Source organism: Microcaecilia unicolor, chromosome 5 (assembly GCF_901765095.1).
Source record: "Microcaecilia unicolor chromosome 5, aMicUni1.1, whole genome shotgun sequence".
NCBI classification, from domain to species: Eukaryota; Metazoa; Chordata; class Amphibia; order Gymnophiona; family Siphonopidae; genus Microcaecilia; species Microcaecilia unicolor.
The window spans coordinates 106197314-106319209 of NC_044035.1; the positions used below are offsets into that span (position 1 = coordinate 106197314).

Here is a 121896-nt window from a genome sequence, read left to right on the forward strand (position 1 = left end):
AGTGCAAAATTTATTGCCTTTCATGGACAGGACCTTGTTTGACTTTATAAAATAGGTTAAAATGTATACTTATTTGGCCCTCACACATAGGAGACTTGTTACAAAGTCACCTCTCAAAAGCATAAACAACAGCCCATACTTCTGGTCTCTTGATAGGCCAATAGTGCTGAAGAGCTTGCATTGCATGTTTAACAACACATGACAGGCAATAAAACTGAGGATTATAACTCAATTGAGGGGCCGTATTGAAAGTCACTGTTTTGAGTTATAAATGACAATGAGCTCTTAAGATTGAATTACAACCTAAACAAGATACTAACCATGAAATACACTATTAGACTTAAATAGAGAAGGATGAAGGATGGAGATTGCAGGTGGCAGAAGGCATCTGTGACTTTAAAGTAAATGAAATTTATTCTTTTCTGCTTAATGTATCTCAGTACAGCCAGGAACCTATATTTCAGATTTACATCAACAAAAAGACAGATACACATGGGAAAACAGAGAATTCCATTTCGGCCTTTTTTTTTTTTTCAGTCTTGTTTATCTGCTAATTTTGTCCTTTCTTAACATTGATTTGTAATGTAATGAAAATTCCAAACAGTCTATTTAGCCCCTATTTCCAATAAGAATATATGAAATATGACATATCTCTGTGTGTAAAAATATTTACACACTTGGGCTAGTTATAATATCTATTATTGCATTCCATTTTTTTATTACCATAAGAATATAAGAGTAGCCATTGGGTCAGACCAATGGTCCATCTAGCCCAGTATCGTGTTTTTAAACAGTGGCCAAGCCAGATCACAAGTACCAGGCAGAAACCCAATTAGCAGCAACATTCCATGCTACCAATCCTGGGGTAATCAGCAAACTATGGACTTTTCCTCCAGGAACTTGTCCAAACCTTTTTAAAACCCAGATATACTAACCACTGTTACTACATCCTCTGGCAAAGAGTTTAATAGCTTAAATGTTCGTTGAGTGAAAAAATATTTCCTCCTATTTGTTTTAAAAGTATTTCCATGTAACTTCCTTGAGCGTCCCCTAGTCTTTCTATTTTTGGAACAAGTAAAAAATCGATTTACATCTACTTGTTCTACACCGCTCAGGAATTTGTAGACCTCAGTCATATCTCCCCTCATTCATCTCTTTTCCAGGCTGAAGAGCCCTAACCTCTTTAGCCTTTCCTCATATGAGAGGAATTCCATCCCCTTTATCATTTTGATTGCTCTTCTTTGAACCTTTTCTAATTTGCTATATCTTTTTTGAGATATGGTGACCAGAACTGAAAGCAATATTCAAGGTGCAGTCGCACAATGGAGCAATATGGGGCACTATAGTATTTTTGGTCTTATTCACCATCCCTTTCCTAATAATTTCTAGTATCCTGGTTGCTTTTTTGGCAGCCGCTGCACACTGAGCAGAAGATTTCAGCGTATTATCTACAATGACATGCAGATCTTTTTCTTGAGTGCTGACCCCCAAGATGGACCCTAGCATCAGGTAACCATGATTCGGATTACTCTTTCCAATGTGCATCACCTTGCATTTGTCCACATTAAATTTCATTTGCATTGTATGCCCAGTCTTCTAATTTGCTAAGATCTCCCTGCAATATTTCACAGTCCACATGTGTTTTAACAACCTTGAATAGTTTTTTTGTCATCTCCAAATTTAATCACCTTAATCATCGTTCGATTTCCATATTATTTATAAATATGTTAAATAGCACCAGTCACAGTACTGATTCTTGTGGCACTCCACTGTTCACCCTCTTCCATTGAGAGAATTGACCGAGGAGTGGCCTAGTGGTTAGGGTGGTGGACGCTTGTCCTGAGGAACTGAGTTCAATTCCCACTTCAGGCACAGCTCCTTGTGACTCTGGGCAAGTCACTTAACCCTCCATTGCCCCAGGTACAAATACGTACCTGTATATGTAAGCCGCATTGAGCCTGCCATGAGTGGGAAAGCGCAGGGTACAAATGTAACTAAAATAAAACTTTAACCCTACCCTCTGTTTTCTGTCCAATAACCAATTCCTAAACCACACCAGAATCTTGTCTCCTATCCCATAACTAATTTTTTCTGGAGTCTCTCATGAGGAACTTTATCAAAAGCTTTCTGAAAATCTAGATACACTACATCCTGCTCAAAGGAGCTTACAATCTAAAGGACAAGAAGGACAAAAGGACAAGGAGTGCAGACAATCAAAAGTTGGAACAGTTTAGATTTCTTGGGTAGGGGTACAATGGTTATGTGCCAAAGGACTTTGAGTAGGGATTTGAAGATGGATAGGGAGGGGCTTGGCGTATGGGCTTGGGGAGTTTATTCCAGGCATAGGGTGGCGGAAGGAGAGAAAGAGAGATGCTGCTGCAGCTGCACCACTCAGGGGGATGCCAGGCAGAAAAATGGGGTGGCAGCTCCCCCCCCCCCCAAACTACGCCCATGCTGTAATCCAAGCAAACTTCTATAGAAGGCTATTCTTTTCAGTCTCCATCCCTTTCAGGTCATAAGAAGATATTTTATTCTGGGGTTTTCATTCTATGTAAAATACTACTTTCTGTTACCTTAACCTCAAATTCTTTATATAGTGCCTAATTTGGTCACATGACAAAGGGGAGTCCAGCCTGGAAGCAGGATTGGGACAGAGAGAGCCTACCCAAGACCAGAGTGTAGCCCCTGAGAGGTGCACTGCTGGGAGGAGGACAGCCTAAAGGGACTGTGTCTGTAAAGAATTGGAGTGGAGCTTAGGAATATTGGACACAGCCTGGAATTTATTCCTGCCATGAAGGGATGGGTAAAGGACAGGAGCCTAAGTAAATATGTACAGTACTGACAAATCCTAAAGAATGGAGAAAAGTGCCTAAGATCATCCTGAATGGCTTTGGATGAGAATGTATATAAAAGGATTGAAGAGTTTGACTACCTGTTGAAAAGTTCCAGTAAGGAGGTCAAGATGGTGTCTGAGCAGGACATGTAGGCGAGGGCACCTGCTTATCCGGCTTTTACTATTGTTTTATTGCTCTTAACTATTCTCTTTCGATGCTTAAGAGAAGAGGAAAACAGCAGCTTTTCCCTCCAGTCATCCCTGTTACCTCATCTCTCCATCAGATGGTAATTACATCTTATATTGTCTCTACAGTTTCAGGTGTTTCTGCTGCCAGGCTGGAGGAAGAGCCCAGTTTGGACAACAATGTCTCTCGCTGAGCCTGGGAGGACCTTCTCCACTTCCTTGCACGGGATCTCTGTTGGTGTCTCCGGAGTGTGTTATGGAGGGCCCTGGGGTGTTGCTTGGTGAACCGCAGCCAGTCCTTCACACTAACCCGGAAATTTCTTTGTCATCAGTGCCAGCGTCGGTTGGTGTGTGGCAGTCAGGAGGTGATCTACAGCCAGAGTCCCGTGGTAGTGAGAATGTGGAGCAGCAAGAGGGTCCAGGTTAGTGTGGCCCTGGAGCAATTGGAGAACAGGCTATAGTACTCCATCTCAAGCTGCTGGTGAGACCGATGACAGTAATTATGGAGGCGCTGTGGTCTGCTATGAAGCACCTTTACTCAGTATGTGCTAGTTTTATGACTGTTTTATGATGTCCTTGCAGAATGTCCTGATCCAGGGGCGGGGAAACCCATATTTTTGAAACAAGATAGACGTCCATCTTTTGTTTCGATAATACAGTCGGGGATGTCCACTTCCTTAAATTTGGTCATCCCTAGAGATGATCATCTCTAGACTTGGTCGTTTCTGATTTTCGGAGATAATGGAAACCAAGGACGTCTATCTCAGAAACGACCAAATGCAAGCCATTTGGTTGTGGGAGGAGCCAGCATTTGTACTGCACTGGTCCCCCTGACATGCCAGGACACCAACCAGGCACCCTAGGGGGCACTGCAGTGGACTTCATAAATTGCTTCCAGGTACATAGCTCCCTTACCTTGTGTGCTGAGCCCCCCAACCCCCCAAAACCCACTACCCCCAACTGCACACCAGTACCATAGCCCTAAAGGGTGAAGATGTGGGTACAGTGGGTTTTGGAGGGCTCGCTGTTTCCTCCACAAATGTAACAGGTGGGGGGATGGGCCTGGGTCCGCCTGCCTGAAGTGCACTACAGTACCCACTAAAACTGCTCCAGGGACAGCGCTGCATACGCTTTGTAGGCCAAATAGTAGTAGTAGTAGGGACCTGCATACTGCTGTCACGGACCTGAGTATAACATCTGAGGCTGGCAAAAAATATTTTGAAAGATATTTTTTGAGGGTGGGAGGGGATTAGTGACCACTGGGGGACTAAAGGGAGGTCATCCCCAATTCTCTCCGGTGGTCATCTTGGACACCTTTTGTGCCTTGGTCGTGAGAAAAACACGACCAGGTAAAGTCGTCTAAGTGTTCGTCAGGGACGTCCTTGTTTCTTTTAATTATGGGCCAAGGACATCCAAGTGTTAGGTACACCCAGGTCCCACCTTCGCTACGCCTCTGACATGCCCACTTGAACTTTGGCCGTCCCTGCGACAGAAAGCAGTTGGGGATGTCCAAAATCAGCTTTCAATTATACCGATTTGGAGGACCCTGTGAGAAGGACGTCCATCTTCCGATTTGTGTCGAAAGATGGGCGTCCTTCTCTTTCGAAAATGAGCCCATTGTTTTTCTAAAAAGATTTTATTATAGGCTTAAGACTGTCTCCTTTTTAGTGAATAGAAAATAAGGTCATTTTCAAAAAAGAAAAACATCTATCTTTTTTTCAAAAATACTGTTTTGGACAAGGTTTTGTGATTTGGACGGTTTTTTTTTGTCCATTAAAAAAAACAAACCCAGTCCAAGTGCAAAACGCACAAAATCAAGTCATTGGGATGTAGGAGAAGCCCACATTTTTAGTAGATTGGTCCCCCTGACTTCCCAGGAGATAAGTGGGGCACCCTAGGGGGCACTGCAGTGGACTTCAAAAACATGCTTCCAGATACAGATCTCACAGTTGCTCCCTTATTTTATCTGTTGAGCCCCCTAAAACCCACCTAAAACCCACTACCACCAACTGTACACCGCTACAGTAACCCTTATGGGTGAAGGGGACACCTATATGTGGGTACAGTGGGTTTCTGGTGAGTTTTGGAGGGTTCACAGTTTCCCCAACAAATGTGACAGGTAGAGGGACATAGGGACCTGAGTCCCCCAAGCCATGGTGCACTGCACTGTCCACTACACTACTCCAGGGACCTTCATGCTGCTCTAGTAGACCTGGCTCTAACATCTGAGGCTGTCATAGAGACTTGGAAGTCATATTTTTATTCATTTTTTGAGGGGTGGGAGAGGATCAGTGACCACTGGGGGGGGTATTGGGGGGTCACCCCTGATTCCCGCCAGTGGTCATCTGGTCATTTAGATCACCCCTTTGTGCCTTACTCTTTATAACTGGATGAGTGGCCTAGTGGCTAGGGTGGTGGACTTTGGTTCTGAGGAACTGAGTTTGATTCCCACTTCAGGCATAGGCAGCTCCTTGTGACTCTGGGCAAGTCACTTAACCCTCCATTACCCCATGTAAGCCACATTGAGCCTGCCATGAGTGGGAAAGTGCAGGGTACAAATATAATAATAAAAACAGGTCTAGCTCAAATGTCTTAGTTTTAGTCCTGGGCAGTTTTGTTTTGTTCCATTATGGCTATAAAACATCCAAGTCTTAGGAATGCCCAAATCCCACCCTTGACATGCCCCCAACACGGCCCCTTGTATTTTGAATGCACTTCTGACAGACTTCATAGAAAAATGTCTAAAAATTAGTTTTGAAAATATTGATTTGGATGTTTTTGTGAGAAAAACATCCAATTGCTGATTTATGCCACTTTTTAGTTGTTTTTGTCTTTTGAAAATGAGCTCCAAAGTGATTATTTTTCCAGATGTGTCGAGATGGACTATGCTTAGGAGGAAGAGATTTCTATCTTATAGTCAAGCTACTCAACTACTCAATCATTAGGAGCTGTTTTTCAATTATGTTTCCCATGTAAATGCTTTGTTACCTATCAGGGGAAAGGATATATCATTTTATGAACCAGCTCAATTGTTATTTTTCTTAGAGGGCAAGGGTGTTTCTTTATCATCCTCTAGCGCTTCCTAGTGATTTAGGTCATACTTTGTTTAACTGCAGGGTTACTGCTCAGTTTCTTTTGTTAGTTTTTTTTTCTTGTAGGTTTTTTCCTCTTAGTTTTCCCAATATGTGGACTGTATTTTGCATTTTGTTTATTACTAGTTGGCTAATTAGCATGTTTGACATTTCTGGAATTTCTTTCAAAGCTTATTCTTTGGCTTTGTTTATTGTAAATATAAATGAAAAAAAGGAAGAAAGAAAAGCTCAAGTGCAGAGTGGTTTTTGACCAAGAGTGGAAATGAATGTTCCTGATCTAAGAAGGCGGTACCGGTTAAGTAAAATTTATCCTAGCTTCCCAACACCCCAGATCTCTATTCCGGACCATTGGCCCACTCCCAAGCTTGACTACAGGCGAATTGTGACCTGAGTGCAGTGTGTGTGATCCCTTGTGACACTGTGATCAGAGAGAGAGTGGATTATCCCTGTGACCTGGGTAGGAGGAGGGGGGGGGGGGGGGGGGTTGACCCAAGCTAGTCAGAGAGACCCAAGTTACATATTCAAGGACAGTATTTGGCAAATTCGCCTGTGTCAGGGGTTATAAGTAGATCAAATTGTAATATAGCTTCCTTGATGGATAACACACAAAATACTCCACAGTTTTTGTGTGTTATCTAGAGTTGCACATTACCATTATGGCATTTGAAGATTTGGAGGTCCTTTTACTAAGGCACGCTAACAGATTTAGCATATGCACTAAATGATAAGATGCACATTATATTCCTATGGGTGATGTATCATTTAGCACGTATTAATCGTTAGCACGTGCTAAATCTGTTAGCACGCCATAGTAAAAGGACCCCTTAGATGGGCTGTACCCAGTTACTGGTGCTGAATATTAGGGTCTAACTTGCCACTGGCACTTATCTGAGTACCAGTGATATTCAATCCGGTACCCTGAATACGTACGTGGATAATGTAGACAGCCTATTTTCTTTTCTAGATGACCTCAGAGAACAGTTGGGCTTAGAAGGTACAGAGAAAGATTTCAGCTAGTCTGCTGTACCTTTTCTAATGGACCAAAAGATCAACATTTACCTTAAACTTGATTCTTCAAGCATTCACCATGTCTGTGCACTGAATGTATGTTTGTGTTTGATTTGATTTAACTTGATAAACCACTATCAGCCCATAGGCATCAAGCAGTTTGATGTGTTCAACATGCCAGATTTTCAGGACATGGCAGGAGAGACTTGAGGGTTCTGACACTTGTGTCTTAGAAAGTAGGGTCCATTAATTCTGGGTGGAAATTCTTATATATACACACACTTAGTCAGAGGGTAGCGCTTTAGAAATGATAAGTAGTAATATTGGTAGAGGGTTTACACACATTCAGGTGCTACTAAAGAAACATGTTCCTGCAGTGACATCTTGTGGATAACTAATAATAATGTCTGCTATTTCAAAAATATATGTATTTTATCCCAGCTATATTCCTTTTATATCACCCTGAAGCTACATGCTTGCTGAACCCTGGGCTACAGATACATTTTTGCGTCTTCTCTCACGTCTAGGCCTAAGCATACCACCACCGGCAGGTTCTGCTATATAAATTTCCTGTAGTTAGAGAACAAATGTCATTTATATTGGTAAATACTGAAAGTTAGTGCTTAATGCATAGTTTTGGTTAAAAGTACTAATTTTCACAGCATATGCCCTCTAGCTGGTTTGACGGGAGGTATTTCTTGGGAGAAAGCTTTGATTACTATGAATGTTGTAAGAAGTGTTAATATGTGTTACAGCTAGAGACTCCTCCACTGGAATAGTGGTGAGCGGAGCTCTAAAAGCCTAGGCTGCTAAGAAGCACTGACCAGGCCAGAAAATCTGATGATGGCTTTGCAACTGAGTACTTGCTGAAGCAGGGCCCAGCTGGCAAGCCTTATCAGGATCAGGTGTAACATCCAAATACAGTCTAAAGGCCAAGGTGAAGGAATAAATGGCTGGAAGAAAATTGAGTCCTGGTTTTACAAGATGGATATTTGTCCCTGCATTTTAGAAAAGTTGTTTACAACTCAGGATGTGACAGTTATTGAGAAATAGGTAGAAGGGGGAGAGATGGGCTTCCGATCTGCGGTTGAGCTAACTGTTAGAAAGATATGATTCATATATTAATATATGCATGCCCATTGGGTCCAATGAGTGAAAGAAGTGTATATAAGAACTGCCAATTTGGGAGGAGTTTGGAGATTTCCCCAACTGTACCCAGAGGGCAGAACTACGGTCGGTCAACCTGAGACTTTGACTGATGAGCGTGCCAGATTGATTGAAGTTGCATTGGGTAAGAATAAAGATCAATTTTAACACCTATCTCCCTTGTCCGTATCTATTTCTTGGCTACATACTTATTTCTCCTAACACACCTACGCAGACAAGCTATTCTCTGTAATATCCACATAAGCAAGTAAACTCCTACTTATTAACACATTATGTGGGACAGCAGATACACAAAGATGCCCTTAGACGTTAAGAGTCAGAAAGCAGAGGTCATATTTAAGAGACTTATTTTGAGCCTTCTGAAACCCTCTCTTCACCTCCGTGGGCAAGGGTCCAGCGGGGGTCTAGAGAGGGGTAATTAAAACAGAAGGTTGCTGCATGCTTATATGAAAGATAACCCTCAAGGCCAGATATCGGTGGTGAATTCTACTCTTCATAGACACTTCAGTCCCAGAGTTTGGACTCTCTGAACCAAAAAGTAAAGCAAATTACATCTGCCCAAACTGTCCTAATTCAGGATACAGATGTACTGAAAAGGAAAGGAATAAACTTTGAGATGTGAATGTATCTAGAGCTTTGATTTTACATATTCTAAATATTCCTATGTATACTTTTAGAAGGTATTTATTTGAGATCTTGAAGATACCTGGAAATGTTGTGCCATCCATTGAAAATGTTTTCTTTTTGCCTTCATTTATCTATTTATATAAAGCAGCATTTACCAAACTGTGTGCCGTGGCATCCTGGTACGCCACAGCAAACACTCTGGCGTGCAGGGGCAAATCCCAACCTCCCTCCTGCCCGAACTACTATTTCAGACAGCAGCAGCAGCAGAAAAACAACAAAAAAAGCAAGCGCAGGGCTGCAGCAGCCTTCAAGCATGTGCTGTCAGTTGTGCTGGTCCTCTGCCCCCGGAACTGGAAGTTGACGTCAGCAGGGGCAGAAGACCAGCAGAGCAGAAAGCGCATGCCTGAAGGCTGCTGTGGCCCTTCACTTGCTTTTTTTTTTGTCACAGCCACTGGGGACACGGAGCAGACAGCCTTTGAGACAAGTCTCCATCTTTTTCTCTGCACAAATATAACAGTGCTAGGGTGTCCCTATAACCAGCCCCTCCAAATGACACCCTGATTACGATTTATAACAAATAACTATTCTACCTATGAAAAGTTATTCCGTTATAATACTTCCTCTTTGTACATCTGTATGCTGCACAAGCCAGTGTGTTTAAAAATATAAGTGAGATTAGATAAAAAATGCTACCAACAGCAGCTTATAGGTTTGCTTGTTTGTTTTGAATGGGAAGGGAAACAGAGACTGACGTATTGGTTTCAACTTTTTGACTTCATCCTGTCTCCTGTTTTAATCCAACCTCCTTGGCAGTCGCCTCTGCAAGTCCCATGTCCCCAGTGGCCGGCGACAAAAAAATGCAAGTGCGGGGCCACAGCAGCCTTTAGGCATGTGCTGTCGGCTCTGCTGGTCCTCTGCCCCTGTTAACGTCAACTTCCAGTACTGGAGGCAGAAAACTGTCAGAACTGACAGCACATGCTTGAAGGCTGCTGCAGGCCCTGCACTTGCTTTTCTTGTTGTTGTTTTTCTGCCGCTGCTGTCTGCAGTAGGGGTTCGGGCGGGTGGGAGGTCGGGATTTGCTGTGGCACCCCAGAGAGTATGGGAAATGCCGGCTTACACAGTTGCATTGGTTGCCAATGCGGGAAAAATTGCTTTGGATGATATTTAAGGCTATGCATGGTGATCATCCATGGTTCCTGGCATCTTGATTAGCACAATATGTGCCTATACATTCCCTTTGGCCTTCCTCTACAGGTGTTTTGACTCTTCCATATGCAGCTGTTTTGAGAACGGAGGTATGGAGAATGAGGGCATTTAAAACTGTAGATCTGACACCCGTAGATGTTAATCTCTTAGGGGGTCTTTTACAAAGCTGCACTAGCATTTTTTCAGCTCGCAGTAAAAATCAGCTGGTGGTAAACCCTGAGATGCCCATTATATTCCTATGGGCGTCTCAGCGTTTACCTCCAGCTGATTTTTATCATGTTTAAAATGCTAGCGCAGCTTTGTAAAAGGGCCTCTTAATGAGAAAGCTATGGTCGATTAAGTCAAAGGCAGATGTTAAGTCAAGAGATACAGTGGTGGAAATAAGTATTTGATCCCTTGCTGATTTTGTAAGTTTGCCCACTGACAAAGACATGAGCAGCCCATAATTGAAGGGTAGGTTATTGGTAACAGTGAGAGATAGCACATCACAAATTAAATCCGGAAAATCACATTGTGGAAAGTATATGAATTTATTTGCATTCTGCAGAGGGAAATAAGTATTTGATCCCCCACCAACCAGTAAGAGATCTGGCCCCTACAGACCAGGTAGATGCTCCAAATCAACTCGTTACCTGCATGACAGACAGCTGTCGGCAATGGTCACCTGTATGAAAGACACCTGTCCACAGACTCAGTGAATCAGTCAGACTCTAACCTCTACAAAATGGCCAAGAGCAAGGAGCTGTCTAAGGATGTCAGGGACAAGATCATACACCTGCACAAGGCTGGAATGGGCTACAAAACCATCAGTAAGACGCTGGGCGAGAAGGAGACAACTGTTGGTGCCATAGTAAGAAAATGGAAGAAGTACAAAATGACTGTCAATCGACAAAGATCTGGGGCTCCACGCAAAATCTCACCTCGTGGGGTATCCTTGATCATGAGGAAGGTTAGAAATCAGCCTACAACTACAAGGGGGGAACTTGTCAATGATCTCAAGGCAGCTGGGACCACTGTCACCACGAAAACCATTGGTAACACATTACGACATAACGGATTGCAATCCTGCAGTGCCCGCAAGGTCCCCCCTGCTTCGGAAGGCACATGTGACGGCCCGTCTGAAGTTTGCCAGTGAACACCTGGATGATGCCGAGAGTGATTGGGAGAAGGTGCTGTGGTCAGATGAGACAAAAATTGAGCTCTTTGGCATGAACTCAACTCGCCGTGTTTGGAGGAAGAGAAATGCTGCCTATGACCCAAAGAACACCGTCCCCACTGTCAAGCATGGAGGTGGAAATGTTATGTTTTGGGGGTGTTTCTCTGCTAAGGGCACAGGACTACTTCACCGCATCAATGGGAGAATGGATGGGGCCATGTACCGTACAATTCTGAGTGACAACCTCCTTCCCTCCGCCAGGGCCTTAAAAATGGGTCGTGGCTGGGTCTTCCAGCACGACAATGACCCAAAACATACAGCCAAGGCAACAAAGGAGTGGCTCAGGAAGAAGCACATTAGGGTCATGGAGTGGCCTAGCCAGTCACCAGACCTTAATCCCATTGAAAACTTATGGAGGGAGCTGAAGCTGCGAGTTGCCAAGCGACAGCCCAGAACTCTTAATGATTTAGAGATGATCTGCAAAGAGGAGTGGACCAAAATTCCTCCTGACATGTGTGCAAACCTCATCATCAACTACAGAAGACGTCTGACCGCTGTGCTTGCCAACAAGGGTTTTGCCACCAAGTATTAGGTCTTGTTTGCCAGAGGGATTAAATACTTATTTCCCTCTGCAGAATGCAAATAAATTCATATACTTTCCACAATGTGATTTTCCGGATTTAATTTGTGATGTGCTATCTCTCACTGTTACCAATAACCTACCCTTCAATTATGGGCTGCTCATGTCTTTGTCAGTGGGCAAACTTACAAAATCAGCAAGGGATCAAATACTTATTTCCACCACTGTAGATACTACCACAACAAATGATTTTTGATCTAAGGCAAGACGTAATTCATTATAAAGGGCAATCAATAAAGTTTCAGTGCTATGTGTAACTCTAAAACCAGCCTGTCTGGGGTGAAGGGCAAGCATTTTATTAGAAAAGTCTGTTAATTGGCCAAAAACAAGTTTCTCAATGAGTTTTGTGAACAGTAGTAAATTAGAAATAGGATGGTAATTCAAGGGTAAAATGGGATCTAAGCCAGCTTTCTTCAGACCTGGAATTACTGTCACATGTTTCTAGAGGTCAGGTACTTTGCCAAATTATAAGCTGTATTGAATAAATGGTAAAAGCATAGGCGTAAGTGAGGTGGAGAACCACTTAATTAAGCGCAGAAGCCATGGGTCCAGAGGAGAGGATGTTAAACGTAGACTGTGGAAAGTTTCCAACAGTTGGAATGAGAGGATGTTAATAGGGCTTCATTGACTAGACAGACTGGAAGTGTCAGATTCAGTCTCACACAATGTAGATGGTTTAGAGATAACAGGTTGTCGATGTGAGGAGATCTTGATGTGTCATGATGAAATTAGTAAGTCATGAGAAGGGATGATAGAAGATGGCTCAGATACTTTACATTTCGTGAGAAGGGATGGAACTGGTATTTGGTGGAGTGAAACAATAGGATGAAGAGATCTGGTTAAGAATTTAGAATAACCATTATGGAGAGCTACTATAGTTTTAATCGATGCAATAAGTATGAAGAACATTTTCCAGAGTCTTCAAATTTTTAGCCAGCTTTATTTGAAGTGATTACATCATACTGGAACAAATGCAACTTTATCAGTTTACTCAAAATAAGTATTTTTATACTACTGTTTATCAAAAATTCCTGTCAAATACTTCAATTTATTGACTACATTTTGTTATCTTCATGATTGACTCTTCTGCCTTCAGGAATTAATGACTGCCTGTAGGCCTGACCCAAAATCTCCACTTGTTTCCTCCTAATTAAATAGAAAAAAAAGGATAGCATTAATTACATCATCTCGCATATCAATAAGCTGGTGTACTTTTAAAAATTATATATACATTTTTTCATGGTTTTTGGATTGTTTCATATTTAGAAAAAAGATTTCCTAGTACTGTCTAAAGCCAAATAAGGTTAAAGTAGGTGATATTCAAAATATTGCACCGACTGGTTCAATATTCAGCTGGGGCAGTCAGCATTTTTTAAAATTACTAGATGCCGCACCTGCAATCAGTAGTCAAGACATAAACAGAGCAGACCAGTAGGTGCAGGTGTATGAAATTTATTAAGCACAAGCACCCGACGTGGCCATGTTTCACCTTAAAAAGACTGTGCCAGGGGTAAGACTACAGGAGCTTTAAAACACACCACGGGTTAGTGGAGGAGAAGTGCTGCTCTGGATACAGAGTGTGGTAACTGCTTGTGGATAGATTTATGCTACAAAGGGAAGGTGTGTTTTAAAACCCTTGTAGTCTTACCCCTGGCACAACCTTTTTAAGGCAAAATGTACCCATATTGGGTGCCTGCACTTCATAAATTTCTTATTCCTACACCTACTGGTCTGCTCCATTTGTGTGCTGTCACTTGAATTAAATTGAATTGAATTGATTTTTAAGATTGTGTATTGTTTGTGTTTTTTTTTAAATGAATATTTTATTGTACCTCGCCTAGATGTTTTAGATAGGCAGGTTTATAAATGTAATAAATAAATAAATCCAGATAGTGGCTGGTGCTAAATATTCTGATTCAGTGGTGATGGTTGCTACTATCAGATAACAGTGAAATTAAGGGGCTCATTTTAAAACAGAAAAATGTCAAAAAGTTGGCAGATTTTATTTTTTATTTTTTTGCCAAAATGTCCAAATAACTATTTTCAAAACCCATTTGTGGAACATTTTTCTATGCATTTTGTATGCAGTATATCCAAATCAAAAGGGGGCATGTTGGGGATGGGATTTGGGTGTTCCCAAAACTTGGACTTTTTTTGCCATAAAGGAACGAAGCAAAAATGTCCAGAGCTAAAAGTTAGACGTTTTGGTCTAGACCTGTTTCAATCATGACTAAGTCCCAAACGATGCCCTAAATGACCAAATGACAACTGGAGGGATTAAGGCATGTCCTCCCTTACTCCCCCAGTGGTCACTGTCCCTCTACCACCCCCCAAATATGTGAAACAAACAGTACATACTAGTCTGTATGACTGCTTCAGATGTTATGGCCAGTCCTATTAGAGCAGCAAGCCTGGAGTAACCTAGTGGTTGGTGCAGTACACTGTAGAGAAGGAGACCCAGGCCCATATTCCAGTGTGAGCTGTCTAACACTTACCAAAAGCCTATTGTACCCACATATAGGAGACACCTGCAGCCATAAGGGCTATTGCAGTAGTGTACAGTAGGTGTTTGGTGGGCTTTGGAGGGCTCATTATACAATATAACTACTACTACTACTACTATTACTATTTAGCATTTCTATAGCGCTACAAGGCATACGCAGCGCTGCACAAACATAGAAGAAAGACAGTCCCTGCTCAAAGAGCTTACAATCTAATAGACAAAAAATAAATAAAGTAAGCAAATCAAATCAATTAATGTGAACGGGAAGGAAGAGAGGAGGGTAGGTGGAGGCGAGTGGTTACAAGTGGTTACGAGTCAAAAGCAATGTTAAAGAGGTGGGCTTTCAGTCTAGATTTAAAGGTGGCCAAGGATGGGGCAAGACGTAGGGGCTCAGGAAGTTTATTCCAGGCGTAGGGTGCAGCGAGACAGAAGGCGCGAAGTCTGGAGTTGGCAGTAGTGGAGAAGGGAACAGATAAGAAGGATTTATCCATGGAGCGGAGTGCACGGGAAGGGGTGTAGGGAAGGACAAGTGTGGAGAGATACTGGGGAGCAGCAGAGTGAATACATTTATAGGTTAGTAGAAGAAGTTTGAACAGGATGCGAAAACGGATAGGGAGCCAGTGAAGGGTCTTGAGGAGAGGGGTAGTATGAGTAAAGCGACCCTGGCAGAAGATGAGACGGGCAGCAGAGTTTTGAACCGACTGGAGAGGGGAGAGGTGACTAAGTGGGAGGCCAGCAAGAAGCAGATTGCAGTAGTCTAAACGAGAGGTGACAAGGGTGTGGATGAGGGTTTTGGTAGAGTGCTCGGAAAGAAAGGGGCGGATTTTACGGATGTTGTAAAGAAAGAAACGACAGGTCTTGGCGGTCTGCTGGATATGAGCAGAGAAGGAGAGAGAAGAGTCAAAGATGACCCCAAGGTTTCGAGCTGAGGAGACAGGGAGAATGAGAGAGCCATCAACAGAAATAGAAAACGGGGGGAGCGGGGAGGTGGGTTTGGGGGGGAAAATGAGAAGCTCGGTTTTGGTCATATTTAATTTCAGGTGGCGTTGAGACATCCATGCAGCAATGTCAGACAAGCACGCTGAAACTTTGGTTTGGATGCAAGGTGAGATATCAGGGGTAGAAAGGTAGATTTGGGAGTCATCAGCATAGAGATGGTAGGAAAAGCCATGGGATGAGATTAATGAACCAAGGGAAGAAGTGTAGATAGAAAAGAGGAGGGGACCAAGAACAGAACCCTGAGGTACGCTGACAGGCAGAGGGATAGAAGTAGAAGAGGATCCACCAGAGTGAACACTAAAGGTGCGGAGGGAGAGGTAGGAAGAGAACCAGGAAAGGACAGAGCCCTGGAATCCAAGTGAGGACAGGGTATCGAGAAGTATGCTGTGATCGACAGTGTCAAAAGCAGCGGAAAGATCAAGAAGAATGAGGATGGAATATTGACCTCTGGATTTAGCCAGTAATAGGTCATTGGAGACTTTAGTAAGCGCAGTTTCGGTTGAGTGGAGAGGGCGAAAACCAGATTGTAGTGGGTCAAGAATAGCATGTGAGGAGAGAAAATCAAGGCAGCGGCGGTGAACAGCACGCTCAAGTAATTTGGAGAGAAAAGGAAGGAGGGAGATGGGTCGGTAATTAGAGGGACAAATAGGGTCAAGTGAAGGCTTCTTAAGGAGAGGTGTGACCACAGCATGTTTAAAGGCAGCAGGGACAGTCGCAGTGGAAAGTGAGAGGTTGAGAATGTGACAGATAAAAGGAATAAGAGTAGGAGAGATGGCATTAAGAAGGTGGGTGGGAATGGGATCAGAGGAACAGGTGGTACATTTTGAGGAAGAAAGGAGAAGTGTAGTTTCCTCAATAGTAACTTCAGGAAAGGAGGAAAGGGAATGAGGGGAAGGAGAGAGAGGGGAAGGAGAGAGAGGGGAACGGACTAGTGGAGGGAGAGCTGGTGAGGTAGAGAAAGCAAGGTTTATCTTTTGAACCTTGTTGTGAAAGAATTCAGCAAGGGTCTGAGGAGATAATGAAGGGGGAGTTGGGGGAGGGGGCACCTTGAGGAGAGAGTTCAATGTGGTGAAGAGAAGTCGAGGATTAGAGCCAAGAGAGTTGGTCAGTTGGATATAATAATCCTGTTTGGCACGTAAAAGAGCAGATTGGAAGGAGGTCAGCATGAACTTAAAGTGTAAGAAATCAGCAAGGGCCCGAGATTTCCGCCAGAGGCGTTCGGCGGAGCGAGTACAGGAACGTAGGTAGCGGATATTAGAAGTCAGCCAAGGTTGGGGTTTTGTACGCCTTACAGGGCGGGTCATCAAAGGTGCAAGAGTGTCTAAGGCAGAGGATAGAGTATTGTTGTAAGAAGAAACAGCCTCGTTGACAGACGTGGATGGTGCCACAGTAGAGAGGAGGTTTGAAACATGGGAGGATAGAGATGAAGGGTCAATATCGTGAAGATTCCTAGATAAATTAGATAGGATAGGACGGGACTGGGAGGGAGGAGATTTAAGTGTGAAAGTTATAAGATGGTGATCAGAGGAGGGATGATCAGAGGCAAGGAAACTAGAAGGTGAACAGTTGGAGGAGAAGATGAGATCAAGACAGTGACCATTTTGATGAGTGGGGGAGGTGGAGCATAGTTGGAGATTAAAGGACGACGTTAAAGCGAGTAACTTGGAAATGTAAGAGTTGGAAGAATCATTAGCAGGAATATTAAAGTCACCAAGGATGAGAGAGGGGGAGGAAGGATCATGGAAGAAGGCAAGCCAGGCGTCAAAGTCACTGAGAAAGGATGAAAGGGACTTATTAGGGGGACGATAAATGACCGCTATTCGAAGAGGCAGAGGAGAGAAAAGGCGGATAGAGTGGACTTCAAAGGAGGAAAAACAGTGAGATTGAGGTGGAAGAAGGGGTTGAAATCTGGAGGAGGGAGAGAGAAGTAGTCCAACACCACCTCCACGGCCAGCAGGGCGAGGAGTATGTGAAAATAGATAACCGCCATGGCACAGGGCTGCGACTGAAGCAGAGTCATCAGGGCAGAGCCAGGTTTCTGTTATGGCGAGCAGATGGAGGTGACGCGAGATAAAGAGGTCCTGGATATAGGGGAGTTTGTTACAGATAGAGCGGGCATTCCATAGGGCACAAGAGAAGGGCAGAGAAGAGGAGGGGAGTAGAGGAATAGAGATGAGGTTAGAGAGGTCACGGTGAGATCTGTAGAGTTTGGATAATAGTTGGTGAGGAGGGCCAGGATTGGGATTGATGTCACCAGCTGAGAGTAAGAGAAGGAGTAAAAGAGAGTGGAGGAGAGTAGGAGAAGTGTGGCCACGAAGGCGTCGAAGGCGAGAGGTATTTAGGTGGAATGGGGAAGGCAAAATGGAGGGAAGAAAGAGACGGAGATTAAAAGCCAAGAGGGAGGAAGAGGGTAGGAGAGAAGGTGAGGTGATGAAGTCAATGGATGGGAAGTGAGTTCCTGTAGTGGAGAGAGGTAGGGGGTGAGGGAAAAGATTAGGAAGGGACAGAGCTAGGAAGAGAATGTGAATAGGGGCCATAAACGATCAAGGTACTTTAGCAACTGGAAAAAGATTAGATACAAAGAGAAAAATGCCCCGCGCGCCATTAGGCGCGCGGCACCTAGAGCGGAGGCCCTGAGTGGATCGGGGTGGACCTGGGTGTCACCCCGGAGAAGGCTGTAAGGATATGCAGATGAGCTGCAAGTCCTCCACAGCACCTGAAAGGCAGCCGGTGGTAGAGGTGGGCACCTCTCAGCTGAGGAAAGGCTTACCAGGGGTTAGGCCGAAGCCAGCATTCCTCCCCCTGAGGGTCGCCTGATCCTAGCCAAAAAGCACCTGGAAACTCTGTGCACTTGGAGAGAAGGCCCTGGGAAGATCGGGGTGGAACTGGAGTCACCCCGGATACAGCTGTGAGGAAATGCAGAAGGGCTGCAAGTCCTCCACAGCACCTGGTGGGAGCGCTGGGCACCTAGAGCGGAGGCCCTGAGTGGATCAGGGTGGACCTGGGTGTCACCCCGGAGAAGGCTGTAAGGATATGCAGATGAGCTGCAAGTCCTCCACAGCACCTGAAAGGGGGTAATGGTGAGATGTGTACCTGGGTTCTTTTATGTGAAGTCCACTGCAGTGCCCCTAGGGTGCCCCACTGCTCTTCTGGGATGTCTGTGTGGCCAGTCTACTAAGAAAGCTGAACCCCCACCCCCATACATCTCAATGACTTGTTTTTGTGCATTTTCCTCTTAGATGTTTTTTCCCCCCAAAATGGTCCAAAAAGATAGATGCTCTGAGCACAAAAACATCTAGCAAATAGCTATTTTCGAAATAAAAAGGTAGATGTTTTTCTGGTTCGAAAATTGCTATGTTCACCACTTGATTTTTGGAAGTTTTCAGCAAAAAGTCCAAGATGTCATATTGAAAATGCCCCTCTAAATCCGCTATCCAGATAGCTAACCAGATAAAGTTAGGACAGCTATTTTGCTCTGCTAAATCTAAAGATACACAACAAACTGTCAGTGGAGCAGCTCACACTTATTTATGTTTTAATGAGGGGATGTCTCATACTGTCACACAGGCACTTCTTTTTTGTGCTTCCTTAAAGCCTCAGCTTTAGTGACTCAGTTATAATCATCGACTACCCCCAACCACGGATAGTGCTGTCAACCACCTCAAAATCAGAGTTCTACAGTAAATTAATCCATATTTCACTCGCTGGTAAAGTATATGCAAGTTCCCTTGACAAAACGAGGCACCGCGAAACAGGTTCCTGTCGGGATAAAGCATTCACCCGCTGTTTAATGGAATGCTGACAAGTGAGATCCAAGCAATGCAGGACGGCTGAATCCACAGCATGAGCTACAGATAATAAAGCAGCAGGGGGTTTTTCAGCCAGATAAGTCTAAACATTGATCCTGCTTGACAACTATAAACATTGTTTCTGCACGGGTTTAAGCTCTATATATAAGCTACAAACGATAGTGCATAAAAATTTACAAAAAAATGATATGAACCAAAGAAGAATTTTTTGTTATATAAGCACAGTTGAAATAAGTGTGAGCTGCTCCACTGACAGTTTGTTGTGTATGGTTCAAATTATAAGTGGTGGAGGGTTGCCATTTTTTGTTATATTTTTTGAAATCTAAAGATAGCCAGTCACATTCAGCTGCTATTTGCATTGCAAAAAGGCTGGCTTTATTTAAACTGCTTAGCTTTCCAGACATGCCTGAAATCACTGCTGTCCATAGAGCTAGTGGTAGTTACTGCACAATCCCCCTAATTCTATAAAAGTTGCCAAAAATTGTGCATGTAAATTTGGGCATGTGCCCAATTTGCGTGCACAATTTAATTGAATAACGAGCTAATTAGTGCCAACAGTTGGCTTTTAAACAAGCAATTATTGGCACTAATTGGATTTAATTAACATTTACGCATGTAAATTTAGGCACAGGATCCATGCCTACAATTTACATGTGATCTGAAAAAGGGCGCACAGAAATGGGAGGTGATGAGCGTAACAGAGGCATTCTTGTTGGTGCAAATGGCCAAGCATAAAGTTAGGTGTGATTCCTGGGCATAAGCGCTATTCTATAAATTGCGCCTCTTTACCAAGGTGTGTTAGGCTCTACGCACATGCAGCATGCGCCAAAATGAGACCATCACCAGGCTACTGTGTCCCCTGGTGGTAGTTTCAGATTTGTTGCATGCCCATAATACCTGATGATTTATTTATTTCCTCCCATGCAAAGTGTTTCCAGTGGTACTTGGAAGTTGGTACATGCCGACCGGTCACTGCTCATACAGTGCATGAGCACTTACCACTAGATCAATTAAGGGCATTAAGGGCTCAGGCCGGTTTTAGGTGCGCACTGGTTTCAGTTTTACCACATGGCTTTTCCACGCCCCATTAAAAAAAGCCCTTTTTTGCAGATGTGGTAATAACTGGCTCAGTGCATGCCCAAAATACATGCCTACACTACCGCAGGCCACTTTTTATGGCAGATTAGTAAAAGGACCCCATAATGAGGTGAGACCTAATAACTACCTAAAAATGTACAAAAACTCTTGTTCTCAAAAAATAGTAGAACTCATCACAGAGCAATATCTTGCATAAATTGGCACCAATTTTCTTGGCTCTTACCTTTCGGCACAATTTACTGAATTCAGCCCTTGGTGCATGTGTCTCTTTACAGAATAGCCTCAAACCAGAAACCTATTGAACTTGTTCAAGAGTTATATATTTTTATTTTATTATTTATCTATTAGGTTTTATTTACCGGCTTTTTGAAGAAATTCACCCAAGGTGGCATACAACTAGAATAATCTGGGCATTTGGAATAAGTAATTACAGCAGTAAAAAACATTTAAATAGCAGTACACAATATAGCATGGCAACATACCACACATCAAAACATCTTACAGCACCTTACCGTAACCATTTTAGGAAGTGAAATACCAAACGTTTCTTCAAACTTAGCTTTAATATATGGTAGATCAATTTCACTTCTTCCAACGCAAATTCTGATCAGTGTGTTCTCATTAGTTCCTAGACCCTACAAGAATAAGTTAACATTTTTAGCTACTGGCTTAGGGGTATTTCTATATCTGGGTGTCCCATTTTAGGGGAGCCACCTGGGCAATTTTCTTTTTGAAAACTTGCTAAGGAGTACACATGTGCGAAAACACCCACACGCTACTGATATGCCCTGGATTGTGGGATATTTTCTCATTTTTGGAATTTAATTGGTTTGCTTTACACACTCATTTTAATAAAGAAAAACACATTTTTTAACATGCTTTAGAACCATCTCACATGTGCTAATTGAATTAAAGTGATTTAAAGCATGCTAATTCATAAATTATGGGGTCCTTTTACTAAAGCTTAGCGCACGCAAACAGAATTAGTGAGCACTAAATGCTCATGCTTCTCAGCATTTAGCACGTGCTAATTCCATTAATGCACACTAAGCATTAGTAAAAGGGCCCCTAAGAGCATTAAAATGATTTAGTGCACACTACATTTTTTAAAGTGTGTTAACGAACAGAATATGTACTAACAAATACACATCCCTACTATGCAACTGTTGTATTTGCAGATAGAATCTGTGGGTGAGATTAGCTATGGGACATTAAGGAGCCCTTTAACTAAGGCAGTTAACAAGTGAATTAGTCTACACTAACTGCTGCTGCACAAGTGCTCTGTTCCTGCAGTGGTTTAGGAGTTAGCATGCACCAATTTATGGATTAAGTGCATTTGTGTTAGGGGCGGGAACTAGTCAAGGCACTGGTGGAGAATGGGCTTGGATAGCATACTGCAGTTAGTGTGCTAATTGTCACTTGTGAAAAATTCTGTGCCGGAAAAAAAAATCAGCACTAAGCGTGATTCTACAATGGGTGTGCACCTTTATAGAACTCTGCTTAGCACTGATTCCCATGCCTAAACTTTAGGCAACAGACTTACACCTGCTGAAAGCTGGTGTAAAAGCTTGCGCCCAAGTTAGGTGTGCATCCCTAGTATTCTATAACTATGCGCGCAAGGTTTTTGAATGCCCCTCCCTTGGCCACACCCCCTTTTTAAATACATGCTATTGGACTTAGACGGACTGCCCTATAGAATAGCACACAGCCAGATGCGTGTGTAAATTTTAATGAGTGTCAATTAACATCATTAATTGGTTGTTGGCACCCAATTATTGATGGTTAAGAGTTTGTTAACCAATTAATTTGCATGCACATCTCACCAAAATTTGGCCACCATCTATAAAATCCAAGGGTTGGTGCCTAAATAGGAGGCACTAAGGAGGAAATTCTATATATGGCGCCTAAAAAATCGGCACTGAAATCAGTTGATATTTCAGTGCCTAAATCTATGCGCATCCATTTACACCAACGAAAATGGTGTAAATCCCTGCACGCAGATTTAGGTGCACTAGGCCATATTCTATAACTAGGCACCTAAATTTTGGAATGCCCATGAAACACACATTCCTCCCTCTATAACCATGCCCCTTTTTGCCTGTGTGTGTTAGAAGTTCGGCACTCATCATTACAGAATACGCTTAGTGAGTTGTTTGCCTAAATTCTAATCAGTGCCAATTAGTGCTCATTATTGCTTGTTAAATGCTGATATCAGCACTCATTAGCTTGTTAAGCCAATTAAGTTACACGTGGAGTTATAGAATCTGTGCCGATTTTGGCGCCTATATCTAAGCGCATTATATAGAATCCAGGGGTAAGTATATCTTCACAACTTGCATCCAGAGTTTACATGTGCTAATAGACATTTCAGCATGGGCTGTGCAGAGGATATGCTAGGCATCACCCCAACAGTTCCTGCACAACCTTTGCACTTATGGTGTGCTAATTTTTTTTTTTTTTGTGCAAAAATAAACCACAGTTTACTGTGGTAAAAGGACCCCCCAAGCCTGCATATTCAATGATTTCTCCCCCAACTAATTTACATGCCCTGAAGAATCTACAGTTAGAGCAGTTATATTTAGGCACTCTGCACAAGACATTTTTTATCCCAAGGGTTTAGCTCAGCATTTCCCAAACTGTGGGCCATGGAACCCTGGTGCACCACAGCGAACTGTCTGGGGTGCCGCGGCAAATCCCTCCCTCCCTCCCGTCCGAACAGCTACTGCAGACAGCAGCGGCAGAAAAACAACAACAAAACAAAGAAAGCGCAGGGCTGCAGCAGCCTTCTAGCATGTGCTGTCAGTTCTGCCAGTCCTCTGCCCCCCTGGAACTGGAAGTTGACTTCGGCAGGGGCAGAGGACCAGCAGAGCTGACAGCACATGCCTAAAGGCTGCTGCGGCCCCAGGCTTGCTTTTTTTAATGTCGCGCCACTGGAGACATGGAGCAGATGGCCTTCGGGACTCGCAGAGATGACTGCCAAGGAGGTTGGATGAAAACGGGAGACAGAATAAAATTGAAACCAATAGGTCAGTCTCTGTTTCCCTTCCCATTTAAAACAAAGCAAGCAAACCTATGAGCTGCTGCATCCAAGTTTTCATTCTTTATTGATGGTAGCATTTTTTATTTAATCTCACTTATATTTTTAAACATGCTGGCTTGTGCAGCATCAAACATATAAAAGGCAAGTGACTGACTCACCTGCAAATGCGCAGTAGAGTCGGAACGCTGAGAGTGTAGAAGTCCAAGCCCCGCCTCTACCAGCAGTTCAGCCCAATAGGGAGGAGGGCTTGGACATGGGCGTGGAAATCGGAGGAGGAGGGAGCAGGGAGGGAAGGAGGGGGTGAAACTGAGGGAAGCAGATGCAGCGATGGAGAACTGACGACACGACAACGGCGGAAAGAGGGAGGGTGACGCCGGGGGTGGGGGGGGGTCAAAGGTGGTGGCGGCGGCGGGGACGGCAGGGCACAGGAGGTCACAATCGCGGTGGATGGGAGCCCGAGGATGGAGGGTAGGGGAGAGAACAGTTGATGGACACGGGTGGATGGAGCGGATGGGATGGGGGGAGGAGGGTTGCTGGACATGGGGGGAGGGCAGGGGAGACAGCAGGGTTGGTGGATGGGGGAGGCCATAGGAAAACAAAAAATTAGCCCGTTGTTACGGGCTTAACGGCTAGTACAGATGTATAAAGAGGAAGTATAATAATGGAATACCTTTTCATAGGTAGAGTAGTAATTTGTTATAAATCGTAAACAGTGTGTCATTTGAAGGGGCTGGTTATAGGGACAACCTAGCACGTGTTATATGAAGGGTGCCGTGAACTGAAAAAGTTTGGGAACTGCTGGTTTAGCTAGTTAGCGGAGTAGATCCCTTTGAACATTGTTTCCAAGCAACTACTTACAAGTTATATTTTCTATTATAGACAAACTAGGCAAAGCTTAGTAATCTCAAGAGAGGGGCAAAGGAAGGAAAGACAAGGAACAAGCAGTTAGTTAACATGATTTTAAACATGATTGGAAAACATCTACCTTACATAGTGGCCCTTTGAGCACCGCTAAAAAGTGGCCTGTGCTATTTTTAGTGCGTGGGTTTCCCACGCGCTGAGGCCACTTTTAGCATAGCAGTAAAATGGGCTCAATTTCTATTTTACCCTTTAATGACTACGTGCTAATGTGTGGCTATTAGCGTGTGAGTCCTTAGCACCACCTATTTACTAGGCGATAAGGGCTCCCGCACTAGCCTCGTGCTAATCGGGCAACATGTGGTGATTTACCTGCACTTCTCGATTAGCACAGGGCAGCCTAATCGCTGCCTCCAAACTCACTACTACTACTACTTAACATTTTTAGAGCACTACTAGGGTTATGCAGCGCTGTACAAATTAACGAATAAGGACGGTCCCTGCTCAGAAGAGCTTACAATCTAAAAGACGAAATGCCAAGTTGGGGTAGATGAGATTTCCTGAGAAGAGATGAAGTGATTAGGTGCCGAAGGCGACATTGAAGAGGTGGGCTTTGAGCAATGATTTGAAGATGGGTAGGGAGGGGGCCCGGCATATGGGCTCAGGGAGTTTGTTCCAAGCATGGGGTGAGACGAGGCAGAAAGGTCGAAGCCTAGAGTTGGCGGTGGTGGAGAAGGGTACTGAAAGGAGGGATTTGTCTTGAGAGTGGAGGTTACGGGTAGGGATGTAAGGGGAGATGAGGGTAGAGAGGTAAGGAGGGGCTGCAGATCGAGTGCATTTGTAGGTGAGTAGGAGAAGCTTGAACTGTATTCAGTATCTGATCGGAAGCCAGTGAAGTGACTTGAGGAGAGGGGTGATATGAGTATATCGGTTAAGGCGGAAGATAAGACGTGCGGCAGAGTTCTGAATGGACTGAAGGGGGGATAGATGGCTAAGTGGGAGGCCGGTGAGGAGTAGGTTGCAGTAGTCAAGGCGAGAGGTAATGAGAGAGTGGATGAGAGTTCAGGTGGTGTGCTCGGAGAGGAAGGGGCGAATTTTGCTAATGTTATAGAGGAAGAAGCGACAGCTCTTGGCTATCTGCTGGATATGCGCAGAGAAGGAGAGGGAGGAGTCGAAGATGACACCGAGGTTGCGGGCAGATGAGACGGGGACGATGAGGGTGTTATCAACTGAGATAGAGAGTGGAGGGAGAGGAGAAGTGGGTTTGGGTGGTAAAACAATAAGTTCAGTCTTGGCCATGTTCAGTTTCAGGTGGCGGTTGGACATCCAGGCAGCAATGTCGGATAAGCAGGCCGATACCTTGGCCTGGGTTTCCGCAGTGATTTCTGGTGTGGAGAGATAAAGCTGGGTGTCATCAGCATAAAGATGATAGTGAAAACCATGAGAAGAGATCAGGGAGCCTAAGGAAGAGGTGTAGATTGAGAAAAGAGGGGGCCCAAGGACAGAGCCTTGAGGAACTCCAACAGAGAGCGGGATAGGGGAGGAGGACGAACCATGAGAGTGTACTCTGAAGGTACGATGGGTGAGATAGGAGGAGAACCAGGAGAGGACAGAGCCCTGGAACCCAAAGGAGGACAGTGTGTCAAGAAGTCGGTTGTGATTGACAGTGTCGAAAGCGGCGGATAGGTCGAGGAGGATGAGGATGGAGTAGTGACCTTTGGATTTGGCGAGGAACAGGTCATTGCAGACCTTAGATAGTGCCGTTTCTGTCGAGTTTAGGGGGTGAAAGCCGGATTGGAGCAGATCGAGGATGGCATGAGTGGAGAGAAAATCAATGCAGCGGCTGTGAATGGCGCGTTCAAGTATCTTGGAGAGGAAGGGTAGGAGGGAAATGGGGCGGTAGTTGGAGGGACAGGTAGGGTCAAGTGATGGTTTTTTGAGGAGTGGTGTGACCACAGCATGCTTGAAGGTGTCCGGGACAGTTGCAGTGGAGAGAGAGAGGTTGAGGATATGACAGATGGTGGGGGTGATAGTAGGAGTGATGGTGATAAGTAAGTTGGTGGGGATGGGGTCTGAGGAACAGGTGCTACAAAATATTTTTTAGTGTGGGACTGGTGTGCACAAATCCCAGAACTATGGCATGCAATGGTAGTGCCTTTTTAGCATGCAGTAAGCATACGTTAATGCTTACCACTGCTTTTTATAAGGGCCTTATAATTTCAAAACCTAATAGATCAACCAATATCGATGGACCATGAACTCCCTTACCATCTGTTTTATCAAGCTATCTCACAAAATGCAGTTGGATAGGTAGAAGCTAATACATGTGACACGTTGAGCGAAAAGGGATGGGGTGGGGGTTTACAAATGACAGAGATAGAGACTGTAAACATTTGGAGAGGTAAATCTGGGCAGCTTTCAGTTTTGAACATTTTTGTGTACTACAGGATCAGTAGAAAGTGACCATGCAATTTTTTCACAACTTTGATGTTTTTCATATTCTTGAAAACTGCAAGTGCCTAAAAGGTACTTAAATACTTTTTTTTATTGATAAACATTTCTAATTTTTTAAAGGTGTAATTAGTTCATATCTGAGGTTGAGATTTTGCAAGATTGTGCAGTTGATTTCCCTCTATCTTGTGATATAAATTTGTCACATACCCCACTTTTGGTACCTTTTTACTCAGCAAGTCACATATTTCTTTACAGAATCACCATACCTCCATAGCATTGTGAAGTTGATTTGCATAATATTCGTAGACATTCTTGGTGCTGCTGACTAAAAGACAGGAACAGAAATTAGTACAAATATTTCTGTAATATGCTAAAAAAATAACTACACAATTCAATAATAAAGTGGCAATTATACAGATCTGCCATCTGGAGAAGTGCTGTTGAATGTGATATGCAGAGGTATCCACCAGATAAAGCTGCTGAATAATCTTTCTGACAAGGTAATGAAGTAGACTTCTCCCAGAGAACTTTACTCATCACAAAAAACAATTTGCAGCTTCCAGGTCTTGATGTCATTAAGCTCTCAAACAACTTGTTCCAGTCCGTCTGTTCCAGTTTGTTGCGGCTTGTTCCAGTCCGCCCATTCCGGCTGTTCCAGCTTGTTCCAGTCCATCCATTCCAGCTTATTCCTGTCCGTCTGTCCCAGTTGGCTCCAGTCCATCTGTCCCAGCTCGTTCCAGTCCTACTGCTCCAGTCCATCCGTCTGTTCCAGCTCGCTCCAGTCCTACTGCTCCAGTCCATCCATCTGTCCATCAGTTCCAGCTTGTTCCAGTCCTTCATTCCAGCCTGTTCCAGCCACATCACATCTGCCCCAGTCTACCTGCATGCCTGCCTGCCTACCTACCAACCAGCAACCAACCTACCTGCTTGTCAGTCCATCAACTTGCCTGCCTATCAGCAACTAACCTGCCTATCAGCAACCAACCTGCCTGCTTGTCAGTCCATCAACTTGCCTGCCTATCAGCAACCAACCTGCCTGCCTGCCAGTCCATCAACTTGCCTGCTTATCAACCCACCAACTACCTGCCTGCCATCTAGCCTCCTCAACTACCTAACTGCCTCCCCGCCTGTCGCCTGCCTTCAAGCCTGCACAACTACCTGACTACCTCCCCACCTGCCGGCTTACCAGCCCATTAACCCACCTGTCTACCAGCTCACCCATCACCTGCCTGCCTCCCTGACCATGGCCCCTATACACATTCTCTTCATCACCGTCCCTTCCTAATCTTTGCCCCCTCCCCCCACCACTGTCTACCGCAGGAACTCATTGCCCATCCATGTCCTCTGTCGTTCTGCTCACTACTGCATTACCCTAACCACCACGTCCCTCACCACCCCACCATCTGTCCTATCCTCCCCCTCCCTCCTAGCTCTCTACGTTCAACACTTCCTCCCTGCCATTAGCCCATCCCCATTCCTACTAAGCTCATCCCGTCTTTGTCGCCTTCGTCGCCCTACCTCCCCCACCCTCCTCCGCAGTCTCTTGCTCCTTCTCCTACTCTCCACCGGAGACATCAATCCCAATCCAGGCCCCCCACACATTACCTCGTCTTATCCATGTAAACGCTTCCGGGATGTCTCCAATCTCATCTCTGTACCCCTCCTTCCCCCTTCCTCCCTCCCCTTCTCATGTGCCCTGTGGAATGCCCGCTCTGTGTGCAACAAACTTTCTTTCACCCACGATCTCTTCATCTCACGCTCCCTTCAACTGCTCGCCCTAACTGAAACCTGGCTCACCCCCGATGACTTGGCCTCAGTTGCGGCCCTATGCCATGGAGGTTATCTTTTCTCCCACACTCCCCGCACAGTCGGCCGCGGAGGAGGTGTCGGGTTACTACTTTCCCCCGCCTGTAGTTTTCAACCCCTCCTCCTACCGCAATCTCACTGCTTCTCATTCTTTGAAGTTCACTCCATCCGTCTATTCTACCCGCTACCACTCGCTGTCATTTACCGCCCCCCTGATAAATCCCTCCCCTCCTTCCTTACCGACTTCGATGCATGGCTCTCCGTTTTTCTTGAACCCTCATCTCCGTCCCTCATTCTTGGGGATTTTAACACACACGCTGACGACCCATCAGACTCTTACGCTTCTCAGTTCCTCACTCTGACATCCTCCTTAAACATCCAGTTGAATTCCACCACCCCCACTCACCGAACTGGCCATTGTCTTGACCTCATCCTTTCCTCTACCTGCTCACCCTCCAATTTCTGCGCCTCAGATCTTCCTCTCTCAGATCATAACCTGATCACCATCACACTTCATCACCCTCCCCCTCAGTCCCGCCCTACACTAACCACTACTTTCAGGAATCTCTAGGCCGTTGACCCTCCCACCTTATCCTCTAGTATCTCTAATCTCCTCCCCTCCATCATGTCCTCCGAGTCTGTCGATAAGACTGTCTCCACTTACAATGCCACTCTCTCATCTGCTCTGGATACCCTTGCACCATCCATCTCCCGTCCCACAAGGCGAATTAATCCCTAGTCCTGGCTAACCCCCTGCATCCGATACCTTCGCTCCTGCGCCCAATCTGCTGAACACCTCTGGAGGAAATCTCGCACCCATTCAGACTTCATTCATTACAAATTCATGCTATCCTCCTTCCAGTCCTCCCTATTCCTTGCCAAACAGGACTATTACACCCAACTAACTAATTCCCTCAGCTCCAACCCTCGTCGTCTCTTCGCCACCCTTAACTTCCTCCTTAAAGTGCCTTCTGCTCCCACCCACCCCCTCACTCTCTCCTCAATCACTGGCTGATTACTTCCGCGATAAGGTACAGAAGATCAACCTCGAATTTACTACCAAACCACCTCCTCCTTTAACCCATTCCCTCAACCAACCAACCCAGGCCTCCTCATCCTCTTTTCCTAATATCACCGAAGAGGAAACCACCAACCTTCTTTCCTCCTCGAAATGCACCACCTCTTCCTCGGACCCCATCCCCACCAACTTACTTAACACCATCTCTCCAACCGTCACCCCCTCCATCTGCCATATTCTCAACCTCTCTCTCTCCACCGCAACCGTCCCTGACACCTTCAAGCATGCTGTATTCACACCACTCCTCAAAAAACCATCACTTGACCCTACCTGTCCCTCCAACCATCGCCCCATCTCCCTCCTACCCTTCCTCTCCAAGATACTTGATCGCGCCGTTCATAGCCGCTGCCTCGATTTTCTCTCTTCTCATGCCATCCTCGATCCTCTTCAATCTGGTTTTCGCCCTCTACACTCGACAGAAACGGCACTCACTAAAGTCTGTAATGACCTGTTCCTTGCCAAATCCAAAGGTCACTACTCCATCCTCATCCTCCTCGACATATCCGCCGCTATTGACACTGTCAATCATAATTTACTTCTTGCCACACTGTCTTCATTTGGGTTCCAGGGCTCCTGGTTCTCCTCCTATCTCTTCCACCGTACCTTCAGAGTACACTCTCATGGATCTTCCTACACCCCCATCCCGCTCTCTGTTGGAGTTCCTAAGGGATCTGTCCTTGGACCCCTTCTTTTTTCAATCTACATCTCTTCCCTGGGCTCATTGATTTTATCTCATGGTTTCCAATATCATCTCTATGCCGACAACACCCAGCTTTATCTATCCACACCAGACATCACTGCGGAAACCCAGGCCAAAGTATCGGCCTGCTTATCCGACATTGCTGCCTGGATGTCCAACCGCCACCTGAAACTGAACATGTCCAAGACACAGCTTATTGTCCTTCCACCCAAACCCACCTCTCCTCTCCCTCCACTCTCTATTTCAGTCGATGACACCCTCATCCTCCCCGTCTCATCTGCCCGCAACCTCGGAGTCATTTTCGACTCCTCCCTCTCCTTCTTCGCGCATATCCAGCAGATAGCCAAGACCTGTCGCTTCTTTCTCTACAACATCAGCAAAATTCGCCCTTTCCTCTCTGAGCACACCACCCGAACTCTCGTCCACTCTCTCATTACCTCTCGCCTTGACTATTGCAACCTACTCCTCACTGGCCTCCCACTTAGCCATCTATCCCCCCTTCAATCCATTCAGAACTCTGCTGCACGTCTTATCTTCTGCCTAGACCGATATGCTCATATCACCCCTCTCCTCAAGTCACTTCACTGGCTTCTGATCAGGTACCGCATACAGTTCAAGCTTCTTCTACTAACCTACAATTGCACTCAATCTGCAGCCCCTCACTACCTCTCTACCCTTATCTCCCGTACGCTCCTACCCGAAACCTCCGCTCACAGGACAAATCCCTCCTCTCTGTTCCCTTCTCCACCATTGCCAACTCCAGGCTCCGCCCTTTCTGCCTTGCCTCTCCCTATGCTTGGAACAAACGTCCTGAGCCCTTACACCAAGCCCCCTCCCTGCCCATCTTTAAATCCTTGCTCAAAGCCCATCTCTTCAATGTCACCTTCGGCACCTAACCATTTCACCTCTATCCAGGAAATCTAGACTGCCCCAATTTGACCGTCTGCACATGTTGTCCATTAGATTGTAAGCTGACTGCATATGTTGTCCTTTAGATTGTAAGCTCCTTTGAGCAGGGACTGTCCTTCTTTGTTAAACTGTACAGCACTGCGTAACCCTAGTAGCACTTTAGAAATGTTAAGTAGTAGTAGTAGTAGTGGTAGTAGCAGTAACTAGGAAAAGGGTGTTTTCATATGTGTGACCTTCATGCTACAATTCCCTACCTGAAAAATTTCATAACGCTTCTTCCTATCTAAGCTTTTGCAAATTGTTAAAAATGTGGCTATTTTCACATAGTTTTAATTAACATGTTCTGATTTGCTGTTTTATGGAATTGTATGTTTACTCTATTCAGAATTATTAATTTGTAAAATGCTTTAACGGTCAGCATAAATTTGGTGTATAAAGTCAAATTTAATCCAATCCAACCTTTACAATTCGGCTTGGAACTTTTCAAGTACTTCTGGGGTGGTCAATGTTTGGAGCAGGACTGGAGCAACCAATTATCTGGATAGCAGTAATATTCAGCACCACTTTCTGGATTAGTATCTGCAAAAATGTTATCCAAAGCTATCCGGATAGAGGCAATGAATATCACCACAATCTCAGTAAGTATCTGAAAAAATTCCATCAAAAGCTATCAGGATAGGAGCACTGAACATCACCACTATCTGGATAAGTATATGCAAAAACACTATCCAAAGCTATCTGTATAGAGGCACTGCATATCAACACAATCTAAGTATATTCAAAAACGCAATCCAAAGCTATCTGGAGAAGGGCACTGAATATCAACAAAATCTGAGTAAGGATCTGTAAAAACATTATCAAAGCTATCTGCATAGAAGCCCTGAATATTACCACGATCTGAGTATCTGTAAAAATGCTATCAAAACTATCCGGATAGAGGCCCTAAATATCACCACTATCTGGATAAGTATCTGCAAAATTAATATCCAAAGCTATCCGGATACAGGCCCTGAATAGCACCACAATCTGAGTAGGTATCTGCAAAAACGCTATCTGGATAGAGGCAATGAGTATCACCAAAATCTGAGTAAGTACCTGTAAAAATGCTGTCTGGATAAGAGTAATGAATATCACCAAAATCTGAGTAAGTATCTGTAAGAACACCATAAAAAGCTATATGGATAGAGGCCATGAATATCACCACAATCTGGATAAGTATAAGCAAAAATGCAATCCATAACTATCCGGATACAGGTCCTGAATGCACAGTGGTGTGCTGGTAAATGTTTAACAACAGGCTCTCTCCCCGGTCCCCCTCTGCGCCCCCCGTCCCCCTCTGCGCCCCCGTCCCCTTCTGCGCCCCCCCCAAATTGCAGAGCTGGCTATAGCCGGGGAGAGAGCCTGGGGAGGGGGGGTGGTGGCAATGCATTACTCCAGTAAAAAAAACAATTAAATGATCCCAGGTTCCAATCTAATTCATGTTTAATGTGCGATAAAATGCCATAAATAAGTAAATAAATATAATCATTTAATGTTGAGCACCTGATTCTCAAAGTGAACATATTCCAAACACTATAATGAAAATAAAATGATTTTTTTCTACCTTTGGTGACTGTTTTTCTGATCATGCTGGCCCAGTATCCGATTCTGCTGCTATCTGTCCTCTTAACTCCATTTCCAGGGCTTCCTTTCCATTTATTTCTTCCCTTTCCTCCTTTCTTCTTCATTTCTAGTCCTCAGCTTCTGCCTGTTTTCTTCATCCATGTGCAGTTTTTCTCCTCTCTTCCTTTTCCCTCATCTCATCTCCTTCCCCTCCATCCATGCCCAGCATTTCTTCTCTCTCCCCTCCTCTCCCCTGCCCTCCATCCACCCATGTTCAGCAGTGACCCTCCTCTCCCCTGCCCTCCATCCACCCATGTCCAGCAGTGACCCTCCTCTCCCCTGCCCTGCATGCACCCATACCCAGTGACCCTCCTCTCCCCTGCCCTCCATCCACCCATGTTCAGCAGTGACCCTCCTCTCCTCTCCCCTGCCCTGCATGCACCCATACCCAAAGCGACCCTTAGTTCTCTCCCCTCCCTCCACCCATGCCCAGTAACTCCCTTCTCTCCCCTGCCACCCCCTCCCAAGTTGTCAGCGAATTCTCCTCCCTCCCTCCCTCCTCCCTCCCTCCAGATCCAGTCCCTCACCAACGCCTCATTCTTCTAATTCTTCGGGGCAGGCAGTCTTGCCTGCCCGCTGCCAGCTGACTCTCCCCCGCTGCCGATTCGCGTTTCAAAATGGCCGCCGAAGTCTCACGAGGCCGCCTCTGGAAGTCTCGGCGGCCATTTTTAAAGTGCAAATTGGCAGCGGCGGAGAGTCAGCTGGCAGAGGGCAGACAAGACTGCCTGCCCTGAAGAATTAGAAGAACAAGGAATCGGTGAGCGGGACCGGATCCGCAGGGAGGGAGGAGGGAGGGAGGAGAGCCAGAGCCGGCTTGCGATATTTAACAACCGGCTCGCAAGTTGGTAGAAAGATTAACAACCGGCTCTTGCGAGCTGGTGCGAGCCGGCTCCAGCACACCACTGTGAATGCACCACAATCTGAGTAAGTATCTGCAAAAACGGTATCCAAAACTATCCGGACAGAGGAACTGAATATCACCACAATCTGAGAAAGTATCTGTAAACATGCTATCCAAAGCTATCCGGATAGAGGCAAGAATAACACCACTATCTGGATAATTATCTGCAAAAACTCTATCCAAAGCTATCCAGATACAGGCTCTGAGTATCACCACAATCTGGGTAAGTATCTGCAAAAATAATAACCAAAGCTATCTGAATACAGGCCCTGAATATCACCACAATCTGAGAAAGTATCTGCAAAAGCGCTATCCAAAGCTTTCTGGATAGAAGCACTGAATATCACCACAATCTGAGAAAGTATCTGCAAAAGCGCTATCCAAAGCTTTCTGGATAGAAGCACTGAATATCACCACTATCTGGATAATTATCTGTAAAAACGCTATCCAAAGCTATCTGGATTGAGGCATTGATCACCACTATCTGGATATGAATCTACAAAAAAACACTATCCAAAGCTTTACGGTTAGAGACACTGAATATCAACACAATCTGAGTCATTGTCTGTAAAAACTGTATCTAAAACTATCGAGATAGAAACACTGAATATCACCAATTTGGATAAGTATCTGCAAAAATGCTATCCAAAAGTATCCAGATAGAGGCACAGAATATCAACAAAATCTGAGTAAGGATCTGTAAAAACGATATACAGAGCTATCCTGATAGCACAACTTCAGGCTCCTTCCTTTGAGGGGCCGCAGATTGCATGGTCAAGGAATCTTGGATACCCCCTACGCTGTGCTATTATAGTGCAGATGTTTCATTCTATTCCATGGGTGGTTCACCAGGCGGAACCTAGAGAATGCCTTTACAGGGTACTACATAGAGCCTATTTTTTGCAACATCGAGTGTTTCTTGAAGGTTGTTTAGATATTCCTATTGTTTGAAGTGTCACACTATAGATAACACCTTTGCGCATGGTATGTGGTCCTGTCGAAAGATCCGGGCCTTCTAGGTGACTCTCCAGCTTTACTTGCAGCGTCTTTTGGGTCATTCTTTATTTCTATCTCTGGAGGGAGTTTTGCTGACACATCTGCCTTGTTCTGGAGCCCAAGGGAACGGAGAACATTTGTTTTTGGGGAAAGCATACATAATAGCTCAGAAATGTATCATAAATCATTGGCTACAGCCCTCACCTCTCACGTTTTGGTACTGGCACAATAAACTCCATGCGCTAATGATGTGGGACTCACAGGGCGCACGATATTACCCAAAATAACAAAAAGGTTTTATGAATATTTGGGCACCATACTTGTTTACTAATTCCCCAGCAGCTCATAGTAGAGCTCTTAAAGGTTTTCAAGAGGGGACAACACGAGGACTTTCTGGTTAGGGGGGAGGGAGTTACTTTTTGGTTAGGGGAGGGGTTGGGATCTGGAAGAGAAGGATAGGGGAAGGCTGGGGATGAGTTTAATATTTAAGTTGGAGAGGGGGATAAGAGGGAAGAGATGGGTTAATAGCTGATTCCTGATTTAGTGTAGAGGGCTATAAGAACCCAAACTCTCTGCTATGACTAGCTTTGATCTATGAATGCTCTGTTCAGGAAAATAATGTTTGAATTATTCACATGTTTTCAAATATATGGCCTGTTATTGTTTTTTACTTGATACAATTCAATAAAAACAGATTTGCACTAAATAATATTCATTCTTCATGCAAATGTTTGGCCCTTGATGTTGCTTCTTGTAGTTTTTTTTCTAGTTTTCCTCATTATATCATAGTCTTTCTTTTAAAAATTAAGCACTACAACAGCAGGTTTTTTTAGGTGTCTGCCTTCCAGCAAAGCCGGCACAGAAAAACGTATGAAAAACCTTTTACTCCTGTGTGTGGTTATAAAATTATTCTCTGTGGTAATTGCATGGGGTTCTGACAGGGGTAAGTATTGCAGTACCCTACTAGATTCAAAGACTCAGATTTACTAGAGGGGTTTTCCTATTTCAGACTGATTTATCAAAGTCTTTTTGCTTTTCTTTTAGTCTTTTTTTAACTTAAACACCCCCATACCTGTGAAGTCCTGAGTATTTTGGAAAATCACATAAACTCCATTTATATGCCTTTTTGGATCAACGCACACTCAGAATGTAGCAGTATGTCATCTGCTTTATTACAATATCCATGACCCTTATATCCCTTATTTGATATGGAGTCTTTCTTCTTGATGTTATCAATATCTAGAATGGTGCAAGGTGTAAGCTTCCAAGATGACATCTTGAACAAAGAACAAGAAGCCAAAAAATGCCTGCCTGGTGCCTGCACATGCTTGCCATCCAGAGACCAACAAAATTATGGATCAAACCCAAAATGAATATGAAGCATACAGACCTCACCCATTCAAACTTGCTATATATGGAAAACAGCTATCCGCTGATATTCAGCGGGGGATAACCAGCTATCCCCCGCTGAATATCTTCGGTTAGCAGCTAGCTGGTAGCCAGTTATATCTCCTGATATAACCAGCTATCTGCTTATTTTTAAAGCTGGTTTAGCAGCCGTATTTGGCTATGGGAAAATGTAGGATATCTTTGACTAGTTTAAACATAACTGGACAGATATACTTGGTGGTGTGGAAATAGGAACAGATTCTAAATACAAATGCTTCCACTCGATACAAAACTACAATAGTGATAGGGGAAAAGCCTCAAAGAGCTCCCAGATCAAATATCAATCTGTCGGAGCTAGAACAGACCAACTGGTCTTCTCTTCATCATAGGCAAAAACCCCTTATTTGCGGCCCCAAAAAAATAAGAAGGGAACATCGCAGCATGAAGCAGCAGCAATATTGAATACCAAGCAATAAGCTAAGTGTATGGTGTTATACATTAAGTATGTTCTAGGAATACATACGTTTTTTTCATAAAAATTCTTGAATTAAAAAAAACATTAAAATTTATTGGACAATTGCGGACTATAAAGATTTTTTGGGGGCCGCAAATAAGGTGCCTATGATGAAGAGAAGACCAGTTGGTCTGTTCTAGCTCCGACAGATTGATATTTGATCTGGGAGCTCTTTGAGGCTTTTCCCCTATCACTATTGTAGTTTTGTATCGAGTGGAAGCATTTGTATTAAACATAACTGGCCAAGTCTGAATATCTTTAAACCAGTCAAAAATGTCAACACTTCTTGACTGCAGTTTTCCTACAACTTGGGTTCAGCGCATTGTACAAAAGGAGCAATATCTAAATTATATCTGAATTATACAAATAATTTAAACGGCACAGCAAAAGTAAGAATTATTATTTAAACCCGACCAAAAAGATACATTTTTGGCATGAAATGTTAGATAATTCTGTTCCAAATGAGTTATCGACAGGAGAGAATTCCATTCAGGAATTATAATAACCAAAAATATTGAGTTAATCATCTTCAAAAACCGTAAGTTTCTAAAACAATTAAACTGTATATTCAATGGCAGTCACTGGAAATGGCCTGGAATTGAATATCCAGGTTTAGCGCCGACCGCAGGAGTTAACTCATGTGGTCTGAATATCGGTTCCTGAGAATATAGATGCTCAAATGCACAATAAAAGTATTATACAGTACCAGTGCAAAGGGCAAGTGCAGCTTTAGATCAAGAGAGATTCAAATTTTGCAAGCCTTACCTAAAGCAAGTGCCAGTTCTTGAAATGGATAACTAGTTTCCTTCTTAATGCCTTCTTCAATACTTTGCCCATATTGTTTCTCATATTCTTCACACACTAGTTAAATAGATAACAGAACAATGTAGGTTAAACTGTCCAACCAGTGGGCTCTAATATTACACAGGAATACCAAAAGTAGCTTTTATTGATTACATTTGTATTCCACATTTTCCCGCATAGCAATAGGCTCAATGTGGCTTACAGGTTCCGGCGAGGAGAGTACCAACTCTGGGAATATATACAGAGTGTAAAATAGAGTAACAGTAGGTGAAAGGAAGCTAATAAGGTTCTGGAAAAGAGAATACAACTCTGGGACGAATATATTGTAGCATATAGAGAGAGGTAATCCCAGTGAGGCTGATAAGTCTCCGGGGATGGGACTACAGCTTCTAGTGAGCAATACAGAGTAGGATAAGGGTAGAAATACACTTAATTATAACTGGAGTGGTAAAATTCGTACAGTTTGAAGTAATATGATTATGTGGAAGGGGTATTGTTCCTTTCTTAGTTCGATAGATGTGATGCATTGTTCATGAATTAGTTCAGGTCTGCTGGGTAGGCTTTCTGAAAGAGGTGAGTCTTGAGATCTTTTCGAAATTTTAGATGGGTGTTCACAGTTCTAATGTTTCTAGGTAACGCATTCCAGAGCTGGGTGCAAATGTAGGAAAAGCTGGATGCATTTGTTGATTTGTATTTTAGTCCTTTACAGTTTGAGTAATGCTGGTTTAGAAATGTTCTTGATGATTCGATGATGTTTCTAGTTGGTAAGTCGATAAGTTTGGTCATGTAGGATGGGGCCAAAGCATGGATTATTTTGTGGACCAGAGTGCAAATTTTGAAGGCTATTCATTCCTTGATTGGTAGCCAGTGCAGTATTTCACGTAGGGGTTTAGCACTTTTGAATCTTGATTTTCCGAAAATGAGTCTAGCTGCCGTGTTCTGCGCGGTCTGGAGTTTCCTTAAGATCTGTTCTTTGCATCTGCATATACGGCGTTACGGTAGTCAACATGTGATAGTACCATTGTTTGAATTATGTCATGGAAAGTTTTCCTTGAGAAGAATTGTTTGATCCGTTTGAGTTTCCACATTGCATGGAACATTTTCTTCGTGGTGGCAGAGACTTGGCTCTCCAGGGTTAGGTTAGTGTCAATAGTAATTCCAAGGTCTTCAGTTTGTCCAATATTGGGAGAGTATGTTCTGGGGATTTTATGGATGAAGGGAGGTTTGTTTTGTGGTGAGAAGAGAGAATAAGGCAGTGAGTTTTTTCCTTGTTGAGTTTGAGTTTGAATGCCGATGCCCATGCATCCATTAAGCTTAAACTAGTCTTTATTGCAACAGTGATTTCTGTTGGATTAGAGTTGAACGGTATGTAAATGGTGACATCATCCGCATACAGAAAAGGTTTAAGATTATGCTTGTATAGGGCATGAGCAAGGGGGATCATCATCAGATTAAATAATATGGGTGAGAGAGGTGAACCCTGAGGTACTCCGCAATCGGTACTCCATGATGGTGATATGTTTGAGTTTGCTTTTTTACTTGATAAGATCTCGTGGTTAGGAAACCCTTGATCCATTTGAGTATATTCCCTCCTATGCCTATCTTGTTGAGTATTCTTAATAGTATATAGTGGTCAACCATATCGAATGCGCTTGACAAGTCAAATTGCAAGAGGAGTATGTTTTTACCAAATGCGATTTCCTTTTTGATCTTGGTTAGGAGAGTTACCAGAACGGTTTCTGTACTGTGGAGAGATCTGAAGTCTGACTGTGATTCATGAAGGATTGAGAAATTGTCAATGTATTCAGTAAGTTGTTTAGCTACAATGCTTTCCATCAGTTTGGTTGTAAGTGGGATGGATGTCACAGGTCGGTAGTTGGTGATATCTTTAGTTTTCTTTTTGGTATCTTTTGGTAATGGTGTGAATAGTATATTACCTTTGTCTTTGGGGAAAATGCCATGCTGGAACAAGAAGTTGAGGTGGGAGGTAAGTTCAGTGATGAATCGAGCGGGGGGGGGGGGGGGTTCATTAGCTAATTAGGACAGGTGTCCAATTGACAGTAGGCTGTAGAGATCTTATTGGTTGCTAGTGCTATTGTTTCTTGTGTGATCTGGGCGAAATTTGTCCAAGTTCGGTCAGCTGGGTATTCTTCTGAGCATGGGTCTAGCTCATTAAGGAAGGTATCAAGGTTGGTGTAGTCCTGTGACATATTTTTGCGTAGATCGACAATTTTGCATTTGAAGTAGTTAGCAAGATCATCTGCTGTTGGGATTCCTGATTTTGTTGAGGACACTGGTTTTGTGTCTAGTAATTTATCCAGTAGCTTGTATAACTTTTTCATGTCTTTGTAGTCAGAACCTAGTTGTTCATTATAGTAGTACCATTTGGATTTTTTTATTTCATATTTGTATTTTCTATGTGATTCTTTCCAAGCATTTAGGTTTTTCTCCAGGCTCGTTCGAGTTGTCTGGCTCTAGATTTTGTTTCACATTTTCGTTGAACCATGGGGTCCTGTTTGGTTTGTGAATGTTTTTTTTTTTTTAAAGGAGCTAATTCATTTAGAATGGTGATACATCTCGATTCCCAAGCTGCAAGATAGTTGATGGAATCAGATGGAATAGACCAATTGTTGTCGTAGATTGATTGCGAAAATGCAATTGAGTCCACTTTACCTCTAGTTTGGTACAGGGGTGTAGCTACGGGTGGGCCTGGGTGGGCCCAGGCCCATCCAGACAGCCAGCAGCTCTCCAGTCCTCGTCCTCCCGAGTCTTGATACGGAAGTTGTAGGCAGGTCCGTCATTCTAGCGGTTGCGCTACAGCTGCAGCCTGCACATCATAGTTCAGTGCCTTCCTCGCTCCCCATCCGGTTCTGTGCTCAACTTCCTGTTTCCGGCAAGGCGGGATGCCTCAGAGAGAGAGAAGCTGTGTCATAGGGGATGGGGCACTGGAGAAGGAAAGCTGTGGAATTGTTAGTGGGCGACCTCAGGTATGAGTTTGACGACGGGGTGGGGAGAGAGATGCCGGGTCGCCTACAAGGAGGTGAAAGACAGAGGGAGAGAGGTGGCGAAACCGGTTGCCCCGAATGCGTGTGAGGCGTTGGGGGGGGGGGGGTGCTCGGCGAGTGAGAGTGTGAAGGCAGCCGAATGCCAGTGACTTGGTGGCCAAAACTCCTTCCCTCTCCTCGGCTCTCTGCTCTTTCCTGCTACCCTTGTGAAGGTGGCTGCAGTTCCTGGGTGGTGGTGGTGGGGTGGCTGGCTGGGAGATCCTGGGTGGTGGGGTGGGAGATGGCCTGTTCCCCCCCCCCCAGTTGGCTGCAGTTATGTTTGTGCAGTGCTGCGTATGCTTTGTAGCGCTATATAAATGCTAAATAGTAGTAGTAGTAGTGCTTTGCCTTGCTCTTTGTTCCCCGCCCCCAGTGCGTGTGCATCACAGCGCCAAAGTTGAGCTGAACGGGAAATGTTCTGTGCCGGCTGAGTCTGCCATCAGTGTCGCTGTTGCCCCCACCCAGGCCTAGGAAACACATGTAGTTTTAACTTTTGCCCAAACCATGCCTAGAGCATGCTTCTTCAAATCTGTTCAGGAAGGGCTGATGGCAGTCTATGGGGATGGATGGGGGGGGGGGGGGGGGGGGAGGGAAAAGCTGATGCTGGGCTATGGTTGGGGGGGGGGGTAGGGAAGGGAAAAGCTCATGACGGGCTATAGGGATGGATAGGAGGGGGTTTAGGGAAGGGCTGATGTCAGGTTACAGGACAATTTCTAAATTTTGGTCCTTTATTCTGTAATTGATGAGGGTTGGTTTGTGTTCTTCATTTGACTGAGTATGCTGGTATGTGGTTTGTGTGGGGATGTATGAGTGACTTGTCTGACCTTTCCAATGGAATGCTTAGTGCTGTTGTGTATATTCACTGCTGCCTTTGTAAAGGTATTGTTATTGGAATTGGTGTTAAAGTTTGCAAAGTTTGAAGTATATATTACTACTACTACTTAACATTTCTAAAGCGCTACTAGGGTTACGCAGCGCTGTACAATTTAACATAGAAGGACAATCCCAGCTCAAAGAGCTTACAATCTAAAAGACGCGTGAGCAGACAGACCGATAGGGGCAGTCAAATTGGGCAGTCTGGAGTTAGGTGCCGAATGCAGCATTGAAGAGGTGGACTTTAAGCAAAGACTTGAAGATGGGCAAGGAGGGGGCTTGGCGTAAGGACTCAGGGAGGTTGTTCCAAGCGTAGGGTGAGGCGAGGCAGAATGAGCGGAGCCTGGAGTTGGCGGTGGTAGAGAAGGGTAATGAGAGGAGGGATTTGTCCTGTGAACGGAGGTGTCAGGTGGGAACGTAAGGGGAGATGAGGGTAGAGGTAGTGAGGGGCAGCAGACTGAGTGCATTTGTAAGTAAGAAGGAGAAGCTTGAACTGAATGCGGTATCTGATTGGAAGCCAGTGAAGTGACCTGAGGAGAGGGGTGATATGAGTATATCGGTTCTGGCGGAATATAAGACGTGCAGCAGAGTTCTGAACAGATTGAAGAGGGGATAGGTGGCTAAGTGGGAGGCCGGTGAGGAGTAAGTTGCAGTAGTCAAGGCGAGAAGTAATGAGAGTGTGGACGAGAGTTCGGGTGGTGTGTTCAGAGAGGAAAGGGCGAATTTTGCTGATGTTAAAGAGGAAGAAGCGACAGGTCTTGGCTGTCTGCTGGATATGCGCAGAGAAGGAGAGGGAGGAGTCAAAGATGACTCCAAGGTTGCGGGCAGATGAGACGGGGAGGATGAGGGTGTTATCAACTGAGATAGAAAGTGGAGGAAGAGGAGAAGTGGGTTTAGGTGGAAAGACAATGAGCTCGGTCTTGGACATGTTCAGTTTCAGGTGGCGGTTGCTGTAATTATATTGCAGAATCCTGTCATGTGTGTTGAGATGTTTGCCATTATAGTAGACTTAATGTAGCTATATTTAAAAATATTTATTTTTCCATTAAGTATGTATATGGTTTATATTGATGCAGGGCAGCTGTTGGGCAGATTACTTAGAAATTCATCATCAAGTTCATTCTAAGGCATTATTTTGTAGTGTCCCAAGAAACACTACTCATACCAATATACACAGTGCCCACCCATATTAGCCCTGGGCCCACCCAAAATGTCAGGTCTGGCTACGCCACTGGTTTGGTAAGATTTTTTTTCATCAGCTTTGAGATGCCCATTCTTCAGCCAATGTAGGGTCAGATTTAATTTGAAGTGATCTGACCATGGCATTTCCATCCATTTGTGGTCAATGACTTTAATGATTTGGTCTGATGCGAATTTATGGGTTAGCAGGCCAAGTGTGTGGCCTTTTCTGTGGGTGGCATTCGGATGTGGCCATTCAAAATCCCATAGTTGGAAGAATTCCTTACAATCTTGGACACCAGTTGAGTTTGGGTCTTCTAAATGAAGGTTTATGTCCCCAATGACTAGTATGTTTGAGTTAGATGTACAAGTGGCCGATATGAAATCCATTAGGGTTATATATGCTTCGCTCCGTGCCTGGTGGTCTGTAGAACAGGACGCAATTTAGATTGCCGGCTACAATTTTATGTTGCAATCTGATTGCACACATTCAAAGAGCTGAGAACAAGTATCTGGATCTGTAGATTTGGTTAGCATTAGAGCCTGCTGCTTGTATGTATTGTCCACACGCGAGACCTTTCATTGAGGCCGATATACAAGTTGAAAATTAGAAACAAACTGGTAAAGTATGAAAACTTTTGCTTATAACTAGTTCGTTTTAATTACTGTAACTGCTTTGTGGGGCAGAGTTTTGCAAAAAAAAAAAAAAGTCTGTGTTAAATTGTTACTTCTGAAAAGCCTTTGGGCTATCAAGTATAATAAGATATTGAGGGGGTAGTTATCTCAGTGTTATGGCTATAATGTGCATTAATTGCCCTTTAATATGTGTTAAAGGATTCTAACACAAGTTATTTACCTTATCTCAGCAGTTTAGGTCACTGTGGGCTACATACTAATAGGAGGCAAACATACATATGCATGTAAACAGCCATTGGTATGTAAATTCATTAATACTGCAAGCTGTGTTGTTTCAGGAAAAATACCACCAGCAAACTTAGCTTAACTTCTCACTGAAGCAGAATTCTAATTATATATATATTCCAGTGAATTCCAAAAGAGCAGGGCCGGTCTTAGCAAGTGCGGGGCCCTGTGCAGACCAATTTGGTGGGGTCCCATTCTAGCCCTGCCCCCACCTAGCTCCACCCTGCCCTATCCCCCCACACACCCTAGCTCCATCCCTTGTTTTACTTATAAAGATAATTATCTGGGTACCAATGCTGAATATTGACAATACTCATCTAGCTTTGCCCCTGATCATCCTGACACTATCTGGATAGTTCCAAGGCAGTCAGTAGAGATTTTCAGTGGCATTATTCAGATAATATGCTGAAAATCAAGTGCCATTCATTAGGTCCAGCCACTCTTACCTATTGCTGCTGAATATTGACCCCTTATTTGCTGAAGCCTTAGGACATAAGGGTTAGTGCTAAATTTTAACTGAAGACAGAAAATTTGATATAGCAGTCAATTTAAAATTAAATGTTTACCCAGCACAGTAGTTTGATAAACTGTTTGTGGCAAAAATTTATCCAACATACTCGGTGGCTGACTAGACTGAAATATATAACATAACCAACTTATGTGCCAAGCTCAAGCTGGAAGTTACATTGGGGGTGTGCGGGCTGCGTGGCAGACAGAAGTTCCAGCGGCAGAGGAGACAGCAGACCAGGTGGGCGGGCCATGTGTCATTCAGGAGGACTGACCGACAAGTGTGCCTGCAGTGCACTGCTTGCCATGCCATCGGCAGAGTGAGAGAAGAATTTGCATATATGCGCAGCGGCAGTGCAGCCAGGCAATGCAGCAGTCAGCAGATATTTGAGGCGGTGCCATGGCGGGAGTGGGGGGGGGGGGTCACATTGTGACCGTCACGGGGTGTCAGGTGGAGAGGAGGCTAAAACCTGGCTGGCGTGCGTGGCGCCGGCGCCACAGAACTTCATATGCGCTGAATGTGCAGAGTCAAGAAGAGTCAGACAAGACGGCAGTTGGCAGAAATTATGTGGTGGTGCTGGCTGGCAGTGGGAGAGGCCTGGGAGCAGGACCGGGAGAAGGCAGGGTTTGATCGGATTGCACGCAACAGGGACACAACCAGCTGCGTTCCACGGGGCCCCTGTGAGTGCAAGGCCCTGTGCGGTCACACCGGTCGCCCCTGCCTAAGACTGGCACTGCAGAAGAGTCTGCAAGTTTCCTCTCATCCTTCCTCAGTCTAGTAGCTGAATGACTGTTCATTGCATCTAACCATACAGGGAATAGGCAAAAGGATAAAACTTAGCATCAGTCTCTTACAAGAATTCTTTCTTTCTTTCTTTCTTTTATTTGTTACATTTGTATCCCACATTTCCCCACCTATTTGTAGGCTCAATGTGGCTTGCATAGTACCGGAGAGGCCTTTGCAGGCTCCGGTGTGAACAAATACAGGGTGATGTTGTGGTAAGATCAAGTTCATATGGCACAGCCACATTAGGGCATCGGAGAACGGAAGAGCTGTGTTATGTCCATTACTTGCTTTAGTTTGGTTGTGTTGCAGAGATTAGGCATTTAGGTTGGATCAGTAGGGTATGCCTTTTTAAACAGGTTGGTTTTTAGTGATTTCCAGAAGTTTAGGTGGTTGTATGTTTTCAAGGCCTTTGGTAGCACGTTCCACAGTTGTGTGCTTATGTAGGAAAAACTAGATGCGTAAGTTGTTTTATATTTATGTCCTTTGCAGCTTGGGTAGTGCAGATTTAGATAAGATCGAGTTGATTCGGATGTATTTCTAATTGGTAAGTCGATCAAGTCTGTAATATAACTTGGGGCTTCTCCGTAGATGATTTTGTGAACCAGGGTGCAGATTTTGAAGGCAATGTGTTCTTTGATTGGGAGCCAGTGTAGTTTTTCGTGGAGGGATTTTGTGCTTTCAAATCACGTTTTACCAAATATAAGCCTAGCTGCCGTGTTTTGAGCGGTCTGAAGTTTCTTTAAGGTTTGTTCTTTACATCCCGCATAAATTCCATTGCAGTAATCTAAGTGGCTTAGTACCATTGATTGTATCAGGTTGTAAAAATGTTTCCCTCGGGAAGAATTGCTTCACGCGTTTGAGTTTCCACATTGAGTGCAACATTTTCTTTGTTGTGGATGTGTTACGTCTGGGGAAGTGAGCCCTTGTGCCCCGGCTGAGCACGGCGAAGATGGAGCAGCACTGCGCTCGGTCAGGCAGTCAGACAACCCCCAGGTGCAGGCGGCCACCAGAACTTCCAGAACCGGCAGGGTGTACGGCCACCAACCAGACAGGCGGGCAAGCTGACACAGTCCAGGGACCAGTAAGGCAGCAACACAGCAGAGTAGTCAGGAATCAGTCCAAAGTCTGGGCAGGCAGCAACACAGCAGAATAGTCAGGAAACAATCCAAGGGTCAAAACACAGGAACACAGGATCATAATCTAACCGGCAGTAGAACACAGACGAGGACTGCGACCTCTACAGCAATAGAAGCCGAAGCATGGAAGGACTGTTGGCAGGACTTTAAATAGTGTAGGAATTAGGCTCAAACAAGTGCAGCTGTTCCAAGATGGCTGCCCCCATCAGAGGAGATGCTCAATTCCCAAATATGGGCTTCCTTCCTGAAGCTGCCCAACTCCAAGATGGCTACCACAACCTGAGACGCCCATCTCCAAGATGGCCGCTCTATCCTGGAGATGTCCACATCCAAGATGGCCACTGCATCCTCGAATGCCCATACCCTGCGCAAACAGGCTGCACCTCTGGAGGAGTGTAACAGGATGCCACTTGGCTCTCTAGTGTTAAGTTACGGTCTATTGTAACGCCGAGGATTTTCAAGCTGTCTGAGATAGGAAGGGTGTGATCCAGGGTGCTGATACTTGTGGGGATGTCCGCGCTGTGTTGGGATGAGAGAATGAGACAATGAGCTTTTTCTTTTTTGAGTTTTAGTTGAAATGCATTTGCCCATGAATCCATGATGTTCAGGCTGAGCTTGATTTCGTTGGTGATTTCTGTCAGTTTGGTTTTGTAAGGAATGTATATTGTGACATCGTCTGCATATATGAAAGGGTTAAGGCCATGGTTGGATAAGGACTTGACAAGTGGGATCATCATTAAGTTGAATAGGATCTGTAATAGCGGTGATCCTTGCGGTACTCCACAGTCTGCTTTCCACAGTGATGATATGTTTGAATTTGATTTTACTTGATATATTCTTGTGGTTAGGAAGCCCTTGATCCAGTTAAGTATGGTTCCACCAATCCTGAACTTATCTAGTAATCTTATTAATATATTATGGTTTACCATGTCGAATGCACTAGACATGTCGAATTGGAGGAGAAGGATGTTTTTGCCTGTTGCTATTTCCTGCTTGAATTTGGTTAGAAGAGTGAGTAATACTGTTTCCATGCTGTGGAGGGGGCGAAAGCCTGACTGTGATTCATGTAATATTGAGAATTTGTTTATGTAATCTGTAAGTTGTTTGGTTGCCATGCTTTCCATCAGTTTGACCAACGGGATAGATGCTACTGGATGGTAGTCAGTGATTTTGTTTGTTTTTTTCTTGGTTTCTTTTGATATTGGGGTGAGTAGGATATTGCCTCTCTCATCACTGCTAATCTAAATATTTTTGCTTGCAATTAAAAGGAATGTACATTGATTAGTGGTACAAACTGAATGTTAATCCTAATTATGCTTTCAAAGCATAATGTAGGGCCCCTTTTACAAAGGAAGTACTGCCGAGCTACTGCAGCAGCCCGGCGGTAGTTCCCACCCCTAGTGAGCATCATATCCGGCGCTACAAAAATATATTTATTTTTGTAGCGCTGGCGTGCACCCAGTGGTAATCAGGCAGTGCTGCATGCTATCCGGTTACCGCTGGTTTAGCGCGTGAGCCCTTACTACCATCTCAATGGTAAGGGATCCCCCCAAAATGGCCACACACACACAACCATGTCCTGAAAAAAGAAAGGCCTGCCTTTTACTCGTTGCAGTAAAAGGGGGCCTTGGCACTTGTCAAAAACAAGCGCCGATGCCAACTCAGGCCCCCTTTTGCCGCACCTTTATAAAAGGGGTCTGTAGTTTGCTACAATTTCACATCTCGATGAGTTTAACTTTTAAATTTATGTGGGACTTATCTCTACCTCTTAACAGATGACGACCACTCCTTGCACCTAAGATGTCAACAAACTTTTCTTCATATGTCCCTAACATCCACACTCCAGCAGGATGAAGAGTCTGTGATGAAAGAAAAGTTAATGTTGTAACATCTAACATAATAACATGCTAAATGACGGCAAATAAAGGCCTTCAAGATCTATCCAAACTGCCCAACAGTCTCATTGTCAATTAACGATTAAACCAACAATCCAACATTATTACTAACAACATTTTATTCCCCTCCCCCATTGAGATACATCAATCATAAGCTATGAGATGCATTCATAGCATATGATATGAATGTGGTATAAAATGCACATACTTGATCCTGATTATCAGACTTTGCTATTTTGGGATACAGACCATAGAAGCCTGCCCGAAATTGACTTGCTTACCAACTACTGGAGTTTCTGTCAAAGCCCATGCCAGCCCGTCCTGATCTTTGTTTGCCATATATGAGACTCAGACCATAGAAGTCTGTCAAGCATTGGTCTTTCCCACTGCTGGAGTTGCCATCTAACACCACTCCTGCCCATTATAACACATCACTACCAACTAAATAATCCCAGTGGAGAGACAATGTCAATAACTACAAAAAATAGTCAATCCCTGTAAACAAGATGTACAGAGAGATCCAAAAAGGAATCATAACACGTCAGCAGTCATGAGCTCATTTAAGTTTTGTTTTGATAGTATCCTTTCTCTATTTAGGAATCCTATCCGACCAATATTTAAAACCATTTAATCAGCCAGGAGCGGCTCCTGGCCGGTTAAATGGCACTTAACCAGCTATCAGGCAATATTCAGCTGGAGATAGCCACCTATCCCCTACTGAATATTGCTGGTTAGCGCTTAGCAGATAACTGGTTATATCGCACAATGTAACCGTTTGACCGCTGACATTAAGCACATTGCCGGCTAAGTTTGGAGGCCAAATTACGCCTCCAGAATAGCAAGTATATCTTTGGCTATTTTAAATGTAACCGGCCAGCACTGAATATTGGCTTGGCTGGTTAAATTTAAACTGGCCCAAAACACCCAGATATTCAATGCTAATCACCGGAAATGACTTGGCATTGAATATCTGTGCTCAGTGCCGACTGCAGTCTGAATATTGGGTCCTCTGTGTCTATCCGATGCATTTTTGAATTCTGTCACTTTTTCACAGGACAGTGACACCTGGAGAGTATTCAGTTTTAACTCATAGATTTCCTTCTTTGTATGTGTCTATAGGAAATCATTTTCAGCTTAGCATGTAATTGTCTTAGGAGGTATCTTACTAAAATGTGCTAAGTTTATGCACTTGCCCCTGGTTTCTATAAAGTTGCCCCCAAATTTCCAACTACCGCACACATTTGGGCACAAAAGATATAGAATAGTGCCAGTCAGGGGCGGACTGACCATTCGGGCAACTGGGCAGTGCCTGAGGGCCTAGAGGCTCTAGGGGACCCAGAGACTCTGCCCGGTTGCCCAACACTGATGCTGCCACACACTACAACCCCTCGTCCTACCTTGAAGGGCCCTGGTGGTCTAGTGGTCTCTGCAGGGGGTAGGAAAGAACACTATTTCCTGCACGCTGCCACTATTCTGCCTGGCGCCACTGTGTTTTAAAAATGACTGCCGAGACCCGCAAGACTACCATGGGAAATCTTGACCACTATTTTGAAAACACAGTGGTGACGGGCAGAATAGCGGTTGTGGGCAGCAAAGAGTGGGGTTCTTTCCTGCCCATAAATAAGCCACTAGACCACCAGGGCCCTTAAAGGTAGGGGGCGGAAGCACAGTGGCGGGGCGGGGCAGTGGCAGTATGGTGGTGGGGGAGTGCAGCTATGGGGGGTGGCAGCATGGCAGTGGTGGAGGGCGGCAGCACAGTGGTGGAGGGGAAGCAGCAGGGCAGGCTGGGAGGGTGGCAGCACGGTAGTAGTGGTGTGGCAGTGGGGGGGGGGGGGGGGGGCCCAGATCATCCTCTCTGCCCATGGGCCGAGATCACTGTCAGTCCACCCCTGGTGCCAGTTGCACACCTAATTTAATTGTTAAAGTTATCATTAATGGCCCTTGTGGTATTATTTGGTGGTAATTGGCAGTGATTCTATAAACGGCGCCTAAATGCTGAAGTGTGCAACTACAAAAGTGGTATGCACACGGGAAGGTCATGGGCATGTCTTACAGTTCTACGCAGTAAGATATAGAATGCTATCACTTATGTGTGCAACTGACAACTTTAGGTGTAACCATTTACACCTGCTTTTGACATGGTGCAAGTGATTGCACCTAAAGTTAGGTGTGCCCATGCTGACTTACACTGTATTCTATAATGGCAATTTGTACCCAATTTCTGTTTTTAGAATTGGGCTAAGGGGGGGATTCTATATATGGTGCCTAAAAAATCCACACAGAAAACATTTCCGCCTAAGGGTATTCTACAAGCAGCGCCTAGATTTAGGCATGGTATATAGAATACGCTTAGTTGATATCCCAGCCCCTAAAACTACACACGTCCATTTACACCAATGAAAACATGGCGTAAAACTCAGTGCCTAGGTTTTGGCTCAGAAGGCCATATTCTATAACTACCCATGTAAATTTCAGAACACACCCATGAAATGCCCATTTTTCTCTGCGCACGTTAGAAGTTAGGTGCAGTACATTACAGAATATGCTTAGTGAGTTGTACACATAAATTCTAATTATTGCTTGTTAAGTGCTGTTATGATTTATTTTATTTATTTGGATTTTGCTCACACCTTTTCAGTAGTAACTCAAGGTGAATTAAATTCAGGTACACTGGGTATTTCCCTGTCACTGGACGATTCACAAACTAAGTTTGTACCTAAGGCAATGGAGGGTTAAGTGACTTGCTCAAGATCACAAGGAGTAGCAGTGGGGTTTAAACAGGCCACCTCTGGGTACCAAGATTGGTGCTCTAAACACTAGACCATTCCTCCAGTCCACTCCATTGCTAATTAGCTTGTTAAGGCAATTAACATAGTAACATGTAACATAGTAGGTGACGGCAGAAAAAGGCCTGTACGGTCCATCCAGTCTGCCCAACAAGATAAACTCATATGCGCTACTTTATATGTATACCTGACCTTGATTTGTATCTACCATTTTCAGGGCACAGACCGTAGAAGTCTGTCCAGTATTAGCCCCACCTCCCAACCACCGGTGCTGCCACCCAATCTCCGCTAAGCTTCTGAGGATCCATTCCTTCTGAACAGGATTCCTTTATGTTATGCACCTTGTTATAGAATCCACCTGGATTTCAGCACAGATCTCTAGGCACGCTATATAGAATCTGAGGGTAAGCGCCAAAATCTTTGGCACCTTTTGGTACACTTTCTTGACTCTATCCCTTACTGTGCTTTAATAGCAAAAATTAACATGCAGTAAGTGCAAAGGCTGTGTGGTAATCGTTGGGGCGTGCCCAGCATGTCCTTTGCAGTTATCACACTGAAAAGTTCTTTACCACACATGAAGACTGTTTGTAATTAGCACAGATGCACTTACTGCCTCCTCTTGACACCTTGCGGTAAGTACTGTATGCTAACTGCAGTGGGTAGTCAATTCCCATTCTCTGCTCTTAAACCTGCCCAGCTCCCAGTTCCTAATACAGGATACAGTTAGCATGCAAATTTGCACGCACCCTCATGCTACCGCAGTAATAGGGCATGTTAATTTGTATATTAATTGCCTAATACACTTTAATAAAAGGGCCCCTTAGTCCGCTATTTAAAAATACCTTGACATCTGTTGCCACAAGTGCTTCATCCACATCAGTACTGAGGTCCCCTCTTTCACCCTGTAATTAAAGTGTGATGTTAATTTAAACTGTAACAGCAGCATATTCTAGCTTTGATCTAACTAATATATAGGCAATATGTTTGTAAATAAATTATTACAAAATGCAGAATGCAAACAAATGATGATAATAATAATAATCTCTGTAATGCAGAGCTTCCCAAACCTGTCCTGTGATTGCACAGCCTGTTTGGTTTTCTGGATATCCAACATGACTATGCAGGATACAAACTTACGTGTACTGGGTCTCTAGTGCATGGAAATATATCCCATTCATATTCATTGTGGATCACGTGAAAGCTCCACTGTCTTTGGGGTGTCTGGGAAACAGCAAGGAGCCGATCCACAAAAGCAATGACAAAGATGAAGTAGCAGATCAGAAGGAAAGTCTGTTATGTGTTCATTAGTATTACAACACTCAGAACTATTAAAACCCAATGCCTGACATGGCCATGTTTTGCCGACCATTAGGCCACATCAGTGACAATAGAACTGTTATTATTATTATTATTTATTGCACTTGTATCCCACATTTTCCCACCTATTTGCAGGCTCAATGTGGCTTACAAAGACCTGTTATGGCATCACCAAACATATGACTATGTTTTAGTAAAATCATAAGAAATAATAGATAAATAAGTTACATCGATTAAAATCATTTTGATATGCATATTAGTTACTTAAATACCTTAGTAGTGAATCCTCCCTACCACACCATTTTGGGTATGTAGAATGTATGCCATTTACACACTGGTTTGAGTATTCGCACTGTTATGATAATGTCACTATGGAGTCTTGACTACACAATTATATTGCATATAATTGTTAGATGGTGCCTTCTTTTGCTTATTTAGGGGCCCTTTCAATAAACAGTATTAATCATTAATGTGCACATAACGTGGGGGAAAAGGCTTATCACAAAAAAATGTTAAAGCATTTTGCAGTAAATTGCCTGTCAACTCAGATGTAAGGGATTCTATAGGACATGGCCACTTCCCCTTAAGGACACTCCCTCACAGAGTCAGAACCAACATAAGATCCATAGTCACACCCAAGGGGGAAGTGACATGGGAGGGTTGGAGCCAGAAGACCTGGAACTAGGACACGGCCGGTCTTAGCAATTGCGGGGCCCTGTGCAGACCAACTTGATGGGGTCTTCTGCCCCACCTAGCCCCTCCCCACCTAGCCCCACCCCTTGTTGACAAGATGTGTTTTAAAATTTTTTATTTCAAATAAAGAAAATCAAGCAAAACTCATGCAGAAAACCTAATTCAAATATGCACAATGCTATCATAGGAAACCTTTAGGTTTAAAAAGCAAAACCATGTGCATGTAAGGACTGGATAAATGAATTAAAACAAATCCCCTTAATATGCAATACTTGGTAGCAATAATAAAACAGTGATTGAATATTCACATACCAAGCAGCCTGAGCCAACAGATTTATTTTCCACTGAACATAATTAATTTTGTATGAACTTAGCTGCTAATAGTGTGCTGAACTGGACAATGTTGGCACATTTAGACTGACTCTGGACAGTTCTGCACAAAGGAAACCTTTCCCTAATTAATCAATACCTTCTCTGTGAAATAGTAGTAATAAAAAAAAGGCAAGTGCATTTTTATAATATACCACCGCATTCCACAAAGCAAAAGGAGCAAGTTTCCACATTTCATCTTTTTTTGTTTTGATGTAGGCACAGGGGGAAAAAAATGAGATGCTCCCAGGTTTCAATCTAATTCATGTTTAATGTGGGATACAATGTCATAAATAAGTAGATAAATAGAAACTCTGAATGTTGAACACCTGATTCTCATAACATGATGTCTGTTTAGTGGCCCTTTACCAGAAGAAAAAAAAATCTCTACACGAATATAATAGTACTAGGGTGTCCCTTTAACCAGCCCTTCCAAATGACACATTGATTACGATTTATAACAAATTACTACTCTACATATTATACTTCCTCTGTGTACATGCTTGAAAATCTGAGATTAAATAAAAATTCCACCAACAATAAAGATAGACAATGTGAATTCAGCAGCTTGAGCACACAGGGATCTGGCTGTGTGAGGAAGGGGAAACAGATATTACCCAGTTTTGGTTTTTTTAACAGTATCCCTCCCTCGCTCCCTCCCTCCCTCCCTCCCACCTATTCCAGATCTCATCCCTGGTCCCCCTGTCCCCCCGAGCTGCAGGGTGCCCTCCTGGCACATGCCTGAAGCCACCCTGGTGGGGATTCTTTGGGGCAGGAAAGATCCCGAATCTTTCCTGCCCACTGCCGCTGACCCTCTTGCTGCCACATTTTCTTTAAAATGGCTGCCGAGACTTCCAACAATGGCTTTGCAAGACTTCAGCAGAAGTCTTGCGAGGCTCTGCTGGAAGTCTCGGTAGCCATTTTTAAAAAGTGATGTGGCAGCAAGAGGGTCAGCATCGGCAGTGGGCAGGAAAGACTGGGGATCATTCCTGCCCCCCAAAATCCACTAGACCACCAGAGTGGCTTCAGGTATGTGCCAGAAGGGCACCCTGTGGCTCAGGGAAGGAGAGGCAAAGCCATAAGATTGTGGCCCATGCATAAAGGAGACGATAATAGCAGGGAGCAGGAGGGAGCACAGAGGGGCCCCTGGAAGTGTGAGGCTCTGTGCGACCGTCCCTCTCACCCCTACCTAAGACCGTCCCCGAACTAGGAAGTATAAAAGCTAGGGCACAGCCAGGTTAAGAAGGCCCAGAAGGAAACAGCGATGCCTGACTGCTTATGGCTCCACCATCTATGTATGAAATGCAACTGCAACAGATAGGTAAGTTTGACTTGGAACCTTGCAACTTGATATTTGACCCAGCTGAAAGCAGACTGGTCTAAGTGAACTGCTATCAACTATACTGGTAACTCTGGAGAGCCAGACCAGAGCCCACCAGTGTATGCTGCATGCTATGACCCTGCAGGAGCAGACCACAGAAAGATACTCTTGCATGAAAGGACTAGTTTTTGTTTTGTTTTCTCCCCTACCTGTGAATTCAACAGGACCACTACTTGACACATCAAAATAAATGTTATTTTGTTCACCGTAACCCGTTGTGCGGCTCCAGTTTGACCTGGCTCTAGGCCCGCCCTTATCCACGTTCTACAGCAGGATAATCACACATTTATTTTTTTGGAATTTGTTTAGGAGGGGCATGCCATGGGTGGGGAAGGGGAAGATTGGATTAAAAAGCACTAACTGGCTAATGCAGAGTTAAGAAGAAACAAAACAGTGGATGATACTGTCAAAAGAACCAACACAACTTTATTTTAACCAGCATCTTTTCCTTCTGACACCGTTTCCTGTGAGGACTCTATCCTTCTTTGCTTTGTGTACTAATGGGAAGTTATTACAGGATCACTTATAAGGGTTCCCACATTAACTTTTTACTGGTACTGCACACTAATGTAAACATTAGTGCAGGACTAGAAAAAATATACTAAAAAAAAAAAAAAAAACTGCAATTATGCCACCCTGAATCTACCCTCAGCATGCAGGAAAGTCCCATGTTAAGATACACTAAAGCCAGATTTTAGTGTGGTTTAGTAAAAGAGCCCCTTAATTATTTAAATAAGGTTTTCATTTTTGGTTTTAATGTAATCTTATGATATTTATGTTTTCATATGTATTTTAAAAAGCTAATAGGTATATCATAATGATTATAATGAAATTATGTATTATTTGTTATAATTTTACTAACAATTGGCTATTGTTTTAACAGTTCTAGTGATCCTGATGCAGTCCTAGTGTTGGGCAAAACACGGCTGTGTCCGGCTTTGGTTTTTAATTGTTGTAGTAATACACATGACTGTGTGGTGTCTAGGACAGGTTTGGATATCTTTGAGCTTCTAAAATAGGACTATTCAGTTCTAAAACCCAGAGAAACCCAAACCAGTTTTCAGGATCCTTAATGAATATACATAGGATATATTTACATACATATGGAGCAGTGCAATCATATATATCTTGCCCAGAGTCACAAGGAGCTGTGCCTGAAGTGGGAATCCAACTCAGTTCCTCAGTTCCCCAGGACCAGAGTCCATCACCCTAACCACTAGGCCACTCCTCCACTTAGTTTTAAAAGCTTGTGCCACAGCATTAACAGATAGAATCTAACAGCCACTGCAGGATCTAATTTAGTTATTGTAATTATGGTAACCAGCAAGGAGTGCTCTTACAGAGTTTTAAATACATTTCATTACCATCTAAGAAGGAAACACTAAATTAATCATACAATATACTATATAAACTAAAAGACACTTTTATATTAGGCTAATATCCTTAATACTGTAGCAAGTTTTAAATTATTGAAAAACTCAAAAACACTAAGATGGAGTCAGCAGTCCAGCAGCGAGAGGGGTGCTTTCCAGTCTCTTGCATTGAGTGTCACATGTATGATTATCTCCCAGTTGGTGAGATGTCATATGTGTGTGCCCGATGCAAAGAGCTCCTAGCTCTTAGAGAACGTGTCCGTTCTCTTGAGGCTAGAGTAGCAGACTTGGTGGAGCCGTCCCAGGACTCCTGCTGCCTCTCTCTGCCGGGGCCCAAGCACCCGAGGGACCCCGGACTTCGGAGTCCCGCGTCGGCGTCTGCAGTGCACGCTGAGCCCGAGGTCCTGTGTGCCGCCGCTGTGCTCCCCGGCCGGAACGGCCTGGGCTCGTGCTGCGGTTCACAGGGCCTGGACGCAGTGCACGGACCGAGACGCTTGCTGGCTGACCAGGGCGCGGGGGACGGCGGCCGAGTTCGGCGGCCCTTTTGTGGACGGCTGTGCTCAGCGGCCCTAACTGCAGGCGATCCCCGTGTTTCAGCAGGGCCAGTGCACGGAGGTCGGGAACCACAGGATGGCGTCTGTCTGGGAGGCTGGTTCCCCCAGAGCTGCTGCTGCGCAGCCATCGGGATGCTCGAGCCCAGCCGGTTTCTGCAACTTGCCTCCACCTGATCCGGCTTCACCCTGCGTGTTCCAGTCCGCCTGATCCGGCCTCACCCTGCGTGTTCCAGTCCGCCTGATCCGGCTTTTCCCTGCGTGTTCCAGTCCCCCTGATCCGGCTTCACCCTGCGTGTTCCAGTCCGCCTGATCCGGCTTCACCCTGCGTCTTCCAGTCCGCCTGATCCGGCTTCTCCCTGCGTGACGCAGATTCTTCCTGCATGCTCCAGTCCGCCTGATCCAGCTTCTTCCTGCCTGCTCCAGTCTGCTTGATCCAGCTTCTTCCTGCTTGCTCCAGTCCGCCTGATACAGCTTCTTCCTGCCTGCTCCAGTCTGCCTGATCCTGCGTCTTCCTGCCTGCTCCAGTCCGCCTGATGCAGCTTCCCCCTGCCTGCTCCAGTCCGCCAGGTTCAGCTTCTTCCTGCCTGCTCCAGTCCGCCTGATCCAGCTTCTTCCTGCTTGCTCCAGTCCGCCTGGTACAGCTTCTTCCTGCCCGCTCCAGTCCGCCTGGTACAGCTTCTTCCTGCCAGCTCCAGTCTGCCTGCTCCAGCTTCCTGATTGCCTACTCCAGTTCGCCTGATCCAGCTTCTTCCTGTCTGCTCCAGTCCGCCTGATCCAGCTTCCTGCTTGCTCGTTCCAGTTCACCTGATCCAGCTGTTCCAGTCCGCCCGATCCTGCTCTCCCTGCTTGCTCCAGTCCATATGCCTGATCCAGCTGTTCCAGTCCGCCCGATCCTGCTCTCCCTGCTTGCTCCAGTCCATCTGCCTCAACCTGTTCCAGTCTACTTGATCCAGCGTGTTACAGCCTGCCTGCTCCAGCTACTCCCTTACTCCAGGCCCTCTCCTCCAGCCAGCTTACTCCAGTCTGCCTGATACAGCCTGTTCCAGTCCGTCTGCTTCAGCTTGTCCCAGCCTGTTCCAGTCTGTCTGCATCAGCTTGTCCTAGTCCGCCAGCTCCTGCTTCAAACCACTCCAGCCTGCCACTCAACCTGACTACTAGACAATCATTGACTTACCACCAATCACCTGACTGTCTACCACCCACCCTGAAACCCGCCTGCCTCCCAGCCCATCCTCCTACCAGCTCATCACTCTCCTGCCCGACTGCTTACCTTCACCTGCCTGTCTCCCAGCCCACCTACCTTCCCTTTGAACACCTCAGTCACTACCCATGGCCCCCATTCACATCCTATTCCTTGCCCTGTCCCTCCCTAATCTTTTCCCCCTCTCACCGCTGTCTTCCACACGATCTCACTACCCATCCCTGTCCTCTTCCGCCCTCCCCTACCTACCCCTGTCCCCCACCACCTCTCCATCCCTACTGTCTTCCTCCTCCTTCCTAGCTCTCAACCTTCAACACCTCCTTCCTTTCCTCCTAAGCGCATCCCGTCTTCGTCGCCTTCGTTGCCCTTCCTCACCCACCCTTCTCCGCACTCTCTTGCTCTTTCTCCTGCTATCCGCGGGTGACATCAATCCCAACCCAGGTCCCCCACACCTGTCCTCATCCTCATCTCATCTATGCAAACGATCCCGCGATATCTCCAATCTCATCCCTATTCCCCTCCTCCCCCCCTCCTCCCTCCCCTTCTCGTGTGCCCTGTGGAACGCCCACTCAATCTGCAACAAACTTCCTTTCACCCACGATCTCTTCATCTCCCATTCCCTTCATCTGCTCGCCCTAACTGAAACCTGGCTCACCCCGGACAACTCTGCCTCAATCGCAGCCCTATGCCACGGGGGTTATCTTTTCTCCCATTCGCCCCGCCCAGTCGGCCGCGGTGGCGGCGTCGGACTACTACTTTCGCCCGCCTGCAGCTTCCAACCTCTCCACCTACCTCAGTCTCACAGCTTCTCATCCTTTGAAGTTCACTCCATCCGTCTATTCCACCCACTGCCACTCAGAGTTGCAGTCATTTACCGCCCCCCTGATAAATCCCTCCCATCCTTCCTTACCGACTTCGATGCCTGGCTCTCCGTCTTTCTTGAGCCCTCATCCCCATCCCTCATTCTCGGTGACTTCAACATCCACACTGATAACCCTTCCGATTCATATGTTGCTCAGTTCCTCACTCTTACCTCCTCCTTCAACCTCCAACTGAGCCCCACCACCCCTACTCACAAATCTGGCCACTGTCTTGATCTCGTCCTCTCTTCTACTTGCTCACCCTCCACTTTCTGCGTTTCACCTCTTCCTCTCTCCGACCACCACCTTATCACATTTACACTTCAGCACCCTCCCCCTCACTCTCGCCCAACACTAACTACTACGTCCAGAAATCTCCAGGCTGTTGACCCCTCCACCTTATCCTCTACTATCTCTGATCTCCTCCCTTCCATCTTGTCCTCCACATCCGTTGACAAAGCTGTCTCCACTTACAATGCCACTCTTTCCTCTGCTCTAGACACCCTTGCACCGTCCACCTCCCGGCCCACAAGACGTACCAATCCCCAGCCCTGGCTGACCCCTTGCACCCGATACCTTCGCTCCTGTGCCCGTTCGGCTGAACGCCTCTGGAGGAAATCTCGCACCCTTACTGACTTCATTCACTTCAAATTCATGCTATCCTCCTTCCAATTCTCCCTATTCCTCGCTAAGCAGGACTATTATATCCAATTGACCAATTCCCTTAGCTCTAACCCTCGTCGTCTATTCGCCACCCTCAACTCCCTCCTCAAAGTGCCCTCTGCTCCCACCCCCCCTTCACTCTCTCCTCAATCTCTGGCCCACTACTTCCGTGACAAGGTCCAGAAGATCAACCTCGAATTCACCACTACTCCCTCTCCTCCTCTTCAGCCTATATCTCACTCTCTCATCCAACCTACCCAGGCCTCCTCCTTCTCCTCCTTTCCTGCTATCACCGAAGAGGAAATCGCCCATCTCCTCTCCTCCTCGAAAGCCACCACTTGTTCCTCTGACCCCATCCCCACTAACCTACTCAACACCATCACTCCTACCATCACCCCCACCATCTGTCATATACTTAACCTCTCTCTCTCCACTGCATCTGTCCCGGACACCTTCAAGCATGCTGTGGTCACTCCACTCCTCAAAAAACCATCACTTGACCCTACCTGTCCCTCCAACTACCGCCCCATTTCCCTCCTACCCTTCCTCTCCAAGATACTTGAACGCGCCGTTCACAGCCGCTGCCTTGATTTTCTCTCCTCTCATGCCATCCTCGATCCGCTCCAATCCGTCTTTCGCCCCCTACACTCAACAGAAATGGCACTATCTAAAGTCTGCAATGACCTATTCCTCGCCAAATCCAAAGGTCACTACTCCATCCTCATCCTCCTCGACCTCTCCGCCGCTTTTGACACTGTCAATCACAACCTACTTCTTGACACACTGTCCTCCCTTGGGTTCCAGGGCTCTGTCCTCTCCTGGTTCTCCTCTTATCTCTCCCATCGTACCTTCAGAGTACACTCTCATGGTTCGTCCTCCTCCCCTATCCCGCTCTCTGTTGGAGTTCCTCAGGGATCTGTCCTTGGGCCCCTTCTTTTTTCAATCTACACCTCTTCCTTAGGCTCCCTGATTTCTTCTCATGGTTTCCACTATCATCTTTATGCCGACGACACCCAGCTTTATCTCTCCACACCAGAAATCACTGCGGATACCCAGGCCAAAGTCTCGGCCTGCTTATCCGACATTGCTGCCTGGATGTCCAACCGCCACCTGAAACTGAATGTCTAAGACTGAACTTATTGTCTTCCCACCCAAACCCACTTCCCATCTCCCTTCACTCTCTATCTCAGTTGATAACACCCTCATCGTCCCCGTCTCATATGCCCGCAACCTCGGTGTCATCTTCGACTCCTCCCTCTCCTTTTCTGCGCACATCCAGCAGATAGCTTCTTCCTCTATAACATCAGCAAAATTCGCCCCTTCCTCTCCGAGCACACCACCCGAACTCTCATCCACTCTCTCATTACCTCTCGCCTTGACTACTGCAACCTACTCCTGACCGGCCTCCCACGTAGCCATCTACTCCCCCTTCAGTCCATCCAGAACTCTGCCGCACGTCTTATCTTCCGCCTTAACCAATATACTCATATCACCCCTCTCCTCAAGTCACTTCACTGGCTCCCAATCAGATACCGCATACAGTTCAAGCTTCTCTTACTCACCTACAAATGCACTCGATCTGCGGCCCCTCCGTACCTCTCTACCCTCATCTCCCCTTACGTCCCTACTGTTGGATTATTTGTAGTAAATAATTAGCAGATTTTAGTACACACAGCTTCAGCTTTAGAAATGTTAATTTCTTTCTTCATCTCTCTCTCATTCACCCCTGAATAATTCACTGCTGAGTCACTTTAAAGTTGAAGTAACAAAACATCTGTTTACTCACAGTTTGCAGTTAGATTATAATCAGACAGGCTTATATATACATATTACTATACATTTGTATTATCAGCTCCTTCCATGTGCTTAGATGGTAATGGATGCTCACACCACCATAGATCCTCTCAGGTTAGGAGAGATCATGAGCTCCATGTGCTCCATGTGCTGCATCTGCTGTGTCAAACCCCCACAGGAAGTTGCATATCTGTGTGACCTCTCTAAGTAATTCACATCAGAGGTCACAGAGTAATCACAGAGAAATAATAGGTGACAGGCAATGCATGTAAAAATACAATACATTCCAACAAACCCCTTCTCATGCATAACTGTCATGCAATTATTTATTCATACAAAGTCCAAGCTTTATACGCAGATTCACAAAATGTTCTCTGGGTAACGGTTTGGTCATGATGTCAGCTGTCATCTCACTGGTGTGACAATAGTGTAGACTGATGACCCCTTCTTTCACCAACTCTCGCACGTTGTGGTATTTCGTTGCGATGTGCTTGGTACGTGACTGAACCTTGTCATTCTGTGACAGTCGGATGCAGCTCTGATTATCTTCCATTATCTGGATTGGTCTCTTTTCAGCTATTCCAAAATCCAGCAAAAGTTTTTCAATCCACATCAGTTCTCTGCACGCTTCCGATACGGCCACATATTCAGCTTCTGTAGAAGACAAACTCACAATACTTTGTTTATGACTGGCCCATGAAATTTGTACATTTCCATACATAAACACATATCCACTTGTGGATTTATAATCAGAATGATCCCCTGCCCAATCTGAATCACAGTAACATATTAGTTTTGGATTACTATTGGCTGAAATCTTTAATTTACAATCAATGGTACCCTTTAAATACCTTACCATCCTTTTAACTGCAGTCCAATCTGATTTGGTAGGTGAGCTGACCCTTCTGCTCAAAATTCCTACTGCATTTGCTATATCAGCCCTGTATGTGGTAGCTAGATATAAAAGCTTACCTATGGCTGATCTATATTGGATGTTATCTGGTAAAGGTTCTCTTACTGTTTCATCCTTCAGAAAATCAGTGATCATGGGAGTGCTTACAACTTGGGCATCTTGCATACCTAAACTTTCAATAAGCTCATTTATTTTCTGCTTCTGGCTTAGAAGATAAGAACCATCATTTTGTTTCTCAATTTCTATACCAAGATAGTATGACACATTACCAAGTTCTTTTATCTCAACATTGTGGTTTAAACACTTTACAATGTCCTTGTACTCTTGCTCACTTTTGCTTGCAATGAGCAGATCATCAACAAAAGCTAAAATGTATGCATATTGTCCATTTGTGCACCTAGTGTACAAGCATTTATCTGCTTCACCTTGCTTAAATCCTAAATTTGTCAATATTTCATGCAATTTTTCATTCCAACATTCTGCACTTTGCTTTAATCCATAAAGACCTTTGTTTAATTTACACACTAGCTGTCTTTGTTTTGTATTTATGAAACCTGTTGGCTGTTCCATGTACAAGTCTTCAGTTATTTCTCCGTGAAGAAATGCTGTTTTCACATCAATGTGTTTGACTTGCATGCCTTTTGAGACTGCAATGCTCAGAAGTGTTCTGATTGTCGTGTGTTTCACTACAGGTGCAAACACTTCATCAAAATCTTCTCCATATTTTTGAAGATATCCCTTTGCCACTAATCTTGCTTTATACCTTTCCACTTTTCCTTGTGCATTCCTTTTTAACTTGAATACCCATTTGCATCCTATAGCTTTCTTGCCAGGAGGTAATTTTGTAAGAATCCAAGTATTATTTTTATCCAATGCATCAATTTCTTCTTGTGCAGCTTTATGCCATTCAGCAGCTTCTTCTGCTGGCATTTTCTCAATCTCATCCCATGTTAAGGGCTCTTGAGCTTCTGCTGACTTTGTTAAGTAAGACAGTCTTGGGGGTGGAACACCTTTGTTTTCCCTGGATGAGCGTCTGACAACAGGTTGGTCTGACCTTTCCGCATCCTCTAAATCTGAGAGTCCTTCTCCAATTGATTCCCCTTCTCCAACTGTACTGTCTTCTTCAATGATCCTTTCTGTGTCTGCTTCCTCTGCCTGTTCCTCGTTAGATACAGGTGAGTTGCTTTCAGACATCTGCCTTGGTATGGCATTTATATACACTGGCATGTCTATTATGGTTCTAGTTTCATATTCTGGATGATAAGGCTCATCTGGGATAATCCAGCCTTTATCAACCCTTTTGTTTTCATCAAAATATGTAACATGTCTTATGCCAACAATGCCAGTTTTCAGATTCAAAATTCTATATCCTTTGTGTCCTGGAGCATAGCCAACTAAAATGCCCCTTTCTGTTGTGGAATCCAGCTTATGCCTTCTTTGCTTTGGTATATGAGCATATGCTGTACTTCCAAATGTTCTTATGTGTGACAGGTTTGGCTTCCTACCATGCCATGTCTCATGTGGTGTGCGCTCAGCGCCTTTAGTTGGCATTCTGTTTTGTAGGTACACTGCTGTGAGAATGGCTTCCCCCCATAGTCTTTTAGGGAGATTGCTATCTGACAGCATACATCTGGTCATTTCCACAATTGACCTAAATTTTCTCTCTGCAACAGAATTTTGCTCTGGTGTGTAAGCTACTGTTGTGATATGTTGAATGCCTTCTTGTTCTAGAAATGTGCGCATGCTTTGCGAAGTGAACTCACCACCATTGTCGGTCTGAAGAACCTTTGGTTTTCTTTCAAATTTGTTGCTCACCATGGCTACGTATTTCTTCAGCATGTCTGTGACTTGACTTTTTTCTTTCAGCAAATAGGCCACACAATATCTAGAGAAATCATCCAAGAATATTAGCACAAATCTGTTATTTCCCAATGATGGGATATTAAACGGTCCACATAAGTCACTGTGTATTAAGTCCAGTACTTTATTACTCCTATTTCCTGTGTATGCAGGAAATGAGGGTCTCACACCTTTTTGAGTAACACAGTCTATGCATTTCTCCATTTTACCAGCATCTGCACTTATCTGAATGCCGGTGGCCAGTTGCTTACTGTAAAGATCCTGGATCACCTTAGAATCACGATGTCCCAGGCGGCGGTGCCAGATTTCCAGACTACATTTACCATCATTCTTCCTTACTTGCGCCATATGTGAGGCTTCACCTGAAATGTTCAGCTTATAAACATCATTATGCATAAAAGCTTCAGCATACACTTCATCATTTTTAGAGATTGTGCACTTACTGTTTTCAAAATGAATCACAAATCCCTTCTTATCTAATGTAGATACACTAAGCATATTGCAAACTGCTTGGGGAATATACAAGACATCACTTACAGGAATTTCTTTAACTTCATTAGACACTTTGCATTTTAAGAATCCAATACCTTTTGCTTGGATCTTAGCAGTCCCTGCGTTTGCAGTTTGAAGAATTCCTTCTTCTGGACACATTTCCTGAAAGAAATCTTTACAATTGGTTAAATGGCATGTGCTCCCTGAATCCAAAATCCAAGTACTTTCATTTGAATTATTATTTACCATAGTCAAAGATTTTTCTGCCATTAGAAAGCCCTTGTGTTTATCTTTGTCCTTCATACATTTCCTGGTTTGAAAATTCTTTAGTTCCATTGGCTTAGGTGAGCTAGAGGGAGTGTTTTGTGTTTCCTTACACCATTTAGATACATGTCCCTCCTTTCCACATGAGTAGCAAATCAGCTTGCCCTTGGGTGGAGTTTTCCCATAGCTCCGCCTTCCTCTGTTCTTTGCCAAGAAATTTGTTTCATTTCTCTCTGACTTGCTTTGAGAACACATCTCCTCAGAATCATTTATTATGCATTCCTGCCTTAGTTTTGATGTTGCCTGTTCAAAAGATTGCCCTTCAATGGCCTCATTTACAGACCTAAAAACATCAAACTTCTTTGATAGTGAGGTAAAAAGAAATGCTCTTTTCAATGCATCACACATGGGAATTCCAGAAAGTTCTAATTTTTGAAATGAAGACATAAGATGCACAATGTGATCATTACATTTACTTTTATCCCTTAATTTGGTCTCATTCAACTCTGCTAACCAAATTGGTTGCTGCTTTGCATATGTAGTTGCATACATAGTTCTCAGTTTATGTAAAATGTCCTTTGGTGTATCTTTTCCCTCCACTAATATGGCTTGTTTCTCTGAGAGAGCTTCCAAAAGCATGCACTTCACATAATAGTTTGCACTGTCCCATTCAGCCATATTTTCAGCTGTTCTGTCTTGGTCTAAGCATATATCTAATCTTTTTGCTCGAAGGAGACATATGAATCTTAATTCCCACTGCCGATAATTAAACTCAGTTAATTTAGGCACCTTGAGAGAATAGAACAATGGTGAATTTCTTCCCTCAGCCATTTTCTTAGCCTTCTGTCTGCTGTGTGGGGGGGAGAGAGAGACAGACTGAATCTTTCCTTTAAAACTTAAGAGAAAAATGTGGCCTTTTTTTCTGCCTGGTAATATTTCTCTTCTTTTTCAATTCCTGGACCCTGGGCCCATAACCCTTTTGTTGGATTATTTGTAGTAAATAATTAGCAGATTTTAGTACACACAGCTTCAGCTTTAGAAATGTTAATTTCTTTCTTCATCTCTCTCTCATTCACCCCTGAATAATTCACTGCTGAGTCACTTTAAAGTTGAAGTAACAAAACATCTGTTTACTCACAGTTTGCAGTTAGATTATAATCAGACAGGCTTATATATACATATTACTATACATTTGTATTATCAGCTCCTTCCATGTGCTTAGATGGTAATGGATGCTCACACCACCATAGATCCTCTCAGGTTAGGAGAGATCATGAGCTCCATGTGCTCCATGTGCTGCATCTGCTGTGTCAAACCCCCACAGGAAGTTGCATATCTGTGTGACCTCTCTAAGTAATTCACATCAGAGGTCACAGAGTAATCACAGAGAAATAATAGGTGACAGGCAATGCATGTAAAAATACAATACATTCCAACACCTACCCGTAACCTCCGCTCTCAAGACAAATCCCTCCTTTCAGTACCCTTCTCCACCACCTCCAACTCCAGGCTCCGTCCCTTCTGTCTCGCCTCACCCCATGCCTGGAACAAACTCCCTGAGCCCATACGCCGTGCCCCCTCCCTACCCATCTTCAAATCAATGCTCAAAGCCCACCTCTTCAATGTTGCCTTTGGCACCTAATCACTACACCTCTTCTCAGAAAACTTATCTACCCCAACTTGACATTTCGTCCTTTAGATTGTAAGCTCTTCCGAGCAGGGACTGTCCTTAATTGTTAATTTGTACAGCGCTGCGTAACCCTAGTAGCGCTCTAGAAATGTTAAGTAGTAGTAGTAGTAGTAGTAGTAGAGCTGAGGGAGATAGAGAGGTACATAGAGGAGACCTACAGGGATGTTGTTGTAGAGAAGTCCCACCTCCAGTCTGGTAGCCCTTGTGCTGCCCTGAAGGAGGGAGGTCTCCTAGAAGGAGAGCATCACCCTGGTGAAGTAGGAAGTACTCCTTTAGTCAGGACCTGCCCACCAGGGGATGTACTATCCTCTCGCACCGAGGATATGTCTCCGAGTGCTGCCCGGGAGGGAAAGGTTAGTACAGCTGTTGTAGTTGGTGATTCGATCATTAGGCATATAGATAGCTGGGTGGCTGGTGGACATGAGGATCACCTGGTGACTTGCCTGCCTGGTGCAAAGGTGGCGGACCTCACGCGTCACCTAGATAGGATTCTAGATAGTGCTGGGGAGGAGTCCGCTGTCTTGGTACATGTGGGTACCAATGACATAGGAAAATGTGGGAGAGAGGTTCTGGAAGCCAAATTTAGGCTCTTAGGTAGAAAGCTCAAATCCAGATCCTCTAGGGCAGCATTTTCTGAAATGCTACCTGTTCCACGCGCAGGGCCCAAGAGACAGGCAGAGCTCCAGAGTCTCAATGCGTGGATGAGACGATGGTGCAGGGAGGAGGGTTTTAGATTTGTTAGGAACTGGGCAACATTCTGGGGAAGGGGGAGCCTATTCCGAAAGGATGGACTCCACCTTAACCAGGGTGGGACCAGGTTGCTGGCATCAGCATTTAAAAAGGAGATAGAGCAGCTTTTAAACTAGAAATGGGGGGATGGCCGACAGTCGCTCAAAAGCGCATGGTTCGGGATAAGGTATCTTGCAAAGATACCTCACAAACAGGGAAGATAGGGTTTCTGGATAGTGAGGTTGCACAACAGACCATGGTAGGCCAGGTGCCCTTAAATACAACTAAAGATCAGACAAAAGATGGCAAATCAGTAGTGTCCGGTACTAAGCATCATGCAAATAGGAACAACAAACATATTCTGAAATGTCTATATGTAAATGCTAGGAGTCTAAGAAATAAGATGGGAGAGTTGGAATATATTGCACTAAATGAAAAATTGGATATAATAGGCATTACTGAGACCTGGTGGAAGGAGGATAACCAGTGGGACACTGTCATACTGGGAAACAAAGTATATCATAGTGATAGGGTGGACCGGACTGGTGGAAGGGTAGCATTGTAAACGAGAGCCTTGACTCAAGATAGATTACAAATTCAGCAGGACACAAATCACACCTTTGAATCATTGTGGGTTGAAATTCCATGTATAAAAGGGAAAAGGACGGTGATAGGAGTGTACTACCGTCCGCCTCGCCAGGATGAGCAGGTAGACGCAGAAATGATAAAAGAAATCGGAAATGCAAACAAAATGGGCAATGTGATAATAATGGGTGACTTCAATTATCCAAATATAGACTGGGTAAATGTAACATCGGGACACACTAGAGAGGTGCAATTCCTTGATGAAATCAAGGACAGCCTTATGGAGCAGCTGGTGCAGGAGCCGACAAGAGAAGGAAAAATTCTAGACTTGGTCCTTAGTGGAGCGCATGATCTGGTGAGGGACGTTATGGTACTGGGGCCGCTTGATAACAGTGATCATAATATGATCAGTTTTCATATCGATCTTGAAGTAACTATACACAGGAAGTCAAATACGTTAGCGTTTAACTTTAAAAAAGGAGACTGATAAAATGAGAACGGTGGAAAAAAAACTTAGGGGGACAACTGAGAGGGTAAAAACTGTACAACAGGCATGGACGCTGTTCAAAAATACCATCCTGGAGGCCCAGGCCAAACATATTCCACTAATTAGAAAAGAAAGACGAATCTCCAAAAGACAGCCAGCCTGGTTGAAAAGTGAGGTGAAGGAAGCTATTAGGGCTAAAAGAAATGCCTTCAGAAAATGGAAGCAGGAACCGTCTGAAAATAACAAGAAGCAGCATTAGGAGTGTCAAAGCAAATGCAAGGCGCAGATAAATAAGGCCAAGAGGGAAAAAACATAGCAATTTTTTTTTTTGGTATATTAAAAGCAGGAAGCCGGCAAAAGAATCGGTTGGGCCGCTGGATGACCGAGGGGTAAAAGGGGCGATCAAGGAAGACAAAGACGTAGCAGAGAGATTGAATGAATTCTTTGCTTCGGTCTTCACTGAGGAAGATTTGGGTGCGATACCGGTGTCGGAAATGATATTTCAAGCGGATGAGTCGGAGAAACTTACTGAATTCACGGTAAACCTGGAGGACATAATGGGGCAGTTCAGCAAACTGGAGAGTAGCAAATCTCCTGGACCGGATGGTATTCATCCTAGAGTACTGATAGAACTGAAAAATGAGCTTGTGGAGCTACTGCTAGTGATATGCAATTTATCCTTAAAATCGAGCGTGGTACCGGAAGATTGGAGGGTGGCCAATGTAACGCCCATTTTTAAAAAAGGTTCCAGGGGAGATCTGTGAAATTATAGACCAGTGAGTCTGATGTCAGTGCCGGGGAAAATGGTAGAGGCTATTATTAAAAACAAAATTACGGAGCACATCCGAGGACATGGATTACTGAGACCAAGTCAGCACGGCTTTTGTGTGGTGAAATCTTGCCTGACCAATTTACTTCAATTCTTTGAAGGAGTAAACAAACATGTGGACAAAGGGGAGCCGGTTGATATTGTGTATCTAGATTTTCAAAAGGCGTTTGACAAGGTACCTCATAAAAGGCTACAGAGGAAATTGGAGGGTCATGGGATAGGAGGAAAAGTCCTATTGTGGATTAAAAACTGGTTGAAGGATAGGAAACAGAGAGTGGGGTTAAATGGGCAGTATTCACAATGGAGAAGGGTAGTTAGTGGGGTTCAACAGCACAAAGAAAGTGGAAAAGAAACCAACGTCAAGAGATCAGTCCAAACCAAGGGTAAGATGCTCCAATAGACAATTTTATTTGGACCCTACACGGTCCGTGTTTCGGCTTTTAGAAAAGCCTTCATCAGGGGTCGATCAGTGAGTGCACAGAAAATGGAAGAAGGAACCATCTGAAAATAACAAGAAGCAGCATAAGAAGTGTCAAAGCAAATGCAAGGTGCAGATAAAGAAGGCCAAGAGGGATTACAAAAAAAAGATAGCATTAGAGGCAAAAAAACATAGTAAAAATGTTTTCGGTATATTAAAAGCAGGAAGCCGGCAAAAGAATCGGTTGGGCAGCTTGGAGAAGAGACGGCTGAGGGGAGACATGATAGAGGTATATAAAATAATGAGTGGAGTGGAACAGGTGGATGTGAAGCGTCGGTTCACGCTTTCCAAAAATCAAGGGCGTAGCCAGACACTCAATTTTGGGTGGGTCCAGGCCCAAGATGGGTGGGCAGAAGAACCCTGCCCCATCCCACAGTTGATTTAGTCTCTCCTTCTCTCACCTGCATACCATATGGTCTTTCAAACATCCCCCCTCTCCCACATACCTTTTAAATAGCAGATTTTCACCAGCAGTGAGCAGCAACTAATACACACTGCTCATGTTGGCCCCACAGCCTTCCCACTGATGCAACTTCCTGTTTCCGCATAGGCGGGAATACGTCAGAGGGAAGGCTGTGGGGCCAGTGCGAGCAGTATGTATCAGTCACTGCTTGCTGCAGGCGAAGATCTGCTATTTACAAGGTATGCAGGAGGGACAGATGTTGGGAGTTTTCAGCTGGTGGGGCTTGGGAATCTGTACCAGCCACATCATAGGTGTGCTGCTACTGGGTGGGTGTGAGCCCAAAGTGGTTGGGCCTGGGCCCATCCAGGCCCACCCTTGGCTACGCCACTGCCAAAAATACTAGGACTAGGGGACATGCGATGAAACTACAGTGTAGTAAATTTAAAACAAATCGGAGAAACTTTTTCTTCACCCAACGCGTAATTAAACTCTGGAATTCGTTGCCGGAGAACGTGGTGAAGGCAGTTAGCTTAGCAGAGTTTTAAAAGGGGTTAGACGGTTTCCTAAAGGACAAGTCCATAAACCGCTACTAAATGGACTTGGGAAAAATCCACAATTCCAGGAATAACATGTATAGAATGCTTGTACATTTAGGAAGCTTGCCAGGTGCCCTTGGCCTGGATTGGCCGCTGTCGTGGACAGGATGCTGGGCTCGATGGACCCTTGGTCTTTTCCCAGTGTGGCATTACTTATGTACTTATGTACTTGTATATATTCTTTCAGGACATCCTGAAATCCAGACTTGAGTTCCCCCCTCTCCTTTCTAAAAGGCATCAGTTTAGAAAGGGTTTATAATGGGTGTCCATTTAAAGCTGTACTTTTATCATTCAGAAAAGAATCCTTTTGTAAAAACAAACAAACAAAAAAAAAAGCAAAAAAACCCCTATTCTGGATTATGATAAAGATTTTGCAGAAGTCTCATATAATTTTCTTAACCTAAAAGTTTGAAAAGAGATTTCTCCTGGTTTTTAAATTGCAACCTAAACATGTCTCCATTTCACATTCTCTATTCTTGTTCCCCAGCTCATCTTCCCATTACATTCCTCCCTCAACACACCCTACTTCCCCCTGCTCCTCTCCCCTATGTATTGTCTTTCCAAATTACACACTCTCCTCCAACCCTATCCTAGCCAATCTCGGTAACCAACCACTATTTACATCAATCATTCTCTACCATCCTGTTTTGACTCCCATCCCCTTGAAGCTCTGGGGGGGGGGGGGCATTTTTTTAAATCCCCCTATGCATTATATAGATGCTTGTTGGTGGCATCACCTCTGGAACAGCTGTTCTGTTCTCTTTCAGCCTTACATGGCTCAGTGAGTTTTAACTGCGCAATGTCTGAATTCCTGCACTTTTCTCTCAGTCTTCAAGAACGGTGTGAGAATTTGGACAACACACAGTGCAGGCTCACTGCGAGCTGCATAATGAAGGGAGAAAACAGAATTTCTGGACAAAATCATAGCATCTGATGTTTCACCTCAGCTATTGACTGTAACATAGAAAGAGACAAAAACTGAGTAATCTAGAACAAAAAAATCCAAATGTACCTGAACGATTGCTTTCAGCAAATGCAAAAAAGATCCACTGGTATCACCTTCAAGATCCTTCATCAAAGTTGTGTGGAATTCTAAAAGGTAAAAAGAAGAGAGTTTAAGCCACACAGTGTGGTGGAGTAACCTTCCTCAGGAGTAAGTGTGGCAAAACAAATTTAAGAACCTGGCTGGCAAGGTTTGATTTTGAGAAAACATTCAGGTCAGTATTTAGCTAGGGCAGTCAGAGTTTCTTCTAAATATTGGCCACTGTGGCTGATATTCAGCTCCAGTATCTGGATGGTCGCTGGTGCTTTCTAGACTGTGGTGATATTTTGAGCACTATTTCAAGAGTTACCTGGATAACATTAGGACAACGTTTTTGCTGTTCAAACTTTATCCAGATAGTTATTTGGATAGTAGGCTGAATATTACCACTAACTAGATAACTTTAAAATCCTCCCCCCCCCCCCCAGCTCTGCTCAGGGACTACCCTAATTTGGCAGCTTCATCTCTAGTGGTAGAACCATGAGAATTCTACAAGAAATTGACTGCTGCCATTTTACACTCAAGTACTTGACAGAGCAGGAGCAATTAAGGATTGTTGCTGCCTGCCCGCCAGGATACTAGGTAAAGATTCGATAGGTACCAGGGAGGGAATAGAAGCAATTGAAAGGGGTTAGGAGCAGGAGTTGCAGTATGGTGCGATGTCAGTGGGGAGTGGGATTATAGAAGGATTTTTCCCCATGAGCCTTTAAGAGATAGCAGGCCTGATTTGGAGCCCGCTATCTACATTACTGGAGTCAGGAATATACAATATTCCTTACAGCAATGTTAATTTATATTTGCCATGGGGGTTACTAACCAGCTACTTTGCTGACTATTGGAAGTTCCCAGAAAACTTCTAGAGGTCATCTTACACATGAATATTCATCGCCAGAATCCAGCATGGCCCAGCACTAACTATCTGGGTACGGCCCGACACTGAATATCTGGGTTTAACACCAAAGTGAACGGCAAACGCACTGCCCGCCGCTGGCTGAATATTGGGACTTATATATTTCTATGTGTTTAGTGTGGGGGGATGAGGTGATGATGTATGTGCAGTATGTTTATATGCTAGTACTAGGGTATCTATTGTGGTGGTTTGTATATGATTGGTGAGGGTTTTTTTTTGAGGAATGTATATATTTTTGGGAGGTGGTTTAGCAAGTGTAGAGGAATAGCCTAGTGGTGAGAGTAACGGGCTAGCAACCAGAGAAGTCCAGTTCAAATCTTACTGCTGCTCCCTGTGATTTCAGGCAAATACTTAGCCCACCATTGCCTCAGGTACAAATGTAGGGTCCTTTTAATAAAGCTTAGTACATGCTAACAAAATTAGCAGAAACTAAAATTCTATATATGATGCCTAAACAAATGGCACCAGAAAAGCGCTATTTGATAAGCAGTGCTTAAAGTTAGGGTTTATAGAATAGCACTTACACCCGGGAGTCGCTCTTAACTTTAGAAGCGGCCATTTGCACCAACTGAAACATGGTGCAAATGTACATGCCTAAATTAGGTGTTTATCCCCCATATTCTATAACAACGCACATAAATGTTAGGATCACCCCCATTCCGCCCATGACCCTCACGTTTCTGGGCACCTTTTTTTTTACTCACTCATAAAATATAGGCATGTAAGTTCCAATTAAATCTAAATAGTGCCAAGAATTGCTTGCTAAGATGCCAGTGATTGGCAGTAAATAGCTCATTATTCAATGAAAATGTGCACACAATTTTTGGCGACTTTTATAGAATTAGGAGATAAATGCTAAGAAGCCTATAGGTATAAAATGGGCTTCGTAGGATTCAGCGCATTTTAAGCTTTAGTAAAAGGGCCCCTATGATTGTAAACCCTCCAAATGTAACTCACCTTGAGCTGCTACTGAAAAGGTGTGTGAGCTAAATATGAAAATGTGTGTGTTGTGGCAAGTGCTTGTGGGTTGTAAATGTGAGGTGTGGAGAACGTATGCATGCTTTCATGAGACAACCGGGGCATAGCTACAGGGGGCCACAGGGGCCTGGTCCCCTGCAAATTTCATCCAAGCCCCTGGTTTGGCTGGCGGGGGTCCCCGACCCCCACCAGCTGAAGCCTTCATCAGCGCTGGTCTGCGGCGCAGCCGCGTTTGCTGCCTGCTCTTCTTTCTTCTTGCTCCTTCTGTGCACGCAGCGTGCACAGGAGGAGCAAGAAGAAAGAAGAGCAGGGGGCAGGCAGCGAACGCGGCTGCACCACAGACCGGCGCTGAAGAAGGCTTCAGCTGGTGGGGGTTGGGGACCTCCACCAGCAAAGGTGTTTGTTTGTGAGGGGAAGCGGCAAGGAGGTGAGGAGGCGAGGCGAGGCAAGGCGGTGGGGGGGGGGGGGCGAGGAGGCGAGGCGAGGTGTGACGGTGGGGGGGTCGGTGGGGCAGCACTCAAAATGTGCCAACTTCGGGCTCTGGCCCCCTCCCACCGTGAGGTCTGGCTACGCCCCTGGAGACAACCAAATCAAATAGCAGGAATATGATTTCAAAAGTTCTTTCATATGAATCAGAAAAAACAATGCCAACAAAATGGCACCTCTCCCTTTCTGCATTTAATTCATGCACAATACAATACTGCTACATGGTTTATACATGGAATTAGAGTGGTGGTATTTTTCAAGATTGTCATTGCTTTTTCCTGATTCATTAAAAAGAATTTTTGAAATTATATTCCTGCTATTTGAATGATTGTTTTTTTTCATACAGGTGCTAAATGTTCCCTTTAAATAGTGATCTGGCTGCATCACATTTTTAAGTGTGTTTGTTCACTCAGAAGCAAATTGTACAGGATGAAACGTCAGTGTCAGGTTTTGTGTGTGACCAACATGACTTTCTACCTTTAGACATTGTGGACTTTTCGTGAATAAATTCGTTTTGTGCTTTAGACATTGACACAATTTATAGACTCAGGAATAGAATCATCCTGCACCTTTGATGATGGTGTACTGCTTTCTTTTTTTGCTGGACATAAGTGATTGTTTTATTATATTGTTATAGTAAACAGATTTTTGGACTGATATTGTTTTCATTGCAATTATAAAAATCAAACCAATTTCAAAGAGTTGGCAAGAGATGATTCCTCAGAATTTGTGGTGCTGTATGTTAACGGTTTTAAGCTGTTAACTAATTGTTGTATTTCTACACATGCTTTGTATTGATATCAATACTATTAATGAAATATTGAGATACTAGTAAAAGAGGCCCGTTTCTCACACAAATGAAATGGGCGCTAGCAAGGTTATCCTCTGAGAAAGTGTGTGTGTGAAAGAGAGAGAGTGTGTCTGTGACAGAGAGAGTGTGTGTGAGACAGTGTGTATTAGACAGTGTGTGTATAGAGAGTGTGTGTGTGTGTGTGTGTGTGAGAGAGAGAGAGAGAGAGTGTGTGTGTGTGTGTGAGAGAGAGAGAGAGAGTGTGTGTGTGTGTGTGAGATACAGAGAGAGAGAGTGTGTGTGTGTGTGTGTGTTATAGAGTGTGACAGTGTGTGAGAGACAGAGAATCGCCCCTCTCCTCCCCCCCTGTCCTCCGAGTTCCAGGCCCGCCCATCCCTCCCTCTCCTCCCCTCTCCTCCCCTCCGAGTTCTAGGCCCCCCTTCCCTCCGAGTTCCATGCCCCCTCCCTCCCCTCCCCTGCGAGTTCCATGCCCCCTGTCTTCGAAGTTCCAGACCCCCGCACCTCCTTCCCTCTCTCTCTGTCACTGGCAGCCCGGAAGGGCGGGACCAGAGGCAGAGCTGAGACAGAAGGGAAGGCAGTCTGAAGCGCCGTGCGTGTTCGACTTCAATGCTGCCGGCGTACCCCGAGGTAAGAACTTTTAAATTACAGCTGGCATGCAGGAAGGCTAGGGGCAGGCGCAGGACTGTGAGAAGAGGGCGGCCAACGCAGGTCGGGCTGCCACTGAGAGAGAGAGAGAGGGAGGGAGGTGCAGGGGTCTGGAACTCCGAAGACAGGGGGCATGGAACTGGGAGGGGAGGGGGCGTGGAGGGAGGGGTTGGGCCTGGAACTCAGAGAAGAGGTGGGGCCTGGAATTCGGAGGACAGGGGTAGAGGGAGGGGGGCGACCTCCAACGTTCTTTTGGTGGCTGGTGCTGGTTTCGCTTTTCTCTCATTGATCCGCCGTCTGACGTCATCATGTTCCGATGCGATGGCGGACCAATGGGAATTGTGTTACGAACCCAGGCATCCAGACACAGAACTTTAGAGGTGCAAATTATTATATAGGATAATAAAGTCAGTATTTGTGTTATACTGATGTGGAGCAGCATTTTAGAAAGAATGTCTAACTCAGAACATGGACATCCAAGTCAGAACACCACAAATGGACATCCATTTCACATGTATTTTAGAACAGGACACAGCCTTTTCTAAAATACATGTGAGGTGGACATTCATGTACTGGAAATGCCCAAAATGAACATCTATTTTACAAACTAAAATGTCCCAAATTGTGAACAGGAAAAACAAGGGACATGGATCTCTTTGTGTCAGCAGAGGAACATCCATCTTATAAAATGGCCACACAGAAATCCATGCAGAGGAGAGGGGTAGCCTAATGGTTAGAGAAGTGGCTTGAGAATCGGGGACCTAGGTTCAAATTCCACGTTGGCTGTTTGTGATGTATTTTTTAGTTGTGAGCCCTCCAGGAATAGAAAAATATCTACTGTACCTGAATGTACACCATTTTAATAGCCTTCAGGCTTGCAGGTGTCTTATATAGTCACATACAGTAGGTATATTTCTGTCCCTAGAGGACTCACAAGAAAAAAAAAAAGATTTGAACCAGGGTCCCAGTCCATTGCACTAACCATTAGGCTAATCCTCAGATATACATGCTGCCCTCTTAAGAATGTGCATACCTGAAACTGTCATAAAGCCTGGTATTCTTTGTCAGTTTCACATACGGGGGGGGGGGGGGGGGGGGGGGCAGCAACCACTGGGAGATTAAGGAGGTTCTGTGCCTTAATCCCTCCAGGAGACAGCTGCTCAATCAGAGCACCTTTCTCTATAACCTGGACTTGACAAGAATCAGGTCTAAATAACAACGTCCATTATTTTAGACTTGGACGTCCTTTCCCCGTCTGTGATCGGAGTTGGATGTCCATATTTTGGGCAATAAACAGATCAGCAATCCCATCATCCATTTCATCAGTGAGTTTACACCAGAGATAGCCACTCCAATTCTTCACTAAAACCTTTCGGTATAACTGTGTTTAATCATTCATCATTGTTCTTTATACTTTAAAAAAATGTTCATAATCCTCTTTTTGCCAAACCTGATGAACTATATCAATCATGTCCCATCAAATGTCGATAGGCTTATGATGTTGAGTAATCCAGTGAGTAACTAATGGAGCATTTATGTTCTCAGTGCCAATTTGAGATTTGTGTTTATTCAAATGATGTCAAATTACACCAGTTGTTTTTTCACACACACCAACTCAAGGGACAGATGATGATATAAATTGGATGGATGGTAAATGTTTAAAAGAACAATGATGAATTTATACATTAAACAATATTATACCAAATGGCCTTAATGAAGAATTGGAATAGTTATCGCTAGTTTACATTAATTGGCCATGTTGCCATATTAATTTAGTAGTTTTCAATGGATGTTGGATTGCCATAAAGTTTGATAGAAATAGTCTTATTCTGGACTGGACATTAAGAATATGAATTTATTCACAGGAGCTTTTCACTGATGCAGCAATGCAAAATATGGTATTATGTCAGACAATAGTCTGTATAATTCTTGAAACAGTATTTTTTGACTACCTGCACCCGGGCGGGGGGTTCTTTTGCGGGGGGGGGTGTCCTTTCGCTGGGGGGGTGGGGGGCGCGCTGCATCCGGGGGGGGGGGGGGGCTGCACCCGGGGGACGGGGCACATCGGCGATCCGCCCCGGGTGTCAGCCCCCCTAGGAACGCCACTGCCGCTGTCGTGGACAGGATACTGGGCTCGATGGACCCTTGGTCTTTTCCCAGTGTGGCATTACTTATGTACTTATTTAAAAGTAGTGCGCATATTTTTATTTAAAAAAAAAAAGTGGACCTATGAGGAAGTGTGGTAAGACATGAGTGAAAAATCCCTTTATTGTACATCTGATGGTCCAGCACAAATTATATGTGAATTGATTTTTCATCTTGTGGTTGGTTTATAATATAAAATTTTAATCCAATAGTAAAATCATTGCATTACTTTAAATAAATGACTCTTCTATTAGCTCAAATGCTTTTTCTGCATTGAAGGAGTGCATTCTGAGTGCAGTTATTGGTTTAGCCATGTAAGTAAGATCATAGAACAGTCTCATGTTAGGTACTTTTACTAAGGTGCACTAACAGATTTAGTGCACTCTAAATGCCACACAGCCATTTTATACCTGTGGGCTGCATTTCATTTAAGACACACTAATTTGTTAGTGTATGCTAAATCTGTTAGCGCACCTTAGTAAAAGGACCCCATTGTCACCAATAAAGTGTCCTTTCAGGAAACCTAATTGGTTTTCATGGAATAACAAATCTAAGACTATAATCTAGCTTCTAACATTTTGGTTAATAATTTGTTGTCATTATTTAACAACGAAATAGGTCTATAATTTTGTGTTGTAACAGGGTCTCTTTCAATTTTAGGAATTAACTCTGTATTAGAAACAGCAAAGTTTCTGATTAGCTTTCGAAGGTTGCCCTTCTTCGTCCGACTGGAAATAACCAAATGTTGGTAGATGACAGTATACATAAGTGAAACATCAAAGCATTTCAGTGACAGTCTAACAGGATGGGGGTGGATAGGTGAGAGACAGGAAGAGTCGGGTGGATGAGGGACAGGGAGATATGCATGGAGATAGGAGGGTGAGAAAGCAGCACAATTTTATAGTTTATAATGGGCTAGAAAACCCAGATCTTTGTTAAGTCCTTTCTGGTGGGTGTCAAAATATTTAATCATTCTGACTTCAAAGGTCTTAAGTTCCTGTATTGTTTTAAAGTTCCCTTTCAGGATTCTTACCATGAAATCACTGGTACAGTGTTCTGGTTTTGTAAAGTGCTGCCCCACAGAGGTGACATCCTGATTGGTACTAGCATTTTTCATATGATGTCTATGTAAATTAAATCTGTGCTCAAAACATCCAAAATTCAAGTGGGGAATATAGCTTCCCCCCCCCCCCCCCCCTGAAAATGGCCACATGAAAGATGCTGTTATCTTTTTTGTTAATTTTCAAAAGAAAGAAACAAATAAAAAATGAACAAAATCAAGCCACTGGATCTAGGAAGAGCTAACATTGTTAGTAGACTGGCCACACAAACATCCCGGCAGAGCAGTGGGACACTGCAGTGGACTTCATATCTCACCATTACCCCCTTATATTGTATGGTGATCCCTCAAAAACCCACCAAAAACTTACTGTACTCAACTATACACCACTACATAAGTACATAAGTATTGCCATACTGGGACAGACCAAAGGTCCATCAAGCCCAGCATGCTGTTTCCAACAGTGGCCAATCCAGGTCACAAATACCTGGCAAGATCCCGAAAAAGTTCAATACATTTTATGCTGCTTATTCCAGAAATAAGCAGTGGATTTTCCCCAAGTCAATTTAATAATGGTCTGTGGACTTTTCCTTAGAAAGCCATCCAGACCTTTTTTAAACCCTGCTAAGCTAACCGCCTTTACCACATTCTCTGGCAATGAATTCCAGAGTTTAATTACATGTTGAGTGATGAAACATTTTCTCTTATTCATATTAAATTTACTATTTTGTAGTTTCATCGCATGCCTCATAGTCCTAGTATTTTTGGAAAGAGTAGACAAACAATTCATTTCTACCCGTTCCACTCCACTCATTATTTTATAGACCTCTATCATATCTCCCCTCAGCCGTCTTTTCTCCAAGTTGAAGAGCCCTAGCCACTTCAGCCTTTCCTCATAGGGACGCGGTCCCATCGCCTTTATCATTTTTGTCACCCTTCTCTGCTCATTTTCTAATTCCACTGTATCTTTTTTGAGATGGAATGACCAGAATTGAACACAATATTTGAGGTACGGTCACACCATGGACCGATACAAAGTCGTTATAACATCCTCACTTTTGTTTTCCATTCCTTTCCTAATAATACCTAACATTCTATTTGCTTTCTTAGTCGCCACAGCACACAGAGCAGAGGGTTTCAACATATCATCAACAACGACGCTGAGATCCCTTTCTTGGTCAGCGACTCCTAACATGGAACCTTGCATTACGTAGCTCTAGTTTGGTTTACTCAGTGGCGTACCAAGGGGGAGCGGTGGGGGTGGTCCGCCCCGGGTGCACGCCGCTGGGGGGTGCTGCAGCGTGCACCTGTTGGCTCCGAGTTCGCTAACTTCGCTCGTTTGCTGCAGCTCCCTCTGCCCCGGAACAGGTTACTTCCTGTTCCGGGGCAGAGGGAGCTACAGCAAATGAGCGAAGTTAGTGAACTCGGAGCTGACAGGCACGCGCCACGGCACCCCCCCCCCCCCAGCGGCATGCACCCGGGGGAGGTGTCATTTTGCAGGGGGGGCCGCGCTGCACCGGGGGGGGGGGCACATCGGCGATCCGCCCCGGGTGTCATCCAGGCTAGAACACCACTGGGTTTCCTCCTTCCCATATGCATCACGTTACACTTCACATTAAACATCATCTGCCAATAGCCCTTATGTATGCAAGTGTCACCTATATGTGGGTACAATAGGTTTTTGGTGGGTTTCCAGGGGCTGACACAAGTGTAACAGTTAGAGTGGATTGTGACCCTGGGCTCCTTCTCTACAGTTCACTGCACCTACCACTAGGCTATTCCAGGAACTTGCTTGCTGTTCATATAGGACTGGCCATAACATCCAAGGCTGTCAAAGAAGCTGGTATGTACTGCTTCCTTCACATCTTTGGGGGGAGAGGGGATCAGTGACAACTGGGGAATAAGGGGCTTCATTCCTTTATTCCTCCAGTGGTCATCTTGCCATTTAGGTCACTTTTTTGTGGCTTAGTCATTATTAAAACAGGTGTAGACCAAAACATCTTAGTTTTAGTCCTGGACATTTTGTTGTGTTCCATTAAGGCTGAAAAAATCCGAGTCTTAGGAATGCCCAAATCCCACCCTCAACACACCTCTGACATGCCCCCTTGAGATTGGATGCATTGCGGACTAACTGCATAGAAAAACATCTGCAAAATGGGTTTTGAATACTGATTTGGATGTTTTGGTAAGAAAAACATCTAAATGTTGCTTTATGCCACTTTTTAGCCGGTTTTCTCTTTTGAAAATGAGCCCCATAGTGTATGATATAATCTTACAAAAAAAAAAGAAGATAAGGTTTCTTTAAATTGTTTGAAAAATTCTGATGTGTAACCATCAGGTCCTAGGGCTTTGTTAGAGGGGACAGTATTGTTAATGGTTAGGATATCTTTTTCTGTTATAGTTCTCCTAAAATTGTTTTTTTTTTTTTTGGGGGGGGGGGGATAATTTTGGTTCATTTAATTGTTTAAGAAAGTTTTCACATTCCATATCTTTATTTAAAGATTCAGAATAAAATAAAGTTGTAAAAAAATACAGAAAACTTTTTCAACATCTGTTAAGAAATTATATTTTAATTTTTTTGTTTGCTTTTTGGATACTGTGAAAGGAGTTTTCCGGCATTATTATCAGATTGATGAATGAAGAGTATCATGACTTGCTAGTACTTAGCATTTTATTATATCCATATTTAGCTTGGGCCTGGTTTTATACCAATGGGGGAATAAAAACTCCAAAAATCTAGTAGATTTAGAACTCAGTTCTGAAAACGTCTTTAGAGTTAGGCTCCCTTATAGTCATGTAACTGATTCTGCCATACTGCTTCGTCCTCTTTTTTTTATATTGCAGTTTACCCTATTTTTCTGTGGCATGGTCTTTTACTGCAATGGTCTCCATACTTGTTTTTGGGTTCCATAGGTAGCTGAGGTTTTCAGGAAACCTAGTATATACAATTCATCTCATGTGCAATTCTTGAATGCCCAACTAATTTCAGGGTCCTGACAGATTTGGGAACTGCTATTCAAATATTACCTCTAGAAAGAATTACATTATTTCCTCTCTTAATTAATTGCTAAATTCTACTAACTTTCTGAGTAGACCCATTATTTTCTATCCAAGCCTGTTTTTAGACTTTTCATTTGGTGAAATTAGCTGAGGAATGACTGTTTTCTCTCTAACTTTCTATATTATAACATTAGCCTTGGAGACCAGGGGACACTCAATGAAATTACATGGAAATACTTTTAAATCAAATAAGAGGAAATATTTTTTCACTCAAAGAATAGCTATGGTCTGGAACTCATTGCTGGAGGATGTGGTAACAGTGGTTAGCGTATCTGGGTTTAAAAAAGGTTTGGACAAATTCCTGGAGGAAAAGTCCATAGTCTGTTATTGAGATAGACATGGGGGAAGCTACCGCTTGCCCTGGGATTGGTAGCAAAGAATGCTGCTACTATTTGGGTGTCTGCCAGATACTTGTGTTCTGAATTGGTCACTGTTGAAAACAGGCTACTGGGCTAGATGGACCATTGGTCTAACCCAGTATGGCTATTCTTATAAAATATTTAGGGCTGGTAAAAAAACCTGATCTCTGTTCTGCTCCTAAACCCTCAGAATTCTCTGACCAAACAGCACAAGCACACACATACTTCAATATTACCAAACACAGATGTGGGAAATTCATTGCTCCCCATCTCAATGGCATTGTTTCAGTTATCTGGATTATATTATGATTGGTGACCATTCATGAAACTGAAATTGAATGAAATGTATGCTTTTATTCACCTTTTTCATATATATCAGCTATTTCCGACAGCTTGTCGGGGGTGTGAGTGGCAAATATTTCTGAAATAACAGATTCATCTGTTCCGAGTCCCTTTAAATGAAAGAAAATTAAATTAAGTCAGCTTTCATTTATAATATTTAAGGTTTGAACTTAATTGCCAAATCCCCAAATGGAATAAGCTGGTATATCATAATGAGCAAAATTTGAAAATTCCACTCACCTGCTTGCCCAGGGTGATCAGATTTCTTTGGCAAGGTAGGCATAGACATTTTTGGCCACCATTAAAGCCCCAGAATGAGCAGGAGGCATCTTTGGACCCAGTCAGAGCCCAAGAGGATAGACAAAGGGCTGCGCCAAGTCAGAAATGTAGAGGCTGAAAAGAAGGGGTGGGTGAAAGTGAGAGGATGGGGACTGGAGAAGGAAAGAGAGAGAGGACTGTACATATGTGAGATGAGGGAAAAGGGGAGGGAGAAAAGGCCCTATGGAGATGGGGTGGAGGATGTTTGCACCCACCAGGGAAGAGGTGCTCTCACTATTGGGCTCATTTTCAAAGCAGGAGCAGCCCAATGCAATCTGCCGGCTGAGGCAAGGATGAGATGCTGCCCCACCGCCCCTGGCTGCCCCCTCTCCCCAGTCCAAAATCTCTCCCTTCACACTTTCTGTCTCCCCCAACTCTCAGTCCCCCCCCCCCAGTCATGGTCTGGCTTCACCCACCTTTTTTTCTCAACCCCCTTCCCTGAGTTTACCTTCTTTTTTTGTTTTCCAAAAATCGTTGGCTCAGTGATTCTCATATGTTGCCCTGCCACTGGCACCGACTTCTCTCTACTGTTGCCCACCTCTCTGGTGTAACTTCCTGTTTCCTCGGAGGCAGGCTTCAGTACAGAGAAGAAGCTGGTGTAGGTAGCAGGGCAGCGTATGGGAATTGCTGCTGCTGCCGCTGACTTAGAGAAAACAAAAGAAAAAGATAGACTCGGGGAAGGGGGTTGAGAAGCCAGACTATGGCCTGTGTTGGAGGTGGAAAGGAGTGAGATGCTGCCACTGTTCCATAGGTTACTGTGTAACTTTGTAAGTTTAAGTGCTTTGAAAATACTTCTCCAAGTATTCCTACTGCCCCCATAAAAAATATTGGAAAATGGAGGCAGGATGAGTAATGTCAAGAGCATGTAGCAAGTGCACTTTATTTCTGGGGAAAATCCTAGAGGAATTTATCAAACCTTTTTAATGAGATTATTTTTCTGAGTAGTATAGAGCCAGTTCAGAACAAGTCTAGGATTAGATCAGTTAGAAAATATTCAGTTCTGAGTAACTTTGTCATGTAAGTATGATCATTCATCTTAAAGTGCGTTCTCCACCCGTAAAACCTTGGGCCTAATATTATCTGTTCACCATTCTGTGGCAAATAGTATAGATAAGTTATCTCTATACTCGGGTGGAAGAGGCTGTCTAAAAAGTTATTCAGAGTGGTAAAATTCAACCACTTTCTGGATAGTTTATCCACTTAAGTTAAACCAGTGAAGTAGCAGGCCAGGATCAAATGAATAAGTGATTGTGGCTGCCCAGTTAACTAACCAGGCAAAGTTAGGACATCCTTGTTGCTGTTCCTAACTTTACCCAGGTAGATGGCTGAACATTACCCCTGCCTGGTTATCTACTAGCTCTGTGGTGGTGCCCAGCAAAAGGGAATTTCTGGCTGAGGAAGGAAATGGCCCATGCGGTAAGTGAAACACTTGCCCTGTGGCCATTTTCTGGGGAAGCCCTTTTCTAGCACCAGAGTTGGCATGCAGCACAGGCCATGTCTACCACTGACCATTTTATTGACAATGCGGCAGTAGTCATACCGCCCTTTAGTTAAGGGCTACAAAGTGACAAAGCATAATTGTGAAAAACATATATTAAATTACACAGGATAGTTGTGCTCATGATTTTGAAATTGCTTTGAGAACACAAACTGAGTATATGTAGTGCCACATTCCATGGAGATTGTTTTGACTTGCTTGCTTTTTTCTCCAGGAATATATAATCTTAAGAATTATTTTTCATGTTTTTTAATGGATTCTGCTTTTTTGAAAAAGATTATTTTGGGGCTAAGCCAAAAGCCTATGACTGATTATTTCCCCTGACATATTGAAGCTTTGGCATCAAAAAACTTCGGGATTCTGAGGATTTTGGGCTATGCTCTTCTCCTTTTTCTTGGTTGAAATCTGTGACCCCCATGTTTGCTTAAATTAACAACAGAATTATTTTGTCTGTATTGGTGATAGTTTGCCTGGTGCTCCCTATTGTTGATTTGATCAATAATTATATAAACCAATTTCCATGTGTAAAGCATGTTTTACATCCAGAAAATGACATATAAAATAGCACTGTTTATAAGTATATGCACCAACAAGATGCATAGCATGTATAAGGCAGAGACTAGGTAGAATGGGGATGGAGCTGCAATGTATGGGTGTAATTTATTTATTATTTATTTATTAGGATTTATTTACCGCCTTTTTGAAGGAATTCACTCAAAGCAGTGTACAGTAAGAATAGATCAAACATGAGCAATAGGCAATTTCAGCAGTAAAAATATTCAAAAACAATACAAAGTATGGCATGGTATGCTACTTACAATGTCAACACAATACATAATAGAGCATTATAATTGATAGTGAAGGGTAATAGACAGCCTTGCGAAATACTTCAAGGAGAAAATTATACAGTTACGACTTAAAATACCTTCCAGCCAAATCGAATACGCCTCACTCCTAGACTGTCTAGACCCAGAAGACGGCATACACCCAGCAGACAGAACCTGGACCGAATTCGAACTACTATCAGAAGACCTCATCTCTGATACACTTAAAAGATATGCCAAATCCAACTGCAAACTAGACATATGCCCAAACAACCTCATGAAATCAGCTCCTCAACAATTCATATCAGACCTAACGAACCACATAAACTTCATGCTACTAAATGGACTTTTCCCAAAAGAAAAAGGAAAAATTTTACTCACCCCAAAACCCAAAGACACAAAGAAAAGTGCAAGAGAAATAACTAACTACAGACCAGTAGCATCCATACCACTAACAACCAAAATAACCGAAGGAATTGTAACTAAACAACTCACCAACTATCTAAATAAACACTCAATACTACATGATGCCCAATCAGGATTCCGATCTAATCATAGTACAGAAACAGTATTAATTACCCTCATGACTAAATTTAAACAAATGATTGCAACCGGCAACAACATACTCCTCCTACAATTTGACATGTCAAATGCCTTTGACATGGTTGACCACGGAATCCTATTACACACACTTGATTATTTTGGCATTGGAGGAAACGTCCTAAACTGGTTCAAGGGGTTCCTAACCATGCGTTCATACCAAGTCACATCAAAGTCAGCCACGTCTGCTGCATGGACACCTGAATGTGGAGTACCACAAGGATCACCTCTCTCACCAACCATCTTCAACCTAATGATGATCCCCTTGGCAAAACTCCTATCAAACCATAACCTCAACCCATATATATACGCCGATGATGTAACAATATACATCCCTTTCAAACAAGACATCAAAGAAATCTCCAATGAAATCAACCAAAGTCTACACATCATGAACACCTGGGCAGACGCATTTCGTCTGAAATTAAATGCTGAAAAAACTCAGTGCCTGATACTTACTTCTTAATACAACACGAAGGAATTCACCGCTATAAATACACCAAAACTAAACCTTCCAATCTCAGAAACACTAAAAATCCTTGGAGTTACCATTGACCGCCACCTAACACTCGAAACCCATGCAAACAACACAACAAAAAAAATGTTCTACTGCATGTGGAAACGGAAAAGAATAAGACCATTCTTCCCAAGATCCGTCTTCCGCAGCCTAGTGCAATCCCTCGTACTCAGCCATCTGGACTACTGCAACTCACTGTACGCAGGCTGCAAAGAGCAAATACTGAGGAAACTTCAAACAGCCCAGAATACAGCAGCCAGACTCATATTCGGAAAACCAAAATATGAAAGTGCTAAACCATTACGAGAGAAGCTACACTGGCTCCCACTCAAGGAACGCATTACTTTTAAAGTATGCACACTAGTCCACAAAATTATTCACGGAGAAGCCCCAGCCTACATGTCTGAGTTAATCGACTTACCACCCAGAAATGCTAAAAAATCATCCAGAACTTTCCTCAACCTCCACTTCCCTAACTGCAAGGGCCTGAAATACAAGGTGCTGCACGCGTCAACCTTTTCTTACATGAGCACACAGGACTGGAACGTGCTGCCACGTGGCCTGAAAACGATCTGCGAACAAACCAACTTCCGCAAATTATTGAAAACACATCTTTTTGAGAAAATTTACGGAAAGAACCAAAACACATAAATCCACACTCACTGTTCAGTAATACATCAACACATCCACTATGAATTTTCTATCCTGAAACCTCACCACACATATACCTCTACTCACAAAAAAAAAAAAAAAAATGTATATCATATGTTTTCTGTCATGATATATTGCCCCTTGGCTCCTTGTTGTTTCCTTCCAATGTTTCAACGTTCTTTTCCATTGATATATTCCTTAACGTTACTTTGATTTTGTCTCGTATAACTCTTCACAATGTAATCCATAACCGAATTGTAACAAAATGTATTTCCATCATTCATAATGTATTGTAAGCCACACTGAGCCCGCAAAAAGGTGGGAAAATGTGGGATACAAATGCAATAAATAAATAAATAAATAAAGCAAAGAAGTAACATATAAGTAGGTAAGAAAGTAGGAAGAATTAGAAAGTAAGGTGATTGATTTAAAGAAAGTTGCACATGAGGTCAGAGAGATAGTTAAATATTCTCAGCTAGGGTAGGAGTGGGTAAACATGTCCTGCTGCAGTATGTGCAGCCTGAGTCACTCCTTGTGTGTGTATGTGTGTGTGCGTGAGACTAACAAGTTAGTTGCTTCTTCCATTAAAGGCCTGGTTGAAGAGCCAAGCTTTCACCTGCTTTCTGAAGTAGAGTGTGGGGGCTACTACGGAGAAGGCTCGCTTGCAGGTATCATTTATAGAATATATATGAGTGCATACATGGAGTGCACGCACATATGTACACCTTCTTAAGAGAATGTGTACATTTCTGTGTGAGTATTTGTTTGTTATTGGGGATAATTCTGGGCGCCTTTTTATAAAGACGAGGAAGTAGGGATGGACCAATAAAAATAAATAGTGGATACTTGGAGTAAGAACTGATAAAGCATAAACTTTATTGTGATTTTAAAAAGAAAAAAAAAGACCATAGGTCTACAGAAAACAAATTTCCAAAACGATGGTGGAAATTCTGAAGATAGACTCAGACTTGACATGGTTCTCTGTTTCCTCACTAAGTGCCTGCATCCTATAGAAATGATTTATAGTAGTAATAGTAGTAGTCAACAGTGATCTGAATGATTTAAAACACAAGTGACTGATTGGGGGTTAGGTAATCTTTAAAACTATTAGCACTGAAACACAGAACCATGTTGAATATGAGTCTATCTTTTGAATTTCCACCATCTTTTTAGGGATTTGTTTCATGTAGACCTATGGTCTATTTTTTATCACAATAAACTTTATGTGTTATCAGATCTTACTCCAAGGTTTCACTATCCAATTTTATTGGTCCACCCCTACTTCCTTGGCCTTTGGCATTCATTTTGTAGGGGACCTTTCTCCTTTTTCATTTCCTTGTTCCATTTTGGAAGTTTGACATAAGCACCCTATTTTAAAATCATTGCCCCTCCTTCCCCGGGGCCTGATTATCTTAAGCAGGCCTATAAATTGCAAAACCAGATTAGTAGGTGGTATAGCACTTCAGCCTAGGACACCTGTAAAGTGTAATACATTTCATGCATAAAGAGAATTGGATTTACCTGCATTGCATTATGTAATTGCACACCATAGAACTTATTTGGTTCAAACATTAGTGAAATAATTAAAGTTTGATGATCTCCTTCCAGGATATTCCTCAAGTTAGTGATAAGGTCCTCAAGAGAATAGACAAAGGTAATTAGTAAAACACTTTCCAATACTCATTTATGATTCACAGTATTTTAAAAACTTGTATAATAATGTATAAGATAATAGTGTAACTCCTCCTTCTCCAAATAGAATAAAACAATACAATGACTCTGAGTCATCTTGAACATGTTAGAGGAAGGATATAGGGCCAAACTCTGTAAATGGCGCCATTAAGATCCTTATAATCACCAGTTCTATAAAAGTCGTTTAGCGCTATGCAACTTTGTGAGCGAGGACTTACGCCTGCTGAAACTGGGTATAAATGCTGGTTTATAAATGATGCTAATCTTTAACACTGTGCCAAAATTATAGTAATGCCCCTATCTTGCCCATGCCTCTCCCATGGCCACGCCCCCTTCTGAGTTGCATGTGAGACAATTTAGGTGCACAGTGTTATAGAATAGCTCATAACCAGATCTACGTGTAAGTCCTAATTAGTACCAATTAAAGTCAATAATTGATTGTTCATGACTCATTAATTAGTTTGCATTCAGACCTGGGATCCATGCCCAAATTTGGGGGATCTTCATAGAATCCTGGGGTGGGGGAGGGCATATCTTGTGTCCTGACCTAATTATCAGAACAATAACAGCATTAAAGGGGGTAATTTTGCCCTGTGTGGGATTTTACCAGTTTGTTAAAGCAAAAGTGTGCAAATTCTTTTACTCTGAAAATTGCCAAAACTCCCCCCCCCCAAACCTTTATGTATGCATTTGCACCTGCTCTGTGGGACACTCAGAGGGGCATAATCGAATGGGGTGCCCAAGTTTTCCTGAGGACGTCCTCGCAGGACGTCCCCGCGAAGGGGTGGGGAAACTTGTATTATTGAAACAAGATGGACGTCCATCTTTCATTTCGATAATACGGTCAGGGACACTCAAATCTCAACATTTAGGTCGATCTTAGAGATGGTTGTCCCCGATTTTCGGCGATAACGGAAACCGAGGACGCCCATCTCAGACATGACCAAATCCAAGCCATTTGGTCGTGGGAGGAGCCAGCATTCATAGTGCACTGGTCCCCCTCACATGCCAGGACACCAACCGGGCACCCTAGGGGGCACTGTAGTGGACTTCAGAAAAAGCTCCCAGGTGAATAGCTCCCTTACCTTGTGTGCTGAGCCCCCCAACCCCCCCCCCCCACCCCACTACCCACAACTGAACACCACTACCATAGCCCTTAGGGATGAAGGGGGCACCTAGATGTGGGTACAGTGGGTTTGTGGTGGGTTTTGGAGGGCTCACATTTACCACCGCAAGTGTAACAGATAGGGGGGATGGGCCTGGGTCCGCCTGCCTGAAGTGCACTGCAGTACCCACTAAAACTGCTCCAGAGACCTGCATACTGCTGTCATGGAGCTGGGTATGATATTTGAGGCTGGCATAGAGACTGGAAAAATATTGTTAAAGTTTTTTTTATGGTGGGAGGAGGTTAGTGACCACTGGGGGAGTAAGGGGAGGTCATCCCCGATTCCCTCCAGTGGTCATATGGTCAGTTCGGGCACCTTTTTGAGGCTTGGTCATAAGAAAAAATGAACCAAATAAAGTCGCCCAAGTGCTCATCAGGGACGCCCTTCTTTTTTCCATTATCAGTGAAGGGCGCCCATGTGTTAGGCACGCCCCAATCCTGCCTTCGCTATGCTTCCGACACACCTCCATGAACTTTGGTCATCCCTGTGACGGAAAGCAGTTGAGGATGCCCAAAATCGACTTTCGATTATGCCGATTTGGGCGACCCTGGGAGAAGGATGCCCATCTTCCGATTTGTGTCGAAAGATGGGCACCCTTCTCTTTCGAAAATAAACCTGACAGGGGTTCATTTTCAAAACAAAAAAAAATACAAAAGATGTCATAAGGTGCCAGAAGGAAGTTTTCATCTCAAAAACATCCATGTTGCGATTTTCAACACCCCGATTTTAGACGTTTTGCTTCATAGTTTATCCAAATTTCAAGGGGGCTTGTTTTGGGTGGGACATGGGCAGCCCCAAAAGATAAACGTTTTTATGCAATAATGGAACAAAATGAAAACATCTAGGACCAAAATTAAGATATTTTTGGCTAGACCTGTTTCATTCAAAACTAAATGACCAAAAGGTGCCCTAAATGACCACTAGAGGGATTAAGGCATAACCCCCTCCCCCCTTTACTCCCGTAGTGGTCACTGACCCCCTTCTAGCCCCCTAAGATGTGACAGTGACAGCACATACCACACTCTATGACAGCTTCACATATGATGGCCATTCATATTAGAGCAACAAGCAGGTCCCAGGAATAGCCTAATGGTTGATGCAGTGTACTGTAGAAAAGAAGACCCAGTCCCATATCTCACTCTAACTGATACACTTGTGGTAGATTGTGTGAGCCCTCCAAAATAAACTAAATACCTACTGAACCTACATTGTGACAAGGCTACATCCCAGATGGATAGAATGAAGCCGCAAAACCCTAAACTACAGCTACCAGAAGTCATTGCAGGAGGGAAGGTAGAAGGTGATCACGAAAGAAGGGAATGGATTTCCAGTCCCAGCAGGGGGAGCCCTGGGGATAGGCAAGCTGGCCATATACCGTCTCCAACCACAAGAGGGAGGGAAAATGAAGGAGCCCAGTTCCCCTGGACCCGTAATCAGTATATCATGCCGCCCACCTGTACTAGAGAGGGGTGGGATGAGAACCAGGAGGAGGATTGTATGGATTGTATGGAAGAGGGGGTTAATCAGGCTGAGCAGGGGGAAGAAACCTCAATGGAATGGGAGCTTGAGAGCACTGAGGAGCGCAACACCTGAAGGTTTGCAAACCTACAATGTTTTGGAGTTTATTTTGATTTAAACCCTGCTTAAATAGAGAAGCCTGTTTTCTTTTGTGGGACCTGTTTGCTTTGGGGAAACCCTGAATGTTGGAAAGTTTGCTGGGAGAATTACAAACCTGTTTTGAAACCTGATTATTTTGAGAAACTCTGTTGAATTTGAAAGGCTTGTTTATGAAGGAGGACTGCCTGGTGGGGGAGGGGAAATCCTGCTTGGGGGCAAGTACTGTTTGTTTGCTACTGACTTTGACAAAAAGGAGGGATTTCAAAAGGACTATTGCATCCCCCTCAGTGAAGGGGGCAGAGACTTTGTGTTTAGTGGGTGGTGTACTAAGCAAGGCAGAACAGCCCTGCCTGAGAAGCCTAACCCAGGGCTCTGGAGTGAAGTTTTGGTCATTAACCTGGAAAATAAAGGAATGTTTTGAAGTATCCACTGGTGGCAGTTTGTGAAGATCTTGCTAGTCACGGGAGGCGGTTTCCTCCCCCATAACGGAGCAGCGGGCCCGTTTACAACATATAGATGACATCTGCAAGCTTGAGAACTATTGTAGTGGTGTACGGTAGGTATTTGTCTGTGTGGAGGGCTCACCGTACAATATAAGGGGGTTATGGTGAGATATGTACCTGGACCTTTTATGTGAAGTTCACTGCAGTGCCCCCTAGGCTGCCCCACTATTCTGCTAGGATGTCTGCATATCCAATCTACTAAAAATGATGGCCCCCAGACATGGTGTTTTTCTCTTGGACGTTTTATTTTCCAAAATGGTCCCAAAAGAAAAACGCACTAAGCACAAAATGTGTAGGAAAAAGAACCAAAAAGACAGACCTTTTTCAGGTTCGAAAATGACTATGTTCACCACTCGACTTTTGGACATGTCTAGCAAAAAGTCGAAAAATTGGACTTAGTTTTATTGAAAATGCCCCTTACAGTTTTCTGGGTTAATTTGCATGTATAAACTAGGGATGGATAGCCGGAAAATTGTGCTATTCCCTATGTTGTTTATATAAATTTTCATTTTATTCAGGGTTTTTTTGGGCTATTTTGTTGTTACTGAAATAATGCCATCAACAGTGGTTTGTGCATGTGTGAATTAGTGCGTGCATGCATGCACTATTAAGAAACAGCGTACACTTTTTCCAAAAGAGTGCACTTTCTGTGCAAATAGATGCATTGTTTGCAAAGTCCATTTTTTGAAAGATGTTCTTTTGGCTCTTATGGACTCTTTCACTTCACTTTTTAACCATGCCGGCTATCATTCGGTCCTCCTTCCATCCTTTTTGATACATGGACTACATTGGTCTGGGCTTCCAAGATGATATTTTTAAACAACACCCATGCCTGATTAGAACTCTTAACCTTAGCAGCTGAGCCATTTAGATTATTATTTTTTTTTAGCATTTTCTTCATTTTATCATAGTTGCCCTTTTGAAAGTTAAAAGCAGATGCAGTTGATTTTATCAGTGTCTTCAATCCAGTTACTAACTCAGATTTGATCAAAATGAACAATGCTGCACATGACACAGGAAGCTAAATGAAATAAAATGAAATGAAAATATTTGGGCTACCTGGAGGTTTGCCTAAGGCTGAAGGTTTGCCTAAGGAACCTAATAAACATGCACCAGCCCTGTTCACATGATCCATCAAAATAAATTAATCATAGATTATATTGTACATTAACTTCATTGGTCTCTTCTTCAGATATGGATTGAGCCACAAATAAAAATAAGATTTTGTAGCTTTCTGTTTTATAAGGGAAAGGGAAATGGGACTTGATAAACCACCTTTCTGTGTTTTTTTGCAACTACATTCAAAGTGGTTTACATAGTATATTCAGTATATACCAGAGGCAATGGATGGGTTAAGTGACGCCATAGAAGTACAGTATATATATCAAGTATTGAATGTCTCAGAATTATTAGTGGCTCAGTAGGTTAAGAGGTACATTACTATGCCAGTTAAGAATGGCTAGTTTGCATGGTATAGACTATGACAGGAGCAGACCTTCTTTAGATGTTCACATATGGCTCATTATAATGCATTATGTTAAGAGAGCTCTATGAAGTCATACTTGATTCAACAAAATGAAGAAATAAAATAGATGAAAAAGCTCATACCCCCAAATTCTGTATATGGCATCTAGAGTTGCATGTGTTAAATTGGGTGCATGCCCAATTTCTATATGTAACTTAATTGAATAACAAGTTAATCAGTGCTGATAACTGGGTGGTAACAACCAATTATCAGGGAGGGAACGAGCAGACTCGGAGCCAACAGGCACGCGGCACCCCCCCCCCCAGTGGCGTGCACCCGGGGCGGACCGCCCCCACTGCCCCCCCTTGGTACGCCACTGCCTGAGATGCACATGCAACTAAATTGGCTAACGAGCTAATTAGCACCAGTAATTGGGTGCTAACAATTAATTATTAAAATACACAAAGTGTCCCAGACATTAATATGAGGTAACATCTCTGGTCGTCCCATTGTGGCATTATGTAAGTGTTGGAGCCGTTATCAAAATTATTGGATGTTTTTCTAAAACCTGCTGCACTTAAAGTGAGATCATATATTCAAGATACTACAGATTTTTTACGCTGTTTGCAAGAAGTGGAGTTGATGGAGGAATCTTTATTTGTTACTGTAGATGTTACCTTGCTATTTACAGTGATCCCGCAGGAGGAGGCATTATTAACTATACTTGAGGTATTGCAAGAACGTCCTTTGCCCCATCGGATTCCTACAGAGTTCCTTATGGAGTTGGCTCATCTTAATTATTTTCTTTTCCAAAAGGAATATTATGAACAAAAGCAAGGTATAGTGATGGGGGCTACCCTTGCACCATCTCTTGCTACATTATATCTAGCGAAATTTGAAGATACTTATGTGTATAATTCTAATGATTTTTGCAGGATTATATTTTGGAAACGCTATCTTGATGATATATTTTTCATCTGGAATGGCCCCAGTCAAACTCTTCAAGGATTTATGACAGCACTTAATTCACATCAACAGAACTTACGTTTTACATTTCACTATCATCAGAGTGAATTGGAATTTCTGGATGTATGGGTGTAAAGAAGAAATAATCAGATTTGCACTACGCTGTTCCAGAAGCCAACTTCACGGAATACTTTATTACATTTCTCAAGCTCCCATCCATACCATCTTAAAGTGAGTCTACCTATAAGCCAGTTCCTGAGGATTAAAAGAATATGTTCTGATATGGATACGTTTGAGACGCAAGCAGCACTGATGACGGAACGGTTTTTAGATCGAGGATATCCTAGGTCTATGGTAAAAAAAAGCTTTTTTAAGAGCAAACTTTTCCCATAGAGACCTATTGCTGCAATACCGTGCTAAAGAAGAAACTGATAGATTAACAGCAGTACTGCCCTATTCACCTCTTAGTTCTAAGATCAATGAAATTATTCACTTAAATTGGCATATGCTGCAAATTTATGTCTGTTTTCAAGAACATCCTATCTGTGCCATTAAAAGAAGTAAAACTGTAGGTGAGCTTTTATTTTACAAAAGACTGGATTATAACAGTGATGAAGACAGAATGGAACATGTTAAGTGTGGAGCATGCCAATGGTGCGAACTTACTATTGAGGGCTCTGAATGGCAATACTCTATTAATACACGTCCAATCTATTCAAGATCCTTTACAAACTGTCTGTCCAGTAATGTAGTATATGCCATAATCTGCCCCTGTCAGATGATATACATAGGTAGATCTAGTCGTCCGGTGAAATTACGTCTTACTGAACATAAGTCCAGCATAAAAAATCAGGTCACTACAGCTCCGCTGGTCCAACATTGGCTGGATCATCAACATTCACTTACTGATATAAAATGGCGAATTATAGACCAGATTAAATTAGGGTGGGAAGATCAAGTTGGCGTCTGTAACAGTCGCATAACCACGAGCTCCTGCAGTCTAAATAGCTAACCTGCGAGAGAGTTTCTGACCCTAATTATGGGGAAAAGAAAGGCAAAAATACAGCCTCCTATCTCCATGGTTCCAGTATCTACGCCAGGCAATCATCAGGGAACGCTTGAAGCCTATGGAATCGGGGTTATTGGTGAGCAGGTTCCCGCTTTGACGGGCTCACCCTTGGGTGCGGAGCGCAGCGTTGAGGAGGCTACGTTGAGCCCCCCTTCCTACATTGCTCCCCCGCAACCCGGAAATGCATTGCTATCGGAAGGGCTGCAGCAAGAGGCGGAATTCCTTGGCGCTGTGGGAGGAAGACCTCCGATAACATCAACCCCGGTAGGAATAACAGTAAATCAGGGTCAACGGGATTCCGTTGCCCCTGCTTCCCGGGGCTTCATTTCCGAAGGCAGCGGTGGAGTGATAAGACCTCAGCAAGTAACGATGAACTCACTTTGGGACGTGATTCAAGAGGTAAATAAGACTCTTCTTCAGCTTAATTCAACTTTTAAGGGCGAAATAAAGGATCTGAGACAAAATAATGAGATCCTGAATCAAGGTCTCCAAGAACAGAAAGTGAAATTACAAACAATGGAAAATGAGATTAATAATTTGCAAAACACCGTGGGGACCTTGATTAAAGAAAAAGAAATTCATAATAGGAGATTAGAATTTCTGGACAACATAGGGTGGAAGAACAACCTGAGGATATTGAATTTCCCTAAATCTCCTTTAATAACTGCTTTAAAGATGTTTAGAAAGTATTTGGGAGAGGTATTGGGGGTCCCTGTGGAAGGGTATCCCCCGATTACTAGGACCCAATATATTTCAGGAGTAAAGAAACTGGCTAGTGGTCAACCTCAGGTGACTCCAACCTTGAATTTGACTGAGTTCTTGGAGAATTCCTTGGACCTGGTCACAGAAAGAACTACCATGATTATCACATTTGCCCTTGAAATGGACAGAAATAACATTCTGAAACTTTATTTTCGCCACCTAAATGATTTATTTATGGGGCAAAAGATAAGAATTTTTCCTGACATGGCAAGGAATACTCAAAAAAGGAGAAAGGAATTTTTGTTGATTAAACCTAGAGTGTTAAAGATAGGTGCTACTTTCTTATTGAGGTTTCCTTGCAAGTGTTATGTTACTTTTCAAACAGTTAATTATATATTCTTTACCCCTGATAAATTGTTAGAATTTCTTAAAATGAAGGAGAGTGTTAAACCTCCTGAAGTACCGTCCTAATGATAGGAACGCTGTTACATTGGCTGCGGTACTCTGCTCTACCCTTCTGTTAATAATTGTCTGAATTGCTATGAATGTATTTTTTTTTCTTAGTATCTTGATCCACCTTTAACCTTTAATTTTAAAGTGGTGGTCAAATTTAATAAAATTTTCTTTAGATTTATTATTGTTGGTAGGGAAATATTCCTCTCTGTATATTTCTGAATTTCTTCATTTATGTCCTTGGATGTAAATTGAAAATGTTTAAATAAAGAATTAAAAAATAAATTAGGGTGGGATGGAGGGAATGTTAACCAACTATTAAATTATAAAGATGGATTTTTCAGTTGCAGATTCTTCATCCGCTTGGATTAAATGCTGAGATTGACTGGTGGTCTTTATTTTGAAATGGAACAGGAGTCTCTTGCTTTCTGCTGATTAGCTGGTGTTTTTCTACCTATCAGCAATCAGAGTTTTTGAGTCAGCTGTAGCTTATATATAGTTTATTTATTTTTATTTATTTGTGGCATTTATACCCCGCTCTTTCCCACTCGATAGCAGGTTCAGTGCGGCTTACAAAGTGTGGTACAACGTATCACGGAGATAATACAGGTTTGGGAACAATGTATCAACGAGATGACATAATTACATAGAGTAAGGACCGGGCTAAGTTACTGCAGCCATTTTGTTTCTATGCAGCAGTACAGGACACATATGCTTTGGTGAGTGTTTTTGTATTTAACCTACCTTTTTTGAATGTATGAGGGATCAATATAACGCTGTGACAAAATTTCTGAGATGTTTTTATTCTGTTTTTGTAGACAACCTCTGCCCTGAGGAAGTTTTTTTACGAAACCTGGCCATGTCGGTGGAGGTTCTCCTGTTACTAAACATTGTCACCAACCAGATAAGATAAGTGCTGTGTTGTGCTACACCATAGGTTCTAAGAATAATCATGATTTGTTATATAAGATATTTATGCCACAAATACAAAAAATAAGGGTGATCTAATGAGGATTTGTACCGCAACCATGTTTTTCAATATGAAGAAAGAACAAGCTGTTCTAATGGTGTGAGTTGCACTAAGATCTGATGATCCCCCCAAAATCTATGAAAAAATAAAAAATATGGTAGATTTTAGATTTGATTTTCCTGCTGTAATATTAATGTCTGGGACACGTGGAGGGGCATAATCAAATGGAAATCCCTATTTCCATGCGCGTTTATCTCCGAGAACGGGTCCGTGAAGGGGCGGGCCGAACCGTATTTTTGAAAAAATGGACGTTTTTGAGCTGGGCATTTGTTTTTTTTAGCGATAATGGAAACTAAAAACGCCCAGCTCAAAAACGTCCTAATCCGAGCCATTTGGTCGTGGGAGGAGCCACGATTCGTAGTACACTCGCCCCCCTGATATGCCAGGACACCAACTGGGCACCCTAGGTCAGTGCGGTGGACTTCAGAAAAAGCTCCCACATGCATAGCTCCCTTACCACGGGTGCTGAGCTCCCAACCCCCCCTTCCCCAAAACCCACTACCCACAAATGTACAACACTACCATAGCTCTTAGGGGTGAAGGGGGCACCTACATGTGGGTACAGTGGGTTTTGGAGGCCTCCCATTTACCAGCACAAGTGTTACAGGTGGGGGGGGGGGAATGGGCCTGGGTCCACCTGCCTGAAGTACACTGCGGTACCCACTAAAAGTGCTCCAGGGACCTGCATACACGCAGGCCTCTAGGACGTGTTACTGCTGTATAACATTGGCACACCAGTTTACACCTGAAGACTAATCTCTCCGAAAACGTTCTTTATTGGAATAAGCACGCTTACTCACAGTTAACTGCAGATCAGAGGTTGTGCCCCACCACTGGCAACGAGTCTCCCTGGTAGTGAGATTAGCAGGTCAGAGCTGGCAGAATGCTGTACAATGCCCTCTTTCAGCCACATTCAAGGTAAGAACTAAGTCCTCTAACGTGGCTAACACATGGAAGGGATCTAAAACTTGCTTACAAAAATGGCCACTACCTCATGGACTACTGGAAACAAAACTGGACACACTCTGACCCAGTAGGCAGGGTGAAAAGCACCATGGGAGAAGAGCCTACCAACTACCAACATCGTGAGACTGTAACACAAGCTGATGAAATCACGGAGCCCAATACCCTACACCCACCACAATGCAATGCTGATGTGACCCTGTAGTGTACCTGAGAGCCACATCTGACCCAGGGAAAGGCTGTGAGAGGATCAAACATATTCTGCTGTCATGGAGGTGGGTACGGAATTTGAGGCTGGCATAGAGGCTGGAAAAAAAGTTTTTAAAGTGGGTTTTTTTTGGTGGGAGGGGGTTAGTGACCACTTGGGGGAGTCAGGGGAGGTCATCCTCGATTCCCTCCAGTGGTCATCTGGGCAGTTGGGGCACTTTTTTGGGACTTGTTCGTGAAAAAAAAGGGTCCAAAAAAGTGACCCAAAATCACGGTAAAAACGCCTTTTTTTTTTCGATTATCAGCTAAAGACGCCCATCTCTCCTCGGCTGATAACCACGCCCCAGTCCCACCTCCACCACGCCTCCGACACGCCCCCATCAACTTTATTCGTTTCTGCGACGGAGTGCAGTTGGAAACGCCCAAAATCGGCTTTCGATTATACCGATTTGGGTGCCTTTGTGAGAAAAACGCCCAACTCCCGATTTGGGTCGAAATATAGGCATTTTTCTCTTTCGATTATAAGCTGGTTTGTGTATTTTAGTTATATTCAAGTCCCCACATTGGTTTGAATATTTTGGTCAATCAATTGAATAACAATTAATTATTGGCATTATATTGGTAACATTTTTGATTTGCATGTGCATCTTGCTAAGCGCTATTCTATAAAGATCCATATGCAAATCTGATAGCGTACAACTCAAAAAGGGCGTGGTTGTGGGAGGGGCATGGATGGGTCAGAGGCATTCACTAAAGATGTGTGCAGTATTACTGAAAACACCTGGGATCTGCACCTAATTACACACCAGGAATTACACCAGATTTCAGCCCAAATTTTGGTGCAGAAATGGGCTCGAAGCGCTATTCTATAAACAGCTTGCAATTCCTATATTATAAAGACACAGAGAGGGGCATTTTAGAACGGGGCCGGCCATCTCTAAGGGCACCCATCTCCAAGGATGGTGCCGCCAAGGGGCAGGGCCGACCGTATATTCGAAACGAGATGGGCGTCCATCTTTCGTTTCGAAAATATGGTTGTGGGTGCCCAAATTTCAACATTTGGGTCGACCATGACCTAAATGCTGAGATCGCCGGCTGTAGAGATGGGCACCCTCGGTTTTCGCCAATAATGGAAACCGAGGGCGCCCATCTCAAAAACGAACAACTCAAAGGCATTTGGTCATGAGAGGGGCCAGGATTCGTAGTGCACTGGTCCCCCTCACATGCCAGGACATCAACCGGGCACCCTAGGGGGCACTGCAGTGGACTTCACAAAATGCTCCCAAGTCCATAGCTCTACTGCTACTACTACTACTACTATTTAGCATTTCTATAGCGCTACAAGCTCCCTTACTTTCGGTGCTGAGCCCCCCCCCCCAAAACCCACTCCCCACCACTATACAACACTACCATAGCCCTAAGGGGTGAAGGGGGGCACCCACATGTGGGTACAGTGGGTTTCAAGTGGGTTTTGAAGGGCTCCCATTTTCCACCACAAGTGTAACAGGTAGGGGGGATGGGCCTGGGTCCACCTGCCTAAGGTGTACTGCACCCACTAAAACTGCTCCAGAGACCTGCATCCTGCTGTCATGGAGCTGGGTATGACATTTGAGGGTGGCATAGAGGCTGGCAAAAAAAGTTTTTAAAGTTGTTTTTTTTTAGGGTGGGAGGGGGTTAGTGACCACTGGGGGAGTCAGGGGAGGTCATCCCCGATTCCCTCTGGTGGTCATCTGGTCAGTTTGGGCACATTTTTGTGACTTGGACCTAAAAAAAAAAGGGACCAAATTCTCACCAGGGATGCCCTTCTTTTTCCATTATCGGCCGAGGGTGGCCATGTGTTAAGCACGCCCCCGTCCCGCCTTCACTACGCCTCCAACATGCCCCCTTAAACTTTCGCTGGCCCCGCAACGGACTGCAGTTGAGGCCGGCCAAAATCGGCTTTCGATTATGACGATTTCGCCGGCCTTGAGAGATGGGCGGCCATCTCCCGATTTGTGGCGGAAGATGGCCGCCCTTCTCTTTCAAAAATAAGCTGGATAGGTACCCATGTGTCTTTGTAAATTACTAGTGTTAAGTGGCAACATTGTGCTCACCTTGAAGGCACAGACATGTTTGAGTGCAAAGTTTTATACTGTATTTTATGATTAACTTGTGAACTTGTAAGTTCAGCGCAAAGTGTGCCCAGACTATACTGACCTACAGTAAAAGTATGTGTGTTGAAGCCTGGCGCTTTTATAAGAGCCATTTTCGGCATCTGTATGGCCACAAGTGACTGAAAATAACTTTATATATTTGCCACCTAAATGGTAAATTCTGTAAAGTAGCAAGTAACATTTGCCTGCCAATTATGTAAAACAAATGTTCAGAATAGTGGCATATATGCATGTGTGTGCACATATGTGCATATATGCCAACATTCCGCCTAACTGCTATTCTGTAAATACACATGACACATATTTTACAGGTGAGCATACAGATGGGCAGACTCTGGGCAGTGTTTGGGCCAGACTCACATTTATATATGTAACTTATAGAATACTATAAATTACATGTATTTTTCTGGCATTTAGGTGTGAGCACTTACAGCAGCTTTATGGTTAGTGTAAGTTCCTAAATTCTATGCGTGCATCTTGATTTCTTTATTTATTGGGATTTATTAACCATCTTTATGAAGAGACTCACCCAATGTGGTGTACAGCAGGTACAGTTTAGCATAAAACTTGCAAGTATGTCATCTGTTATGTTAATATTCTATAAAGAAAAGTAAGCATCTACTTTCCCTTATAGAATAGGTGTCACATAGCATTCTGGAAGCCTAATTACAGGGCACCCTGCTTTAGAAGTGCCTTTCTTGTGCATTATTTTATTTACCTCTCCATATATATTGAAATATGCTGAGCTGATTTCTTGACGCTGCATATTGGTTCTGCCAGTAAGTATGTTGTTTATGGTAGTTTTATCAGCTCCTAATTTAAAAATAAAGAAAACAAAAACTTAGACAGCTCATGAAAAGCCACGATGCTGGATGCAAAGTTGAAGGGGTTTGTTTATAATAATGCTCCAAATGGAAGAGGGGGGGGGGGTGGGGGGATAAGCAGGTTGGGGATCCATGTTAATGTGAGATAAGGAAAATGAGACCCACTAAGGGCCAGTTAATTGCAAAGGGTATTATAGATTGTTATGTATTTTAGATGTGGGTTTTTTCAGCTAATTAGGGGGTTCTTTCAGGATATAAAAAATGGTGTGTATTTCTGATTTGCTGTGCAGGTAATATTGTTGAATACCTTTTCCAGTTGAATAAAGTACATCAATTTCAATACCACAAATCTACGATACTAGCATGGTCCCCAGTAACTTGCACCAGCACTCACCTGCCCCTTGCCACATACACATAACTTTTCCTCCCAAACCTAGCACAGCCCCTCCTAACAAGCCCAGCCTTTATCCCCCATCCAGCCCCAACCCTGTCACTCTCTCTCTATCACACACACAGCCAGCCTATGCTCATACTGTCTCTCACCACCAGCCTATCCTCAGCTTTCTCCCCATTTCTATGCCTGTCACTCTCGAGCTACCCACCATAAGTACATAAGTAATGCCACACAGGGAAAAGACCAAGGGTCCATCGAGCCCAGTATCCTGTCCACAACAGCGGCCAATCCAGGCCAAGGGCACCTGGCAAACTTCCCAAATGTACAAACATTCTATACATGTTATTTCTGGAATTGTGGATTTTTCCCAAGTCCATTTAGTAGTGGTTTATGGACTTGTCCTTTAGGAAACCGTCTAACCCCTTTTTAAACTCTGCCAAGCTAACCGCCTTCACCACGTTCTCCGGCAATGAATTCCAGAGTTTAATTATGCGTTGGGTGAAGAAACATTTTCTCCGATTTGTTTTAAATTTACCACACTGTAGTTTCATCGCAAGCCCCCTAGTCCTAGTATTTTTGGAAAGCGTGAACAGACGCTTTACATTCACCTGTTCTACTCCACTCATTATTTTATATGCCTCTATCATGTCTTCCCTCAGCCGTCTCATCTCCAAACTGAAAAGCCTTAGCCTCCTTAGTCTTTCTTCAAAGGGAAGTCGTCCCATCCCCGCTATCATTTTAGTCGCCCTTCGCTGCACCTTTTCCAATTCTACTATATCTTTCTTAAGATGTGGCGACCAGAATTGAACACAATATTCAAGGTGCAGTCGCACCATGGAGCAATACAATGGCATTATAACATCCTCACACCTGTTTTCCAAACCTTTCCTAATAATACCCAACATTCTATTCGCTTTCCTAGCCGCAGCAGCACACTGAGCAGAAGGTTTCAGTGTATTATCAACAACGACACCCAGATCCCTTTCTTGGTCCATAACTCCTAACGTGGAGCCTTGCATGACGTAGCTATAATTTGGGTTCTTTTTCCCCACATGCATCACCTTGCACTTGCTCACATTAAACGTCATCTGCCATTTAGCCGCCCAGTCTCCCAGTCTCGTAAGGTCCTTCTGTAATTTTTCACAATCCTGTCGCGAGTTAACAACTTTGAATAACTTTGTGTCATCAGCAAATTTAATTACCTCGCTAGTTACTCCCATCTCTAAATCATTTATAAATATATTAAAAAGCAGCGGTCCTAGCACAGACCCCCCTGGTTAACCCCACTAGCTACCCTTCTCCATTGTGAATACTGCCCATTTAATCCCACTCTCTGTTTCCTATCCTTCAGCCAGTTTTTAATCCACAATAGGACATTTCCTCCTATCCCATGATCCTCCAATTTCCTCTGTAGCCTTTCGTGAGGTACTTTGTCAAACGCCTTTTGAAAATCCAGATACACAATATCAACTGGCTCCCCTTTGTCCACATGTTTGTTTACTCCTTCAAAAATTGAAGTAAATTGGTCAGGCAAAAGCCGTGCTGACTTGGTCTCAGTAATCCATGTCCTTGGATGTGCTCTGTAATTTTGATTTTAATAATAGCCTCTACCATTTTCCCCAGCACCGACATCAGATTCACCGGTCTATAATTTCCCGGATCTCCCCTGGAACCTTTTTTGAAAAATTGGCGTTACATTGGTCACCCTCTAATCTTCCGGTACCACGCTCGATTTTAAGGATAAATTGCATATCACTAACAGTAGCTCCGCAAGCTCATTTTTCAGTTCTGTCAGTACTCTAGGATGAATACCATCTGGTCCAGGAGATTTGTTACTCTTCAGTTTGCTGAACTTCCCCATTACGTCCTCCAGGTTTACCGTGACGTCTACTACTACTACTACTATTTAACATTTCTAAAGCGCTACCAGGGTTGCGCAGTGCTGTACAATTAACAAAGAAGGACAGTCCCTGCACAAAGGAGCTTACAATCTAAAGGACAAAAAGTGCAGTCAATAAAGATTGAGGCAGTCTAGATTTCCTGGATAGAGGTACAATGGTTAGGTGCCGAAAGCGACATTGAAGAGGTGGGCTTTGAGCAAGGATTTGAACATGGGTAGGGAGGGGGCTTGGCGTATGGGCTCAGGGAGTTTATTCCAAGCATAGGGTGAGGCGAGGCAGAAAGGGCGGAGTCTGGAGTTGACGGTGGTGGAGAAGGGTACTGAGAGGAGGGCTTTGTCCTGTGAGCGGATGTTACGGGTAGGAGCATAAGGGGAGATGAAGGTAGAGAGGTAGTGAGGGGCTGCAGATTGAGTGCATTTGTAGGTTAGTAGGAGAAGCTTGAACTGTATGTGGTACCTGATTGGAAGCCAGTGAAGTGACTTGAGAAGAGGGGTGATATGAGCATATCATTCTAGGAGGAAGATAAGATGCGCAGCAGAGTTCTGAACGGATTGAAGGGGAGATAGATGATTAAGTGGGAGGCCAGTGAGGAGTAGGTTGCAGTAGTCAAGGCGAGAGGTAATGAGAGAGTGGATGAGAGTTCGAATGGTGTGCTCAGAGAGGAAAGGGCGAATTTTGCTGATGTTATAGAGAAAGAAGCGACAGGTCTTGGCTGTCTGCTGGATATGGGCAGAGAAGGAGAGGGAGGAGTCGAAGATGACTCCAAGGTTGCGGGCAGATGAGACAGGGAGGATGAGGGTGTTATCGACTGAAATAGAGAGTGGAGGGAGAAGAGAAGTGGGTTTGGGTGGAAAGACAATGAGCTCGGTCTTGGCCATGTTCAGTTTCAGGTGGCGGTTGGACATCCAGGCAGCAATGTCGGATAAGCAGGCCGATACTTTGGCCTGGGTTTCCGCAGTGATGTCTGGTGTGGAGAGATAAAGCTGGGTGTCGTCAGCATAAAGATGATATTGGAAACCATGAGATGAGATCAGCGAGCCCAGGGAAGAGGTGTAAATTGAAAAAAGAAGGGGTCCAAGGGCAGATCCCTGAGGAACTCCAACAGAGAGCGGGATGGGGGTGTAGGAAGATACATGAGAATGTACTCTGACGGTACGGTGGGAGAGATAAAAGGAGAACCAGGAGAGGACAGAGCCCTGGAGCCCAAGTCAGTAAGTTTCTCCGACTCGTCCACTTGAAATACCATTTCCGACACCGGTATCCCACCCAAATCTTCCTCGGTGAAGACGGAAGCAAAGAATTCATTCAATCTCTCTGCTACGTCTTTGTCTTCTTTGATTGCCCCTTTTACCCCTCAGTCATCCAGCGGCCGAACCGATTCTTTTGCCGGCTTCCTGCTTTTAATATACCGAAAAAAATTTTACTATGTTTTTTTGCCTCCAATGCTATCTTTATTTTTGCAATCTCTCTTGGCCTTCTTTATCTGCGCCTTGCATTTGCTTTGACACTCCTTATGCTGCTTCTTGTTATTTTCAGATGATTCCTTCTTCCATTTTCTGAAGGCATTTCTTTTAGCCCTAATAGCTTCCTTCACCTCACTTTTCAACCACACTGGCTGTCTTTTGGACTTCCGTCTTTCTTTTCTAATTCACGGAATATGTTTGGCCTGGGCCTCCAGGATGGTATTTTTGAAGTGTCCATGCCTGTTGTACAGTTTTTACCCTCTCAGTTGCCCCCCTAAGTTTTTTTTTTTTTTTTACCATTCTTCTCATTTTATCATAGTCTCCTTTTTTAAAGTTAAACGCTAACGTCTTTGACTTTCTATGTATAGTTACTTCAAGGTCCCTCACCAGATCATGCGCTCCACTAAGGACCAAGTCTAGAATTTTTCCTTCTCTTGTCGGCTCCTGCACCAGCTGCTCCATAAAGCTGTCCTTGATTTCATCAAGGAATTGTACCTCTCTAGCATGTCCCGATGTTACATTTACCCAGTCTATATTTGGATAATTGAAGCCACCCATTATTATCACATTGCCCATTTTGTTTGCGTCTCCGATTTCTTTTATCATTTCTGCGTCTACCTGCTCATCTTGGCGAGGTGGACGGTAGTACACTCCTATCACCGTCCTTTTCCCTTTTATACATGGAATTTCAACCCACAATGAATCAAAGGTGTGATTTGTGTCCTGCTGAATTTGTAATCTATCTGAGTCAAGGCTCTTGTTAATATACAATGCTACCCCTCCACCAGACCGGTCCACCCTATCACTATGATATACTTTGTACCCTGGTATGACAGTGTCCCACTGGTTATCCTCCTTCCACCAGGTCTCAGTAATGCCTATTATATCCATTTTTTCATTAACTGCAATATACTCCAACTCTCCCATCTTATTTCTTAGACTCCTAGCATTTGCAAATAGACATTTCAGAGTATGTTTGTTGTTCCTATTTGCATGATGCTTAGTACTTGACAACCAAAATGTTTAGAGGGATGGAACTCCTCTCATATGAGGAAAAGCTAAAGAGGTCATGGTTCTTCAGCTTGGAAAAGAGACAAGGGGAATATGATAAAGGTCTACAAAATTCCTCAGTAGTGTAGAACAGGTAAATGCAATTTGATTTTTTACTCTTTCAAAAAGCAGAAAGACTATGGGATACTCAATGAAGTTATATGGTAATACTTTTAAAATGAATATATTTTTTCACTCAGCAAATAGTTAAGCTCAGGAACTCATTGCTAGAAGATGTGGTTACAGTGTTTAGCATATCTGGGTTAAAAAAGGTTTGGATAAGTTCCTGGAGAAAAAGTCCATAGTCTGCTATTGAGATAGACTTGGGGGAAGCCAGTGCTTGCCCTGGGATTGGCAGCATAGAATGTTGTTACTGTTTGGTATTCTGCCATGTACTTGTGACCTGGATTGGCCGCTGTTGGATGGACCATTGGTCTGACCTAGTATGGCTCTCCTAGTGCCTAAATTTATGCACCCTCTTTATAGAATTACCCTTTCAGAGCAGTCCTGTGGAGAAATGTTTGATAAATAATAGGTTGGAAATGGTATGCCCGAGGTATGCATTTCTGCATAAATGTGGTATTAGATCAGTAGCAAAGAGGTAGGGTGTGAACGTGGGTGTGAATGTGTGTGTGTGTGTATTGGTGTGTTTGTGAAGGGGTTGAGGTATGTATGGATGTGAGAGGATGGATATGCAGTGGTGTACCAAGGGCGGGGCGGTGGGGGTGGTCCACCCTGGGTGTCAGTGGGTGGGGGGGTGCTCCGCTGGCGCTGCAGCCAGCCCTCATCTCCTGCCACCTGTCTTTGAAGAAAAAGCTGTGAAGCGGCGTGGCAGGCAGTGCCTTGCGTCTGCCCTGCTTGTAAATGAAGTAAATCTCCATTCTCCTCATCGTCGTCGGGCCTTCACTGACTGGGTCCCGCCCTCCTCTGAGGTAACTTCCTATTTCCGCGAGGGCGGGACCCAATGAGTGAAGGCCCAATGATGATGAGGAGAATGGAGATTTACTTCGTTTATAAGCAGGGCAGACGCGAGGCGCTGCCTACCACGCTGCTTCACAGCTTTTTCTTTAAAGGCAGGGTGGTGGCAGGAAATAAGGGCTTTCCTCTCTGGATGAAGCTGGTGGTCGTTCAGGGGCTCAGATGGGAGGGGGGTGGGGAGGGGGGCTTCAGATGGGAGAAGGGGGTGGGGAGGGGGTTTCAGATGGGAGTGGAGCTGAAACTGGGAGCTGAAAAGGGGGGGCAGGTGGGAGATATGGGCTGGGGGCTAGAACTAGGAGCAGAGAGAGGGAATAGATCTTGGATGGATGGATGGATGGAGGGGAGAGGGATGGCAAATGGTGGATTGAAGGGGCAGAGAGAAAGGACAGACAGTGAATGGACGGGGAGGGAGAGAGGGCAGACGGGCAGATGGTGGATGGAAGGGGCAGAGATAGAGGGCAGATGTGCATGGAATGGGCAGGGAGAGAGGGCAGACATTGGATGGAGGGGACAGCAGAGAGGGCAGACACTGGATGGCAGAGAAAGAACGAAGACAGATGCTGGATGGAAGGAAGACAGTGAAAAGAAGATGAGGACAGCAGAAGCCAGAGACAACAAACTGTAAATAAAATATATATTTTTAGTTTTTTTGCTTTAGGATAAAGTAGTATTGTAGCTGTGTTAATGTAAGCTCCACCCCCTCTCAGGCAGTGTAGATCTGATGAAACAGAGTGTTCTGCGTCTGTAGTTGTGGCAGTGACTCTGAATCCTCCGCTGGAGCAGATTGGGGGAAACAAAAAAAAAACCCAACAAATAAACATCCCCTTGCTCACCTTAAGAAGGCGAGGAAGGAAATTACACTCAATTGTTTTCCTAATTTAACCCAAATCTTTGAATAACCAAACCTTCAACTTTGAATGTAAATTCGTTTTTTTTACTTTAATATATTCAGATCAAGGTAAGTATTTAGCTATATTATGTTCAAAGCAATTCTTCTTTTCTTACAGAACTACTATTTTTCCTTAATATGTAATTTTACATTTTACCTTTGTCTGCTCTGTATCTCAACAGATTATTCAGATTACTCAGCTAAACTCTCAGGCAAGTATTTTCCCTTTCCTTTATACTACTTCAAATTGACAAAGTTTTTCCTCTGATATTGGCACTTAGCTGTAGATGCTCAGTCTGTGACCAATGGGAGCAAACTCTTTCTTGCATGGGGGCCCTTGAAGAAGTCCTTTGCTGCTTTCTTCTCCCTAAACCTCTCTTAAAAGAAAATAAACTGAGAGGCAAAACCCTAAACTCCCTATTTTTCTTTAGGAACTGACCCCTCTCTGGTGTCAATTCATCTCTCAATACTGTGGCCAAGCTCACTAGTTAAAAAACAAATAAATTTAAGGATTTCTCACTACCAAGCCTATCTCACACTGTTGATTCCCTTCTCTAATGCTGCAGCAGGCTCCAGCACTGCATTCAAGGTCTCAAACAGTAACACACTCCCTAAGCAGTGCATATTCCAACATTCCATCCCATAGATTTCATAGAAACACACAGCATCACTCTTTTGAACTGGCAGATCAATCTTGGGAATACAGCATACGCATAAATAGGCAGTGCTAGATACCCCTTAACCTGCAGGCAGATCTCAATTCTCTATCTCAGAACCCTAACACACTGCACACTCTCAATCCTGCCACACTATTTTCCTGACATCCTTCTAACTCTTTACATTTAATGTTATCACTAGCAGACAACTCAGCCCCTCACTCTCTTACCAGTCACTCACAACCAACCTCAGCTGTCCTCTCCTCAGCATTTATACTTCCCCTAAATAAAATTTCCAACTTTTCTCTTTCTTTCTCACAGCCACCATCAACACATCCTCTCACTCTCAGTGCTTTCCCCTTCTCCTTCTGCCCAACTCCCAACTGACCAGCAAGCCGTTGCCAAGGCAACCAGGTCTCAGCTTGCTCAGCTGTTGCCCCAGAGTGATGTCACTATAGAACCCTTCTTTTTTTCCTCTGGAGGAGCCCAGTTAAGATTATTTTAACCCCTTGGGGTTTCTTTAATAAATGTTTATAATAGAACATGTAAATAAGATAATCTTTTTATTGGACTAATTTTAATACATTTTGACTAACTTTCGGAGAGCAAAATCCCCTTCCTCAGGTCAGGATAGGACACTGTAACAGCACTATACTGTATTGACCTGAGGAAGAAGGTTTTGGCCTCTGAAAGCTAAATGTATTAGTCCAATAAAATGGTATTATTTTATTTTTTATATTTGTTTTAGTTCTATTTCTTAATTTGTAAAGTGGTGATTGGTATTTGTTAGTTTTTTCAAATTTACATCTGCTGTCTTTATATTTTGCACAGTACTAGGGGACATTTTCTGTTTCTGTGGCGTTGCATTGTATGCAGAGTCTAGCATCTTGGGGGTTCAGTTTAATTTTTGTCTTAATAGAAAGTTTATGATTGCTTATTCTATAGTGGATTAGGGTGTATCTGTGTTTGTGAAAAAGACATGGCTTTCAGTTGGCATTGACTGTGCAGGATTGACGATCGTTCTATTCTGTCTGGTTTCATTTTACAATAGGTGAATTGATGTTCTAGGGCTCACTGTAGTGTTTAAGATGCTTTCCTTTTCCTTGTGTGACTCGTAGAAATGACTGCTTATGGTATGGTAGAATTGCTCTATAGGTCCTGAGTGTTTTGTATTCTCGGTATGCCTAGTACTGGATTTTGGAAGGGGTGTTAAAAAATGACTGGCCCTGGGTGTCAACTATCCTAGGTACGCCACTGTGGATATGTGTGTGTTTGTATGTGGAGGGATTGGCATGTGTAGGAGGAAGGTATAGGGATGAGGGAGTTTTGGAGACTGTAAGGGTGGTAGTATGAATAAATCCTTCCATGCCCTCTTTCCCCTCTCTTCCTCTATCCTTCCCATTTCTGCTCCCTCCCTCTCCCTTTCTCCATTCTCTCCTGTGATCTGCTCCTCAGTTTACTGCAACCCTGTGATTAGGATACACTTTCACTGGTAGGAGCTGAGGAATCCCACTGGCTCTATACTGCACTGCACCACTGTGGGTCCAGCCTCAAGTTTTGCCGTTGGGAACTGGAGACTCCCACTGACACTTGAATCTCTGCTACTATGGATGTAGCTCATCTTGTGCCTTAGATCCAGCTGCTGGGAACTTAGGCTTTCACTCAGTCTTCTCTTAACCACCTCAGTTTTAATTCCAGAAGCACTTCTGAATCTAAAACCTCTGCATATCGATGAATGAATGGGCAAAGGGACTAACAGACAGACTCTCTGTTGAGTGCCTATAAACTTTAAGTGTGGTCTATAGAATAGCACTTTTTTTCCAGTGACAATTTTTTGGGTGACGTGCATAGAATTCATCCTGAAATGCAGACTAAAGTACAGCATCATTGTAAGGTGATATTAGGATTTGAAAAGATCAAAATGAGTTGGGAGGCTGTGAAGACAAAAAGGGTGAAGGAATTCAAGAATGCGTGGGATAAACAGAGTGGATTACCATGTAGAAAATGGAGTCCAATTAAAGAAAAACTAAATGGCCTCATAAGTGGAGAGAGCTTTGACAGCAGTTTCAGAGGTTCAGAAGAGCAATGCCAGGCAGACTTCTAGGATCCTGGGTCCCATAAATGACAAACACAAACAGGATCAAGGCTAGAGTGGGTTTTGACGGCTACTCCAGTAATTGTGAAGTAGGACCAGTGCCAGGCAGACTTCTACTGTTTGTGTCCCAAAATTGGCAGAGAAAGACAGAGATTAAATAAGTATACTGGATTTAATCATAAAGAAGTGGAATCTGTGCAGAGTGCTTCATTCAATTATGTTACTTTAAGACTGGGTGAAAATATTTCTGAGAATAACTAAAATTTATTTACTATTCTGAGAAAATTTGAGGGCAGACATTCAAACCTCTCAGAAACTTTGGGAGTTACCCAGACACATTATACCTTTTGAATTTCTCATAACTCATTAGGAGCCCTGTTTACTAAGGTGCACTAGCCTTTTTTTGCATGCTCTATAATTAGCATATGCTAAACACTAGAGACACCCGTAGGAATATATGGGTGTCTTTAGCGTTTAGCACGCGCTAATGTTTAGTGTGCACTAAAAATGCTAGCGCACTCTTAGCACAGCTTAGTAAACAGGGTCCTAGGTGTTAAGTGATTTATATATTGTGAGTGTACAATTTGTAATCAACCTAGAACTTTTGGATTGCGTGCAATATGCTTTTTTAAATAAATAAATTATGCACTACATTTTACAGTTACCATGTCTTAATGCAGGATTTTACATGTAGTAGCTGCAAATTTTATGTGGCACTTTTGGGGGCATTCCCACTTTTTTTTATTTTAGGTTGTGCATTAATGTTCTCATTAGTGCCTAGTACCTGCTGACAGTTAACGCAGGAACACTTACCTCTTCCTATTTAGGAGGTGGTACATGGTCCCGCCATTAAAGCTTATCTAGAGAGCACTGATATTCATTCATGTTTTTAAAATATTCTTAGCCCACATTATCTCAAAAATCTAATCGATACTATTTAGTTAAAAAAAACAATTGCTGTCCTGAAGTTAACAGAGTAAGTTAGCTGGTTAATTTTAGACCAGTATATTTTTCAGCCCAACTTAATCAGGTAAGTTGGCTGAATAACCAGTTTACTTTAACTTTTATGGCTAACTTTAACCAGGTAACGTCCCGTTGAATATTGTCCTCTTTGAAAATGACAATGTGTTGGGTTTGATAAGTATAGTAGCCATATTGATTCTGGGAAAAACTAGACAGACAGATTTTCAGGATATCTACAATGAATATTTATGAAACATATTTGTATGCACTGCTTACATTGCATGCTAATTTCTTTCTGGCATATTCATGGTGGACCTGACTGCTCGGGGTCGGTTTGAGAACAACCGATGACCATGACCTTCCTATAACATATTTACTTACAAAGATGTGCTGAAAAATGGCTTGTGGTAGTGTAGGCATGGGTTTTGGACGTGTGCTGATCCATTTTTCAGCATGCCTGTAAAAAAGGTCAAATGGACGTGCGGCAAAATCAAAATTGTTGCGCATCCATTTTGGGTCTGAGACCTTACTGCCAGCCATTGACCTAGTGGTAAAGACTCATACGGTAACCGGGTGGTAATGACCTAAGCGCGTCAGGTGTCACTTGAAGTGCATCTGATATGCGCATCTGAAAATAAAAATTATTTTTCGGACGCATGCCAAAAATGAAATTACCACAAGAACCATGCGGTAACTCCATTTTGGCATGCGTTGGGCACGCATAGACGCTTACGCGGCTTAGTAAAAGGGTCCCTCTATTCTGTAGTTTTTTCACTAAAAGCTATTATAATCTATAAAACTTATAGAGAATGGAATATCATTAGCATTACACAGGTGTGCACTAACATGAGTGTGATTTGGTCTACTATTATTAGTTTCTTGATATACCACTTTACTTATCTGTTAATTTGTCCTGCTCTACTGTTAATTGTGTTTAAGAGAAAGAGAGCATTATATGTTTATAGATTCTTAATTTATTCAGTTGTAGAGGGTGCAAAGTTAATTTACCCCATCCTTCCATGGCATTGTGAAGTTTCTTAGCATCCTCCTTAGGGTCTGCAACTTGCCCAATTTTTGCAATGCCTTTATACTGATCCTAATGCAAGAAAGATAAAAACATGTTACAAATAACACTGACATAGGACCACATATACAAAAATAGTTTCTTCCATTGTCTGAAGATTCTCCACATACCTTTTGCAATATTTTTCAATTACTGAGAATTTTCATCCTAAAGGTGCACCCTAGAAAAGCCTCATTTGCTTATAAGGGACCTGCAGAATCTATAGGGAGCTCTTTTAAATTCAATCATCTACTGTTAGGGATTTCAGCATTGTATCTTATTGGTCAACATGTTCTGATAGAAAGATCATTTTCACTGCATCCAGTGATAAAGAAGCCAAATGTATTTGGGCCTGCACTGACAGTTATGGTTCATGAATGATAAATGAAGCACAGTTTACTACAACAGGAAATTGAAAGTCTCCTTGAAAAAAATGAGCTCTTCCCGGGAAATGTGCTGCAAGTCATATTAATGATATTTCAATGTACACTATCATTTGCTACATCTAGGGACCTGTGTTGTAATAAACAGTTGAGTCCATATTCAAAGCAATTTAACTGGCCAGAAATGGTTCATGGCCAGTTAAATCGCTTGTTCAGGGCTAGCTGGTCATTTTCTGTGGCACTTAACCGTTAGTGCCACTGAAAATGTCTTGTTAGTGTCCAAGTCAAAACCAGGTACTGTGGAGGCGTTCCAGGGTTGGAATCAGCACCTGGATGGATAAGTGCAGATATTTAAGTACATAAGTATTGCCATACTGAGAAAGACCAAAGGTCCGTCAAGCCCAGCATCCTGTTTCCAACAGTGGCCAATCCAGATCACAAATACCTGGCAAGATCCCAAAAAGTACAAAACATTTTATACTGCTTATCCCAGAAATAGTGGATTTTCCCCAAGTCCATTTAATAACGGTCTATGGAATTTTCCTTTAGGAAGCTGTCTAAACCTTTTTTAAAACTCCGCTAAGCTAACCACCTTTACCACATTGTCTGGCAATGAATTCCAGAGTTTAATTACACTTTGAGTGAATAAATATTTTCTACGATTTGCTTTAAATTTACTACATTGTAGCACTACATTTAACACTTAACCAGCCAAGGTAGCCGCATAAGTAGGACTGTATAAAAGTCAGTACTATAATTATGTGATGTCTCATAGCCAGTTAAATGCTGGATATCTCACTTAAGTGGTAATGGTTTAGCTCTGGAAACCTGGAAATCCAATGCCAAAGCCTGGACATGGCCTGGCATTGAATTCGCTGCCATCTCAATATTGACCCCAATATTTCAATCTGTAATAGAACACCAATAGTTCATACTGTATCATATAATCACATCATGGAGTGGAGGTGTGACCTTAGTGGCTACTGCCGTGGCATGAAAAGTAGGGAAGCCAGAGTCCAAATCCCACTGATGCTTCTTGGGCAGCCAACTTAACCCTCCATTCACTTTAGGTGTGAACTTAGGGCCCTGTTTACTAAGGTGCGCTAGCATTTTTAGCGCATGCTAAAAATTACCACGCGCTAAATGCCAGAGACACCCATATATTCCTATGATTGTCTCTAGCATTTAGCACGCGCTAATCATTAATGCGTACTAAAAATGCTAGTAAACAGGGCCCTTAGACAGTAAGCACCCTGGGACAGGATAATACCTAGCATACCTGTGTGTAACTCACCTTGAGCTTTTACTGTAAGGGGGTGAGCTTAAATATGAACAGTGTATAGTCTGATAGAATGGCCCTTTTTTCAGTATTATTAAAACTGACTGCAGTTACAGTATCTGAATTTGCTGTCATTTATATGAAAGCAAGTCATTGAAATGTTGATAACAGAGTAGCCTTTAAGTTACTTACCCAGCCGTCCCACCAATTTCCTGGGTTCTCTTCTGCCATTCCTTTACCTGAAAACCACACAAGGCACACATACAGTAAAAGCATCTTTATATTTTCTTTGGGGTAGAGTTTTGAGTTGCAGAAAATGTATTTAGCAAGCAAGAAAACACTTGTGAGTACAGCGTGCTCAGTGCCAGAGCAAGTGAGCTTCAGCCCAGTTCTGCTTCTCCCTTTTATTTTCATTTGCTACTGGCCACTCCCTAATATTTTAATTGACAAAACTCAAATATATTGCTAATAAACAGGTAGCATCCTGTATTTTTTTATTGACTTTTATTTCTAAGTGGATCAAGTTACTTATCCATTGATGTAGGAAGTCAGGATGAACTAATGCTCAGGGTAATGTACTCTGGGATATGACAAGTTGTTTTTTCAATGTTTTACTCTCACCTTTTCAGGGAGATACATCCAGGTATTGCTCTATCCAGAGAGGACACGAGGAGGGGCATAATCGAACGTGAACGCCTATCTCCATAGGCGTTCTATGTCCGAAAACGGGTATGTGAAGAGGCGGGACAGACCGTATTTTCGAAAAATGGACGTTTTTGAGCTGGGCATTTGTTTTTTTTAGTGATAATGGAAACTAAAAACGCCCAGCTCAAAAACGTCCTAATCCGAGCCATTTGGTCGTGGGAGGGGCCACGATTCATAGTACACTCGCCCCCCTGACATGCCAGGACACCAACTGGGCACCCTAGAGGTCAGTGCGGTGGACTTCAGACAACGCTCCCACATGCATAGCTCCCTTACCACGGGTGCTGAGCCCCCAACCCCCTCCCCCAAAACCCACTACCCACAAATGTTCAACACTACTATAGCTCTTAGGGGTGAAGGGGGCACCTACATGTGGGTACAGTGGGTTTTGCAGGCCTCCCATTTACCAGTACAAGTGTTACAGGTAGGGGCGGGATGGGCCTGGGTCCGCCTGGCTGAAGTGCACTGCGGTACCCACTAAAAGTGCTCCAGGGACCTGCATACACGCAGGCCTCTAGGACTTGTTGCTGCTATATAACATTGGCACACCAGTTGACACCTGAAGACTAATCTCTCCGAAAACGCCCTTTATTGGAATAAGCACGCTTACTCACAGTTAACTGCAGATCAGAGGTTGTGCCCCACTGGCAACGAGTCTCCCTGGTACTGAGATGAGCAGTAGGTCCGAGCTGGCAGAATGCTGTACAATTCCCTCTTTCAGCCACATTCAAGGTAAGAACTAAGTTCTGTAACATGGCTAACACGTGAAAGGGATCTAAAACTGGCTTACAAAAATGGCCATTACCTCATGGACTACCGGAAACAAAACAGGGCACACTCTGACCCAGTAAGCAGAGGGAAAAGCACAATGGGAGTAGAGCCTACCAACTACCAACATCGTGAGCATTTAACACAAGCTAGTGGAATCACGGAGCCCAATACCCTACACCCACCACAATGCATTGCTGATGTGACTCTGCAGTGCGCATAACAGAAAAGGTGTCACACTCACCCGAGAGCCACATCAGAACCAGGGAAAGGCTGTCACAGGATAGAACACATTCTGCTGTCAAAGAGGTGGGTACGGCATTTGAGGCTGGCATAGAGGCTGGGAAAAAAGTATGTAAAGTGGGGGGTTTGTTTTGGTGGGAGGGGGTTAGTGACCACTGGGGGAATCCGGGGAGGTCTTCCCCGATTCCCTCCAGTGGTCATCTGGTCAGTTGGGGCACTTTTTTGGGACCTGTTCATGAAAAAAAAGGGTCCAAAAAAAGTGACCCAAAATCGCAGTAAAAACGCCTTTTTGTTTTTATTATCAGCTAAAGACGCCCATCTCTCTTCGGCTGATAACCACGCCCCAGTTCCGCCTTCACCACGCCTCCAACATGCCCCTATCTACTTTACCCGTTTCCGCGACGGATTGCAGTTGGAAACGCCCAAAATCGGCTTTCGATTATACCGATTTGGGCGCCCACGGGAGAAAGACGCCTATCTCCCGATTTGGGTCGCAATATAGGCGTTTTTCTCTTTCGATTATAAGCTGGACAGTCTAAGAGGTTGGTATAATAAGCTGCATTATCCTTTAGCATTGCAATTTACACCATCAAAACACAGTGCATACCTTTCTGCTAGACTGCATTCTATATTTATGCATGTTAAGTGGTCACTTGCACACCTAAATGACTAGGACACCACCATTTATGCACAAGCCTGCAGTCTAAAACTAGGCTGCCTTTTACAGAACTACCCCCATTGAATATATATGTAACAGAAACATCTCTCTCTCTCTCTCTCTCTCTCTCTCTCTCTCTCTCTCTCTTCTCTCTCTCTCTCTCTTTTTAAGAAACCTTGGTCCTTTTGATAAAACATTTGAAATATTATTGGGAAAAAAGTTTTGTTGGGAAAATGATTTTAAAAACGTATGGTAGAGAAACAAAGAAAAAATGAAGGCAAATAAAGACCCTATGATCTATGCCCATCCATGTCACCTACTTTCCCTATCACTCCCTTAGAGATCCTATGTACTTGTCGCAAGTTCTCTTGAGTTCAGATATGGTTTTCATCTCCACCACCTCCACTGGGAGGCCATTCCACAAATTCACCACCCTTTCCATCAAGAAATATTTCTTCAGGTTACATCTCAGTCTATCCCCTTTCACCTTCATCTTATGCCCCCTCATGCCAGAGATTCTTTTCAATGTTATGCCATGGAGGTATTTAAACATCTCTATCACATCTTCCCTCTCCCACCTTTCTTCCAAAGTATAATTAAGAACTTTGGTTTCTGATATTTTTGTTATTAGACTATTGATATACTGCCTTTCTGTGGTACAACCAGAGTGGTTTGCATAATAAATGTAGATGCTTTTTCTGTCCCTAGTGGGCTCACAATCTAAGTTTTGTACCTGGGGCAGTGGTACATATAAGTGATTTACCCAAGGTCACAAGGGTCTATGGAGAGAATTGAACCCAGTTCTCCTGGTTCTCCATCCACAGTGCTAGCACCTTCTGTTACCTTTCATACTTTTCAGTTCTTACCAAATGTAATTGGAGGACATGCATTAATAAAATTATTCTCTCCATTTACAGAAACTTTCATATAGATCAGGCATCAAAGTTGAAAGGGGTTGAAATTCTAAAACATTCTTGGGGAATTGTTTGTATGAAAGACACTATCAGGCTTATTTTCGAAAGAGAAGGTCGCCCATCTTCCGACACAAATCGCAAGATGGGTGTCCTTCTCTCTGGGTCGGCCAAATTGGCATAATCGAAAGACGATTTTGGTCGTCCTCAACTGCTTTCAGTCGCGGGGACGGCCAATGTTCATGGGGGCGTGTCGGAGGCGTAGCAAAGGTGGGACGGGGCATGGTTATCACATGGGCATCCTCAGTCGATAATGGAAAAAAAGGGCGTCCTTCACGAGCATTTGGCTGATTTTACTTGGCCCCTTTTTTTCACAACCAAGCCTCAAAAAGGTGCCCGAACTGACTAGATGACCTCCTCTTACTGCCCCAGTGGTCACCAACCCCCTCCCACCCTAAAAACAAATATTTAAAAACATTTTTTCCAGCCTTTATGCCAGCCTCAAATGTCATACCCAGCTCCATCAAAGCAGTATGCAGGTCCCTGGAGCAGTTTTTAGTGGGTGCAGTGCACTTCAGGCAGCCAGACCCAGGCCCATCCCCCCCCACCTGTTACACTTGTGGTGGTAAATGTGAACCTTCCAAAACCCACCACAAACCCACTGTACCCACATCTAGGTGCCCCCTTCACCCATAAGGGCTATGGTAGTGGTTTACAGTTGTGGGGAGTGGGTTTTGGGGGGCTCAGCACACAAAGTAAGGGAGCTATGGACTTGGGAATAATTTATGAAGTCCACTGCAGTGCCCCCTAGGATGTCTGGTTGGTGTCCTGGCATGTGAGGGGGACCAGTGCACTACGAAAGCTGGCTCCTCCCACGACCAAATGCCTTGGATTTGGTCATTTTTGAGATGGGTGTCCTCGGTTTCCATTATCGGCGAAAACCGAGATTGCCCATCTCTAAGGTCTGCGATCTCAACATTTAGGTCGACCATCTCTAAGGTCAATCTATATGTTGAGATTTGGGCATTCCATGATCGTATTATCAAAACGAAAGATGGATGCCCATCTTGTTTCGATTATATGGGTTGTCCCGCCCTTTCCCAGGGATGTCCTCAGAGATGGGCGCCCTTAGAGATGGTCGTCCCCGTTCAAAAATGCCCCTCCACAGAACTCCAAACTGCTAATGTTATTATTGTTGTGCTATCTGATTTAATTGATACATATCAAATTACAGCACGTCTTGCTACCTATAAACTTTGCAAGAACAATATGTGTGATCCAGCTCCCTCATAGCCACTTCTAATACATCTTGCAGCTTATTTACTAAAGTGTGGCAAAGTAGCATGTTATCACAGGAAAATTACTACTGAATTCACTAAACTGAGGTGCCTGAGTACCGCAGTGTATTTTATATATTATTATGTTGATATGCTAGCAATTTATTACATACATAAAGGTGGTTCACAAGCTGCATATGTACATCAGTTCCAAAACACCATTCACACCAACATACAAAGATAAAAGCTAAGGGAGGACAACTAAGCAGAGGGACGGGTCACAATGAGGCCAACACATAGGTGGATGATTACAGTCTGACCTTAACAAATACACACACACTCACAAAACCCCCAAAGCAAATCAAACCAATCAACAAAAAACATAAACATGGGATAAAATAAGGCGAGCAAGCATCCTACAGCACCTGCAAACCAGCCCCTTAGTCCCCATCAAAAGCGAATGAGAGAGGCCAGCTCTTGTCCCTGGATTTGAACTTAAAGTAAGAGCTCTCATCTCTTAATTCATGAAGCAGGGAGTTCCAGAGAAGGGGGGAGGGTAGGAAGGGCAGATAGTCAAAAGCTAAACAACAAGCTTACTCAGTTCTGATCCTGATGGGAGTAGGATCCACAAATAAGTTTCTTTGTGAGGATCTCAGGGGACAATCAAGGCAATAAGGGAGCAACTCTATAACTTGATGCCTCGATTAAGGCACCATAATATTTTGCATTAAGCTGTAATTCTATAATGGCTTCAGTGTGTGCCTAAGCTGTTATAGGATTGTAACGCCCCTGACATGGGCACTTTTTGGGTTCGGGGTCCGACCCACTTGGAGCCTCCCAAAGGCAGTCTCCGTTGGACCCTTCACTGCCCTGGCACTCAGTGCCTCCACCTGAGAAAAGAAGGGTTAGTGGGTGGGGTGACCTTCTTCTCTCCCAGAAAATTCACAACCAAGTCTATTTAATCTGTGGAGAATAAAGCTGGCTGTTAAATTGGCAATCTTAAAAAATACTTTATATTCTTTTAAGTTCAATGAGCACTTGGGAGTCAGCAGTTCATGCAAACTCAACTGTTTATTCTTCAACTCTGCAAACAGGAACATCCAACAGTGTAAAGTTTTCCAACTTTGAACACAAGTTTGTTAAAACCACAAATCCTTCTGGTATTCCCCAAGGGAACTCCTGTACTATCCTCTCTTGAATATATTTACAGATGCTCTTCAGCAGGACTATATGCACTTTTTTTCAACAAGCTCTTGTTCATGACTATCTCGGAGAATAAAGTTCCCAAAGTTTGTATGCCTCATATTTGTAGAGGTCCAGAGTCTCTGTAGCCTGACCTCCCTCCAGGGTAATCCTTTACATTGGCACCACCCTGATCCTGGGATGGGCACTCCCTGGCTATGATCCATGCTCCTGGGCTGGGTCTCTCCTCTGCCCACCTGTAGTTCTCCTCCTTCACAGTTGCCACTTTGCTGAGCCACAACTCCCTTTTACAGCCAGTGGTTGGTTTCTCTTAATTGGGATTCCCCTTTACTCCTCCAGGTTCCAGGTCAGAGGCAGGGGACTATCAGGCAACCAAAGACCCCCTTCAAGGGCAAATACTCCTCTATCACTTTCTAATCTCCTCCCCCACTCCCATTAATCTTCATTACCAGGGCACTATCTGCATTTTATTTCAAAACTACTCCCTTTGGGTTGGGCCTCCTCCCACCCAGAGACCTCCCAGTCACTTCCCCCAGTGACTTTCTACAGAGACTTACCCTCCTAGTAATCCCAAATGAACAGGGGATTATAGAATATTTCTGTAAAGGCACATTGGTGCATCAAAAGTTAGGTGTGCCCACTTAATGACAGGTCTATGGCTGGCTTAAGTTGGCATGCTTAAGTACATCATACAACACGTGTAACTGATAGTATTCTATAAGTTGTACACATTGCATGGTGTCATACACATGGCCAGTCTATTCTGTGCTCACAGGTATGCCCCTCTTGCAGTTACATATGAAGAGGTTTAGGTGCATGTGGTATAGAATAGCACCTAACACCCATGCATATCAATAGTAATTAGTGACACCAATGATACGTGTAAGTACTAGTATTCTATAACATATACATTATTGGCATGTATAGAATTGCCTTTTAAGGGATTGCTGATGCCCTTTAGATAGAGAAGAAGACCTGTGAAAAAAGCATAGGGGGCTAGCATCAGGATTCTGAATTGATACTAATGCTGATGGATAGCCAGCACTGTTTCTTCAGGAGAGGGGTGACAAGATCAGATATTTTTTGCACTGTACAGAAGCTTCACTGTTGTGTCCTTTGTGAGCTGAATTCATTTCATGCTTGAGGGTGTGAGACTTGTAAAACTAGAATTGCAGAAATCTAGATTGATCACAAAAGCAGGTATCAAGATCTTCACAGATTTGGCATCTAAATAAGGTTTCAAGGAGTAAACTTAGTCCAGAGAGCCTTCTTCATCATGGAAGATATGTGAAGGCCAAATGATAACTAGTTGTATAATTCCAAAAGTGGCAATGATCTCCTTTATTGCAATTACTGTATATTCCCTGCTATAATGGATGACAGTGATACACCAGATCTTTTTCTGGAAAACCAGATGGCCTGAGACTTCTGTAACTTCAATTTCAGTGTATAAGATCTCTGCCATTTGTCCACTGTATCCATCCAGCAACTGAAGTTATTTATAACACAACTGGTCAAGGAGGTTCTTTGACCTCAACAACAGGACAACATGAGACTACATATATACTAATGCCGTACACTAGATCAGGGTTGCTAAAGGCATTAGAGACACTAAAGTACACAGGGAAAAGGATAGAACCCAGGAAACCCTGCAGGTCTTGAGGAAAGCTGATGAGAGTTCAACTCAGCGCATTAAGTTAAAAGTACAGAATCCCGTGCTAATTTTCATTATGTTTGCTGCAGCCAGCATGTTTTTGAGTGAAGCATTATAGGATGACAGGCCCTTATCCAAGGCCCACCAATTTTAAAGGAGCCAACCTTTAAAAAAATTCTATTATAAACATGGCTGATGGAGTGCTGAAGGGCA

The 121896-nt window shown here is 43.7% G+C and overlaps 1 protein-coding gene across 1 annotated transcript; it reads right to left on the reverse strand.

Moving 5' to 3' along the window:
- Window positions 1-12835: 12835 nt before the first annotated feature.
- On the reverse strand, window positions 12836-114659 carry ANXA8 (annexin A8). Its single transcript, XM_030203155.1, has 12 exons — window positions 114457-114659; window positions 112548-112635; window positions 101045-101139; window positions 87862-87975; window positions 81952-82042; window positions 71107-71186; window positions 51406-51465; window positions 47648-47741; window positions 37397-37492; window positions 26943-27001; window positions 20837-20959; window positions 12836-13061 (listed from the first exon to the last, which is right to left on the reverse strand). Exons 1-12 carry the CDS (start codon window positions 114538-114540, stop codon window positions 13008-13010), a joined length of 1038 nt encoding a protein of 345 aa, XP_030059015.1. The 5' UTR covers window positions 114541-114659; the 3' UTR covers window positions 12836-13007.
- Between the last annotated feature and the right edge of the window lie 7237 nt (window positions 114660-121896).

Coding starts and splice junctions, on each gene's coding strand:
- ANXA8 (XM_030203155.1), bottom strand. CDS start 114,540: ATGCTTTTACTGTATGTGTGCCTTGTGTGGTTTTCAGGTAAAGGAATG. Junction 112,636..114,456: donor GAAATTGGTGGGACGGCTGG/GTAAGTAACTTA, acceptor TTCTTGCATTAG/GATCAGTATAAAGGCATTGC. Junction 51,466..71,106: donor TGCTGAAAGCAATCGTTCAG/GTACATTTGGAT, acceptor CTTTAATTACAG/GGTGAAAGAGGGGACCTCAG.